At 42.0% G+C, this 132831-nt stretch overlaps 2 protein-coding genes across 5 annotated transcripts; both read left to right on the top strand.

Annotated features, from left to right (window-relative positions):
- The first annotated feature begins 22955 nt into the window (after positions 1-22955).
- On the top strand, positions 22956-97383 carry Cr2 (complement C3d receptor 2). Its single transcript, XM_048358242.1, has 42 exons — positions 22956-23061; positions 28090-28269; positions 29829-29928; positions 30590-30675; positions 31218-31616; positions 34179-34355; positions 34442-34544; positions 35125-35210; positions 36335-36724; positions 39155-39343; positions 39429-39528; positions 39869-39951; positions 40984-41391; positions 42035-42211; positions 42292-42382; positions 42636-42712; positions 43565-43972; positions 44577-44646; positions 44966-45048; positions 45544-45936; positions 46855-47040; positions 48283-48468; positions 49084-49107; positions 49781-49856; positions 52469-52557; positions 62075-62604; positions 62679-62817; positions 69965-70144; positions 70732-70831; positions 73051-73136; positions 75077-75475; positions 77292-77465; positions 77555-77657; positions 79480-79565; positions 82243-82470; positions 83823-83999; positions 86663-86848; positions 89064-89087; positions 90188-90263; positions 91985-92089; positions 93182-93267; positions 95913-97383. The coding sequence occupies exons 1-41, from the start codon at positions 23004-23006 to the stop codon at positions 93216-93218; spliced, it is 6849 nt and encodes a 2282-aa protein (XP_048214199.1). The 5' UTR covers positions 22956-23003; the 3' UTR covers positions 93219-93267; positions 95913-97383.
- Positions 97384-99277: 1894 nt separating this feature from the next.
- Positions 99278-118671, top strand: Cd46 (CD46 molecule). 4 transcript variants are annotated; one of them, XM_048356993.1, is made up of 11 exons: positions 99278-99529; positions 102318-102506; positions 102847-102949; positions 103770-103858; positions 104678-104875; positions 108195-108377; positions 110950-110997; positions 114155-114196; positions 117075-117110; positions 117883-117943; positions 118505-118671. In XM_048356993.1, exons 1-11 carry the CDS (start codon positions 99382-99384, stop codon positions 118599-118601), a joined length of 1194 nt encoding a protein of 397 aa, XP_048212950.1. In that variant the 5' UTR covers positions 99278-99381; the 3' UTR covers positions 118602-118671. The 4 variants fall into 4 exon arrangements, with proteins under 4 accessions (XP_048212950.1, XP_048212949.1, XP_048212952.1 ...); XM_048356992.1 differs by having other exon boundaries at positions 117006-117110; XM_048356995.1 differs by lacking the exon at positions 117883-117943.
- Positions 118672-132831: the final 14160 nt, after the last annotated feature.

The raw sequence follows: 132831 nt of genomic DNA, 5'->3' as shown, positions 1-132831 counted from the left end.
CAAATGATTTATTTCTTCCTTGGTGGGAAGGCCAGAAGCCTTGTCATCTTCAGGGAAATCCTGGGCACTCCAAGGGCACACATTTCTAACCAAGGGTTTATAAAGCAAGGTATGGCGGGCTTCCAGCTGCTCCAGAACTCCTGGCTCAGTCAGGCAAGAGACCCTGCCATCCCCCCACTATACCAGCCCCTCCCTTCCCCCCCACCCCACTACTGGACTCCTTCTGGAGCTGTAAGAAACGGTGAGCACATTTCAGGGACCCTACCAGCCCCTGCTTCTTCCACATAGAAGGGACCCCACTTCCAGGACCCCCGTTGCCATGGCACCAGACAAGGATGCTGACTCTGGTCAAGCACAGCCTCCTGAATGCGTTGCCATTCACTTCCCTGTAGTCCCCGCCCTATCTGGAAGATTCTCTCCCTTTTTTTTTTTTTAATTGTTTTCATGAAGATGATGTCAGGTAAAGAGTACATTTCTTGTTGGACAAAGTCACCCACCCACATATTGTATAGTTCATTTTCAACATAGTATCTAGTGCGTACCACTGCTGCATTTGTTCAAAGCGTTTGTCTCTTATGCGTGATTGTTATGCCGTTCTCCATACGTCCTTTGTAATAGAAATCACCTAGTGCTCATGGCTGCCTCTGTAATTTTAGCCACTCAGGCCAACTGAGATCTGAGGATCAAGATTCAAAGCCCGCCCAGGCAGAAAAGTCAATGAGACTCTTACCTCCAGCTAACCAGCAAAAAGTTGGAAGTAGATATATGGCTTACGTGGAAGAGAGCTAGCTTTGAGTGGGAAAAACAGAAAAGCTAAGAGAAAACATGAAGCCCTGAGTTCAACTCCCAGTACTGGCACACAACACACACACACACACACACACACACACACACACACACACACAATTGCTTAGCTACAACAAATAAAATTGAAAACAGTTGGATGTATTTGATCACTTCCTGCTCTAGATAACAGCAACATTGCTTCTCTGAGGATTGAGATTAGTACTCTCTCTTCAAATTAATACAGAAAATTAAAAAAAAAAACAGCTGGAAGTTGAGGGCTGTGTGCATAGACATAAGAATAGAAAAGGTAACATTTTCCTAAAACTTTATTTTAAGGAAACAGAGGGATAGTAAAAGTTTCGAAGCTTCTTTGGGTGTGTGTTTTCTTCATTTTGGTACTTAGTCAACACTATTAGATATGTCAGAGTCCTGAGCCATTCTGGTTAAGAGTCTACAATCAACTACAACGATACTAAGGTCACATTCTAGTGCTTAAAATTCTTGGGGAAAGAACATAACTATGGACGTGGTACAAAGCTCATGGTGAGCTGAGGCTCAGGAAGATGTTTGGCTTGAGTCAGACGATGCACCTCTCCCTGCACGCTCCCCAGAGCAACATGGCGGGCGCCTGGCTCTTGCAGTTTCCTTTCCACACACAAAATCATTTGAAGAACTGAATATGACAGATCCAAGTTGAATTTTAAACTGTATAACTGATATTGAAATGAAGCAAAGAAAATCCCCAGGTAGAAGGAATGAATAGAATATTCAAAATCAGTGCAAACCCAAGAGCTGGACCTAGTGACCTGTGAAGAAACGAGGATGGGTAATCCCTTGGGGCCCTTGATGGTAACACATGCAAAGAGTTTTTCACACATAGGCTCTAGAATTGAGTCCAGACTCAACCCCTGATGCCCAGCAACGGGCCTGAGTAAATTCGAGAACCAGTCTAGAAGATGACAGCTCGGACACGTCTTCTGCTCACTACACCATCAAGGCGATGAAGACAATGGTGATGACTTTGCTCTACAAGAAGAAAGAAGTAGGAAGATCACCTCCTGAGCCTTGCTGAGGATGGAGGAAGAATTTGCATTCAGCTGTCATTGTGGAAAACCCCATCTGATTTTTTTTTTTTTTTTTTTTGGTGCAGGTACTGGGCTTTTACTATGCTTGTTCACTAAATGTGAGTGCTTTACCACTTGAGCCACAGGCATAAGCCACGGACACATTCTCATATAGATTGAATCCCTTGAGCCTTAGCAGAGTCAACCCCATTCAAGTCCCACTGGGAAACACCCATAAACCCACTTGATTCCTGTGGACACAACTCCTGTAGAAGATGGCTTCCTAGCAAGCTTTTATAATTCCCAGGGGGTGATAAATAACCAGAAAAGAAAGATGGATGCTATGCACTGAAGAAAAAAATCACACCCAAGGAAACATAGGTAACAGAAAGAACATAAAAATACTTTGAATTAAGGTCATTTACATAGAGAAGGAAGAGAAATCATTATGCAAGAATGAAATGCATTCAAAATAATTAAATACGTTTTATAATTTTTTTTAATTCCCATCTAAGACCAGGATTGAACTCAGTACCTGACACTTTCTGCTCCTTAGCAGACACCTTGGCACCGGAGCCACACCCCCAAGCCCGTGTTTTAGAAATTCTAAACATCAAACAGACAGTATTCCACACGTACACAGGCTAGGATGCTATCACAAACAAGTAAAATGGATGAAATATAGGATGCAACTGATTTCAAGCATGAAGTAACAGCCAGAGCAGAATGAATTTCCGTGAGAGAGGGGCAAGGAATCAGCTGGTCCCACCAACTGTCCGCGCAGAAGACCCATCTGGATGGGAGGGGAGAGAAGGAGAACCTCTTTGTTTTGAGAAATAGATATTGAGGATGAGAAAGTCAGAGGCAGGAGAAATTTTCTGGGGGGAATACCTAATACACTACAGACAGACAGAGTTCTAGAAGTTTGTCTCTGGAGACAGCACAGGACCATGAGCCCTGGGATAGGGAAAAGAGAGCTTTGCCACTGCAACCGTGTGACACTGCGCAGTGACCATGCACCAGCCCTGAGCCAGAGCCTCTCCCGTGGAGGAAATGAGTTTGGCTGTTCGTGTGGGCCACATGGCTGGGATTTGAAGTATAGAGGGTAGGGCTCTGGACAACATCTGCAGTTAGGTGCCGGCACATCTCTGACTTAGTACTACCTACATATCTACATGAAACTATTTAAGACCAGAGAGAAAGTCACCAGAAATACATAGGAAGAGGAGTATTGTAAAGCTCAACAAGGCTGGAAATAATTCACGTTCTTACTGGCTAGAACAGAAAGATCTTATGACACAAGGGGCATCTGGTGAAACTGAAAAGGATGTGTTGCCTTAGTACTGAGACTCGGTTATCTCTAGACTTCATAAAAGCCATTTCAGACCCAGTTTTAAAAAATAGAACTTAAGAACAGAAAAAGAAACCTAGCACTTCTTTTCAAGATTTTTCTTTATTGTGGTAAAATATATGCCATTTAATACTTTAATCTTGTCCAGGTGGGCAATTCTGTGTCATTAACATTAAATACACCCACCAACCTATACAACCATCACCACTGCCTAGTTCCCGAGCTGTTTCATCATGTCAGACAGACAGTGTACCCCCTCGTTCTTCCTGCCCTCCTGCTTTCTATCTCTGAAGTGACCTATCTCTTCCAGATGCCTGGCCTAAGTGGGATTATACATTCATTGTACTTTTGTGCCAGACAACTTCACTTAACATATTTTCAAGGTTCATCCACGTTGGGCAATATATTAAAATATTAGTCTTTTTATAGAACTGAGTGATAGTTTAGTATGCATTTATATCACCTTTTAAATCCATTATTGTGTTAGACATTCAAGATGCTTCTACATTTTGCCTATTGAAAAAATGCTGCTAGAGCCCCACTTTTGGGTATCTATCCAAAAGACCACAAACAAAATCACAGTAAAGCCACCAGCGCAACAATGTTCATCGCAGCACAATTTGTCATAGCTAGAATCTGGAACCAACCCAGATGCCCCTCAGTAGACGAATGGATCAGGAAAATGTGGTACATATACACAATGGAATTTTATGCCTCTATCAGAAAGAATGACATTGCCCCATTTGTAAGGAAATGGAAGGACTTGAAAAAATTATACTAAGTGAAGTGAGCCAGACCCAAAGAAACATGGACTCTATGGTCTCCCTTACTGGGAATAATTAGTACAGGTTTAGGCAAGTCATAGCAGAGGATCACAAGAGCCCAATAGCTATACCCTTATGAACACATAAGATGATGCTAAATGAAATGAACTCCATGTTATGGAAATGATTGTTATATCACAGTTGTAACTACTTTCAACATCCTATGTGTATCTGTAGCTTCTATTATTGATGATGTTCTTGTATCACCTTCCTGTGGTTGTACCTACACTATCTCTGTAATCTTATCTGAGTATATTGGAAACCATGTATACTGGTATTAGAAGTAGGACATTGAAAGGGAATACCAAAATTGAGAGACACGGTAAAAAAAGACAAACAACTACAAAAGCAATACTTGCAAAACTGTTTGGTGTAAGTGAACTGAACACCTCAGGGGGGGAAGGGAAAGGGGAGGTGGGAGGGGGGTATGAGGGACAAGGTAACAAACAGTACAAGAAATGTATCCAATGCCTAACGTGTGAAACTGTAACCTCTCTGTACATCAGTTTGATAATAAAAATTTGAAAAAAAAAGAAAAAATGCTGCTAGGACACTGGGATACAAGTATTTACTGGAATCCCTTTTTCCATTCTCTTGCATATATGTTGTGTGTGTGTGTATGTTCTGTGTATATACGTATGCATGCAAAGATATGCAAATGTGTGCATGCCTATATAGTCACATAAACATAGGCATACTTGCAAGTATACATTTACATCAATATCTGCATAGACACACTAATATATTCATACATACATATATTCATGCGGATATATACATGCATGCACATGGATATCTGCATTCCCATATGCAGGCATACACTAATACATGCAAATATGTGTTTATATGAACTTGGAATGTGTATGTTTACACAATTCATCCTGCTGGATCATATGGTAACTTTCTAAGGAGCTACCACACTGTTTTGCACCATTGTACATTTATTTCCTTAATAAAAACAATAAAAAATTTCAAATGAAAGTTCTCAGAATAAAATGCCCATGATTTCAACACATACAGACATTTGTTCCCTAAATAATATAATATAACAAGTATTTTACATAGCATTTTCATTGGTAGGTACTGTAAAAAGCCTAGAGATGGCTTAAAGTATACAAGAGAATGTGTGCAGGTTATATGGGAATACTGCTCCGTTTCCTATAGAAGTCTGAGCAACTTGGGGTTTGGGTATCTTTGCAGGTCCTGGAACCAAGTCTCCATGGGATATGGGTAGATGACTATACTATAAAATTCCCAAACTTCTCATCCACTGAGAATCTAAGAATTACTTTGTTGTATGAAGAAATGTTCATCCCTCCCTCCCTCCATACATACATACATACGCATTTCTGTCTCTCCCAAGCTCTCAACGTGTCTTAACATTTTTATAAATCTTTACAACCTCAAACAAAAGACCAGAAACCTTGTAGATTACTTCTTCTTTTTTTTGGGGGGGAGGGGCTGTCAACCTCATGCTTTCCCAGAAGCAAGAAGCATTACAGTAATCTGTTGCATGGGGAAGGAAAGAGGGAGATTGGCAGGGAAGGAAAGGGGACTCATTCATACTGCAAGCATGATGCAGACAATTGGGTTTAAGTACAAGATCATAAACTGATATGTGCCCAGGGAAGACATTTGAGAAATGCAGGAAGAATAAAGAAAGATAGAAATAATTCAAAATCATACGACCCAAAGTTAACATTTTGATATCTAGCCTTACAACCTTTCCTCTCAGCACAGATCTGTGCTTTATAGGTTTAAGTTTGTACAATACGTGTCATTTGTCTTTTTGGCATTTTAGACACTTTTTTTCTTAAGTTACTCAATTTCTAACTTTTAAATGAATTACTGGTTTTCCCCTTGACTAATATTGGCAGAGGTAATTCCTCCCCCCAAAATAGCCAATGAACTCATAACACAGACACACATATATACATACACATATATACACATGTTCCTTCACATTGTAAGTTAAACCTATTAGGAGTTTTCCACTTAGGTTTGAGTTATAAGGTTGAATTGCCAGAATAGTTACATAGCTGCTTGAAAGTTTAAATTCCTCAATGCTTGGCCACTCTTTGCTGATCCTGAATTATAGTTAGCTCTTGGAATTTATAATTTATATCAGTCTCCCTAGAGGTTCACGAGCAGAGCAAAATGTGAAAACCTAGTGAACACGACACACCATCACATTTTCCTTTTGGGGAAAAAGTTAAATTGGAAAATGTGATGAACCTCTAGGGAGACTGATATAAATATTGGAACAGGAGGAAACATTTTTTCTTGGGTTTATGGGTGTTTTTTTAATGGTGTGCCTCTTATCAGGAGTACCAATTCACATGTCCTGAAGTAACTTAAGGAGGGATACTGTGCACTGGTGGTTCACGCCTGTCATCCTAGCTACTCAGAAGGCTGAGATCTCAGGATTGAGGTTCAAAGCCAAACAGGGCAGGAAAGTCCATGAGATTCTTATCTCCAATTAACCACCAAAGAGCCAGAAGCAGAGGAGTGGCTTAAGTGGTAGAGTACCAGCCTTGAGAAAAAATAATTAAAAACCTTAGAGATTTACAGAAATGGAGGGACAAAGGGTGAACAAATCCACAAGTTGTATAGTTCATTTTCAACAGTGTCTAATGAGTACCACTGCTGCAACTTGTGGATGGGGATGGGAGAGAAAAACCGGAAGAGAGTGAGGGAAGGGATGACACCGTCCAAAACAAAATGTACTTTTTACTTGACTTAATATAACTATAACCCATCTGTACAAGACCTTTATAATAACACTATTTTATTTTTGTCAGTCATGGGGTTTGAACTCTGGGCCTGGGCATTGTCCCTGAGTTCTTCAGCTCAAGGCTAGCACTCTACCACTTTGAGCTACAGTGCTACTTCCAATTTTCCGGTGATTAACTGGAGAGAAGAGTCTCACAGACTTTCCTGCCTAGGCCGGCTTTTAACCATGATCCTTTTATCTCAGCCTCCTGAGTAGCTAGGGTTACAGGTGTGAGCCACTGGCACCCAGTTATAATAACAATTAAATAATAATAATAATAAAAAAGTTTAGGGACAGGGACTGGGAATGTGGCCTAGTGGTAAAGTGCTTGCCTTGTTTACATGAAGCCTTGGGTTCCATTCCTCAGTACCACATATATAGAAAAAAAACAGAAGTGGCGCTGTGGGTCAAGTGGTAGAGTGCTAGCCTTGAGCAAAAAGAAGCCAGGGACAGTGCTCAGGCCCTGAGTTCAAGCCCCAAGACTGGCAAAAACAACAACAACAAAAAAGCTTAGGGACAGCACCAAGGCCCTGAGTTCCTGAGCTCAGTCCCAGGACAGCACAAATACTAATACTAATAATTATTTAATAATAATTTAATAATAAATAGTAATACTAATAATTCATTTGCCTAGTCACACTTGCCATGTTGTAAATATTCAGTAGGTGCATATGGCCAGTAGCTGTCATATTAGACAGTGACGATCTAGAATATTCTGTCAGTGCAGAAAGTTCTTCTGCATACTATGTCCTGGATTTCCTAACTTCATCTGATATAACACCCAGTGCAATTTCCTGGTCTCCACTCCAAACACCAAAACCACATTTCTACAGGATGTGTTTCGTTGTTGTTTTGTTTTGTTGTGCTTTTTTTTTCTTGGTTGTACTGGGGCTGCATGTATTTTCTTTTTAAAGAAATTTTGTAGAAAGGTTTAGCAATGGTAAAGGGATGTTATTCCAAAACAACAAAGGCAAAAGTAAACACAAACAAGGCTGTAGTCCATTGGCAGAAGGAAGGAAGGTAGCTAGCAAGCAAGCAATCTCAAACAAATAGCAAGTATCACTGGTACGTGTTTACCAATCTCCACTGAACCCAAAGCACAAGTTTTTCCTCAGTTCTATAAAATGAATAGAATACCCAACTATCTGTCATGCTATTTCCAACAACCAACAAAAGCATCATATAATATAACAGAACTAGTGTAAAGCTCAAAATTAAGATTGTATGCAGAGGAGAAAGATATCTTCATTATGAAAACCACCTTTCTGGAGTTCTAGGCTGGCAGGCGCTTTGTTGACTGTTGCTTCTGCTGCTTCCCTTTCCAGAAGAATCCCTCTAATACTCACTGATGAAAAAAAAAAAAACCTGAAAATTCTAGCTACTTTCGTCTGCCAAACAACTTGGCTTCTAAGTTTCTAAACCTTCTCCTATCCAGACTGACCTGTAGCTTTGCCTAGTAGATCCAGAATCTCCTTTGTCTAGCTTCCCTAAATAGAGCAGCTCTTCCCCCAAAAGTTTTATCAACTGTCATTCTCTTAAATGCTGAAGCAGCCACTGGGAAATTTTTTTTTTAACAGCATTTCTTTTTCTTCCTGAAGCTGCTTTATTTTTACTTCTCAATATCTCATGGATTGTTTCTTCATTGTATTTGAAATGTCCATAATAATATGCATAGATATATCTTTATTTTATTTTATTTTATTTTTATTATTATTATTATTTTTTTTGGCCAGTCCTGGGGCTTGGACTCAGGGCCTGAGCACTATCCCTGGCTTCTTTTTGCTCAAGGCTAGCACTCTGCCACTTGAGCCACAGCGCCACTTCTGGCCATTTTCTGTATATGTGGTGCTGGGGAATTGAACCCAGGGCCTCATGTACATGAGGCAAGCACTCTTGCCACTAGGCCATATCCCCAGCCCAGATATATCTTTATTTATCAATCCAATCCTTCATTTTTAGATATGGAAGTGGGTTTTTTGTTTGTTTGTTTGTTTGTTTGCATCTTACCACTAAAGGAGGAGTTCTTATTTTGGAACACAATTTAGACTACTTCTCTAGAATAGGTTCCTACAAATAGAATTATCTGAACCAGATTAGTTTTTGGAATATTTACCATGCTTTCACTATAGGCAAGTTAAAACCCATTCTTTCCCTTCCCAAGTAATGTTGGCCTAGGCAAATGACATGCTCTGATCAGTGGAACTTTAGTATATTTGAAACCATCAGATCAGTAACCTTCCTCTTCACTTTGATATTTTGCTTTGCAAAGAGCAAACTGTGGGTAACTACTGAACTTCAGCCTGGCACCCTGAATAAAAACATGTGGGAGAGATGTGAGTCCAATCTGAAACCTGAAACCATTTAATCCTACACAAGACAAAGCAGAGGACCTATAGTACTACATTTTAAGATAGGCGGTAAAGTTAATACACTTTCTTTATTAAGGTTCCAAACTTGGATTAAAAACCCTTCAATGTCTAGCTAAACCCTAATTCTAAACTAACCTAACATAAATAAAAATAGTATAGCTTAAGGCACTCATGAATGATCATAAGTCTTGTGGAATTAGGTTTCCCAACTCTACACAAGAGTCACTGGAATGATCTTCAAAAATGACTAGCCAAGCAAAAGAGCAAGAAAATATATCCCATGATCAGAATGCAAATCAATCATTTAAATTTACAGAGAACTGACACTGCTGGAACTAGAATCCAAAAAGATAAGAAGAATGGTAAGAAGACCAAAAGATGTAAAAAGCAGTGGTCCTAAAAGTAATCTTTTTTTTTTTTTTGCCAGTCCTGAGGCTTGAACTCAGGGCCTAAGCACTGTCCCTGGCTTCTTTTTGCTCAAGGCTAGCACTCTACCACTTGAGCCACGGCTCCACTTCTGGCTTTTTCTGTTTATGTGGTACTGAGGAATTGAACCCAGGGCTTCATGCATGCTAGGCAAGCACTCTATCACTAGGCCACACTCACAGCCCCCCAAAAGTAATCTTATAAAAGCCATCATGAACAGATCAAACGAGCCACGTGCACGAGAGACTAAAACAGGGCACACAGTAATCACATTGCTCAAAACTAGCTAGAGAGGACATTTTAAAAATCAGTCCAAGATAGACTCTTGTAGAAGAGTAATAGTAGGGGTGACAGCAGATTTCTTGTGAGATAATGCAAGCAAGAAACAGTGCAGTGATATCACTAAAATACTGAGAGGAGGGCTGGGGATATGGCCTAGTGGCAAGAGTGCCTGCCTCATATACATGAGGCCCTGGGTTCGATTCCCCAGCACCATATATACAGAAAATGGCCAGAAGTGGTGCTGTGGCTCAAGTGGTAGAGTGCTAGCCTTGAGCATAAAGAATCCAGGGACAGTGCTCAGGCCCTGAGTCCAAGCCCCAGGACTGGCCAAAAAAAAAAAAAAAAAAATACTGAAAGGGGGGGAAAAAAACTATCACTCTAGAATTCCAGTAGAAATATCTTTGAGAAGTAAGAACAAGATAAAGACTTTTTCAGCTATGCAAAAATGAGTGTAATCCCCAGCAGATTTTTATATTAAAATATTGTTGCCAAAGGAAGGTATTTTGGAAAGAATAGTACTAGATGGAAATCCTGAACTACATAAAGGAAAGAAGAGCACCTAAAATAGTAACAAAGTTTGTGCCTTGTTATTCAAATACTGGAGGATACAGTATTTGAATTCTGAGATGAGTTATGCCCAAGCCATCCAGGGCCTCAGAATGGTGTTCCATAGAATTCAGAAAATGCAACTTTCTGAAATACATTGGTAAGAGGAGTACCAGTATTCTTTTATGTTTTCTGTATTAGTTGTACTTTCAAATAAGACAGAGGAGGGCTGGGGATATAGCCTAGTGGCAAGAGCGCCTGCCTCGGATACACGAGGCCCTAGGTTCGATTCCCCAGCACCACATATACAGAAAACGGCCAGAAGCGGCGCTGTGGCTCAAGTGGCAGAGTGCTAGACTTGAGCAGGAAGAAGCCAGGGACAGTGCTCAGGCCCTGAGTCCAAGGCCCAGGACTGGCCAAAAAATAAATAAATAAAATAAGACAGAGGAATTACTTGTAATGAAATGTTCCTGAAAGAATCAGGAAACAGTAGAATCTAAGACTTCATGTGAAAGGATCATCCTTATATAGGAAGAGACCTTGGATGGGAAAAGGAAAACAGGTAGAATGCAGGTAGAGGCTCCTAAGAGTGGTCCAGGAAATTGGGAAATGTGTCTCTAATGGCTTCTCAGTGAAGGAGGTGAGAAGGCAGGAAAGGGCTTGAAGGGTGAATAGAGTACAGAGAAAAGCACAAAGCAATCACTGAATGGCAATGCTCACATTCCAAGAAAGCAGATAGATTCTGGTTTGGGTTTTGTTTGAGCACTTATGATAAGAAAAGAGGGAGACAAAAGATCTGTGCTCTTGGTAGGAATTGGAGGTTCTAATCTCAGACCGATTAAAGGGGAACTGAAGAAAGAGTAGGCAGGTAGATAAGGAGAATAAGGAGTGGGGAGTAGGGAAGAAGGTCCAATGATGACCTAAATTGATGCACTCGTAGTTTGACTTTTGAGGCTAAATGTAGATGAGGTTGTGACAGAGAGCAGGATGACCACGTTAAGGATTTAGGAAGTTCTACAATATTACAACCCAACCAGGTCTAGGTTGTTATCAAGAAAGTAGTTCAGTGGAAGGATCTTTTTGAAACCATGCTGAAGTTGACTCTTACTCTGCAAAATCAATATATAAACCCACGATGGCTTTGGAGTTGATCCTATTTTTTAAGAGCAACTAATAGGGGTAAGTTCACAGGTCACGTCTCGGAATACATTCTCACTGACATCATTTACATGTCTTCAACTGGTAAGCAAGTGAAGCATTTTATATTTAGAGTTGCATACTTCCTCTCGATAGCATTCAAATTTCTCTTAACCATGACCAGAATTTCCCTAAGTCTGTTCTGCACAGCCTGTGCTGATCACCTGGAGAGCATACATAATACCTCAGACTACCACAGCTAACCTCAAGTGGGGCATGGGAATTTGTATATTAAAAAAGCTTCTCATGTGATTCTGAAATTTTGGTCAAGGATGACAGCCGCTGCCCTGAGAGATAGGGAAGTATTCCGCAGGTGATGTTACTCTGCCCTCTCAATTTCTCAGCACTGATTACTGGAGTCGGATATCTTAAAGAAGCCAGACAGAAGGCTGGAAAATGGACACCATGAACTCCATACAAGCAAATACAGCCCAAACTGACATTTTTATGGAGCCAATTTGTTCATTTGGAATATTTTTTAAATATTAAGACAATTCTATTCTTGTATAATTTTATGGCTGTCTTTTGAAAAGACATGACCACTCTATTATAAGAGGAACACTCAATAATTTCATCATAACATTATTATAATTGCCTGCTAGATTTCACTATAAAATATAGGACTGTCGAACTCCTATAATTGTGATATTCATTTCGAAGTTTTCTTCTTTCCCTATATCCTCTTCCACATCTGAGTTTCAGGAAATAAGAATAGAGGAATCATTTCAGAAGATACTGTAGAAGCCTAAATTAAAGAGGAACATGAGAAAAATAGACAAATGATAAAGGAATCCAAAAAAAAAGAAAGAGAAAAAATGTTGCAAGTATTAAGATAGGATAGAAAAAAAGGAATAGAATCATATATTTTCATTTCTAGGAGACTTGGAAGACTAAGTTTGTACTATAGTAATTATACCTGAAATCATTTTTCATTTTTGTTTTAAAACAATGTATTTATTGCTAAGGATGTAGCTTGGTAGTAGAAGATTTTCCTAACTTATATGAGGTACTGGATTCACCCCAGGCAATGATAACAAAAAAAAAAAAAAACCAGCATAAGACTAAATAGTCCTGTTTCAAATTCTATGATTATTCTTACCATGTACTTCTCAGAAACCAAAAAGTTATGAGGGACTTAAGACTGATTTTCAAAGTTGCTTTTGTCATACCCACTCACCTAGGCAGGACCAGAAAAAGAAGAATTGAAAAGAAGTTCAATGTACCTTGGTTCCTATTTCCTATGGGACCTCTTGTGAGAGTTGAAGACAAAACCCATGGGGGAGAGGAGGAAGTGAATTTAATTATGTAAGTCAGATCAACCAGAGACTAGCTAGCTAGATTAAAATAGCAATAAGATAGACCAACTCCAGGTGGAAACAAATTGAACTCTTAAAGTCTATGCCTTCAGAAAAATAGTTCAATGACACAACACTACTATGAATCTATCTTGATACATGTGTTGGTGCTTATAGTACATTTTTTGTATTTTCACTTCAATCCATTCAAAATAATTGCTCTTCAGATTCAATAATCACTCCAAACAGAGACCTAGCTTTGATCCTCTTGAATGAGGATCCGAAATAATGCCAACCTTGGAAATAACTTCAGGTCAGTCTAACTTGATGAAAATTACTATTATAACTCCAAATGCCAGTACTTTGCTAACATGTTTAATCTTTCTACTGCCCGAATATCTAAGTTCAGTATATTGACTAATATAGCGTGAGGATTGCATATGCAAAAACAACTTTGTGATGTAGTTAATTAAAACAGGAGTCCATAATGTGATGGAATGTGACGCATTCACTTCCCTTACCTTAGGCCACATTAGCACAGGTAGCATACTCGGGAAAAGGTGTCTCTTTGCTGATGACACTGGACAATGCTAAAGGAAGCTTTACTCAGCACCCCTTAGAAAGAAGCATGAACAACATGGAGTTCATCCAACAGTGAGTGAAGAAAATGGTACAAGAATTCAAATCCATAATAAAAGAAGCAAAAACGGTGTTCTATGCAAGAGAAGGACATTACAGCTAGTGTTGAATGGGTAATAAAGCATCTTTTTCAACAATGCTCATCGCAGCACAATTTGTCATAGCTAGAATCTGGAACCAACCCAGATGCCCCTCAGTAGACAAATGGATCAGAAAATGTGGTACATATGCACAATGGAATTTTATGCCTCTACCAGAAAGAATGACATTGCCCCATTTGTAAGGAAATAGAAGGACTTGAAAAAATTATACTAAGTGAAGTGAGCCAGACCCAAAGAAACATGGACTCTATGGTCTCCCTCATAGGGAATAATTAGCACAGGTTTAGGCTAGTCATAGCAGAGGATCACAAGAGCCTAATAGCTATGCCCTTATGAATGCATAAGATGATGCTAAGTGAAATGAACTCCATGTTATGGAAATGACTGTTATAACACTGTTGTAATTACTTTCAACATGCCATGTGAAACTGTAGCTTCTATTGTTGATGATCCTCTTGTATCCCCTTCCTGTGGTTGTACCCACACTATCACTGTATCTCATCTGAATATACTGGATACTGTATATACTGGTATTAGAACCAGGGAACTGAAAGGGAATATCAAAATCGAGAGACAAAGGATAAAAAGACAAACGACTCCCAAAGCAATACTTGCAAAACCATTTGGTGTAAACCTACTGAACAACTCATTGTGGGGGGAGAGGGAAAGCGGGAAGCGGGGTTGAGGGGAGGGGGGAATGAGGGAGGAGGTAACAAATAGTACAAGAATTGTACCCAAGGCCTAACATATGAAACTGTAACCTTTCTGTACATCACTTTGACAAGAAATAGAAAATAAAATAAAATAAGTAGAATTGTTTACAAAAAAAATAAATAAAGCATCTTTTTTTTTTTCATTCTGGGAAATTCCAAATGTCAGGCCTTAATAAAGTCACTAATTGGAAAGAGCAGGTGGAGCATGGATGGGGCATGCAGCTCAATACTAGAGTGCGTGCTAAGCCTGCCTAAGGCCCTGAGCTCTATGGCCAGCACACAAAAAGGAGAAAAGAGAAGATGAAGCAAATTGTCTTTATCCTAAACCAAGTAAAGAGAATGCTTTAACAGATGTCAAGATTTGAGAGAAAAGGGGAAGCTCTTGGTGGGTGATATTAACGCAGAAAGTCTCCGGCCATGTTCAGAAATCATGGAACCACATTATTTCCAAATTTTGATTGCAAATCTGTAAAATAAAATCCTTACCAAAGATGACAGTCTTGGACCAAAGTGCCTACTGGATTTTCAAAGAGGGTAAGATTTAATTCATATTCATTTGTCAATAGTTAATTCATAAAATCATTATACAAGTATGACCCAAAAGAGAACCCGGAAGCATTAAGAAGCAAAAGCAAATGCTGGTTTGTTTGTTGTGTGGTTCTTCTGCTGGATTAGTGGAGATCCTGGGTGTTTGTCAGTTGTCATGGCTTCAGGGTCAAGTAGAAAAGCCCTTTTACCATTCTGCAGAAAGAACCGGAATTTCTTCCTCTGATAGAGGGAATTCCCAAAAGTAAGAAAAAGACCTTTTGTCCAAATTTCCAGTTTTGCTGCCTGATTTTTTTAAAAGAACATATAAGAAAGTTGCTTATGACTAGAAGTTGCACAAATGTGCTTAGGTCAGCATGGACATAAGCCAGTAACACTTGGGAAATGTGTTTTCCCTGTCTTTTTATGAACTTCTAGTTTCTGTGCAGATTCTTCTATGTATCCTGAGCGCCTGGAAAACAAGCATTCTCTTTCCTTAGGGTTAGAATTGCTTGACTGAAAAAGCCACCATCAGACCAAACTTTCTACAAATGAGGCTGTCAGCCCCTTTTCAGTAGACCCATCCTTTTTTTTTTTTTTTTTTTGGCCAGTCCTGGGGCTTGGACTCAGGGCCTGAACACTGTCCCTGGCTACTTTTGGCTCAAGGCTAGCACTGCCACTTGAGCCACAGCGCCACTTCTGGCCGTTTTCTGTATATGTGGTGCTGGGGAATTGAACCCAGGGCTTCATGTATACAAGGCAAACTCTCTTGCCACTAGGCCATATTCCCAGCCCTAGATCCATCTTTTAAGTATCTTGAAAATCATCAAACACAAGAGCAGAAGCATCTCCTATGGTCATTAGAGTTTAGCATCTCTTTTGTAAATGAGGAAATCAGTGTTCATAGGAGTCTATCTTTATCAAAAGCTTCTTCTTTATAGTGATAGAATGTGGTCTACAGCCTGAGTCTCCATTCTCAGTCACATGGGGAAAGAAAACCCAATACCATCAACCCCAGAGTGTTACTGGCTTAAGCAAATTTGTGTTTTGTGCAACTTTTAATCATGAGCAACTTTCTAATATGCTCTTTTTTTTGTCAGCTGTAGGGTTTGAACTCATGACCCTGTCATACCACCATTGGGCGTATGTCCAAAGGAAGGTAAAATATATAGGAAGATACTTGTATACCTAGATTGGTGGTACCTCTGTTTACAATAGCTAAAATTATAGAATCAGCCAAAGTGCCTAAGAACAAATGAAAGGATAAGAGAAAAATGGTACATATATGCCATGAAATATTACTTAGCCATAAAGAAAAATGAAATTATGCCATTTGAAGGAAAATGGATAGAACTGGAAGTAATAAGGCTGAGTAAGATAAGCCAACCTCAAAAGCCAAATATCACAGGTTTTTACTCATTTGTGGAATCTAGACCTAAAAGATATACATATCGATGGACATACATACATATACACATAAATGTATATACACTGATACATATATACATATAGATGCATATATATACACAGGAATGTATACGGAAAGGGAGAGAGAACATGGAGCTAAGTATGAGACTATTTGGGAGAGTGAGGGAAGGAGGAAATGAAAGAGAATACTGTAGTGTGGATAATATCCAGATGCATAATATATATTTATGTATAAGGATACCCATATATTTGTACACATACATTATGCATAAGGACACTGTAAAAAAAAACCAACAAAAAAAAACCTGAAAAGTAAAACAGAATGTTGGGGATTGGATCCCAAAGGGGTGGGGGAGGGTGGATGGAGACAGAAAATGAGAGTGAGTATGATTGATATACTTCATATGTGTATATGAAAAGAGCAATGAAACCTGCTGAAATTGTTCCCAAAAAGGCAGAGGGAAATGAGGGGATGTGGTGGGGAGCGGATAGTGCTCATACACTGTGTGCTTTTGTGGAAATATCAGGCAAGATGAAATCTTTCTTATACAACTCATGTGTGGAAATTAAAAAAAAAAATCAGCCTCTGCCCCACCGGATAAGAATGCATAGATATATCCTTCCAACGTTCTTCTATCACGTGTTCTAGCTTCTGTGATAAACTACCTTCTTTACATTGAAACATATTTTATTTTTCATTATAAAATATTTCAGACACACAAGAAAATGAATATAACAAACTACTGTGAACCAACATTAAAGTTTATCATCTCACCATTTTGGACTTGCTTCAGTTATTCAGTTATGTCTCTTTTTTTTTTTTTTTTTGAAAGATAACAGGGAGTCTCTTATCCCATTCAACTTCCTGCCTTCTCTGCCGAAAGGAAATACTCTCCCTAAAATGCCTTTCATCCTTGCTATGCATGTTTTATCTCTTTACCAAAAATGGATGCAAAGTAGTATAGTTTTGCACACTTGTAAGTTTTATGTAAATGGAGCCATTCACATATCCTGACACTTTCTATCCATGCTCCAGTATTTTGTTTTGCCAGTCCTGGGGCTTGAACTCAGGGCCTGAGCACTGTCCCTGGCTTCTTTGTGCTCAAGGCTAGCACTCTACCACTTGAGCCACAGCTCCATTTCTGGCTTTTTCTATATATGTGGTGCAGAAGAATCGAACCCAGGGCTTCATGCATTCTAGGCAAGCACTCTACCACTAAGCCACATTCCCATGTTTTTAAGAATTACCCATGTGCCTGGGTGTCATTGTCATCCTAGCCACTCAGGAAGCTGAGATGTGAGGATCCAAGTTCAAAGCCAGCTGGGGCCAAAAAGTAATCTGGGAGACTCTTACCTACAATCAACCAGCAAATAGCCAGAAGTGGAGCTGTGGCTCAAATGGTAGAACACCCAATCTTGAGTAAAAAAGCTAAGGGAGAGCACCCAGGCCCTGAGTCCAAGTCCTAGTACTATTCTGTCCTGGACCATGTTAATTACACTTAAAATATATTTGGTTCCACGTTGTTAAAAAAAAAAGGGGGGGTCTCCAAAGACTCTTTATCCTTTCTAGGCACATTTGTTGTTATTGTTGCAGTTTCCCTTTGCACTGTGTGGCTTTGACAACTTTAATTTGAATCTGATCTGAAAGAAGTCCAGAAGAAGGAGAAGGAAAAGGAGGAGGAGGAGGAGGAGGGGGAGGGGGAGGGGGAGGGGGAGGGGGAGGGGGAGGGGGAGGGGGAGGGGGAGGAGGAGGAGGAGAAGAAGAAGAAGAAGAAGAAAGAGTAGAGAGGGATTGGAGGTATGGCTCAGTTGATAGAGTGTCAACCAATGAGTGAAAGTATCAAGTCCCGTTCCCCCCCACCCCCGGCCCACCTTAGAGTCCAGGTCTGGGACCAAAAAAGAAAAGGAAGGAAGGAAAGAGGGAAGGAAGGGAGGGAGGGAGAGAGGAAAGGAGGAAGGGAGGGAGGGAGGGAAGGAAGGAAAGAAGGGAGGAAGGAAGAAAAGGAGGGGAGGGAGGGAGGGAGGGACAGAAGAGAAAGGGTAGATCACTGGGGAGGAGTGTGCGGTCCACTCTTTCTGTCCTTAGGGATGCTGCCTGCCCCTCTTCATGGAGATCTCAGGAGCCGGAAATAGGATGTGCCCTGGCAGCCATTCCCAACCGCACCTCTGAAAACTATGTTCAAATCTTTCGGTAGCCTACAAACACAGAATTGAAATAAGTGAAATATGGTCAGTTACAATTTGAAAATCAGTGCGTTTTTCAGGAAGGCAGGTCCAAATGGTAGGAAAGTCATCTCTCAACCTCAAAGAAAGTTATTTTTTAATGCTTGCAAACAGTTAGGCTACTTGGAAAGTCCCTGTATGTGTTTCTCACCCATTTTTCCAGACCACCTCATCACCATCAGCTCCATGTTTGACCATTCTCATGGCCAACTTGTTAGTGGCATTATGTGTAGAAGTATTGGTGGGGGGGGGGCGGGAACGGCAGGGAATGCTGCTTTTAAACTAACCATCCTGGCCAGGGCCTAGACAGGGATTTCAGGCATTCTCTTGCTCCACTCATGCTGCATCCCGAAAGGAAAAGAACCCCCTTCTTGACGTGACTCTTGAATGAACTCCCTTCACTCCTGGGGGACCGGCTTTCTGCAGCCCCTAAGCCAGATGGAAACCCCTCCCCACACCCCGAAGAGGACAAACCCTGAATTAGCTGCATTTCATGAATTTTTATAGGCAGCAGCATTGCTTTGGTTAGGTTTGAAATACATAGTAATGTATGGTCCTTTCCTGTGTGAGTGTGTGTGTATGTGTGTGTGTGTGTCTGTCTGTCTGTCTGTCTGTCGGTGTCTGTGTCTGTCAGCCTGCCTACCTGCCTGTCTCTCTATCTGTCTTTCTGTCTGTGCAAGTACTAAGGCTTGAACTTAGAGCCTGGGCACTGTCACTTAGCATTTTTCACTTAACGCTAGTACTCTACCACTTGAATCACAGCTCCTCTTCTGGGTTTTTGATTGTTAATTGAAAATAAGATTCTCATGGACTTTCCTGCCTGGACTGGCTTCAAACTGAGATCCTCAAATCTCACCTCTTGAATAGCCAGGATTACAGGTGTGAGCCACCAGTATCCAGCTTGTTCCTGTCTCTTACAATTTTTCTCCTTAGCCCATGTTGTATCTAGAGTTTCCTGTCTTGATTTCCAAAAGCATAGATTTTTAAAACTAATCTTTTAGTTTCTAATTTCTGGCTTAATACCAGTGAGGCCAAACAACACATTCTGAAAGCTTTCAGTCCTTGAAGTTTCTTGCGATTTGCTTTAGGATGTAGTCTGTGACCAGTTTTTGTAAATTAGAGTTTATGTGCCTGAAAAAGAAAAAAATTGGTCTTCCACACCTGTCAGGTACAGTGTACTAAAAGCCTACATATTCCCCAAGTTGTGCAAAAATTGAAACTTCACTGTATTTGCTAATTTTCTATTTATGAACTTTAATACTGACATATTATCTGTGAATTATTTGAATTACAAAGTTGTGTTTCTTCCTGTAGTCAAACTTGCCACAACATACCTTCAAGTTACATTCTGATGTGCAAATAGACTTAAAATCACTATGTCACCTGAGAGAGTTGTTTCTTTTATCATTATCTGCAGTAACATTCTGATTTAAGTCTTTCTAGTCAACAATGCATGTAAGCAGTATTTATAAGATATATTTACTAGTATTTATGTGAAATATTTCATATATTATCAATTTTTAAGTTTTCTAAATCCTTAGATTTAGAAATTGTTTTCCAGGTGCTGGTGGCTCATGCCTGTAATTCTAAATACTCAAGAGGCTGAGATCTGAGCGTCACAGTCTAAAGCCAGCCTGGGCAGGAACATTCATGAAACTCTTATCTCTATTTAAACACCAAAAAGCTGAAGTGGAGCTGTGGCTCAAGTGGTGGAATGCTAGCCTAAAGCAAAAACAAAAACAAAAACCCCAACTCTATTGAGCTATCATTCAGGGCTGGGATGTAGCTCAGTGGCAAAGCACTTGCCTAGCAAGTGCAACGTCCTGGGTTCAATCCCCAGTACCAAAAAAGAAAAGACAAAAAAAAATACAGTTAAGCTATCATTTATACACAGTATAATTCACCCATTTAAGGCAAATACATGCAAAACTACCATAGTCAGTTTTGTAACCTTTTTATCACCTCCCAAAGAAATGCCATTCCCTTCATTATCACCCTCCTTCTCTCCCCTCCTCCTCCATCCATTTCTAAGCAACCACTCATCTATTTTCTATCTGTATAAAGTCCCTCTATGTAATCTTTCATATGAGTGGAGTCAGGTAACAAGTGAAATTGTGTAGTTGGTTTCCTTTCCATCACATAACGGTCTAGAAATAGCGATACATTTAAAAATTAAAAAAAAAAAGAATTCAACCACAAAAATATTTTAATTCTTGCACATGCGCTATATACAGCTCAGTGGACATGGAACGCTCAGCCCCATGTTATTGTCCGGTGTGTGGACATGTCTATGCGATCTGCTGAGATCAACAGTTGACGTGCTTAAGACAAGTGATGAAATGAGAAGTTTCCATCTGTTGAAAGGTGGCAGGGTTTTAGCAGAAGGTGGGCAGTGTTGCATGAAAAACAAATCAGACAGCCATGGTACTGGAGAGAAGCAGCCTGCCTGGACTAAGGCCTAATTTTTGGTGAGCAGTGTCAATAGGTACCACAGTAATGTTGTGACAGTAGGTAGCTAGCTCGGTGTGTTTTCGCCGTGTGGATGCTCAGACCTATTGCATATATGGTGTAGAGAATCAGAGTGATTTTAGAGTACTGAACTATACAGATTCTCAGCAGACATGGCTTTTCCTCAGTGGCGGCCTTGGCTCCATAGACAGGCTAATATCGAGGGTCTAGAGTATTCTCATCCACAGAGTATCCCTCACCACTGAAACAGATGATCTGTATGATCAGTAGGATGAACATGATAGAATGTTACTTCTGAGGACAGGTCATAAAAGGCATCCTAAGCCCGAGCCTGAGTAGCTCATGTGCATGCATGCCTATATTTTTAGTTACTCAGGAGGCTAAGATATGAGGATGGAGGTTTGAAGCTACTAGCCCAGGCAGGAAAGTCCATGAGACTCTTACCTCCAATTAACCACCAAAAAAAAAAAAAAAAAAAAAAAAAAGCCAGAAGTGGAGCTGTGGCACGAAGTGAGAGAACAGTAGCCTTGAGCAGAAAAGCTCAGGGACAGTGCCCCGGAGCTAAGTTTGAGTCCCAGGACTGGCACACAGACACACAGACACAGAGCCAGACCTTCCCCCACCACACACAGCATTCTAGCTTCTGCCCTGTCCTGAGACCATACAACATTTGGTAGCCGCCCAACACTGCTATAGACCCCAACAGTGAAAGTGAGGCAGCCAATCAACAGCCATGTGAGCGCCGTCTTCAGTGCCTTTCCAGGCCCATGTCTGGTGCCTGGTGTCATTGAGCTTTCTAGCTACCCTGCTCTTCCAATCCTGAGGAGAGAAGCCAGGGGAGACAAGACCTTTATTCTTGTTTTAAGTCACTACATTTAGGATGACTTGTCATTATGTAATTGTTTAAAAATCATTCTACCAAAAAAAAAAATTACAAAGTACTCTTCAAAGAGATCAATGTCATAAAAGAGGGGGAGGGGAGCGAAGAATTAAAAACAACAACCACCACCTGAGGACTTTTCCCAGATTAAAGAAGAAACAGGCAGGACAATAAAATTGATGGCATTGATTATTGATTTGGGGGGAGAACAAAGCATGGAGGTATGTGCTAGTTTCTGTGATCATTGCCATTTTGTTATCACTGCATGCTGCTGTTGGCTCACACCTTCCAGTTGCTTTTTTTTTGCCAGTCCTGGGGCATGAATTCACGGCCTGAGCACTGTCCCTGGCTTCTTTTTGCTCAAGACTAGCACTCAGCCACTTGAGCCACAGCTCCAGTTCCTGCTTTGTCCATACATGTGGTGCTGAGGAATCGAACCCAGGGCTTCATGTACACGAGGTGAACACTTTACCACTAGGCCATATTCTCAGCCCGCTCACACCTTTCATCCTAGCTACTGGGCAGGCTGAGACCTGAGAAGGTTCAGGGTTTGAAGCCAGCCAGGATGGGGAAAGTCTTGCGAGACCCTTATCTCCGATTAACCACCCAAACTCTAGAAATGGAGCTATGGCTCAAACGGTAGAATGCCACTGAGGGCAATTCCCAGTAAGGGTATACACACACACACACACTCACACACACACACACACACACACATAATAGATACATAAGTAAAGAACAAATCAATAGAAACACTAGAGGACAGAACAGCACAGGTGCAAGCGTTGCGGATGTGTGGATTCGTAAAGGTGACATTTGTGCGTCAGTTCTAGAAAGCCAGGAGGGAGGAGATGACTAGTGGATTGCTTAACCTAGCAAGTTGGAGAGCCAGCGCTCTGAGCCCCCAGGCGGAGCGCAAAGACGGGTTCCCCCTCTCCCTCCCACCGCCGGCCGGGTCTGGGGCAGTCCCCCCGGGTCTATCTCCACCCCCGCCAAGACGCTATTTAAGCGTCCGCCAGCCGCTGCTCACCCACCCCCCCGGCCCCCCCCCCGGCGCTCCCGGAGCTGCAGGGAGCTCTCCGGGTCCTGATCTGACCGCATCCCGCCCTGGCATGGGCGCCCCCACCCTGCTCTGGCTTCCCTTGACTCTCTTCGCGCCTGGAGTCCTCGGTGAGCTGGGACAGGGAACACGGAGGTAGGGAATCAACCGTCTGGGAGGGGGTGAGGGGGCTCTCTGCACTCGCTATGCAAAGCAGGAGCCAAAAGGTAGGAAAGTGCAGGCAAGGCGAGGTGCTCGCACAGCCCTGCTAGTTTGGGGGACCCCCTCCGTGCGATCCCCTGGCTCCTGGATGTCCCCACTCCTTCCTCTGACGCTGGACCGCGGGACATGGGTGCTCAGCCCGAGGAGCATTTCTTCCATGGCCCGGCACCCCATTTGCCCCCTGGATGTAGCAGGTCCCCATAGAAAATGGCCCGGAGTGTATTGTTGTTGTTGTTGTTGTTAAAGAACCACTGCCTAGCTCTTACCAGAAACCCACCCAGACCAAGCCTGCGCCCCTACTTCTGTGCACTCGCGCCCCCGGGCTCCTCTCCCTCAAGAGTAACCTCTGGTTCTCCAGCATGGGTCTCAAGGACTTTTTAATCTTCTGATCTGATAGTGGCAAACGTGTGGAGTTTCTTTTGAAAGTAGAGACATGAGTTCAAACTATGATTTTTCTTCTTGTTTATCTCCCTTCATGGTGAGGGCTGCCACATGATCTTGCTCTGTGTGTATTTTAAATTTTCCAGCTCCCCCTCCCCCGCCCCCCCGCAACTTGGCTTGATTTTAAAGAAGTAGAATGTGTTCTGATTGGAAACTCTTGGCTAGATGATGTCTATTAAGTGTGCCTCGGGGCGTAGTTAAGGTTGATAAGGCATTTGCTGCATGCAGACCTTAATCGCTGGGTGACTTTTGGCAAGCCATTGAGTGCCCCCATCCTCAGTTTATTCATCTTGAAACCAGCCACAACCTGATCTATTATGTCACAGGGCTGCTACAGAAGACAGGTGAAATCAAGCAAATGTTACTACTGCACATCAGTAACCAGTGTACTGAGTGTGTGGCCCTGTTTTGTGCAGCCAGCATTTAACCCATCCCAGCTTCTTCAGGTGTTTGTAATAATGGATGGTCCACTCTATGCCAACATACAGTTTGCTCTCCTGGCATTTCACTACCGCCGGAACATTAAAGGAACATTTCCCCAAATCACTGTCTTTGCCTGGCACCAGTGGCTTATGCCTGTGATTCTAGCTACTCAAAAGACGGAGATCTATAGACTGTGGCTCAAAACCAGCCCAAGCAGAAAAGTCCCTGTGAGAGACTCTTTTCTCCAATTAACCACTCAAAAACTGGAAATGGCACTGTGGCTCAAGTGGTAGAGGCTCAGGGACAGTGCCCAGACCCTGATTTAAAGCCCCACAACCTACTCTCTCTCTCTCTCTCTCTCTTTCTCTCTCTCTCTCACACACACACACACATCAGTGTTTTTGTCTCACCTCTTTCTTCCTATTATCTCCATGAGAGCAAGTGTAAGTCACAAACAGCCACAGCACCTGCATGCAGTACAGCATCAAACCCCACCTCTCACCTCCCAACCATTGCAATGTCTACAGTTCCAGAGGATATTATCAATGGAAAAGCAAATTCTTCACCTGCCATCCCCTCCAAGCAAGACCACCATTCAAGTCCCCTAAACGGCAGAGAGACCAGTCTCCCTACGTGGTTAAAGCCCACTGCATCTGTTTGACTTCAGGCCACGTGTCTGTCGGTCTGTCTGTCTGTCTGTCTCTCTCTCTCTCTCTCTCTCTCTCTCTCACATCTGTCTTCATATGTATGCTACCTATATACATATTCATTTTCCACTTTGCTGCTGGTGGGGGGTGTTAGCATTTCGATAGCCTCAGGTCCTCAGCTCCTCCCACTAGCCCCCAGATCCACCCATAACTAATGAGCCACTCCTACTCACTACCTATCTACTTCCCCTTTACCCCCAGAGAGAAGCTGCCACCTGGATAAGGTGCAGAGGCCATGTAGCTCCCTCTCCCGTGGGAACTATGGCCCCACTAATAAACCTCCTTATGAACCTTCTTCTCCTGTCTGTGATTATCTCCGCATGGTCCTCTGGGATGGCCAGGACATATCCTTTCAGGGGGAAAACCTCCTCCAATGAGCCAGTGAGGCCCTTGTGACTGGGCCTGGCGCGTCTGTACACTGCTCATCCTCATGCCCAAGGTTTCACCAAAAGCGGACTACTTCCTTCTTTACAAGACAGTTCTCGTTCTCATCTTCCAAAGCAGGGGACTCTCATCTGCTTTTTCTTCCACAGGTGTCTACTTATTCTTAGTTTCTAGCACCCTGTGTCTAAATATCAGTGGGTATTGAGGCTTAACTCTAGACATCTTTCATTTTTCTATCTTCTTCCTAAAAAAAAAACTCATGTATTAGGCTGAACAAAAGAAGCTCAGGACACTGCCCAGGCCCTGAGTTCAAGCTCCAGGACGGGAAAAAAAAAATCTCAAAGATAATTATTTGCCTTTTGACATGTTCCCTCACCAACCTTTACCTTATATATAGTGATGGATATGTTTATGAGCACACACACACACACACACACACACACGTGCACACTCTCACACACATCCTTTACTCATTTCCAATGATCCAAGCCATTCCAGGTAAAGCTTCCTACATCCAAATAATGAGTTAACTATGTCTCTATCCTCCAGAAAACTGCTTTGCCCAATTAGTTCTAAATGTGGTTTGAAGTGTGTGTGTGTGTGTGTGTGTGTGTGTGTGTGTGTGTGTGAATATACAGTCTTCCATTTTAAATAAGTTATGATCTACTCTTGCTTGGAGAATGATGTGGAGAGGGCACGATGGCCCTCAAAAAAATTCATCTAACTTAGCGGTTGATATCAGACTCTGGAATTCTGTCTTGCATCCTGGAATTTGGGGGCAATTTCATTAGGAAGAAGGCCAAGCATGCCAAGAGACAGAGAGGAGACCCCCGTGTGGTCTTATTAGAGATGATGAGTCTTTTCCATTGCTCCCTTTCCAGCAAGTATGATTCTCATCTCCTTTTATTGTGGAATGTTAGCTGGAATGTACCCTGTGCTTTTGCACTTTCTAGATCTTGGGTTTTTCTTAACCTGTATTGTTGCTAATGATTAAGTCTTATGAATTTTAACTGTTTTTTTCCAGCTTCTAAAAGATAATTTGGTATTGTTCTTATTTGCTTCTGATAATTACAAGTTAAACCACTTGCATAAAAATAACTGGTACAAGTCCTGAAGCCTGTCCTCACTGTGGTCCGATCCCCAGTGAACACCCTCCGGTCTGTGGGGTATGCACTTGGGGACATTTGTAGGTGTCAATGGAGGAAAGCAAAGGAGTTGAGGAAGTATATTCATGGATGGGGGCCCTACAGTAGAATTAGGTCCCAACAGTGGCCAGTCTTACATTCATTCTCCACTAGAGGCATGAAAAGGCCATAGAGACTGAGTCTGGTGGCAACTTAGCAGATGTGTGAGCGCCTCTGGACCAGCCTGTGGTTACTGTTTGTTTTTTATCTGTACCTGTCTCAGGCTTGCTTGACAAAAGAGGACTTACTAATTTAACATTCAAATATATGTCTGCTCTGGGTAGGCTTGGCAACTGGGCACAGTTCTGTCTGGATGGCGATCTGATCTAAAAGGAAACTTCTTGCTCTCTGCACATGAATTTAAGGATTTGAAACTCGAATCTTCTCTCATAGCTAGAACATAGCTCTTCTGAGAGCATCCTTTATGTGGTTGTTACAATGCCTTCCCCATCTATTAGGACAGCAATTATTTAACTATTAAATATGGTTATTTTAAGTCAGAGGAAACTGTCTGGAAATGGTTAGCTCCTTTTATCTAGTAGCCATCAGAAAAATATTTTCGAACGTTTTCTCTGGGGTTATTTTGCTGTGGTGGGTTAAAATAAAATAATGGAGAATAAGCATATTTTTTTTTCTGAAGACCCTAAAGGCTAATGGCTGGGATAATTAAGTTTATTAAAGGACTACTGGCATCAGAGGCTCAGGCCTCTAATCCAAGCCACTCGAGAAAAAGGCTGAGATCTGAGAACAGAGCTTCAAAGCCACCTGGGCAGACGAATCTGAGAGACTCTTATTTCCAATTAACCAGCAAACATCCAAAAGTGGAGGCGTGGTAGAGCACCAGTTGTGGGCGAAAAAAGTTGAATGAAAATGTGAGACCCTCAGTTCAAGCTCTAATACCAGCACACACACACACACACACACACACACACACACACACACACACACACACAATTAAAGGATCATGCATCTGCATGACTTAGGATGTATTTTACTTTCCTGTGCTATCCCCTAAACGTTTTTACGCTGATTCTTTTTACTGTAAGGCTCTAATTTTTACTTATAAAAAAGTGGGGATTTTTTTGCTTCAAACTCAGCACATCATAGGCATTAATTTATGTGTGCAGTTTTAAGTATGCCACTTATGCTTCAATATAGCCAGGAAAAAAATATGAGCATGTCCCCTCCCTCAAACATATCCAAAACCAAAGCAAAGGCAAAGTATGTATGCTCATCACTGAAAGCCCTTACAACATGCCTTTTCCATTTTCCCCACACTCTGTCTGACCTTACTGTAAAAGGCAAACAAAGGAAAAAAGCTGGACGTGGCACTGTGGCTTAAGTGGTAGAGTGATATCCTTGAGCAAAAGAAGCTCAGAGACAGCACCTAGGCTCAGAGTTCAAGTCTCAGGACCAGAAAAGAAAAAAAAAGGGGGGGGAAGAAGAAGGAAGAAAAAAAAACTACTACAACAACCAAAACCTCACTTATTTTTATTTAAAATTTGTAACAAGATGGAGTAAGCACAGGGTCATTTTAGGGTTTTATGAAAAATAGTTTTCTCTAACCCTTCCTCTGAAGTCAGTCCTAAAAACTCAACGTTGTTAGAACAATGGGTGGCAAAACAGAAGCAAGAGAAAAGGCTTAGCCACTCCTCACTTTGTACTTTGCTTTAAACAATATATTTTTTTAGTGGTCCTAAGGTTCAAACGCAGGACCTCCTGCTCAAGTACTCTACCACCTGGGCCACGCCCTCAGCCCTTCTCTTAGTTTTGATATCCCTATAATCTCTGTCTCTAGGTCAGTGTAAGTTCCTGCCCAGGTACCCTTTTGCTAAGCCTAATCCTGGGAGTGATCAGTCTGAGTTTGCTGTTGGCACAACTTGGGAATACAAATGCCTCCCTGGCTTTATCAAGAAGTCATTCTTTATCACCTGCCTAGAGACTTCCAAGTGGTCAGATGCTCAGCAGTTCTGTAAACGTGAGTAATCATCCTCCTTCTCTGTCTCCTGTCCTAGAGGATCTAGCACTCTGTCTGTACTGGATCATCTGTTATTTTTCCTGATAAAAGACCAACAAACTAGTAGCTCATGGGTGCTCCCAGGGTCTCCATGTTTCAGAATGCAGTGTTAATTGGGTAAAGTCATTACCACTGACCATCCCTGTCTGTCCTATTCTCCCCATGACTTCTTTCTGATCATCTCATCATTCTGTCATGTCTTAGGATGAGGTTAAAAAAAAAAAGTTAGTTTATGAGTGCCGGCTGAGTGGTAGGGACTCATGCTTATAATCCTAGTTAATCAGGAGGCTGAGACAGGAGGATGACCATTCAAAGCCAGCCCAGGCAGGCAAATCCATGAGACTCATATCTCCAATTAACCACCAAAAAGTCAGAAGTAGAGCTGTGGCTCAAGTGGTAGAATTCTAGCCTTGAGCTTTCCAAAACTGCTCAGGGACAATGCCCTGGCCTTGAGTTCAACACCTACAACCTACAAAAAAGGAAAACAAGAAAAATGTTAGTTCACCTCATTCTTACACCATTCAATTCAAGAAATAGTTTTGAATAGCTAGTAGGTATGATACATGAGATTAAACAATAGGGCTTGGGGAAAACAAAATAATTAATTGGGTAGCTTTAGCTTTTACCTTTTAGGAATTTCCTACCATCAGTAAAGACTGATTTTTAAATACATGATGTACACATCGTTTATTTCTAGGGGTAACATGGCCTGAGATAATAGAAAAGTAAGTAGTTATCTAGAAACATTAGGGAAGGCTAGTTCTGGGCAGAGGATGTTTTTGTATATGCAAAAGCTTATATATGGGAAGGAATGTGATGTCTTAGGAAAATAGACCAAAAAAAATCAGTGTGGTAGAGTCTACCTGGTAAGGAATAGTGATAGGTTAATTATACTCACATTTAACTATATAATAGGCCATGTATATTTCCTAGAAACAACGGTAAACCATTGTATGTCTTCCATTGTGGGTATAACGTGACCTCATTTGTGCTTCACAAAGAGAATGTGTGCAGTCTGTGGCAGGTGGAGTAACATAAGGGCGAGGAGTTTAAAATATTTAAAATTATATCATTTTATAATCTAGCGAGAGACTAGAACAGTGGCAGAATAACCAGATTCCTGAAGCTCAGGAATGTTCTGAGCAGATGAGGGCCCCGGCTCCAGGGTGAGTGTCAGAAAGGAAACGGTGACTATGAGGTCGCTATGAACCAAAAGATTTGTTAAGCGATGCCATCCATGGACAGAATAAAAAATGAGAGGGACATGAAGAATCTAAATTACAATCGACCTCACGTAAAGTGTGCATCCGTCTACGGAAACATACACTTTAAACGAAGAGGATTCTAGAGTTGACTGACCCATAAGAGGTATGCATTCTATACATGCGAAAAAATATTTTGAGCAAACCTAATCGATTGGCAAAGCGAATTCCCACCTCATTAGGATTTAATACAAAACACCAAGTCTTCTGGATTCCAGACCCAAACTCTGTTTTGTTTTGTCTTGTTTTCCCTTCTAGGCAAATCATGTAGCAGCCCCCAAGAGCTGCTCCATGGCTCTGTGCTTATACCCATGGGGACCGAGTTTGGGTCAACCATTACCTATTCTTGTAACCAAGGGTGAGTTGGCAGTAGACATCAGCAGGATGGAAAATAGAATATTAGTTCTACCCAGAAACTATCCACTTCTGAGAGTCAGTGCTATCCACCCAAAGGGGACTCATGTTCTTACTTGCTACCCTTCAAAGTTTAACACGCAAAATACAGTGTTATCACCCTAACCTACTCCAGAATACAGCTCGAGAACGTCCCCGCAGAGAAAGGGGAGGCGGCTACTCTTCAATTTTAAGTGTTCTCTGCTATCGATTAATGTCATTTGGCTCTAAATTATTGAGTCTTTAATTTTTCACCACTACCTGTTACACGTGATATTCCATTGTTTTATATTTTATTTCAGTTAAAGAAAGAACTAGGCTTTTCTAAAGTGTAAATGATACCAAATGCTGGCGTCTCACACCTGTAAAACTAGCTACTCAGAAGACTGAGACCTAAGGGTCATGGTTTGAAGCCAGCCCAGCCAAGAAAGTCTATGTGACTCTTCTCCCCAGCAAAAAGCAGGAAGTAGAGGTGTACCTCAAGTGGTAGAGCACCAGACTTGGCTGAAAAGCCAAAGGAAAGTGTGAGGGCCTGAGTTCAAGGTCCAATACTGGAAATAACTAAATACATACATACATAAATGCAAGTGTATCTAGGAGGTGATCACCCATTTTTCTGTCTCTAGATATCGACTCATTGGTGACTCTTCTGCTACATGCATTATCTCAGATAATACTGTAGTCTGGGATGCAACCATGCCTTTTTGTGAATGTGAGTGAAACCATTTTGCTTTGGCACCCTATTCGATTCCTCTTGCACCCTTCTAGAGGGTCACTGGGCATCTGCATTCCCACATGAGTTCCCAGGAAGGCTTCACTAGTGTTGGTATAGCGCAGTGATTGATTTTCCTCTGGGACCCCCCTGATCTCACCACACTTCCCTTTGCCTGCTGTGCTGTGATAGGAAGTGACTCCATGATGAATAAATTCCTAAACCCAAAATAGACCATGAGATCACACACTTACAGCCTCTTTATCATGCAAAAAGTAAGTCAGCCTCAATGCCTCTAGGAGCTGTTTATCTGTCTTCTGGCTGGGGACTAGTGACCAGCTCATCTGTGGCCCTTTGAGGCTTCAGCATTCAGAGTTCCATGCATTTTGCTACCTTGCTCCTTTCCATTTAGAATCGTCTTTTAGCTCAGGCTGCAGAAGTTTGACAAGACTGGCCAACTGTAGGCTGAGCTGAAGACTGTAAAGAGAAAGTCCTCATATAATATCTAAATGTCTTCTCTTTTCCTACCTGCCCCACCTAAGCTATTCTGTGTGAGCCGCCCCCAGCCATCTCCAATGGGGTCTTCTCCAGCAGCCATAGAGAAATCTTTCCCTATGGAAGTGTGGTAACTTATCGTTGCCGTGTTGGACGGAATGGGGAAAAGCTGTTTGACCTGGTGGGTGAGAAATCAACACATTGTATCAGCAAAGACAATCAAGTTGGCACCTGGAGCAGCCCACCCCCGCAGTGCATTGACTCAGTCAAGTGCCCAAAGCCAGAAATTGAAAATGGACAGATGGAATCTGGATTTAGGCGGTCATATTTCTTAAATGATTCTGTGATGTTTGTGTGCAATCCTGGCTTTACTATGAAAGGCAGCAACATTGCATGGTGCCAACCAAACAGCAAATGGAACCCTCCACTGCCAACTTGCTTCAAGGGTAAGTTGAGCTGATACTCTGGGTTTCTTAAAAATAAAATTAGGCTTTGGGCAGAACAGAGACATGGTGCTGATAGGAAGAGTTGGATAATGAAAGTTACGTATGGCTGGATTTCCTGGCTAATGAAAATGGATTTGAGAAGTAATATCTAAATGTTGAAGGGATAAGAAGTTTTATTATATCCATGGTATTGTAGGGGAAATTATGAACTTATTTTTTTACAAAGCTGTCAAAATAACTGAAAGGCTAAAAAAAATGTAAGATATGAAACTCCTAGAAAAAAACAAGGGTGAAATGTTTCAGGCCATTGGGATCATTGTTACAAGGTTTTGGAAAAGACCCCTCAAAACATAGGAAACAAAAGTAAAAATTGACAAGTAGGGGTACATCAAACTAAAAGGCTTCCACAGGAACCAGACCTGTGATGCACATTTGTAACTCCAGCTGTGTATGGGAGGCAGAAGGGGGAGGACTGTGGTTTGAGACTAACCCAGTCAAAAGAGTTCGTGAAATCCTATCTTAAAAAGCATGTTAAATGGGATGCTACAGACCTGTAATCACAGACAGATAGGATAAGAGACAGGCTGTGGATAAAAGTGTGAGACCTTACCTGAAAAGTATACTAAAGCAAAAAGAGATGGGGAAATGGCTCATGACTCAAGTTGAAGAGCACTTCTGTAATAAATATGAGGTCCTACACTCTGCAAAACCAAAGAAATGATAGGATAAAGAGAGAACACATAGAATAGAATAAAATATATCAAAGCTATATACATATAACAAGGGGTTACTATCCAAAAATTTAAGGAACTGAAATAACCCAGTAGCAAAGAAACCCAAATAACCTAAACTTTACAAACATGCAAATAGAAAAACAAAGAAATGGCCAAGCTATCTAAAAGTTCTTGACATCATGCATCATGAGGAAAAAGCAAATCAAAACCATAATGAGATCTTCTCATCCGATTAGAATGGCTACAATCAAAAAGACAAAGTATGGTAAAGACGATTGAGGATACGGAGGGGAGGGAATCTTACACACTGTTGTCGACCATGTAAATTGGTATCAATGCTATGAATAGCAGTACAAGGGCTCCTCAGAAAATTAAAGAGAGCTGCCCCATGATCTCGCAAAACCATTTCTGGATAGATGCCAAAGGAAATGTGAATCAGTGTGCTATAGAGATCACTGCACTTTCGTGTTCACTGAAGTACTGTTCAAGGCAACCATGAAAGACAAACAACACAAGTGTCTATCTGATAAGGAAAATGTCAGACATACACCCAATGAGATAGCAGACAGCCATGAAAAAAAAATGAAAGTTCAGCATTTACCACAACATGGATGGAGTTGGAGACCATTGCATTAAGACAAATAACATACGTTATAACTTGTATGTAGAATCTAAAAAAGCTGTTCTCATAGAGAGAAGAACAGAAGCTGAGAAGAGCAGCAGGAAAAGAAAGCTTGATGAACAAGCATTAAGTTATAGTCAGACTGAAGAAATTTGGTTCTGGTACTATCCTGCTCAATAGCAGGGCTGTGATTAATGATAATGAATCTGTGTATTTCAAAAAGGCTAAAAGAACTGGATACTGGTGCCTCACACCTGTAATCCTAGCTACTCGGGAGGCTGCAATCTGAGGATCATGGTTCAAAGCCAGCCTAGGGAGGAAAGGCATCAGAAAACCAGTAGTGGAGCTGTGGCTCAAGACGGTAGAGCACAACTCAGAGACAGCGCCCAGGCCCTGAGTTCAAGCCCCACAACCAACAACAATGAAAAAAATCTACAAGAAAAAAAATTAAGCTTGTACAACAAAGTAATGATAGAAGTTTGAGAAGATAGATGAATTTATCCTAGTTAGAATATGATACAATGTATCCGGTGTCTGTAGAGCGCTAGGTATTACATAAGTATGTATAATACATACGTCCATTAGGAAATAAAAATAAGTATCAAATTGTCCCCAAACCAGTAATTAGTTATTTTTATATTAAAATGACTCAGCTATCTAAATGAGGATATAATGAACTCTCAATCCTATTGACCATCTATCTCAGGGGGAAAAACTGAAATAAGAATTTGATTCAAAGTATTTTACACACTACATTTTTTTGTATCAAAGAAAATATAACCTTGATGGAAAAAGGAGAGTAGTCAGATGGAATATATGCCCACCATTTACCCCCTTCTCTCTTTTTATTGTGTATTTTCTGACTTTCTAAAAACCTGGCAATACTGGGAACTCCTGTCACAAGGCTCAGAAAGCTCTTCTACTTTGTTTGGGGAGCAGAAAGACAAAGATAGACGTGGGTGGAGAAGATGTGTTACAAAAGCTTGGTTCCCTTGGCTATGCTGTTATCGAAAGAACATCTCAGGCCCTCGATCAAGGCAGGGAAAAGGCGGTTTCGTGGTTCTGCAGGACTGAACAGCATAACATCTGCCCCACTCAAGCATGGCTATCTCATCCTACCAACCCCAAGTTAGCTTATGAGTTGTAGAGAATACCGTTCTCATTTCAGAAGTAAAAGGATTCCTTCTGGTCCTGTTCTTTTCTCAGGATGTCTACCACCTCCGCATATCCATCATGGTACTTCTAACACAAAGGATAAGGAATTCTTTTCAGTTGGACAGGAAGTGTCCTACAGCTGTGAGCCTGGCTACACTCTCACGGGAACTAACCGTGTACAATGCACACCCTCGGGAACCTGGAGTTCTGCGGCCCCCAGCTGTGAAGGTGCCTCCAGCTCTGTTGCATTGAAAGGAAACTCAACTAGTTGTTTCCTGAGTCTTCCCATGCCAGCCTTGTCTTTTCTTTCCTAGTGAAATCATGCGATGCTATTCCCAACCAACTTCCCAATGGCCGTGTGGTGCTCCCTCTCACTTTTCAGCTTGGGGCAGAGGTTTCCTTTGTCTGTGACCCAGGGTGAGTGTGAGAATAGAGCCTGAATAACGTCCATAGCCAGGCACTGCCAAGTAGGCTCTAAAGATGGTTTGGTTTTTTTTCTCTTTTACTTTATCCTTTATGACTAAGAAGCCAGTCGATTACTCAAATCTTCTGTTTTTGTTTGCTTTTCCCCTGTGCGTAGTCAGCCAGACTGGGAATTGTGTTTTCATCATCTGGAAAGGCAAAGCTTTGGTTCAGAAGTGAAGGCTCCTGTTATGGAGAACAAGGGCGTGGTTGGGGTTCACTTGGATAAAGTCCTTGCTGGTGAATTTGTGAAACAAGATCTTTGATGTTTTTCTTCGCTAGGAACTAAGGCTGTTGTTTGCATTGTTAGTCAAGAGAATTTTGAGAATTGGATGTCACATCTGCAAGAGATAACTTTTAACAAAGGAATACTTCTCCTAGGATTTGTTTTCCCTGTGTTTTTACCTCGTTTGAATTCATTGTGTTGTTGAACAGAGTCACAAGTAACCCTGGACTTTTCCCTTCAGCTGGAAATGCTTTAAAAATGTAGATTTGATTAGTACCTTGTGATGATTTGCTACCCTTATTGTTTAAGGTTCCGGTTAAATGGCAATTCTTCTAGTCAGTGTGTCCCAGAAGGAGTGACAGTAATCTGGAATAATAAGTTTCCTGTCTGTGAACGTGAGTAGAAAACAAAACTCATCAAATACAAATCTTGGCCTCTTGGTTTTTGTGAGTGCTTCCCCACCTGTGTTTACTATAACGTGCCATCCATGTCTGTACTTTGAACACATAGAAGCCATTCTCTTTTCTGGTTTAGAATGGAGATGGAATGTGTTCCATTGGTTGCATCTTACATTGCATAGTGTATTGTGGATTTCATATGTATAACAGTCAAGACACTTGAAGGTGGCCCATACCCAATCTAAGCCTAGTACTGATGTGCTTGAAAAGTCTGCTGCATCTCCAAATGTCTTTTCTCTACTGAAGAGCTCCTCTAGAGCCAAGTGGAAGTTAACTAGGCAATGCGGAAGTTGGCAATCTTCTCTTTATTCTGAAACTTACCCAGGGAAGGTGTGCATATACCAAAGTAGCTATTAACAACGAATATCCTTCATACCCCATCAGGATAGGTAAATAAAGGACCTGAGGTCATGATTCAAATTTCCTGTCCATTTCCTGTAGCTTTCTTTCTCAAAGGGACCTGGCAGTAAGAGGTGACAAATACCCTGCAGTGTGTCTTTAGGGGAAGGACCAAATTTGGTCAAGCTACCTGTAGCCCTGTCATGTGTTTGAAATAGGCACTGAATTTAATATGTTCCAGATTTTGTAACTGTTCCCTTCACATCCTTTTGTCCCACTGGCTGCTTATCACATCTCAGGAAGTAACTGCACTAGAGATTAGGAAACTGAGGCTTAAAGAGGGTAGGACTTGCCTAAGGTCATACAGCTATTGAATGACAGTGGGGATTTGAAATCAGGTCGGCTGAGCCCAAATGTCATTCATTCATGATGCTTCCCTACATTCATTAGCCTGCCATTAGTATATTATTCTCATGTGCCAAGTCTATCTTTTGTCCATTATTCAAATGGACTACCAATTTATCATTGTTGTTGGATGAAGACAGTTTACATGGAGGTAAGAATTTAGGAGATTGGGGGGAGAAAAACCAGGGGCTTTATGAGAACAAAATAAATCATATGGATTTCTGTTTCTGAAAAAGTGATCTGGATCCTTTGTTTAAATGTGAGTCTTTTTGTTGCAATGATCAGTACCCCTATATAATTCTTTTCCTATTTTCCAGGGATTTCTTGTGGCCCTCCTCCTCTTATCAAACATGGCAGGAAAAGTGTTACCTCTGGTTTCACACCTGTGAATACTGTTGTAGTGTACTCTTGCTACCCTTCCTACCGTCTCATCGGAGAAAAGGCGCTTTTCTGCATAAGCAAAGACCAAGTGAATGCAGTATGGGATAAAGCTGCTCCTGTGTGTGAACTCTTCAATAGACGTGCTACTTGCTCCGAGCCCGTAGTACATGGAGGGTACAGAAAGGGGGGATCTAAACCACCATATGCTCACGGCCATTCTGTGACATTTGCCTGTGAAGCCAACTTTACCATGAAAGGAAACAAAACTGTCTGGTGTCGAGCCAATGAAACGTGGGGACCAACACCACTACCAACCTGTGAGAGAGGTGAGAATGAAACACACACAAAACCAAAGCCACTCCAGACATGGGGCTCTTGTCTTTGTGGATAGACCATGCTTTGCCTTCTTCTAAGAGAACAGTATACATGTACTAATGAGACTGGCAGAAGGGAGAGGCAACAGGAATGGTGAAAATTATAGCTTCCTGGTTGTTCGTAGGTGTAGCGGAATATAACTGTCCCACCAAACAAAACAAACAAAAACCATTAAGGCTGAGATCTCAGGACTATGGTTTGTAGCCATCCCAGGCAGGAAAGCCCATGAGAGACTCTTATCTATCTCCTATGAAGCATGAAAAAAGCCCAGGTGGAGCTGTGGCTCAAGTGGTAGAACACTAGCTTTCAGCACAAAAGCTCAGAGACAGGGACCAAGCCCTAAGTAAAAAGACAAAACAAAAATCAAATGAGAAAAGGAGTTTTATTGTGAGAAAATTTAACTGAATTTATAATTGAGTGGAGAAAGTTTCCCAAGAATGGGACCTAGTTTACTGGGGGATTTTAAACTATATATGTGAGTAATTGTTAAAATAAGAAGAAACATGGGATCTACTACCAAAAAGACACCCAAGGGATGTGACATTCATTTATGTCTGTTAACACAATCTGGCCCAAGCAGGGCTGTGCTCTCTCCAGTCTTGGTGAATACATCCTCAAGAGAGCCACTCTTGGGCTGGGAATGTGGCTTAGGGGTAGAGTGCTTGCCTACCATTCACAAAGCCCTGGGTTCAATTCCTTAGCACCACATAAACAGAAAAAGGTAGAAGTGGTGCTGTGGTTCAAGAGGTAGAGTGCTAGCCTTGAGCAAAAAGAAGCCAGGGCCAGTGCTCAGGCCCTAAGTACAAGTCCCAGGACTGGCAAAAAAAAAAAAAAGAGAGAGAGCGAGAGTGAGAGATTCACTCTTCCCCCAAGTCATCTCTCAAGCTGTCATATGTCCAATCAAATGACTCTGAAAGTAGGGTCACTGTGTATCTCCATTTCCTTCTCATTTGATTTGGTTTGTGTTGCTTACAAAAAAAATCGACATCTAATTTTAATTCTACAGATACAGGGGTTGGCAATATTTGGTAAAAATTATACTATCAAAATGAGATATTTTAATTTTCTTAATAAAGAGTAATGCTGACAAATTCTAAGTCAATTAAAGATCTAAGAAACGATTACCTTGTTCAAAAATAGGGTCCCATAGATGTGTTAATGAGTTGATCAATAAATACAGATGGATGGATAGTTTAGGAGGAAGGGGATCTTAAAGTAGTCACAAATTGAATTGTATGGAAAACAAACCTTTACACAGATTGAGAACCAGGTATGGTAGCTCATGCTATGTTCACAGCCACTCAGGAGGCTATGATGAAGCCAGCCTGCGCAGGTAAGTCTGTGAGATTCTCTTTTCTCCAATTAGTCAGGGAAAAAAAAAAAACACAAAACAAAACAGAAGTGCATCTGTGGCAAAATAGCTATGGACAATACCCAGGCCTTGAGCTTTAGCCTTAATACCAGCACAAAAAAATTCCCCAAACAAATAAATAAATATGACATATATTGACATAAAAAGATAATACAGACATCAAATATACTGTATTATAAAATAAAGGAAGCAAGACTAAAGTAACATATGTGCTACCTGTATGTGTCATATATATCTATATATGCACATACATCAAATATAAAATGCCAGTAAACTATATTCTAATGTTTGGCAACACAACTCTCTAAATCATAACATGCTCCTTTTGGACCAGAGCACAAATTTTTAAATATGAGGTTGGAAATGGCCTCTTAAAAAATTAATACTTGTCTCAAGACAAAGTAATTCATAGTGTAATCAAAGATAAGAACATAACAATAATCATGACATGAAATTGATACAGTGAAACCGTGTCTGTTTTGACCTTTAAAGGCTCAATTCAGAGCTGGGCATGATGGTTTAAGCCTGTAAACCTCATCACTTGAAAGGTGGAGATGAGAGGATCACAGTTGGAGGCCAGCCTGGGCATGAAAGTTCATGAGCTCTCATCCCCACCAAGTGTTAAGTGGAGGGGCCTGTGTCTGTCATCACAACGTAACCCAGTGGCTGGGTACATGGTACATGCCTGTCATCCACAGAGGCACAGGGAGGAAAAAGGAGGAGGATTACAGCCCAGGGCTCTGGGGATCAAGTGAGACCTACCTCCACAATAACCAATACAAAAGCACTGGTGGTATGGCTCAAGTTGGTAGGTAGGGCGCTCAGGTATAAGATCTTGAGTTCAATCCCCTGGTACTGCCAAGAGAATTTTTTAAAGGCTGAGTTGAAAGCAAATGATGAACAGCTACTCATAGATTGCATGCCATTTATTGAACTCTCAGTCCTATGTCAGCATTTAGCATGTGAAGATTGTGTTATCTGATGACTTCTTTTTCCAATGTGTATCAAGATTTCCAGCTCGAGTGCCCACCACTTCCTGAGATTCTTCATGGGCATCACACAGGGCAAAAGGCTGGCCCCTATGAGCCAGGGTCATCTGTGACGTATAGCTGCCAGCCTGGTTACTTGCTTGCGGGACAGAAGACCATTCAGTGTTTATCCTCAGGAGTCTGGAACGCAGCGACTCCCACTTGCAAAGGTACCCTAAACTCACAATCTGGTTTAAGAAACTGAACTGTTCTGTTATTTAGTATGCTTTCTTATTTGGGGATTTTTTTTTTCAGAGGCCCGGTGTGACCCTCTAGGACCATTTCCCAATGGGCAGGTAAAGGCACCTGCAAATCCTTGGCTTGGTGTAATCGCGAACTTCACCTGTAATGAAGGGTGAGTGGAGGGGGGAGTGAGATCTAAGTCATTTGGATTACACATGCACAGCATAAACCACAAAACCTGCAGGAAAAGAGACCTCTGTAAAGACAGCCTGGAGTGGGGTTGTGGGAGAGAGGGAGGGGGAGCAGAGTAAGACAGACAGAGGGAAGCACAAAGAGAGAGAGAGACAGACAGACAGACAGACAGAGACAGAGACACAGAGAGAGACACAGAAAGCTGATGGAAAGAGTAGGTGCTCAGAGATTAAGTGAACTTGTCTTTGATTTTAAGTAAAGGCTGTTGTTCTTCAGCACAGATGATCAACAGTTCCAAAGTGCCAACTCTTTGTTTCCAGGTATTGGTTAAAAGGCCAACCGTCTAGTCGGTGTGTGATTGCTGGACAAAAAGCTTCTTGGACCAAACAGCCTATCTGTGAAGGTAGGTGAGGTAACTACCTGGTTTCTAAGGAATCTCAGAGGCTCAATAGAGCACTACATACTCAGCCTTGCCAAACACTTGGACTTCATTCATTATCATATAGGCTCACAGCAAAGAACTAGAAATCCTCTGGGATGATGATGTCACTGACCCAGCCTCCCGCGATATCAGCCTCTAAGGTATCAGCCTCCATGACCTCTTTATTCTCCTGCGTCCTCCAATCAAGGAAGGAGTTTCTAAGATTTTCCTTCCCTCCAAACTACATAATGTTGGGCGCTGGTGACTCATGCCTATAAGCCTAGTAATTCGGGAGGCTGATATGCAAGGATCATGGTTCAAAACCAGCCCAGGCAGGAAAGCCCATGAAACTCTTATCTCCAATAAACTACTCAAAAAAGCTGAAAGTGGTGCTCTGGCTCAAGTGGTAGAGCACTAGCCTTAAGCAAAAGAAACTCAAGGGCAGCATCCAGGCCCAGAGTTCAGGACCAGCAAAACAAACAAACAAAAACCTACATAGACATGCTAAGTACACACACAGCCAGGCCCTTCACACAAAGCAGGTCTTATATTCAGCCATAGAAACGGATGGATCCACAGACTAGGTAAACTAAGGAATGAAAATTCAAGGTATCAAGAATTGAAGTTTCGGGCTGGGGATATGGCCTAGTGGCAAGAGTGTTTGCCTCGTATACATGAGGCCCTGGGTTCAATTCCTCAGCACCACATATATACAGAAAACGGCCAGAAGTAGCGCTGTGGCTCAAGTGGCAGAGTGCTAGCCTTGAGCAAAAAGAAGCCAGGGACAGTGCTCAGGCCCTGAGTCCAAGCCCCAGGACTGGCAAAAAAAAAAAAAAAGAATTGACGTTTCAAGTTATCCCACCAGCTACCTGCCTGGCTGGATGCTAGATTCATTACAGGTTCAAATATCATTGTCTTTGAACCTAGAATATGGGGAAGTTGCAAGCAGCACTTAAGGGCATTCTTATCTGCAGTGTATCTATGAACATTCATACCTCTCTGTAATTTCTCCAGAAATTCTTTGCCCACCACCTCCCCCTATTCTCAATGGAAGACATACAGGCAGCTCTTCGGCGCGTGTTCCGTACGGAAGCAGAGTCACTTACATGTGTGACCCAGGTCCAGAGAGAGGAATGGAGTTCATCCTTGTTGGGGAGCGCACTATCCTCTGTACCGCAGGGCATCTGTCATCTGGGAACTGGAGCGCCCCTGCCCCACGCTGTGAACTTCCCACTTCTGCCATTCAGTGTTCACATCCCCAGATCACAAGAGGCCTAACGTTATCTGTGCAGAAAGAGCGATACTCCTATAATGACACTGTGATGTTCGAGTGTGAGTCTGACTTCACCATGAAGGGCAGCAGGAGAGTCCGGTGCAATGCCCAAGGAATCTGGGAGCCACCAGTCCCCGTGTGTGAAAAGGGTAGGTGTTCCCGTTCTTAGCAAAGATGCTACCGACACTGCGTTGTCCAAAAGAACAAAAAGAATCAGGGAAAACACTTGTTTGTTCTCTATGTTGATTTCTTAAAAGCGAAGTCATCAAAGCCTCACGGGGGGCTATGTCAGAAGCCCCCTTCAAAGCATCTGGGATGGCCCTTTAAGAACGGCAGTGGCAGATGTGGAGTCATGCCCAACAGGAAACTGAATAAGATCTGGAACTGCCTCAGCACAGAAAGGCAAACAAAATGGAAACTACTGCAACATGCCCCCTCTGTGCCCTGTAGCTGCCACCAGCTACAACTGTAGCATTCATACCAATTACTTTGTCTGGGTTTCTTTCTGATGTTTACTCTGTGTGTGTGTGTGTGTGTGTGTGTGTGTGTGTGTGCGCACGCACACGTGCACTGGAGCTTGAACTTGGGGCCTTGCGTTCTTGCTTTGGCTCTAGCTTTGCTGTGGTTGTTGTTAGTTGGAGCTAAGACTCTTTCACATTTTTCTGCCCTGACCTCAGCCTCAGATATCAGCCTCCAGAGTAGCTAGGCTTCTAGGCATGAGCTACCATGCCTGGTTTCTGTGGTTTACATTAAAAGGTGATTTTAGTTTTTTTTTACTTCCCCCTGCTTTAGAATGCCAGGCCCCTCCTGAAATTCTCAATGGGCAAAAAGAAGAGAAACACATGGACCACTTTGACCCAGGAACATCTATAAACTATAGCTGTGACCCCGGCTATGAGTTGGTGGGAGAAGCATCCATACATTGCACCCCTGAGGGGATGTGGTCCCCCGCTGTCCCCCAATGCAAAGGTACCGGGTCTCAAGTGCACATGTTTTTCTGGCTGTAAGATTACCTCGCATTGATTTCTCATCCTTGTCTCGTTTCTTAGTGGCAGAGTGTAAACCCATAGGACCACATCTCTTTACAAAACCCAAGGACCGGTTTATTAGAGCAGCTGTTAATGCTTCTTGTGGTGAAGGGTGAGTGACGCCTGTCTCAGCCTCTGCCAGGCCGGGCTCACTGCAGTCTCTGTGTAAGATGAGTGCCACTAGTTCTCCAGGCATGGAAACTAGGCAATGGATGGATGGTATGGAAACTGGCTGTGTATTTTTGTTGCCGTTGTGTTTCCTATTTCACCTTGTCCTGGAAGTGTTCCATCTGCTTAGAAGCCAGTAGCTTTTGCTTAGCTTCTTGTGACCGGCATTGCGGAATGACATGACTCTTTATCTCTAGGTTCCGACTGAGTGAGAGTGCTTATCAATTGTGTCAAGGTACGGTGCCTTGGTTTATAGAGATCCGCCTTTGTAAAGGTGAGTAGCAAAAATGACAGGATGTGCAATGGTGTGAGAACCGTGCGCTCTCTAGGAATTGTCTCTCTTAAGCCAGGCTTTGGGAATTCATGCGTTTGATATTGTCTTGTTAACTTTGTTAGCTGTTATGATTGCATAGTTGAGCCATGCTTTTTTTTTCACCCCTTTCTTCTCCATCAGTTAAATGAATACCTTGCTCTCCAGTTCTCTGTTGTGATTGAGGGTGGTATTAATGATGATGATGAATAGGTGTTTGTTCACTGTTTTTCACTCGGGATACATTGGGGTTCAGTGATTAGGGAAGAATGTCAGATCTGAATTCAGATTCTGTTCCTACTGCTTCATAGCTGTGTGACCTTAGGCAACTCATATAGTGTCTCTAGAACTCTAGTCACTCAACTCTACAGCTACAGGCCCCAAAGTTATTGGAATTAAATGATGCTATCCCTACTTTGTGGATGATGAAGTCATTCATTGCTAACTACATGTTCATTCAACAATAAATATTCCTTGCTAAACATATAGACTATCACATAGCAAAGAGATGATACTTAAAAAAGCACCTTTCATTTCCCTATTGGTTATTTAAATGAATTCTTCCTTTAAGTAGCAATCGATTCCTAGGCCTTCCAGCCTCATAATGTGATCCTGATGAGTGTGTTCAGTTTTAATAAAGATTTTACTCTCCTGTGAAATCTGAGTTTTATATACTTAATGAACTTGGATACAACATCCATCAGGAAAATGCATTTGTGCCCTCCAGAAAAAAAAAAGGATCATAACCAGCTTCTCTTCTCTTCTTTCATGTGTAATACTGGCACAAACTTCTACAGGATCTTTTTGTCTCTCTAGAAATCACCTGCTCACCACCCCCTGTTATCTACAATGGGCTACACACAGGAACTTCTTCAGAAGATGTTCCATATGGGACCACAGTCACATACACCTGTAACCCTGGGCCAGAGAAAGGAGCGCGATTCGAGCTCACTGGGGAGCATACCATACGGTGCACAAGCCGGGACGGAGTGAGAGGCAGCTGGAGCGGTCCCGCTCCTCTCTGCAAACTCGCACTCCCTGCTGTCCAGTGCTCAGCTGAGATCATTGAAAATGGATACACGCTATTCCCCAGGAAAGCCTCCTATTTCTACAATGACAGTATGACAGTCAAGTGTAATCCTGGCTATACTTTGAATGGCAGCAGCCAGGTTCGTTGCAAAGCCAATAACACCTGGGATCCGAAAATACCAACTTGTGTAAAAGGTAAAAATGTAATGTGAGAGGTTTTGTTTTTTTTTTAAGTATTTATTTATTTTTGCTTGTTATCTCCTACCCAAAGCAAGAGCCATGAGAAAAGGCAATGGAGCAGGAACACGAACTACTACTTTCCTACCTTTCTATTGTTCCGTCGTAGGCAGTGTGTGTTCCTTGTGCAAATGCCCGCCCTCTGGATGTGGGATATATGCAGCATGCGTAATGAAATGAGCTTTCTAGGAGGACTTATTTCTTCACAACAGAAGAAAGCATTCCATGAGGAATGAAAGCGCCTTGAGCCTTGGCTTCCGAGTGTTAGATTATGTGTCATCCAATGTTGTGCCCTTGCAGTTCTAGGGCAGAAATCCTTCTGTTTATGTGGGGAGTTTTCTCTCCAGGCTGCAAGGTTCCTTCTGGGATTCACCTCGGTCATCATACAGGTGGAAATATGGTCTTGTTTGTGCCTGGGATGTCTGTAGACTATACTTGTACCCCTGGCCTCTTGTGGGAAACAGATCTATCCACTGGATGCCTAAGGGATAGTGAAGTCCCGCCCCACAAGGGGAAGGTACTTTCTGCTGGGATGTATATAACGCCAACTTTGCCCTTCCAGAAGGATGTGAGCCTGTGTCAGCTCCAGGTAGTTCACGTGTGAAACCAGTGAATACATCCTGTCAAGATGGGTGAGTACAAAACGATCCATTCTGAGAAAGCAGCCACTGTGTGTGGTGCGTTAACTCTGCCCAGAGCTTGTGTTGGACGGCCCCTCTAGGGATCCCACAGGCAGCAACCACCTGAGATCCCAACTCTGACTCTTTCATGGTTTGTTTGTTTTGTTTTACATTGGAAAGGCTTTGATGTGAGTGGTTGATTTCCTAGAATATGAGTTTTAGTTTCTCTCTGTCCAAGTTCTTACTTTGAAGTACCTCTGTACTTGGGGTTTGAAGAGTCTAGGTTGTGGTTTGGGGAAGAGGACACACATTATATTCTGTCTCTCTTTAGGTACCAATTGACTAGCTATGCTTATGAGAAGTGTCAAGATGCTAAGAATGGAGTCTGGTTCGAAAAGATTCCTGTTTGTACAGGTAAATCGATGGGGGGGAAGGTGAGAAGCTTCCCGTAGATATAGTGCACCAGAGAGGGCAAGACATGAAGAGCTACCTGTGATCATTTAGGATTTAAGCCCAGGGGGAAAATCATTTAGTGTGTGGCTTAAACTAGTATGGAAAAACAGATTGTCTAGTAAGAATGAGTATTTGCCATATAGCTGCTAATTTTGCTAAACATAAAAATTGTAGCCCATACTTTTAGGATAGAAGAACAACTTTCTTACCTGCTTAATTTCTGAATTCCTCATATCAAAAAAATTGAGTATGAGTTATGTGATATAGGAGGGTTTTGTGAGCATACGTTACTCACAGAATCACTTTTAATAAAGTCTTTTAACAAAATTACAACCCAAGTTCCAAAGTCTAGACAGTTGTCTAATGTGATGACGCAGTTACACCGTGACGTGTGTACCTGAATGCGTACCTGTGGATGCCCAAGCCGAAGCTGAACTCCCTGAATCTCTTCTGCAGTTATTCACTGTCAGCCCCCACCCAGGATTGCCAATGGGAGGCACAGAGGTGTGGCAGAAGAATCATTCCTATATGGAAATAAAGTCTCTTACGAATGCGACCCGGGATACTACCTTCTGGGAGAGAAAAATCTACAGTGCAGCAAAGATGCTAAAGGACAAGGATCCTGGAGTGGGCCTCCCCCAAAGTGCTTACGCTCTCCTCCTGTAACTCACTGCCCGAACCCAGAAGTCAAACACGGATACCAACTCAATAAGACACGTCCCACCTATTCCCACAACGATGTAGTGTATGTTGCCTGCAATCCTGGTTTCCTCATGAATGGCAGTCGCTTGATAAGGTGTCACACAGATAACACATGGGTACCAGGCATACCAACCTGTATCAGAATGGGTAAGACCTGGAAAGGGATAAAATATGGGATGCTTTACAAAATCAAGAAGGGTTTTGAGCTAAAGCGGTTATAACGTTGTGCCAGATGCCTTTTCCTATCTTCTCACTTGATCATGTTTTTCCCCTTTCCTTTCTGGGTATATTTAGCAACGGCACATGAAAGGACAATGGTTAACTTCCAAACTAGATGCGGCCTCCAATTTTACTGTTCCTATGAACTGAGGTTTGGGGGGGGGGGGAAATCTCAACTCTTTTTGGAACATGTCCGACAGTAACGTTGCTTGATAATTTGATATTGAAGGCTATTGTATCAGTGAAAAGACCTGTGAGTATTCTGGAAAATGAAGCTGGCCTTGTATGAATTGTAGTTTCCCTTACCATTGGGCAGCTTTGATCTTGTCGGTGGTTATCTAGAGCAGAGGCTTCTGCTAATTCAACTGATTTCAGTTCCTAGAACCACTCTTTGATCAGCACAGTGGTCTTATGTGAAAGGAAAGCTGTTTCTACTTCCAAGGTTTTACACTGAACTTGCAAACAGTAATGTTTCCAGTGGCTGGTACTTAGGACCAAACTTCCCTAATTGGTTATATTGGGTTGTTTTACTTCCTGAGGGCATTGAATGATATCTTGGGCTGCATCCTGATTTCTACTTAAATGGAAAAAACATTACAATGGATATAGTCCACAGCCACTGATGTTTTAATTTCATGATGATACTTTTCATCAGCTCATACATGACACAGACAGGAAAGGCCTCCGTCTGCCCAGAACTGCTGGCTCTATTTGGGATGAATGTCTCTAGTTAACAACTAATTGGCCTATTGCCTGTTGTCTTTCAGTAGTGCTATCATCCAGACATAGCGCTGTGCAAGTATTCCTCTCTGCTGACTTAAAGATCTTTTCTCTTGGTGCTCTAAGCTTTCTTAGGTTGTCAGTCTCCCTCTACAATCCTCAAGGGGAATCATACTGGTGGAAATATAGCACAGTTTTCCCCAGGAATGTCCATCCTGTACAGCTGTGAGCAAGGCTATCTGCTGGTGGGAGAGGCGCTAAGTGTCTGCACACATGAGGGAACCTGGAGCCAGCCTGCCCCTTACTGTAAAGGTACTTCATCTATGTTTGTTGCTGTTCTTCTTCCCAGTGCACTAATTCGTTCCAAAAGAGATATGTTTACATTAGGCACTTCCAACTTAAAATTGTCAAAGTAATGGCTCACTTTTATCAAATGCACAGAACTACATTAATACATCAACACATCCAACTATCTTAAAAATAAGATAAAATGGCTTAGCTGGGCACTGGTGGCTTACTCCTGTAATACTAGCTACTCAGGAGGCTGAGATCTGAGGACTACAGTTCAAACCCAGCCTAGGCAGGGAAGTCCTTGAGACTCTTATCGCCAATTAAATACCCAAAAGCCAGAAGTAGAGCTATGGCTTAAGTGGTAGAGTACTAGCCTTTAGCAAAAAAAAACCCTCAGAGACAGCACCCAGTTACTGAGTTCAAGCTGCAGGACCAGCACACACACGAAAAGCCTTATTTTGTATTCTGCCTAGCAACTGACCCTTATGGACTCATTTAGATATAGAAAGTTAAAGTGGTTTTGTAAACTGAACTAAAGCACAAATTGTATTCACATTATAGTGACTGTTATGATGGGTGCATGTGACAAAACACCATTAAAATAAGAATGGCATTTCGAGTTGATTTGCTCTTATGGGTAGTGGAATTATGGGTAAAATTTGCATAAAAGTCTCAGAAAGTCATTTTAATTTTCCCAACGATGTATATGAAATACAAATAGTAAGTTAACATCTAATATTCTAGAGTCCTTTTTACAAAATGCTAGCTATTGTGCACAGGGCTTACTATAACCTAGATAAGTTCCATAGACCATGGTTTTATTGTCATCTCTTTCTCCTGGATGGGGTTCTTGTGGCATGGAGAGATTTGTAACTGACTCAAGAAGAAGTAGTCGAGATTCCAATCAACAATCTCATACTATTGACCTCTACTCCGAACCAATGAAAGAAGAAATGAGAAAGCATGTATACACAACCGGAAGTGCAAGGCAACAGCAATTACGACACTTCCCATTCACCCACTAATGTTCTAAGAAGCCATTCAAATTATCTGATAATGTTAGCATAGACACAGAGGCACAAAAGAAAGAAATCAATCCAGCTTAAATGATGTGGAGGTGGTTGAAACAGGTGGCTGAAAGACACTTCACCTATTGAGAAGGAAATAAATTGGTCTCAGAAAGCTTACCCTTAGGAGAAACTTTTACTTTCTCAGTAAAAGAACAAAACATAATCTGCTTCAACGAGGTTCCTTTCATTGCAGAGGTCAACTGTAGCTTTCCTGAAGATCTGAGTGGACTTCAGAAGGGACTGGAGCCAGGGAAGATGTATCACTATGGAGCTATTGTAACGGTGGAATGTGAAGATGGGTACGCCCTGGAGGGCAGTCCCCAGAGCCAGTGCCAGGGTGACCAACAGTGGAGCCCACCCCTGGCTGTCTGCAGATCACGTAAGAGCAGGACGCGTCATGGGTGTCTGCACCTAACCTAAGCAGACTGAATCGAGTACAATGTTTGAGACTCCCAGCCTTCCATTGGCAGGTCTTTGACCAGTGCCATGACAACCAATTAGCTTGAAGCTCGCTGTCTAGTCTAGGAAAACGTACATCTTTCTGAGAGTGGGGGACAAAAATGAAAGGAAACCCAAAGAGGGGAGCACAGTTAAGAAAAGAAAATGATGTAAAACTAACAGTCTTCCACTTGGGTAAGAGCAGCAGCAGAGAGTTCCTGTCTTGTTGATTTACTTGTGGTCAATTTGATGCAAATTGATAATTACATTGAATTCTGCTACTAACAGTTCAGATTTGTAGTCTATCCTGAAAAAAATCACTAATATAAAATTGACTATATTGGCTTTTCACCCATAGAGAACTACCCTCAACCTACATAATTAAAGTGAAAAAAAATCAGAGTTGTTACATAATAAAAATGTTATAACTCATAAGCAGACTGAGAAGGGAGCTGTGTGTTTTCCTGGCACAGAATCAGAGGATAATACAACTTGGGGGACAATGGATAGTGATACTCTACAACTAATGTTTTTTATGATTTTATATTTTCCTTAGGCTCACTTATTCCATTTCTTTCTGGTAAGTTTCCCTACGTACTTGAACAAAAGCTGTTTTATTGCAATGGTTCATAAAGACATATACAATTAGACACCCCATATTTTGCCCATTAATATTTTTTTTTCATTTTAACCCAGTGTATATGACCTTCCTTGGTATTTTAAGTATATTTTAATGAACATGCACATTACACAATACTTGTTTAGGATAGAGTTGGAGAACTGACTTAAACCGCCATCTAGCCCCAATTCCTAAATTGAAAGCTTAATTTTCACTAGCTTTTGGTATTTAAATCACTGCTGCACGATTTAGTGCTATTGAATTCAGCAGCCTTATGTTGTAGCAAAATAAATTTGTCACTGAGAGTCAAATGTTGTTAGACAAGATCATGAGATCCTGGCAACCTATGCTCCTAGTTTCAACCTAGTGATAAGAATATTACTGGTAAAATTGAAAGGAATGGGAAAAACTCCATGGAAATTTGACAAAAACCTGTGGGCCATATCCTTGGTACTTTAGCTAACAAACTAACTGGATCAAGTCAGGAAGAAAAAAAAAAATCTTAAGCTCAATTGTAATCCTCCAGGAATTTCGTATTTCTGGTTGAGAAAAGGCGTAGCCTTCACAATCACTTCATAGTGGGTTTTATTCTTGTGACATTTGAAATTCACTGCTTTCCCCCTCCCCCCTCCAGGCATTTTGGCAGGTTCAGCATTTCTTACCCTCTTGGCTATTTTCACCGTAGTCATGATAATGAAGCACAAAGTACGGTAAGTTCAGAAGCCATATATGTGTGTATCCCTAGGGAAATGGGGATCTGAAGAGAGCTGGTGACTGCGTCTGTGTATTCCTCTTTTGTTCTATAGCTATGGAACTGTAGCCTACTGTGACTATCCCCACATTAGACTCCATCACAAAGCCTACTAGGACATGCACGCTGACAGGAAGGCGGTCACAGGTCATGAGGCAGATGGTCCACACACTTGCACGTCATGACGTCATGACGTCATGACGGGGGAGCTGCGTTGGTCCTTCAGGATCTCAGGCAGGGAAGTTAAGCCTTCAGATTTGCATTTCCAAATGCAGGAGGCCCGTTGGGCTCTCCACCAAGGCAGCAGAGGCAGGGATGGAGAGGAGGAACATATGTAAGAGGTAGCTTTGCTATTGACCTGATAGATTGATTCCCAGGACTTAGTGAACCACTGAATGTGAGGCCCAGGGGGTGCATAGAACAACCGCTGGGATGGGATCCAGTGGCTCACCAAGAGAAGAGAGGAGCAGCTTATGGAGAAACATGACCAGCTCCTTCTAGCCTATATTTCTGAGCACCCATGATGAAGGACTTGAGAGAAAGGGGTGGGATCAGTACTGCCTGTGTCACATGGAAACCCCCCCCCCCCCCCACTTAGAAGAACAGAAAAAGTAACATCCTGAAAAAGATGGATGAGAATAGACTGAGCAGTCAGCGGGAGGAAGAAAAACCACTCTGGGATGGGAATATGGCCTAGTGGCAAGAGTGCTTGCCTTGCATACATGAAGCCCTGGGTTCAATTCCCCAGCAACACATATATAGAAAACGGCCAGTAGTGGCGCTGTGGCTCAAGTGGCAGAATGCTAGCCTTGAGTAAAAAGAAGCCAGGGACAGTGCTCAGGTCCTGCAGGCAAAAAAAAAAAAAAAAAAAGAAAGAAAGAAGAAAAACCACTCTATTCCATAGAATTCAAGAGAGAGAAGGGTCTCCAAAGAAAAAAGAAGTCTGTTATTTGCATGACTTTCCCCACAGGAAGCTAGAAGATTAATTTTAGCTAAAAGCAATTAAAAAAATAAATAAATAGAAAGTGTAGCCTCTATCTCTTTCCTTCACACTACTAACTTTGCTATCAGACCACTGCATGTGTGGGGAACATTGTGAGTGTAGAAATGCTTGCAATTCAAATAATCCATAATGCTCCTGTATGCTTCTTATCATTTGCTCACTTGTTATGCCACTTGTTGTACTGTCTTTAAATGCCCTGATATGAACAAAGCATATATGTTGTAGTAAATTCCTGAGTCTCATTCTCTTATTTACATTTTCTAACTTATTTTACTTTATTTATTTATGGGGGGGTGTGCGTGCACGCACATGTGCTCGTCCTGGTTCAGGGACTTGAATTCAGTGCCTGAGTGCTGTCCCTAAGCTTTTGTGCCCAAGGATAATTGTCTACCACTTGAGGAAAAACCTCTACTTCTAGCTTTTTGGTGGTTAATTGGAGAGGAAAGTCTCACAGGCTTTCTTGCTTAGGCTAGCTTTGAACCCTGATCCTCTCAGATCCTGAGTAGCTAGGATTATAGGCATGAACCACCAGTGCCTGGCTTCCGTTTGTTTTAGAATAACTGCATAGACATTTGAGCTGCCTAGAATCCTTTTCATAGATGAGTAATTCACATTTAAAACCAATAGTTTAAAAACTGAATATTTTTTAAACCACTCAAACATTTGGAAATGATTAAGCTATTCTTCTCTCGTCTATCTAAGGTACTTTAACAAGGCCTAACTCTCACACAGGCCTAAAATCTACCTTCTGTATTAGTCTTAATGCGTCTCCTATAAGCTGATGTCTTAAATATGGTTGTATGAGACATGCTTTAAAGTAGCCTTGGCAGTAATTTTCCTTCCCCACTGTTTTTTTTTTCAAAGCTCTGTATGATAATATAACACATTTCATTGTCCTTCACTAATTCTGGCAAAGTGGTTTTAGAAGTGTAGCCAGTTTATGGATATAGCTCAATGTTTTCTTAGCAAGATTGAGCCTGGGCATAATCCTCATCAATATACACAGACACAGAGACAGACCAATGGACACACACACACACACACACACACACACACACACACACGCGTGCTTTTGAGGAATCAAATTAAAACATTGTCTTGCCATATTACTTACGTTTTCAGTGCTGTATGAGTATGTAAGAATTTCAGTTTAAACACAAATATGCAAACTTCCTTTCAAGTTGGAATCTAAAACTGTATTCCACAATGGTAATATTATGATCATGTGCTAAAATAGAAATTGTTCTCTTCAATTTTTTTGCCATCAGTTTAAGGATCATCGTTGTTAGTTTTTAAGAATCATCCTGGATATGGAATAAAGCTTTCTACTGCCCGCTTGTGATATGGGCAGTAAGAAAGTAACAAATTATTTATTTTTATGTGCCTTTCAAATAAAAGGAGGTTGTAGTGTTTACTTCATAAGATATTTAAGACAATATGATGAAATCATCTATGGAAAGCACTAAAGGTTGGGAAAATGACAAGCAAACAACTGATCCATTTTTATAGTAATCATTGTCAGGGAATAAAGTTGATTATTTTCTCTTTTTTCTATTTCTTCCACTTAGCCATTATTATACAAATGCAAAGCCTAAAGAAGGAGTACTCCACTTAGAAACACGTGAATTGTCTTCTACTGATCCGTACAACCCAACAAGCTGAAAAGAAGACAAATTGGTATCTAACGACACTGAAATATTTTTATCAATGCCTATGTCCAGGTGGCCTTTGTCTTCATCAATAAGTACTATAAATACATATGGTTCTATCCCACAGTTGTTAATAATCATGCCGGAGCACTATTCATTTGCATACTTCATATTGTCAGATCATGTTCCTAGTTTTTAAACCCATTTGTCCATTCAACAAATACCGATAAAATGACCAAAAAGAAAATAATAACTATTATGAAGAGAAATAGTCAGGCCAAAGGGACAGAGGAAGGGATGGTTTCAAGGGACGACCTCGCTGAGAAAATGGCCTTTGTACAAAGACTTCAGGGAAGTGAAGGGCCAGCCATGTGACTCCATTCAGAAAGAGCTCTCCAGGAAGAAAGATCAATCAGAGCAAAGACAGAAGTGGTGTGTGCCCACCGTGCCGGAAGCACCAGTTAGGCAGCCAGTAAGGGTATCATGGACAAGGAGAATAGCAGAAATCTGATCAGTGAGAGAAAGGAAGGCAATGATTATATAGAAAATGCTAGATTGTTGTAATAACTTTTGGTTCTGACATGGGAACCCTTGGTATTTTAAGCTCAGATGCTACACAATCACTGTAACTGCTGTATTGTAAAGAGACTTTAGGAGATCAAGGGTGGATGATGGGGAATCAGCGAGGAGGCCATTTGCAAGAATGCAGGCAAGAAACTGCCACTAGTCGCTGGGGAGGAGAGGGCCGGTTCTACATACATTATTTTTAGAGATAACAATAATAAGATTTGCAGACAGTTGGTATCAGAATATGAGAGAAAAAGCAGCATCACTGAAGATGCCTTTGCATCATCATTTTTGGCCTAGGCATCTAGAAGGATAGAGTTGGCATTAAGAGAATTAAGGGTGTGAAGGGTGCGATTAAAAAGGGGAATCGGGAGTTAGACTTTGGAGATGTTAGGCAAGAGATGTCTAATAGACATCCAACTCCAAGTGTTAAGACAGCAACTGATACACAACTCTGTGTTGTGAACAATAGGCCCAGGCTGGACATACACATTTGGACCCTGCGAGTATATGGGTAAACATAACTAAATAAGATCTGAAGATCATCTAGGAGGCAACAAAGGCCTGGGAAGAGGAGGGAAAGTCTGAGCCCTGAGCCTTGGATCTTGCAATATTAAAAGCCATAGAATAAGAAAGGACTAATAAAGAATGGAAGCAGCAGCTTGAGCTGAAGCTGCAAAGTGTGGTATGCTAAAGTCAAGGACAGAGAGAAGTTTATAGAGGAAGGAACAACCAACTTGGTCAAGTGTTGCCAATTAGTCAAAAAAGATAGCTGGGCACCAGTGGCTCAGGCCTGTACTCCTAGCTATTTAGGAGGCTGAGAGGTGAGGATCACGGTTCAAAGCCAGCCAGGCAGGAAAGGCCATGAGACTCTTATTTCCAATAAACTACTGAAAAAAGCCAGAAGTGGCGCTGTGGCTCAAGTGGTAGAGTGCTCACCTTGAACAAAAGAAGCTTAGGGACAGCACCCAGGCCCATAGTTCAAGTCCAGGGGGGGCGGGGAAGATGAGTCAACTGAATATTAGAATATTAGATTTAGCAACACAGGATTTGTTAGCAAACTTAACAAGAACAGTTTTAATGGAGAGAAAGGGGGACAGAAGCCTGAGTAGAATGAGCTTAAGAGATATTGTACATAGTAACTATGGAAAGCTCCCTCCCAAGTTTTCTCATCAAGAGGACCAAATAAATAGAGTAATTGCATGAGTTAAGAGAGAGAAAAAAAATAAGAAGTCAAAGAGAAGGATTTTGAAAAATGGTTAAATAGCTATACTGTGGCTTTTATAGGCTGCTGGGAAGGATCTAATGATCTTAATGAATGATCTAACGATTTAATGAATATAATAGAAGGCAGGAGACAAGGAAGCATGCTGGAGCAACAGCTGGGCGCATTAGAAAAGTCAAGATGTGCTTCTTGAATGGGGGAGTTGCCCTGAAATGGTCAAGGACGGAGTCACAGAAGAGAAAGCAGAATGAACAGGCATAGACAAAGATCGGGGTGGGAAGAGGGGGATGGGAAAGGGACATGCTGAAGCTCTATTCCAGTGGTTCTGTTTCCTCAGCGAACAGAGCTGAGAAGGATGTTAGAGATGAAGGCTGTTCCTAATGAACAAGGAGATAGGCCCTAGAGTAAATGGGGATTATTCATTGGTAGGTTTACGTTGGCCAGGCATTCTGCGGTGGGTCTTTCATGCCTTGTCTCATTGGGCCCTCACTGCCACTTTGAAAAGTTTGCTGTTATCTCCAGATAATACAAGATTCATTTCCAAGATGAGAAAAACTAAGGCTGAAAGCTTTCTCTTGGTCAAGGTCAAGAACTCAAGCTCAGAACTGCTTTCTCCTACACAACCACCTCTGTCCCCTTATTTCAGTAAAACAAATAAGACTTGCATATGTCATAGCGAAAGACTAAGTACCATAAGCAAGGTACAGAAAAGCCGCTGTGGCAGTTCAGGAAGAAAAAGCTGCTTGCTGCCGGGGAATTGTAGAAAAAGGAAGAAGAGAACAAGGGAACGTTACAGCATGGGGTCCCTAAATGTAAACCACTGAGGGCCCATAGTGAAGCTATTGAATAAACATCCGTAGAACTAATATACAAGTGAGAAATAAATGGAATCATCTCTCTCTCTCATGTAGCATTATACTTAGCAGTATCACCTATGGTTATTATTTGTTCTAGATCACGTTAAGTGCAAAGTACTTCTTAACAAAACGATAGCTTCCTATAAGCTTTACAAACACTCTAGTTGGCTTGTAGGAAGAACGTTAATTCCTTTCTTATTTAAATTTTGACTTGCACTGCTGCTATTCATGCTGCCACCTGAACAGAAACAAAATCTATTTCAGCATGCTTCCTGGATTGGGATTCAACTGCATATGAACTCAAGAACTCCCTCAAATATCAGCAAGTCTCTTTCTGTGGTCTCAACATCAGTGCAATGATTTTATAAGCTAAAACTTTCCCTGTGCACCTATTCTCAAGAACAAAGACATCTTGCTTCATGGTAAAGATGGAAGCCAGCTTTCTATCATGTGTAGTACAAGAATTTCTAAAACCTGACTTGGGATCCAACAGAAGCCACAAGGCTTTAATTATTTAAGCCAAATGCAAAGCATTTTCTCTGGTTATGATGGACACACCTTATTGCGAACACTGGCTTTATTTTAATAGTAGCTTCCTTCTCTGATGTGATTAATTATTCCCATTTGGTTTGCATCTTTCTCGGAACACTGTATATTCTTTGTCTTTCCACAGTCACTTGGTAATCTCAGTTTGCACATTTTCTCGAAGTTGTCAGAGTCAAGTTGTAATTTTAAATATTTAGTGTACTGTTTGAGTGTTGGATACTTCCTTAACAGTTTTCTCATGAGCTTCAGTAGTTTGTAGGATGTCATTTCATAAAATGTACATTAGCCATTCAAATAAACTGTTATTTGTTGAAAAACAGACAATGTGACTTTGTCTTCCTGGATGCAATGAACTTTTGAATGACAGGCATGATCTTAGAGTTTCTAGAGCTCATGTTTAACCGTTACTCATTCTGGAAACGAATACTCGCTTATTCTAGCCAAGCTCCAGTTCACAAATTCAACCTTCATCCCCAAGACTCTTCCATATTTTCCAGCCAATGCCTTCCTCCAACCCATCCGTCCTTTCCCACTATACACTAGGTGTAGCTGCTGATTTCCTTTTATTCAATTATTTAAAGTACTGAGAAATAAAACCCTCCTTGCGGATGATTACACATTTCCTCTTTTCACATTCTCCTGGTTTTGATATGCTCCTAATCAACATCTTTTGTTTTCATTTTCATGCTGGGTGGTACAGAGGTTTGAAATCATAACCTTGGGTTTGCTACGCCAGCATTCTGCCATTTGAACTACATTTCAAGACTTTTGGACACATACTCCGAAACGGAGTGCTATTTCACGTCTTTTTTTTTTCTTTTAGTTATTTTTTAAAAATAGACTTGTGCATTTATGGCAGGACCAGCCTGGACCATGAACCCCCAATTTATATTTCAAGCACAGCTGGAATGATAAGTACATGCCACGGTGCCTGTTAGGAAAATGGAGGAGAACGGGAAAGGAAGAGGCTGGACTCAAGGGTCCACAGGCAAGGACTGTGTATTGAGAAACAGATAGGGGCACAGACCTTCCTGCAGGATTGGAGGTTGTGCGAGGGACTGGATTTTGGGGTGGGCTTATACAGGGCTTAACAAGGAAGCAGAAAATAGAAAATAGGTTATAGTCTCTTGGGACCCCAGAGCGAAGTCATTAGCCAGGCCCACAGTGGAATGCTCCACTTGGGGTGAGGGGTTATTGTCCCCTGGGGATCAAGGGTGGTATCCTTGGCCTGGTCCAGATGGGAATAACTTGCCAGCAGACAGGCATGTGGTCAAGCCTGTTTGTGCACACGTGGTGTCTTGCTTGGCCTGGGGGAATAAGGCAGGAACCAGTCCTTCAGTGCTCAGCTCTTATTGGTGGAGATGGGGGGCTCCTTAAACGTTGCCCAGTCTAGCACTGAGCTGTGACCTGCCTGGTCTCCACCTCTCAGTTAGCTAGCATGGCAGGCCTGAGCAGCCACAGCCAGCTAGCTGATTGGGTTTTTTAAATGTGGTTTCAAACCTACAAAATATTTAACTTGAAATTCACCAGCTTAATCACTTTTCACTGTGCAATTCATTGTACATAGATGTTCCTGAGATTTGGTATGTTGTTGTGCAAGCGTTCTCAGGAACACTCTTGTATCTTTCTAAAGGGGAAACTTTGTGTCTGCTGAACAAATTCCCATTTCCCTTGGTCTTCCACTACTGCTTTCCGCTGCTATGACACTGACTACTTTAAATAGCCTAGAGTATGGAACATTCCAATATCCACTTTGAAGATACACCTGCAATGACCTAACTTCCTCCTAGGAGGTTACACCTTCTAAAAGTTCTGTTGCCTTCCAATCCTAGTGACCAATTTGGCTGGGAATAGAACCTTCACCACATGGGCCTTTGGGTAACACTTTTAACCAGAGCATGGGTATGGAATATACCTCGGTCATCCTTTCCTCCATTTATGAACACCTGAGTTGTTTCTACCTCTCTGCTATAGTAAATAATGCTGTTAGAAACTGAGGTATACAAATATCACTTCAGATACTGCTCCCAAGACTTTTGGACATAGACTCCGAAGTGGAGTGCTATTCAGCATCTTCTACGCATTTGTTGGTGCCATTTTAATTTCCTCATATTATCTGTTCACTCACATCAAACCATAGACTCCACCCTTGTCCCTCCTTCCCTTCTCATCCCCAGAGGACAAATCTCTCAGCTTCTCCTCCCTCCACCTCCACACCCACCCATGCCCACCCACTCGCTCTTAACTTATTTCCATCCTCTGCTTCCATAGACGACACCATTTTATTCTCATCCCTTTCTGTTTCTTCTAGAACGTTGCTCCATGAACTCTACCCTCTCCAATCTCAGGTGGCGTCATCCCACCTCCAAACCTCCCCAAGTCCAGACACGTTCTCCTGCACGTGACAGCCATCCATCTCATACCAACGTAGGCCAAAATCAGAGTGTACGATCACATGGCAGAAAGGCCATGCATGTCTTGTGCTCTGTCAAAACAGGAACTAAATGTGCACAGTGTGTCCTCAGGAATCTATCCTCCCTCCTACCCTGCTTTCCCTTGCTGACTTCCTTCTCTGGCAGATACTCCCTAAACACTGGCCAACTATTTTTGACAATGTCCAATACACATCCCATTAGTTTAACATCCCACTACAAAGAGCTTCTCTTATCAACAACTTCAACGGCTCTATTCAATAGCTCTAATTTGTCCAAATAGGGTTACATGCCTCCAATTAGTGAGGTCAGGGTAACCAAGTAAGCAGAAGGTGAGAGCTGAATAGTTTGTTCAGCTGTGGAGGTTTAGGTAGAATTGTTTATCTCAATGGTTCTCACATGGGGTGATTTTGCCCCCAAGGGGTAATACCGGGTAGTGTTTAGAGTCAGTTTTTATGGCTACCACAGGAGGAAGAGGGTGGTACTGGCATCTACTGGGTAAAGGCCAGAGACATAGCTAAACATATAACCCCCACAACTAAAAATTGTGCTGTAAAATGTCAGAGGGAGATCCCACAGTCTACCAGTGCCACATGGAACCAGAAAGAAGAGTGGATTCCCCAATGGAAAAGTCGGGAAAGGGGACTCCGAAGGAAAGGACTCATCTAAAGCACCCATTCTCCACCATATCCTCAATCTGAAAATAAGTCCTCCTGAAACGACCCATGTTTCTTTTTTAATATTTCTCTTCCCTTCTCTCTTCTATGCTTCTTTTCACCCCCATATTTTCTGAACATCTAGTTGGCCTGAACTGTTTCAACCAACCATTTCAGTCATTCATTCAATAAACAATTCCAGGTGATGGGATATGGCAGTGATAAACTGCCTCAAGCAACCTTTATTGATGAGGGAGAGCCAGATGATGAAAAGTAATAAATAATTTTTAAAAATGGGGGAGTATTAAAATAATAATAAAGTGGGGTTATAAAACAGGAGAGGGAAGCACGTTAAAAATTAGAAAGCAGGGAACCAGGGAAGGGTGCTCAGAATGGATGTTCCATTGAGGTGGTCACATTTGAGAAAAAGAACTCAAGAGAACAGAAGACAGATTCCTGGGAAAAGAACATTCCGATCAAAGGGAACACTGAATGAGAACGTACAGAAGAGGAGATACTCTTGCTGTGGTTTGGGAATGACTCATTACCCTGCAGGTGGGAAAAACCTAGTAGAAATGAGATGAGGGGATTAAAGAGAGAGGGGTGAGAGACACAGAGAGAAACAGGGAGAATAAAGGAGGGGGTGGGGAGATGGAGCGAAAGGGGGGGTAGAGAGAGCAACACCTTGAGTGTTGCCCTTGAGCAAGTGTAAAACTGGGTTTGCACAGTTTATCCTCAGATAAAGGAGGGAACACTACTGACACACTGATAAGAAAAGCCAGCCATTATCAGAACGAACGCAACCTAATATTGCCAGAACCGGCTTACAAGTAATTTTCCAGGAACTGTAACCATACCATGGGGGTATGCCCTAAGTCAAAACATCTGTGCTGTACTCAATAATGGATAGGAGTTCTCACTGTTGGGGTTGAGTTTGCAGTAGGAACTCTTCTGGGCCTGCCAGGGTAACCACCCCCCAAGGTCTCCAACTTTCCCAGGGCTTCTTGCTTCTTCCTGGAGTATTTTCTATAACAATAGGAGCAGGAAATAAGACTTTGCAAGCCAAATATAAGTGTTTGGGTGGAGTGATGTTACAACATTTTGAAGTTCTCTTTTACTGGCTTCTATTTGCTCAGTAATGAAAGAAGCTAAGCTATAAATAGAGATGAAGGATGATGGAGGAGGTATCAATGTTCAGTATCAAGATTAAAAACATAAGAAACTGCCATTTTGAATGGCAGACCAATGGATTAAGTAACAGTGGGAATCCCTAGTGGAATTATAATGAGCCACTTGAAGTGAGTTGTGACTAAAGTAAGGTCAGCCATTGCTGTATGTACCAAAAGATAGAGAGATTGTGAGTGTCAGGGTAGTAGGGGTGAAGTGGGAGGGTAGGATTGGTAGTTGAAGAAGTGAGATGGGTGCAGTTAGGAGGTTGCAGTTATGGTGACAGGTTCTGGAGCATGGACAAGGGCATTTGTGTCAGAGTAGAGGACAGGATTGTTGGCAGAAGAGTCCAGGTACTGCAAAGGCCAAGTATTTGAAAATACCAGTTCTGTGAGTATTGGAGTCTCTGAGGGTGGAAGTAGCGGTGGAAAAGGTCAAGTGCAAGTCAGGAACTTAGTCCTTCTAGGACTGGGAAGACACCATAAAAGGGACAAGATGACTGCAAAATGGAGTGTGCACAATCAGCCTGTTCTGATAAAGTGGGTATAAGGCTATAACAGAGGCAAACCTTATCCTATTCCCTGAACACACCTTACTACAATCTGGCCTGTTCCATTACTTTTGAGCACAACTTGAAAAGATAACAGCAGATCTTTGTTGTATGTATGTGTGCACGTGCCTGAGCCTCTTTGTGCTCAAGGCTAGCACTCTACCACTTGAGACACAATGCCATTTTCTGGCCAACTCAGGAACCCTTAAAAAAAATCCTCTCGGGCTGGGGATATGGCCTAGTGGTAAGAGTGCTTGCCTCATATACATGAGGCCCTGGGTTCAATTCCCCAGCACCACATATACAGAGCGCTGTGGCTCAAGTGGCAGAGTGCTAGCCTTGAGTAAAAAGAAGCCAGGGACAGTGCTGAGGCCCTAAGTCCAAGCCCCAGGGCTGGCAAAAAAAAAAAAAAAAAAAAATCCTCTCAAGATTAACAGAAAGAAAGCAAACTACTTAGATAGAAAAGAGGCTTTTTCTCTCACACTATTGTTTGTTTATTTATTTATTTTGCCAGTCTTGGGGCTTGAGCTCTGGGCCTGGGCGCTGTTCCTTTATTTCTCAAGGCTAAAGCTATACTACTTGTACCACAGCACCACTTCTGGCTTTTTCTGTGCTTAATTGGAGATAAAAGTCTCACGGACTTTCCTACCCAGGCTGGCTACCCACGATCCGATCCTCAGATCTCAGCCTCCTGAGTAGGTAGGATTACAATTGTAAGACATCAGCACTGGCTTAAAAAAAAAAAATTTGAAGCTCTGTCTCTGTGTGTGCGCACAAGCATGCCCGTCTCTCTTTCTCCATTAGTGTCTGTGACTTAAAACCGCACCAATTGACTCTTTCACAATTGTGGAGGTCAGTAGTCAAAATGAGTTAGTGAGTTTCCTAGGACTAAAGTGTCTCACTGTAGTGAGACAAGTTGATTCTGAAAGCTCCAGGAGAGAATGTTTCCTGCATCTCTTCCAGCTTCTAGAAACAGCTGATTATATATATATATATATATATATATATATATATATATATATATATATATATATATCCTGTGTGAAAAAGCACTTTCATCATGGCCTTCCTCCTTCCCTCCCTCCCCTCCCCAGTGCTTATATCAGACAGGCCTGTCCTCACCTCAGCATCCTTGACCCGGTCACATCTGCAAAGCCCCTCTCCTCGTAGTGGGACACCCCTTGAGATATGGAGATCTTGGGGGGGGAGGGGGTGACTTGATTCAGCCTACAGCCCACGTCTCTGTCTCTCATCCTTGAATCCTTAATCCACTGCCCTACTATAATTTGGTAATTGCAACTCGAACTCCAGGCCTCTCTTGTTTAGCTCTTTTGTTTGCCCTGGCCTCTCAGCCGTATTTTTCTAACCCAGAGCACCTGACCCTGCCTCTTACTTCTTTTCAGCGGTATTTTTCGAACCCTTGATTCCTTTTTTTTTCCCCCCACTTTCTCTAGCCGCTCACTTTAAGGAAGGAAGAAACCAAGAATCCGGCAGTAGGGGCGAGCCCGGTCCATCCCACTTGTAGCACCGTGTTCCCCGGGGCTGTGGGGCCGCGCACCCTCGCCGGGCCGATGGCACCGCCTCCCGGCTCCCTCCTGGACCGAGGCCCCGCGCCGCGCTAGGCTGCGCCCGGCCCGCGCCCGCCGGGAACCAGCGGCTTCCGACGACCCACACCCGCGGAGCGCACCACCCGCGGAGCGCACCGCCCGCAGACGCCCGCCGCGGGGGAGGAGCCTCGGCCGAGCGGCCCGCCCACGCGGGGTTCTGGGAAGGGGTGGGGCGGATGTGACAGCGCCCCGCCCCCGGTGGGAACCTTTGTCCGGCGGCACCGGGTCCGCCGCGCCGCCGCGGCTCGGTGGGCGTTTCCACTCCGCTCCTGAGTCCCCCGAGGTGCGCGGCTCGCCGGGCGGCGGAGGAGCTCGCTGGAAGCGGAGCGCGGCCGGCGCCCGCCAGACCTCGCCCCGTCGGAGGAAGCTGCCGCGGCCGGACGCTTACCGCCATCCCATCCCGGAACCGGAGCCCGAGCTCGGGCCGGGCGCGGGGCGCAGAGCCCGGGTAGCGGGGGCGCAGAGCCCGGGCTCCCCGCGGGGCGCGCTCCTCTCCATCCCCGCGACACATCTGGCTGCTAGATCGGCTTGGGGATGAGGGGGGCCTCTACTCCGAGGACGCTCGATCCTAGGGGGACCCCGGCGCCCCCTCTCTCCCTCTGCTCCGGAGGACCCTTGCTGGCGATCCTGGTGCTGCTGCTGGCGCTGCCCACCGCCTGGGGTGAGACGCGGGGCGGGCGTGGGGAGGCGCGGGTGGGCGAGGCCGCCCCGACCCGCGTGGGGTGGGCGGGGTGAGCGAGGGGGGGGGGTCCCCGAAGGTGCCGATTAAGTGGTCTCAGCGCACGAGCTGACCGGGCTGGGCGCGTCTGGGGTCCCTCGGCACGCTTTGCCTCCCGGGACGAGCGCAGTTCCCAACCCTCCCAACCCTTCTAACCCCTGGGCTTGGGTCGCACCCAGCCTCGGGCCTCACCCTGAAGCTCTGGCCTTTTAGTTATGTCACACCGGATCCTGGTGAAGTTTCCCTTTAGAAGTTGGGGCTCTTCACGGAAGCTCCTTGACTTTAAAAGCAGACTTAAGAATTTCTGGATTAGTCACAATGGTGAGGAAACTTGCCAGAGCTGTATTGAGTAAGTAAACCAGCAAACCAGCAGAAAAGCAGAGACACCCTGGGCTCTTTTGACATCAGGAGCATGTATATGATAAAGGCAGGGCCTGGCTTAAAGTTATGCAGGTGGGTGTTTGTCTTTGCTGCTAATCATTCTTTGTATTACACTTCCACCACTTGGGTTCAGGGTCTCTGAGACCGACCACTACTTTTAAGTATATGACCGTTTTGTTGGGCATCTGTTTTAGAAAGGAATGCATCCTGCCATATATTTTACGTTATTTTTTTGTTGTGAAGGTGATGTGCTGGTGGGTTAGTTACTAAGTCAGGTAATGAGCACATTTATTTTTGAATAATGTCACCCCCTTACTCATTTTCTCCTGGTTCCTCCACTCCACACCCCCCCCCACACACACCAAGTTGTATAGTTCATTTCCAACACAGTGTCTGCCATATATTTTAAAAGTGGTAGAAGAGGTAGAATACATCCTGTCACCAATGTGTAATCCATTGAGGTAGGTGCTTTGTGCCTGGAGGAACCATTTTTCTATTTGCTTATCCAGGATACATGTCTTTTTCTTTTCTTTCTTTCTTTTTTTTTTTTTTTTGATGTCCTCTCTCAGATTTTAGAGTACACTAATTGTTTGGGGCCAGCAGGCAAAGTCATGTGAAGAAAGCTGCTCTTCCTCTTTTTTTCTCCCTTGTATCAATACTGCAGTTTATGAAGGAGTGCGAGGGTTAAAACAAAGAAGATGGTGCTTTGTTTTTAAATACTGTTTCTAAATTCATGGCTGCCATGTCACCTTATTTTCCTTAGTCTGTTCTTCCTCATATTCATATGTGAATATGAAGAACAAGGGAGTTCCTACCTCGGTGGAACTGGTGACCAAGAGAAAGGAAGTAGAAGGGCGTGGAAGGGCTTATTATTTGCATTTTGGTGGTGTGGTCTGCACAAAACAAAGCCTGTGTTAACTACTAGGGGAGATTTTGAGGCCACACCTGCCCTTCCTTCCTCCTCACTTCAAGTAGTAAACATTTACAGTAAAATCCTTCTCTCAAAGTATCCGCTCCTGTTTTCTTGGTTACACTCCTTGGCAACATGTGGGTTTGAAGGGAATTCTACATTGCTCAGCCTCTTCCTGACAGCTCGGGCAGCTCTAGAAGTGTTTGCACTTATTGATTCTTCTCCTATGAGAGAGCAAGGAAAATAGAAAACCAAATTTCCACCACAAGTTGTTATTAATATTTTGTCTCTCCAGGTATCAGAGAGTAGCCTGTCAGGCAAAGAGATAGGAATGTTGCTGTTTGCCTCTGTTTATTATGTTACTATTATAAAGAATCCCAAACTCTATTAATTACAAAAAACAAACAAAAACCATTTGTTGAGGCTATCACAGTAACCTCTAAATGCAACACAGACTAAAACCCTGTAGTCATTTAGTTGCCAAAGTAATTTAAATTGAAGAGAAGGCAGAAGGAATGAATGCCTTCCCCTGAGCATAGCACTTGCCTCCAAGCTCTGTGTCTATAGAAATGGGTATGGGGTTTTCAGCCTCTCATACTCACTGCCTGAGAGCCTTGGACTCCAGGCAAGTCAGTTAGCAACTCAATTGATCATCATCAGTGCCCATAGGTCCAAACTGGACGTCATTGACATCTTGAACTCTTGAGAGGCCTATTGTGAAAACCAGGTGAGATCGTATCATGATGACAGTGTTTTCTTACTGCACAACCCTATCTTTCAGATCTGAGAAAGTATGCCTGAGAAGTTACACAAGAGAGCCTAAATGCTGCAGGATGACTTAACAAGGGAGCAGTGTGAACTCTGTTGTTATAAATATGTTCTCCAAGGACCACTGGAGTCACAGCTGAAGGCACCAAAACAAAGGATTGTCTCAGCAAGGCAAAACTTCTATGTGGAAGGGTGTGCCATTGTCAAGCAGGCTGACAGAGCCGGCAGGCCTCTACCATTTGTGCTTAAAGCAGCAGGCCCTGCCTCTCTGCTTGATTGGCTGAGCTCACATTCACAATATGCTTATGATTGGCTAGCTTGAAGAGGGTAGGCTGTATTTACAGAAAGTGACCATTAAAAGACTGCAAGTTAAAATTAGCAGTACACAAGCAGTCTCAAAACAAACCCACACCCTCTGCTAGTTTCTTAATCTGAGGTACCTCTTACATCCTATACTACTTTCTTGAACAATCTAAGGTGTGTTTATTTCCAGTTGGGAACAACTTTTCAAAACAAAACTTTAGATTTCAAAAATCCTTTCTAATCCAAAGCATTTCCTCTCTCCCTTTCTTTACTTGCTGATATTATCTTGGCAGAATAAGCAGTAAGAGCCAAGCCCCAGAGCCAAAGCAGGAACTTTTAAAACCCACTTGGAGAAGAGGCTAAATGAAAGGATCATATTAGTGTTTACAGAGTGAATGAAAACTCAGGTTGTATAAGATGCTTCTCAGGGATCTTTATTTTGTATAAAGTGTCAGAAGATTGGGGTTATTTTGTTATTATAAGGCATTCACTATGGTAATTTTAGATAAAACAGACTTCAGAGGTATTCCAGACTGATATAGGGTTCACCCCTCCAAGAATGTATGCACTTTCTAATATGTTGGTGCTTAATGACAGAGGATCAGAATATGTGAGGCCAAACCATAGCACAACTGTGGACAGAAGTAAATGGCTCCAGTATGATGATTGAAAACATTAACAGCCCTCTAGCAGAAATGGAGAAATGCAGAGACACAGTAAGAACTTAGTTGAGCTAACAGCCCATCAATCTAGGGAATGTAGATGGCCAGTGTAGACTGCTTCATCCGCCGACAGCAGAACATCCATTCTTCTCATGTTCATGTAGATAATTCACCAAGATAAACCACATTTGGACTCACACAAAAAATAGCACATTATTTAAGTGTTTGACAACACTGGACAATTTTTTAACACAGAGGTTTAACACATAGTCTGTTATCCCTGCTAGGAAAACGGGCTGTGTAGAAAGAAGAGGAGTTCTCATTTGTGCTTGGTGGGGCATTTCAGTTTTCCTATCTCCAATGGGTAGATTTATGTTTTCGATTAACCTAGTCTTATCTAAAAATGGCCTATCTAAAATGTTTAATAATTTGAAATTCTATTATTTTGGGAATGCTTGCTATCTTTTAACTGATCAAATTGTCTAAGAAAAACCATTAACCCCTTAGCACAAGAGGAGAAGAGGTGGAATGGGAGCAGAGCTATAGCCCAGATTGACAGGTCCCATTAGAGCAAAGGCAGGTGAGTCTCTTGAGTTTATTGAGTCAGTTGTTGTGCTGATGGCAGGAAGGGCCAACCTGCCTTGAATTAAGGTCTGCATCAGGAGTGGGTTGTGTCATCCAACATCAAAACAATGAGGTAACAGTGTACATCCGTGACAGTGGCTGGAAGTAAGACAATGAGCCATGCCACTGTTCGACAAGGGAATTAACTGGAATGATCATACCAATATAAACTTAGAAAACAAGTGGGCAGTTTCTTAAAAAGGTAGACACATACCCATACATCTAACATGTGAATGTACATTTTATTCCTGGGTTTTTATACCCAAGAAATGAACGCTTATATCCACATTCATTTTCATAGTTAATTTTTTCATATTGTTAATTTTCTTAGAAGTGGAGACAAACCAAAATGTCTGTCGAACAGAAGAATGGATCAATTGATTAAAGTGCTTTCTTTATATGATTGTATATTTCTCAACCACAAAAAAAAAACAGGTTTATACATGCAACAACTTGAGTGAATCTCAAAATAATAATACTGTGTGGGAGCTAAATCAAAAAGAGCAAAAGCCAAGGGATGTAATTTATGTGAAGTTCTAGGAAGGCAACTCGTTTTCAGTTGGAGAAATCAGGATGGAAGTTGTCTTTATTTCCAAGTCAGAGGCGGAAGCGGGAGGATGGATGGACAGCTGAGGGGCAGGAGAGAACACTGGTAAGGAATGCGAGCGAGGCAAGTGTCTTGATTTTGGTTTCATGATGGATACATAAGTCAACAACTTGCATGTCATAAATACTCATCAACTGTTGCATGTTGTATATGGTAAGTGTTGAGTTTATGAAGAGCATAATATATTTGTCATAGGAACAGTCATAATTTGAGGGACTGGTAACAAGAGGAAAAGTAAACCAGATCAAGCTTTCTCTAGCAAAAGCTCCTGAGTGCCTTTTCCCGCTACTCACAGGCTAAGGAGATTAGGTAATTAAAGGAAAGAAATGGCATTCCAAAAACAGTTCGTGCATTTGACCGTGTTGCCTTAGATGTCCTTCTTCTAGCTTGTCCAACGGGAGCTCTGCTGAGATATTCGAGCCTCACCCACTAATTTCAGCGCCAGCCCGAATCGGCATTTGAAATCCCTCCCTTTGTTCAGCTGCAATACATGAGATAAATTCCAGCACTCTGTTATTCACCCCACCCCTGTCAACTACAGAAAAGTGAAGGCATAATAATGGAGGACACAGGAACTGTTTTTCACAATGGTTTTTGTTTGTTTTCACTGTTTCTCACAGGAACTGTTTTCCCCCAGTGAGGGGGCTGTTTATTTTTTAGTTCTCAAGGTGCTGTTACCTATCAAATCACCTGTGAAGCTTTTTAAAGCTATATTCTGGGTCCTAACTCAGACTCAATAAATTTGAGCTCTTGGGGGTAGAGTTGGCCTGCACTCTTGATCTTTAAATTTTGTGGGCCATTCGTTACTGATTTGTCTATTGTAACATTCATTGAGTTTTTGTTATTGGGGTCTATATACTTGGATTGGACCAGGTATTAATTTAAGGGAAGAAAAGATATATGGTCTCTCTCATATTACCCATGTTAGTATCTATTGAAGGAAATAGCTGTTCTTTAAAGCCTACCAAGTTTTTAAAGACATTATAATCATGAAGTGTTATTTATATAATAAGAAAAGGATGGGTTCATGGAAATGATTGCAAGGTTGGGTCAAGGAAATTAGTTGAAGTTTTAGATTTGGGGTAGAGTGAAGGAAGGCTTCAATGGGGAGATGTGAAAACATTAGGAATGCCTGAGACAGGGGAAAGGATGTATGCGTACAAGGAACTAAGAGCAAAGAAAAGGGCCACATCTCAAAGAGAAGACCGGATGGGACAAAAGAAGCCAGAATCAGACCAAGGGGCCCTTGATTGACAGCAGTTGACTTAATAAAGAGATTCTTTTCAGAAGAAAAGAAATGAATATGAGATTTATCTGAGCAGAATTCTTTGCATAAAAAGTAATGAGTGCAAAAGTTTATTCCCAGTTCTGACTAATGCTACGTCAACAGGACGAAAAGCAACTTCAGAAATTCTTACAGGTTCGTGGTCCCAGGAGCCAATGGTTGAGCCCATGGAGTATAGACAGGAGGATCTAGGCTGAGACACACTCAAAATAACAATAAAGCTAAAATCAAAGCCACAGCATAATGAACACCACCAAAAGGGGAGGGGGGGAGGGGCGGGCTTCAACCTGCCCTTCATACTTTGGATTAATTAATCTTGACCGTGGGGAGAAAAAGAAGATGTCCAGAGCTAAGCTAAAGTGATGGTATTTTTCAACTGGTATTTCTTTCTGAATACATGTTTGACTCTCGATGGCATTTTTTTTTTATTACTTTAAATTAGGTTAGGTCCTGTTAGGTCCTAAGGGAAGGTAGGGTAGCTGAGTCAATTATTTAAGTCAAAACAGGTATCAGGAAAAACAAAGGCTTTTGGAAAGAGAAGTACAAGCTTTAGTTGTTGAGTTTTGTCTGCTTTCTCCTTGATAACAGACTCTCAAAGACTAATGACCATTCCTGAGGGCCAGTGAGAGATTCATGGTCCACTCAACCTTGGTGAATTGCTAAGAGAGAGAATGAGTGGTAAAATGCCTACATGCATCTTGTTACTCTAGAGGAAACCCAAACACAGGCACTTTCTTATCAGCTAAATTTTGGAGCTAAACTTGGAGCTAAACTTGGAGTTGGAGGTTTCCCTTTTTTTTCTTCTTCTTCTTTTAGTGCTATTCCTGAGACTTGAATTCTGGGCCTGAGTGATGTCCCTGAGCTTTTTTGCTCAAGGATAGCTCTCTACTACTTGAGCCACAGCTCCACTTCAGGCCTTTTTTGGTGGTTTGATTGGAGATAAGTGTCTCACTGACTTTCCTTATGGGGCTGGCTTTGAACTGAAATTCACAAATCTCAGCTTCTTGATTAGGTAGGATTACAGGCATGAATCATCCATGTCCAGTGCTGGAATTCCCCGCCCCCCCCCTTTTTTTTCTTTTTTGGTTGATTGTGGGACGTGAACTCAGGGATGGGGTGCTGTCCCTGAGTCTCTCTGCACTCAAGGCTAGGGTCCTACGACTTGAGCCACAGTACCATGTCTGGATTATGAGTGGTTAATTGGACATGAGTCTCACAGGGACTTTTCTGCCTGAGCTGGCTTCAAACCATGATTCTCTGATCTCATTTCAGCCTCCTGAGTAGCTAGGATCACAGGCATGAGCCACCGGTGCCCAGCTTGTACTTTCCTTTTTAATGAAAGATTATACACAACTGCTTCAGTCAAAGTAGCTGAACCTTTTTAATGGGGAGATACTAACCAAAATACCTTTTCTAAGATTTGACTAAAGGAATAAAAATCTCTAGCTATTAACATATTTTCCTCATTTTCGATCACACACTATAAGGGAGACACATAGAAAGTAAAGATTCTCTGTTAACTTTGCTATGGCTGTGGTCTTCATCTCCAGGTCAGTGCAAGGCTCCAGAACAACTCTCCTTTGCCAGGCCTACAGTTCCAATTGAGGCGTCTGAGTTTCCAGTCGGAACATCTTTGCAGTATACGTGTCGCCCTGGATACATAAGGAGACAGTTCTCAATCACCTGCCTCCAAAACTCGTCGTGGACAGAAGCTTCAGATAAGTGTATACGTGAGTAACTCTAATCCAGGAAATCTGTATCTGTCCAAACACTTTGTTCAGGATTTGGAAGTTAAGACACACGGGAGTGAATAACATAGTATATGTGACTTGTCTTATAGATCCTGTCTTCTTACGATGAGTTCCTGGCACCTCAGTTCTGAGTTCACTCTATAAGAAAAGATCATTGCATTGTGTAATTGAGGGGTTTTCCATTTTTTACAACTCTGTAATGAATGACTCAGAAGAAAATATATTGAATAAAAATATATTGAATAAGAGATAAGTGAATGTCAGGCTTTGTTTGAGATCAGTGAATTACAATACCTTGATAAGATTGGTAATTAATGAACTGTGTGTGTTTTCCGGGAGCCATAGTGTGAGAGATGAGGAAGAAATAAGGGCTGGTCTTTTGGAAAGGAAGGCCTTTCCTAGTGGCTGATTCTAAGATGGTCTGATTAGCCTTCTCAAAGTTACAATATCTGTGGAATTATCTGTGCTTGACAGTAAGTAAGCTATACTTGGGTTAGGACATTTTGTACTAAAAAAAAGTTTCAGATTACTTTACCTGGCTTTCAAATTCTGCTTCTTTCCCATAGGTAAAGCATGTAAAACCCCTTCTGAGCTTCTGAATGGCATGGTCCATGTACAATCAGGCACTCAATTCGGATCTATAATCACTTATACCTGTAACCAAGGGTAAGTTGGGCTCAGTAGCTGTTAGTTCAAAGGCGCTGGGATATGGGGCTGGGAATATGGCCTAGTGGTAGAGTGCTTGCTTCATATACATGAGGCCCTAGGTTCAATTCCTCAGTACCACATATATAGAAAAAGCCAGAAGGTGTGCTGTGGCTCAAGTGGTAGAGTGTTAGCCTTGAGCAAAAAGAAGCCAGGGACAGTGCTCAGGCCCTGAGTCCAAGCCCCAGGACTGGCAAAAAAAAAAAAAAAAAAGGTGCTGGGATAGCGGTACTACCTTCTAGTCACATCTAGAATCCAATATCTCCAGTGAATAGAAAAATGCAAGTAAAAACCACCTTATACTAAGAAAGCTAGCAATATTCTAAAAGGCAGACCATAATAAGGGTTAAATGAGCCTGTGAAGAAATTAAAGTCCTCATACACCGAAGGGCTTGCAGATTCTGAACTAGGCCCCCAGCCCAGGCTGTCTGGGGGCTCCAGCAGCAAGTACACCCTCCTGCTCTGCCAGACTGTCCATTCAAACTTTCCTCAGACAATAACTGCAGGAGTTCATAACCACTACATCTGCTTCGTAGGAAATGTTGAAAAGAGTTCTTCAGATTGAAATAAAACATTCTAGGCATGGCAAGGGAAAGTGTAAGGGAGTAAAGTTAAATTTTCATATACAGTCAGAGTTAAGATGTAACCAGCTTTAATGTAGCCCATTCATTATAAATCACTTTATGTACACTTATGGTAAACCACAAAGAAAAAAAACTCCAAAGAATCCCTCCAAGAAAAGAACAAACTAAGCCTTAAGTAAGCAGAAGGAAAGAAATGATAAATATCAGACAGAAATAAATGAAAGAGATTATGATTAGAAAAATATAAACAATAAAACTAAAAAATTAAGATCATTTGCTAGACAAAAAAAGAAAACTCATAAGTAAAATTATGAGTAAGCAATGGAATATAAGAGACTGTTCTAGCTATATGCCAACAAATTAAACAGCTTAGAAAAAAATGAATGAATCCCACTTCATCAACCAAGACTTAAATTGTGAAGAAGTAGAATTTTCTAACATAGCAGTAGCAAGTGAAGTGACTGAAATCAGTAAGGAAAAACTTCCCCCTAAAAGCTCAGGACCTGGCAAAATGTGTGTGTGTGTGTGTGTGTGTGTGTGTGTGTGTGTGTGTGTGTGTGTATGTATAGATGTGTGTGTATATATGTATAGATGTGTGTGTACATATATATACATATATATGTGTATATATATATATATATGACATCTTTATAGAACCTAAGTCGTAGATTGTTTTCCTAGAAAGTACAAGTCTGAGTTTAAACCCAGACATTAACTAAAGAAAGGTTGCTTTTTTTTTTTTTTTTTGCTGGTTCTGGGGCTTGGGTTCTCAGGGCCTGGACTCTGTCCCCGAACCTCTCTGTGCTCAAGGCTAGCACTCTTACCACTTGAGCCACAGTGCTACTTCCAGCTTTTTCTGTGTATATGGTACTGAGGAATCAAACCCAGGGCTTTATGCATGCTAGGCAAGCACTCTACCACTAAGCCACATTCCTAGCCCCAAGAACAGTTTCAGTCAAAGAAATAATTGCACTAAGGCAAGACTCTAATGGTAGAGTGCCCACCTAGAAAGCATGAGGTCGTGAGTTCAAATACCTGTGTTACAAAAAAAAAGTGTGTAATATTTTAAATATTCAGTTTGTAGCCTCGCACAGTAGCTCACTGCTATAATATAGGTGCTTGAAAGGCTGAGATCTGGCAGATCACAGAATCAATCCTGGCAAACAATTTGAGAGAGGCTCAGATTGTGTCAACACATACACAATAAAAAACAACAAAAAAACAGGTATGGTGGCATATTCCTATCAACCTAGCAATAGTTTAAAGCCAGCCTGAGAAAGAAAGTCCATGAGACTCTTGTCTCCAAATAAACACTTAAAAAAAAAAAAAAAGCCTGAAGTGGAAATGTGGCAGAGCTCTAGTCTTGAGCAGCAAAGCTCAGGGACAGCATCTGGGCCCTAAGTTCAAGCCTCACAACCGGGGGAAAAAAAAATAGTAGATAGAGAAAGAAAGGAGAGAAGAAGAAAGCAAGCAAGGAAGAAAGGAAGTTGGGAAGTGTCATGAATTTCCCCAGATCATAAAGTCCAGGAATAGGGACTTCAGTGGGTAGATTACCTGTGCACTTAGCTCATAACATTCCTTCCTCTCCACTTCTAGATACCAACTCCTGGGTCATTCCTCTGCGACGTGTATCATCTCAGAAAACACTGTTATTTGGGATAATGAAGCACCTACTTGTGAGAGTGAGTTTGAATTTCCCTTTCTACCACTTTTACTAATGCATTCTGATTTCCCTCTGGAATTATACATTCTCGCCAGTGCTAGGGATCGCTATTGAGGTTGACAAGTTTGTCCTTTCTCCTTTAAGTTTTAACAGTTTTAATGTGTGCGTTTTAAGACTGCTTTATGACATGTGTGAAATTTTTGGTTTATTCGTATTGTTCTGCTGAGTGGGTTCTTTTTATGATAAGGAAACATCTCTAGTCATATTTTTTTCCTTAAAAGGTACTTTGCATGGTATTAATAATGACCAGCATTCTTTTTTTGTTCCTCATTTTTGCAGCACACATGTTTCAGCTCTTTTATTTCCAGACATTCTTTATTTTGTAAATATCATCTAGTCAGGCTTTTTTTCCCCCCCCAATCTAAATTGGAGTTTTCGATTGGAGTGTTTAGAACATTTCAGTTTAACAAGGTTACTGTTAAGTGTAAGTCTAACATTTCTGGTTATTTTATGTTTGTTTCTTTGTACCAATACAGGGGTTTGAATGTGGAGTCTCGTGCTCTCATTTGGTGTGCTTGCTCTTGGGTAGTCCTCTAACAATTGAGCCATAACTCCAGTCTTACTTTTTGCTGGTTAATTGGAGATGGTGGCTTAGAAACTTTTCTGCTTGGCTTAGCTTCAAACCTTGATCTTCCAGATCTCAGCCTGCTAAGGAGCTTAGAATTATAGGCCTTAGCCCCTGATACCCAGTTTTATTTCTGACACTTTTACATTAATCAAGTATTTTTTATTATTTCACATTTTCTCCTCAATACCTTTTAAACTACATCCTGTTTTATTTCACCCTAATTTTCTTACTCTTTTAATGAGTCACCCAAAGGTGACCTTATACGTCCTTGATTTTCTAGACAGGAATTTAACTTCTGCCTTTACCACATCTCCAACAGTGCAGGAAGAACCTAAACAGCAGACTGGCTCCATTGTTACCTTCCTTCCCTTTTCTTAGTGCTGTCCTTCTATTTCACAAGAGATATTGCTGTTGTTCAAAAGTAGCACTTAGGGGCTGGGGATATGGCCTAGTGGCAAGAGTGCTTGCCTCATATACATGAGGCCCTGGGTTCAATTCCCCAGCACCACATATACAGAAAATGGCCAGAAGTGGCGCTGTGGCTCAAGTGGCAGAGTGCTAGCCTTGAGCAAAAAGAAGCCAAGGACAGTGCTCAGGCCCAGAGTCCAAGCCCCAGGACTGGCCAAAAAAAAAAACAAAAACAAAAGTAGCACTTAGCTGGGGCCTAGTGTTTCACACCTCCATCCCTGCTACTCCTTCCACAAGGCACCAAAAGAACCTAGAATAGGAGCACTGGTGGCTCAGGCCTATATTCCTAGCTACTCAGGAGGCTGAGATCTGAGGATTACAGTTCCAAGCCAGCCTGGGCAGGAATTATCTCTAATTAACTCCCCCCCCCCCAAAAAAAAAAGCTATAAGTGGAGCTATAGCTTGATGGTACAGCACTAGCCTTGAGCAAAAGAGCTCAGAGACAATGCACAGGCCCTGAGTTCAAGTCCAGGAACGAACACACACACACACACACACACACACACACACACACACCACCCCCCCCCCCCCCCCCCGGCACTTATATCCACCCTGACCCATACTGATGTTTTCCCTGGCTTCACTTACCCAAGGTCAACTACAATCCAAAATTACTCAATGGAACGTTCCAGAAAGAAAAAAATTCATAAATTTGTTTGTTTGTTTGTTTTGCCAGTATTTGGGGCTCGAACTCAGGGGCTTCTGCTCTCGGAAGGCTATAATAATTATAACCTCAGTTACAATATTGTAAGACTTATCTATGCATTAAATAAAGATCAAAAGAAAACAGGGAATCTAAAAAAACCTAACCATTCGTTTGAAGAGTCATCCAATTTCTTTCCTTCATCATTTAAATTGCCCAGGAATTCTCTGTGAGCCACCCCCACCCATCACCAATGGAGAGGTCCTTGGCAGCAACGGTGATGCCATTCCATATGGCACGGTGGTGACCTATCGCTGCACTCCCGGACCCAGAGGGAAGAAGCTGTTCAACCTGGTGGGGAACTCGTCCATATTCTGCACCAGCAATGAGGAGAATAAGGGTGTGTGGAGCGGCCCATCTCCGCAGTGCGTCTCGGCCAATACCTGCCTACCTCCGAGGGTTGAGAATGGAGTCATGGTGTCTGGCAGCAAGAACTCCTTTTCCTTATCTGACACCGTGGAGTTCAGCTGTCAGTCTGGCTTCGTCATGAAAGGAACCCCCCGCGTGACTTGCACAGCCCTGAGCAAATGGGAGCCGGAATTACCAAGCTGCTCTAGGGGTAAGTCTGACAGGACTGAGAGGGCCCCGTGGTGGTGTGAGTAATTGGAGGACCAGAAGACCAGCTTTGGTTCTGAAGGAGGCATGTGTGATGAACAGGCTGGCTAAGTCAATTGTCTTGGGAGGTAGAAATGTGTGTGTGTGTGTGCGTGTGCGCGTGCGCGCGTGCACGCTCTGCAGGTGTGTGTGTGCTCTACAAGTATGTATATATATATATATAAACACATGCATTCAAGTTGAGAAGCAAAAATGAATCTAAGATTGCATACACCCTTGGGATTCTCGTAGAAAGGAGTTATCTACCCTCGCCTCCATCACCTGTATCCATTACACATCTATCAATAATTGCTAAGGCCTGATGAATGATTCATCTAATCTGGCAAACACCCTGGCTACAGGAAATTTGCACATTTCATTCTGCAAATAAACCCACGAGTTGATTACCACCGTGTTGTTTTACGGAGACAATGTGTGAGATGTTTGTTTTTCCATGATAAAGCAGATACTAACTTAGAAACCCAAGTTTAGAAGCCATGTCTACCCTGTCTCTCTCCAGAGCTTTTGTTCAGCTCGATTCTTCAATGAATGGGGGTATTTCATGCAGGGAAAGGATTATGAAGTGGTTGGAAAGGCAAGAAGAGCAAGAGGAAGGCAGTATCACCAGAGGATTAGGGAGCATCTATTACCCCAAGATTAGAGCACAGAGCAACTCTCAATGCCCACACAGCAGCTCCCCCTCCCCCCGCTGCTGGCATCTAGCTGGTCGTGGGGGTACCCAAATTCTTCCAATTAAAGTTGCTGCTGCTAGGTGAAAGCTCTGAAGGCTGCCCCAGCAGGAGCCACCTCTAGAAATAGAATGTGCTCTGTCACTTTTCTTACCTTTTCATTTGGTATACTATACTTCCGGTGTTTAGAACTTAACCAGAGCCCTGGAGGTAAAGCAGCTTGGGGTCTTCAATCTTCTAGCCATTGTAGTCAGTGTGAAGATAAAAAACACACTAACCTTAGTAATTTTACTCCATGTGAATAGAATTTGGAAGAATTCTAGCAGGAACTAGGAGTCTTTAAGCATAGATGTATTATTCTTAACCATGGATGTTATAGAAAAAACAAAGAACTAAGGCGTCTGTTCAGTTCTAGTCTCATGTTTTTTAATGGATCCGTTTTGTGACTTTCAGCTAGACAATCTTAAACCCTCAAGGTGTGGGGTGGTGTGTGTGTATATGTTAGTTTTCTCATCAGTAAGAATGTAGGTCCATTAATAGGTTTTTGGTTGTTTTTTTTGTTTTTTGCCAGTCTTGGGGCTTGAGCTCAGGGCCTGGGCACTGTCCCTGAGCCTCTTTGCACTCAAGGCTAGCACTCTACCACTTGAGCCACAGTGCCTCTTCCAGCTTTTCCTAAGTACTCTATTGGAGATAGGAGTCTCATGTAGTTTCCTGCCCAGGCTGGCTTCGAATTGTGATACTCAGATCTCAGCCTCCTGAGTAGCTAGGATTATAGGCATGCCAGGCCATTAGCAGGTTTTTTTGTTTTGTTTTGTTCAGTCATGGGGCTTGAACTCTGGGCTTGGGCACTGACCCTGAGCTCTTCAGCTCAAGGCTAGTGCTCTACCACTTGAGCCACAAGGCCACTTCCAGTTTTCTGGTGGCTAATTGGAGATAAGATTCTCATGGATTTTCCAGCCTGGGCTGGCTTTGAACCACAATACTCAGATCTCAGCCTCCTGAATAGCTAGGATTATAGGCATGAGTCAGCTCACCACTGAGGAATAAACAATGTTTTATAGAATGAACAGTGCTTTGGTTCTCTTTTCCCAGGATGCAAGCCTCCTCCAGGAATCCCGAATGGTCAGCTTGCCCCAAGCAAGGACAGCTTCTTAGTAGGGGAAGAAGTATTCTACAGCTGCCTCCCCGGCTATGACCTCCGCGGGGCTGCGTCTCTGAACTGTACACCCCAAGGAGACTGGAGTACCATGGCCCCCACCTGCGCAGGTGTCTAGACTCTCAAATGGCTTTCACCTCACTCTGCCTCTCTCTCTCATGGTAGACTTAATTTCTCTTTCCTTTTTTTCCCCTCCTAGTGAAATTATGTGATAACTTTACCAGCCAACTCCCTCATGGGCACGTGAAACTTCCGCTCAATCCAGAATTTGGGGCAAGGGTGACCTTCACTTGTGATGAAGGGTGAGTATGACCTAGAAGAGACCAGAGACTCAATACTAGGTAGTGACTGTGTTGGATCAAGAGAACACACACAGACACATAGACACACACACACATACACACACACACACACACACACACACACAGATTGACTTAGTAGAAGGTCAACTGCTTCTGGTGGAAGGATAATTTTTGGTTTGGTTTGGTTTGGTTGTCAGTCATGGGCTTTGAACTCAGGGCCTAGGTGCTGGCTCTGAGCTTCTTTTGCTCCAAGCTAGCACTCTTATCACTTTGAGCCAATGACTCCACTTCCAGTTTTCTGGTGGTTAGAGTTCAAGCCTGGGCTAGCCTCGAACCGTGATCCTCAGATCTCAGCCTCCTGAGTAGCTAGGATTACAAGCCTGAGGGAGGCATTGGTGCTTGGCATGGAAGGATAGTTGTAAAATAATGTTGTGAAAAAATAATTTATTTATAAAAAATAATAGTTGTGAAAAAAATAACTTAGTGGTGCCAACATTAGGAGAGAAAGAGGAAGTAGAAGCATAGCCAGTAACTGATCTTGATGTTTTAGCTGGCATTTGACATGACTAGATAAATAATGAAAGTTAGAAGCATACTGTAATAGAAGATTTGGGAGGGGGAAATAGTTTGATGGCTAAGACAAAAATTGTTCACCCAATAATGAGTCATTTAAGAGTTGTTTCAGGATACTTAAAGCCAATTATTAGTAGAATTTATATTAGTGAACGGATAAGGGTGCTTTGATCTAATCATATATCTTCATGTCAGTGTTGTCTTTGATATTGGAACTATAATGGCCAATGTTAGTGCTTCCGGTGGTATTACTAGTTGTTTGTATAAATCCAAAACTTTTGGTACTGGTGAGCACTACTGGTCTATGGGAAGTTAACAGAATTGGATAATAAAAATTATTTTTTAATAACTCCTCAGAAATCTTTGCCATTTATAAAATCTACTGCCCAATAATGGTTTCCAGTTTTAGAATAACTATAGGTGTCAGGAGGATAAGTAATAAGCTGCGCATTTTAGTGTGACAGACTCCTTTTTTCCTCGTTCCCCCTCCTTATTCAGAACACTTGCTTCAGTATTCTTCTGTGATCTTCCTTCTTGCCTATTGCAATTATAGGGCACTGGTGTCTCATGCATAATAATCCTAGCCACTCAGAAGATAGTTGTTCAAAGCCAGCCTGAACAGGAAAGTCCATGAGACTCTTATCTCCAATTAACCACCAAAGTGGAGCTGAGGCTCAAGTGGTAGAGTGCTAGCCTTGAGTGAAAAAGCTCAGGGACAGTGCCCAGGCCCTGAGTTCAAATTCTAAAACTGGCACGCGCGCGCGCAGACACACACACACACACACACACACACACACAGCAATTACAGTAGCAAGGAGAACAATGCCTATTACCTTTCTAGATCCTCTCTTATTTGTTCACACAAATCAAGAGCTCTTTCCCTCCTGACCTGCTGATGAGGACAAATCAGATGCTGGCCAGCCATCAATCAATGAAAGATGGGCCCTGAAGATCACAGGTCTGTGCTCATGAGGTCGTCTGGTTCTGTGTTCAGTGCCTTCCTAGTGGGTGGTAGGCAGTAGAGTCTGTAAGATGACTAAGCATACCAGCTCTAAGCACTTTGACAGTCAGCAGAGTATTGAGATGTACTAATGTACTAATGATTTGAAATTCCTAATGAAATGAGACTTTCATCTAGGCCTAAAGCCTAGGAACCAAGTTCTCTTGAGGACCACGCGAGAAATCTGAACATCTGGTCATAAAAAGGAGATGTGGGAATTATTCAACCTATTTCTGGCTTCTCTTTTAGGTTCCGATTGAAAGGCTCCTCAGCTCGTTATTGTGTCTTGGATGGAATGAGGACCCGGTGGAACAGCAGTGTTCCTGTATGTGAACGTGAGTAGAAAACAGCCTGTATAGTTGCACTTACTTATTTTCCAGTGCATTTTGCCTCATGTATGATCAGTTGTCTGGATCTTTACTGCTTAAAAGAAATACTTCTTCTTTATGTTGGTCTTATGTATCATACATTATGGCATTAACCTGTACCCCAAAAAAGCTTTAATAATGTTGAGCCTTGTGGGAAAGAGATGTTAGAAGAGGTTAAGTTATGCAAAGGTATGTCAAATCTTATTTATTTACTTTTTTAGTTTTGTTATCAAGAAGTAATCTCTCTGCACTCTTTAATGCTCTTTTGTCCCAATTTATCTAAGCTATTTATTCAGCCTGTTATTTAGTCTATGTTTCTCATATGTAAAAAGAGTAACTAGTAGGATAAACTTCTCTCTATCTTCATGGAGATTGCTTTCTAGTTGGGAAACAGATGATAAGTAAGAATATTTTTTAATTAAAAAAACAACAACTGTAGACTATAAGGGGCTAAGAATGTGGCTCAAGGGCCTGGGATTTTTGGCTTAGTGGTAGAGTACTTGCCTACCATGCATGAGGTCCTGAGTTTGATTTCTCAGTACCACATAAAAAACAAAAACATAATAATAATAAAGTTTCTAAAAAAGAACGTGGCTTTGTGGTAAAGCGCTTGCTTCCCTAAGCGAATAGGAGGGCCTGATTTCAATGCCTAGTTCTGTAAAAAAAAAAAAAAAAAATAGTAAGACTATATAACATAGCACATTAAACAGGGATGTGTCATAGAGTAAAACAGATTTTCATGAGAAGCTAGTCTGGTAATGAGGTGCCTTACATTTTGAAACTATCCACACAAATAAGACATTCCAAACATGCAGAAATTGATAAATAGATAAATGTACATATTTCATTTCCCAAGATATTATTGACTTTTCCTATTTCTTTTTCTTGAAGCTCAGCAAAACTTTTTAAAATTATTTTTTCCTATTGATTAGAAAATGCCCATATCAAATTAGATTATAATATTTTCCAGAACTTCTTATGGTTAATATTATAAGAGCATCCAATACACAGGAAATTCGGCCATCCAATAAATGCAACCTTCTAGAGACACATAAAGCTAAAATTAAGTACATGAGGATATGTTGAATAAACACAACTGAGAGAAATTGGGTACAAGAAATTGTTGTTTGGGCTAGGAATATGGCCTAGTGGCAAGAGTGCTTGCCTCCTACACATGAAGCTCTCGGTTTGATTCCCCAGCACCACATATATGGAAAACGGCCAGAAGGGGCGCTGTGGCTCAGATGGCAGAGTGCTAGCCTTGAGCGGGAAGAAGCCAGGGATGGTGCTCAGGCCCTGAGTCCAAGGCCCAGAACTGGCCAAAAAAAAAAGAAATTATCGTTTGATCACGAAGACTTTTATGTGTTTTAATGCACAATTCTGATAAACTTAGGAATCTATTCCTAAATTCATATTAGATTAGAGGCATCAATTGGTTTTAAGGAGGGAGCTAATTCTAGCGCATATACTAAAAGCACAGCTATATGACAGTGATAGTTTGAAAGAAAAGCACAAGTGAGGGGCTGGGAGTATGGCCTAGTGGCAAGAGTGCTTGCCTCCTACACATGAAGCTCTTAGTTCGATTCCCCAGCACCACATATATGGAAAACGGCAGAGGGGGCGCTGTGGCCCAAGTGGCAGAGTGCTAGCCCTGAGCAAGAAGAAGCCAGGGACAGCGCTCAGGCCCTGAGTCCAAGGCCCAGGACTGGCAAAAAAAAAGAAAAGCACAAGTGAAAAATAAAGGTTCTCTGGGACCATATAATCTTGTGAGTTAGTCTTGTATCAGTATGACCAAATACCTGACAAAAACATCTTTGTTATTTATTCTGGCTCATGAAGTAAGCAGTTCACATCATGGTGGCCAAGAAGCAGAGGGGAAAAGAAAAAAGAAAAAGAGAGATAGGAAGACGTTGGGCAAGCTTTCAATGCACTGTTTTCAACGAGTCCCCACCTCCTACTTTTATTACCTCCCCCAAATGCCATCACATTTATGCATCTATCAAGGGATTAATCCATTCATTACAACAGAGCCCTCAAGATCTACTTCTCTCACCCAGAGTGGTGTTTTACTAATCTCTCAGGTGATTCTCAATCAAGTAGACAAGATTGTTGTGGTTTTTTTTATAACACCACATCTGGTATAAACAGCTCTAAAGTTCTGATAATACCATTGCATATTTGATGTGGGTACTGGTAACAGTGGCCTTCAAACCATTAAGAAACATTGGTATCATCTAAAAACAATAGGAACAAGCTTCACAAAGGTTTCCCTGAACTTTAAGGACCAAATCTTCAGCTGTCTTTTTATTTTCAACCCAGGACTTTCATTATGTCTGATGTAAAGTATACAACCAAGTATTGACAAAACCTACTAATCACTTTCCAAATTCATGAAGAACTGAGCTATCTAAGTGGTCCAGGCACCTGCCTTTTGGACTTGTGCAAAAGACAACATTTTAGACCACACCTTGGTTAGTTCTTTCTTAGCAAAGAAACATTACAGGTTTGAATTCCAGTCATGTAAGTTATGTCCTTTCTAAAAGAAAAAAAAAATTGTGCATAACCCATTCACAGGACACCATGAGCAAATTAGCTCTCTTGATTGGAACCCTAATAGAACTTAAAACACTTATCTTCTTTCTAGAAATATTTTGCCCAAGTCCTCCAACTATCCTTAATGGAAGACACACAAGCACGCTTCTGGGAGATATTCCTTATGGAAAAGAAGTGTCTTACACATGTGACTCCCACCCAGACAGAAGGATGACCTTCAACCTCACAGGGGAGCGCACCATCCGCTGCACCAGTGACAGTCAAGGGAATGGGGTTTGGAGTGGTCCTCCCCCTCGCTGTGAACTTTTTGTTCCTTCTAGTTAGTATCTATTTCTGCATATCCTAAACTGGTTGACAGTCTGTGCAAGAATCTCCATATTCCTTTAGTGATGGTCAGTTTTGCTTGTGAACATGGCTTTCTTAAGAATGGCAGAGGGCTGGGAATGTGGCCTAGTGGTAGAGTGCTTGCCTAGCATGCATGAAGCCCTGGGTTCAATTCCTCAGCACCACATATATAGGAAAAGCCAGAAGTAGCGCTGTGGCTCAAGTGGTAGAGCCATAGCCTTGAGCAAAGAAGCCAGGGACAGTGCTCAGGCCCTGAGTCCAAGGCCCAGGACTGACAAAAAAAAAAGAGAATGGCAGAGACAAAACGGCCTCCTAGGTGAGTGGCAGATGGGTTTTAGATGTGACACACGGTGTTGCAATTGGTAGTATTCTAGCTAGGCCCAATAGTGAACACCTGTAGTTCCAGCTACTTAGGAAGCTAAGCTAGTAAGATGTTTGAGCCCAGCAGTTCAAGGTATAATGAAATTCCATCGAAAAACAAAACAAAGCTTCATGCAAAACCAATTTGATGGTCTTCTGATGGCCTTTCCTAGGAATTGAAAGCAGCGAGTTGGAAAGTGAAGAGAACTGGTAAAAATCCAGATTTTGTAGAGAATAGTTTCAAAACACTGAAAAGTATCGAAGCAAATGTTCTTTCATGGCATGGCTACTGTTAGTTGTCTTTATACTAGAGATATACTAGAGATATGAAATACATTCTCTCTAAATATACATGAGATCAATGTAGTTTACTATACTATAGTATATAGTATTATTTATTTCAGAATGGCTCATGTTTTGAGTAATTAAGGAAATTCATATATAGATATTCATATTCTGTTATTTCCCATGTGTTTTGTTCAAGCTGCTGCCTACATTGGGCTAGCCCTTCATCTCACCATTCACAAAAGCAGTATGGGATAACCTGGGTCAATGGAAGTTTAGGATGTGCTTAGTCTCTGTAGCTCCTTTTTAAAAAACATATTCATCTGGCTTAAAATGAGAGTCCCTGATAATTGTAGGCTCATTTGAGGCTCTGTTGGTTATTATAAGCTCTTCTTCTTCCAGTAAGAACAGCACAGCATTGAACTGATAGTTTATGGACATCTGTTGTCCATCTATCTGATACAGTTTGCAAGGAGCGAGCACAGAGGTCTGTGTCTAAATACTGAATACTGGGTCGAAAGAATCAGTCTTCCACCCAATTAGCTAAGAGTGAGCAGCTCATGGTCTGCCTGCCTCAGGTCTCCATGCAGCGCTAACGGCCTGAGATACTGGCTTGCTGTATTTGCGCTTCTCAGCTGAACTCAGTGTCTTTTCTTGGTTTGTGTGTGAACTTGGTCTTAGCTTGCCCACATCCACCCAAACTCCAGAACGGCCACCACATTGGCGAATACACATCGTCCTATCTTCCTGGGATGAAAGTCAACTACACCTGTGACCCTGGCTACCTGATGGTGGGGAGGGGCTTCATTTTTTGCACACCTCAGAGAACCTGGAGTGAATTTGATCATTATTGCAAAGGTATCTCATTTCTTGGTATTTCTTATTCTGGGTTCTTACAGAAAATTTACCACAGAGCTAATAAAATTGAGCTTTCATCGACAGGATGATGATTTAACAAGATTACGAGGATAGTACCTGTACTGGGGCTTGCACTCAGGGCCTGGGAGCTATCCCTTAGGTCTTTCATTCAAGGCTGACACTCTACCACTTGAGCCACACCTCTACTTCCAGCTTTGGGTGGGATTAACTGGATAAGAGTTTCATGGGCTTTCCTTCCCAGGCTGACTTCAAACCTAGATCCTCAGATTTCAGCCTCCTGAGTAGCTAGGATTACAGGCGTGAACCTCTGGCACCGGGCTGGTGAATGCGTGTGGATGGAAAAGGGAAAGGAAGATCAGACAGTAGGAAGGCACACTTCCAAGGATCTGCCAAGGACTAACTCTACTACTCAATAAGACCCCTTTTTCCAATAACACAATGGAGCTATAGCTCAAATAGTACAGTGCTAGCCTTAAGCTAAAAAGCTCAGGGATAGCATCTAAGGCCTTGGTTCAAACCCCAGGACTGGAACAAACAAATAAGATATCCCAGGACTATACAGGATTCTGAGGTCTTTCTAGAAGTTATTTGTGTTAGACTTCAAAAAATTCTGAAGAAATGACGTTCTTATCCTGGCATTCCCACAAAGGAAAAAATTAAGGTCAGAGAGACCCAAAAACTGGTCCTTGTTGCCCAGCTTGTGGAGGGGCGTGTCAAAGATTGGACCCCTGAATCCCTGCCTGAGATGTACACTATGCTATATGTTGTTCCCTTTATATTAAAAAATGTGGGGTGGTTTTAGTCTAGAAAACTGTAAGTTAAGTGCTTTTGCTTTGTATTATTAATGTATTCTTTCTTTTTAGACATGCTAAGCTGAGGGCAGGGGGTAGGCAGAGGGTTGTCTTCGAACACACCCCAGAGTGTTGTCTTCGGACACACCCCAGAGTTCTGTAGTCCACCAAGTGCAGGAACATAGAGTCCTGCCTATCTCCAGAGACTCAGAAATCCCTCCTATGCTGCTCATCCTCTCATTCTAGAGACAGATAAAGAAGCCCATCACAGCAAGAACAGTGATGCATCTGTGCTAATCGGCAATAGATTGCACAAAACACACAGTTCTGGCTAACCAGCAAGAATAGATTGCAGAAAACACACAGTTCTGTGGATCCGCTCATGTCTAGAAGTTCATGTGTTGGAAGCAGAGCCATGGTTCAAGTGGTAGAGCACCAACCTTGAATGAAACAAAGCTATAAAAAAGCCAGAAGTGGCGTTGTGGCTTAAGTGGTAGAGTGCTAGCCTTGAGCACAAAGACTCTCAGAGATAACACCCTGGCCCAAAGTTCAAGCCCCAGGACCAGCAAAGCAAAAAAAAAAAAAAGTAATTTTAATTAATACTGGTAATATTCATAAAAGTATTTTGTGGTATTATCGTTCCCCTCCTCTCATAGTTTTGTATAATTTGGTATCACTGAACTCAGTGCACAAAAAGGATATAAGGAAAAGCTAGAGACGTTGCTTTGTTAGGAAGCGTATGAAGTTGCATCTATTTGTGTATTTTCTCCAAGTTGCCTGACTGCTAACAAGGATGTCTGTTTACTGTGGAATTGTAATCGTGTCTGCAGCTTGTCAACGACCAGCAAAGCCAAGTCCAATTAAAAGAGTGTCTTTGCCCCCCCCCCAAAAAGAAACAAAGCTATAGGAGAGCATGAGTCCCTAAGTTCAAGTTCTAGTACTGGCACAGAAGTACATGCACGCAAGCACACGCATGTACACATACACAAACTAGAAGTTCATGTGCTTCTGTCACATAAATATGTGTGAAAATTCAAAAAAACATTTCAAAGATAGAGGTTGAGACCCTGGGAAAGATCTTCTCCTAAAAATAAGAGGGGTTATGAGCCTTGCCGGAAGCTGCTTTCTTCTCACAGTTATTTATTCAAATATTACAAACACTGAATATTTATAATTTATTTTGTCTTAATTATCCTCTTCAAGCCTGCTTTATACTAGTAATTTTCCATCCACAGTGTGAGCAAGTCATTCAGGAGCTTTGGTAAAAAGAACAAGTTCTTTTCCTTTATTCTCTGGACTTCTTGTTTACAGAAGGAGTCTGTGCTAACAACCCCAGCCTATTCTTTTCATGTAGGAAGACCACATGATACCTATAAAGGAAAAAATAATAGTTTAGGCTAATTTTGAGGCTCTTATAAGACAAAGAGGTTTTGCTTGAAGTTGAAGAAGGTAATGATGGGTGGGCAAAAAACGCAAACAAAGGAAAAAAAGTCATACTTAAAATTCAGAATCATGACTTCTTTTCTTTCTGTATAGAAATGGGCCAGAGACATGCATGTAGCTGACCAAAAATACCAGTATGTGTTATATAGCTTGAAAGAACTGAATGATACCTCTGTTGCCGTATAACCCAAGGACTGTCCTAACTCCTCAGCCTTCTAGAACCTTCCAGTTGCAGAATAAATAAAAGTGTTCCATATAAGTCAGAGAATGTTAACTCATAGGATGTTTGGAAGGGTCAAAAGTCAGTTAACCATTCAATCAACTCTTGATTGAAAACATGTCTCCTCTTTGTCAAATGGTTGCAGCCAACAACAATAAGTAACTTGGTTCTGAATTTTCTGATTTCAGAAGTGAAATGTAGCCTCCCGTCGTCTATGGATGGGATCCGGAATAAGCTGGGACTAAAAGAAGAATATCATTATCAGGAAAACATAACTCTAGAGTGTGAGGAGGGGTATACATTGGACGGCAGCCCCTGGAGCCAATGCCAGGCCGATGACAGTTGGGACCCTCCTCTGGCCTTATGTACAACTGGTAAGTACAAGGGCAAGGAATGTAGCCCTTCCCAGCTGTGGTGACTTTCCATTCATCAATCCATCCTGCATCAACTGCAATGTGATATTTATGGCATATACTAATGAAGGGGTCAAGGATATTCCATCTCAAGGAAAAAAAAAAAAGACAAATTGGAATAGCACTTGTCTCATGATGAGATTGCGTCAGGAATTGTAATGCAAGAAGGGCCATTTAGCCTGTGCCTTCCTTAGACTGTTTTGCTGGGACTGGGAGTATTGCTCCGGGGTAGTGCTCTGTTGACTTTAATGTACTAGGCTCTGAGCTGGATCCTCCGCACCTCTCCACCTTCCTCCATCACTTCCTCCTCCTCCTCCTCCTTCTGTTTGCTGATACTGGGGCTTGAATTCAGGGCCTTACTCTCACTTTGCTTTTTTGTTCAAGACTGGTGTTCTACCTCTTGAGCTACACCTCCACTTTAGCTTTTGGCTAGCTAATTAGCGATAAGATTCTCATGGGTCTTGTCTTCTCAGGCTGGCTCTGGATCATTTTTTTTAAATTAAATTTTATTGACAAGGTGATGTACAGAGGGGGTACAGTTACATAATAAGGTAGTATATTTCTCGTCATATTTGTTTCACCCTCTCTCATTTTTCTTTCCCTTCTCTAGTTCAGATAAGCATATATACAATATCCAGGGCACCAAAATCATATACAGTGACCACAGAGGGTACGCCACAGGAAATTCACCTAGTACATTAAACCTAACGACCATCTCTTGGAGTTCATTTTGCTTAGTCTCATAGATGTACATAGCTGTTGTGCCTCTGAATCTTGGTCCTCAGATCTTAGCTTTCTGAGTAGAATTACAGGGGTGAGCCACCAGCACCTAGCATTTTTCTTAATGATGTTCTTGGAACTAACCCAACTCCATAGATCCATTTGTCCCATCATTCTTTCACAAGTTTATTATTTTTCCTCTAAAAAGTCTGAAAAAAAATCTGCTTAGGTCATTTCTTCAGTCTCCCCATGTACATATAAATCAAACAAAACTTGTCTAATTTTATCTTGCTAATCAGCTTCTTATTAACTTGGTTCCTAGATTCATTTATAAACCAAGGAGTGACAGAGGAGATCTCTTCTTTTCCATGTTTTTTAAATTTTTGGTTTTTTAATTTTTGGTCCTGGGGCTTGTTCTCAGGGCCTGGGTGCTGTCCCTGAGCTTTTTGGCTAGCACTCTGCCACTTTGTGAGCCATAGCACCACTTCCAGTTTTCTGGGTGTTAATCAAAGATAAGAATCACATGGACTTTACTGCCTGGGTTGAATTCGAACTGCACTCTTCAGATCTCAGCCTCCTGAGTAGCTAGAATTACAAGCATGAGCCACCCGTGCCGGGTGCCACAATTTTTTTTTTTAATTGTCAAAGTGATGTACAGAGGGGTTACAGCTTCATACGTTAGGCCTTGGGTACATTTCTTGTACTGTTTGTTACCTCCTCCCTCATTCCCCTCTCCCCCCATGAGTTGTTCAGTTGGTTTACACCAAATTTTTTTTGCAAGTATTGCCTTTGGAGTCGTTTGTCTTTTTATCCTTTGTCTCTCGATTTTGATATTCCCTTTCACTCCCCTAGTTTTAATACCAGTATATACAGTATCCAGTGTACTCAGATGAGATACAGTGATAGTGCGGGTACAACCACACACACAGCTATTAGCTCTTCCCAGGAAGCTTACAGCAATGAGAAGAGGACCGGCCTTTCTGTCTTCACTCTCCTCCGGTCTCTGTGCTGTCTTTGTGTATATCACTGCAGAGTTGCATGCATCACGAGTTCTTATAGACTGGGGGCCGTAAAAGCTCGGCATACTTTAGTAGCAAAGGAGGCCTTCAAGAAAATTCATGGGTCAGGCAGTGCCTTCCCTGCAGCAGAGCCCAGGCCCGCTCTCCATTCTCCATGCTGTAGGCTACAGGAATAGCAGTCCCGACCAGCCTACTGGGAAAAAAAAATCACTCAAGACTATTGGGAAAATAACTAGAAGGCAAAATGGGCTGGGGGCATGGCTCAGGTGGTAGAGTGCCCACTTAGCAAGTACAAACACGGAGTTCAGACTCATCATGAGAAAAGAATTAGCTGAGTACTAAGGGAAACTTAGAACAGATTGCCCTAAACACCACAGGCTGTTGGATTATGTTGTATGCCACGCTGATGTTCTTGTGATTTTTGTTCTTCCTTTCAGGCTCACGTACTAATCTCATAGTTGGTAAGTATTGTGAAGGGTTTGCTGAGGAATTGTGGTGTCTTTGACAGTAAGTATCTACTTATTTAACTTGGACCTTACTGAGCTACTTATAATGAATACAGTGTAAAAAGAGATCAAAAGACCTTCTATGATAAGGTCAATTCAAATGAAAAGAAGTTTATCTTTCATCAAAGGATTTTGGGTTTTTTTTTTTTTACTATTTTGAACCATGACAAATGAAAATCATCCTTTAGTGTGAAAAAAAAAATCACTATTTGGGGGCCAGAGACATGGCTCAAGTGGTAGAGTGCCCATCTAGCAAGTCAAAGGCCCTAAGTTCAAACCCTATTACAGAAAAAAAAATATATGTATATGTATATATGTGTGTATACTTATATATAGAGAGAGGTATATGTAGATAGAAAGCTACATACATACATACGTACATACATACATACGTACGGGGTAGAGAAAGAGAGAGAGGGACTCTTCAGTGTGAGTAGAAGCAGCAACTTCCTCTTTGCTTCCAGATGATAATCTTTCCTATTTGCTTAAACTGAAAGCAGCAGCAAGACCGGTTTGCCTAGTTAATTTCTATGGTTTGTCTGTATAAGAATGGGTGTTTTATTTTATTTGTTTTGGTTTTTGGTGCCCACACTGGGCTTTAAATTAGAGCCTCACACTCCTACTTGGCTTTTTCCACTAAAGACTGGTACTCTGACACTTGAGCCACAGCTTTTTTTTTTTTTTAAATTTTTTTCCTGGCTTTTAGCTGGTTCATTGGAGATAAGTCTCATGGACTTTCCTGCCCAGTCCTCAGATCTCAGCCCCTTGAGTAGCTAGAATTACAGGCAGGAGCCAACAGTGCCTGGCAGAAAAAGTCTTATAATCAGGTTTGGTCCAGAGGGAATCTTGTTTCTTGGAGGAGCCTGTGTCTCACATCTTACAGGAGAGACATGGGCAGGCTGCAAGAACTACTTCCTGAAGGTCAATATTTAACCTTGAGGGACAGCAGAACTTATAGTTGCATATAAAAAGTTAGTTGGTAACCTTAAGGTAGAGTTGAAAACATCTGGATGAACTTTTCCCCCTGCATTTAATTACTTTGTTTTCCTCCCTAGGCTTCTTCTTTGGTGTGATCTTCTTTATTTTAGCCATCATTTTGATATTTTGGCTAATTCCCAAGTACAAAAAACGGTAAGTATAGCCACAGTCTTCAAGTAAATGCACACTTTTGTATTTATGTCCTCTTGCAGGTCACAGGGAAGTAAAAGAAATTCTCAAACAAAACCTGCTATGACATAGAAAAATGTGGTCATTCTTATAAGGCAGGCCCTTGGTATGAAATAGGGAAAGAAGTATTTAGAACAAAGGAAATGCATATGGTAACTTAAAAAAAATAACATTTTCAAGCCTGGGACTGGTGGCTAACGCCTATAATCCTAGCTACACTGGAGGCTGAGGTCTGAGGATCACAGTTCAAAGCCAACCCACGCAGGAAAAGTCCATGAGACTCTTATCTCCAATTAATCACAGAAAAAGCTGGAAGTGGTGCTACGGCTCAAGTGGTAGAGCGCTAGCCTTGAGCAAAAAGGAGCCCAGGGACAGTGTTTAGGCCCAGAGTTCAAACCCCAGGACTGGCAAAAAAAAAAAAAAAGTAAAAATAAAAAATTCAGAAGGAATTGAGAAATTGAGCAGAAAGAGGGCTATTTTTCTTGTTGTTGTTGTTGTTGTTGTTGAAGGTATTAATGAGTGTGGGTGTTGGTGGCTCACACCTGTAATCCTAGCTACACAGGAGACTGAGATCTGAGGACTGTGATTCCAAACTAGACTGGGCAAGAAAGTCCACGAGACTTTCATCTCCAATTACCCAGCAAAAAGGCAGAAGTGAAGGTGTGGTTCAAGTGGTAAAGCACTAGCCTCGAGTAGAAAAGCTAAGGGAAAGCACCCAAGCCTTGAGGTCAAACCATAGTATCAGGAAAACAAAACAAAACAAAAAACCCAAAACTTTGCATCCTGCTCCTGTCCCACTCATTAAAACAACCAAGTTCATCCTACCACCATTGTCTTCTGACCAAATCAACAGGGATATGGCAGGGCAAAGGATACTGGTCTTCTTTATCCTTAAAAGTCAGGGAAGTCAACCCCTTTACAGCAAAGCGTCTTACAATCAGAGCCATTACATCTGTGGCATCTGGAAACATTCCCAAAACATTTCCTAAGCTTTCCTTTTTGGCCTGTTATACTTCCTGGACTAATAATGATTGCACTACTACCACAAAACACCATTTGTCTTCATGTTAGAAATAATCCATAAGTAACCCTGGGGAGAGTAGTTATGATTTAAATTTAAATCCTCAGGATGTAGAAGCTGTTGAGCTGATCCATCATCATCATCTTCCATGAGGGAGTAAAGCAGGAGTGGGGGGGGGGTACGCTAAATTGGCACAGCTGTGTAGGAGGTGATTGCTTGTTCTTCATCTGCAGATCCTAGCAATAAAGAAGGAGTGAGTTAAAGAAGAGGCCCACTGGAGATACAATATTAGTGGGGCTCCCTGCCTCATAGGGTCAGTGACTATGGGCTTCATTTGGGTCATCCTTCTGGTAACTCCTGTTATCAAAATTACTTGAGAAATGGGGAAAGGAATTCAAGCAAGGGTACTTATCTACAAATAATGTAGGGTCCTCGGACACAGTAAATAAGGTGGTTTTAATATTGTGTCCTAATCCAAGTTTTTAGTGTTGAAAGATGACGTATGGTTATCTTTTCTGTTTTATACACCCTGTAAAGAAAACAGGAATTTGAAACAAATTGTAAAACTTCAGCCTCCAAATGCAAGTTATTAATTTCTTTCAAAATTGAAACTGAGATGATTAAGTCAGCTTTTCTGTTTCCTTCCCCTCTCCCGACCAATTAGCACGATTACGCATAAAAAATCTAAAGAAGTGAGTGTCAATTTATGCTCTCCAGAAAGCAGCTGTGCCCAGCCTCAAACTCTACTATCAAGTCAAGAAAACAGCAGGTACCTGTGCTTGTGGTGGATTCAAAATGTAACCAGATAATGCCCATGGAAATAGAATTGGAATAGTATACTACACTACATAGGTCATGATACCAACAATTTAGAAACTACCTCATTCACCAGAAACACCTCTGTTGAGTCATTCATTCATTTTTCCTAGAATATTGCCTTTTTCGATGATTTTGTGCAATGACGGTCAGTACTGTGACCAGGCATTATGTCATTTTTCTTCTTCAGAGTATTCCTGTGGTTTTGAGGTATACACTGTGAGCCGTGTGTGTGTGTGTGTGTGTGTGCGTGCGTGCGTGTGCGTGTGTGCGTGCATGCGTGCGTGCATGCGTGTGTGCCCATACTGAAGTTTGAACTGATAGCCTTTCAGTCTTGCTTAGTATTTTTACTCAAGGCTAGCATTCTACCACTTGAGCCATACTTCCACCTCTGGCTTTTTAGTAGTTAACTTACACATAAGTCTGTCACGGAGTTGTTTGCTCAGGGCTGGCTTTGAATTGCTATCCTCAGATCTCAGCCTCCTCAAGAGCTAGGATTACAGGTGTGAGCCACTGGAGCCCAGCTACTGTGACCTTTGAGAAGTAGCCTTTAGAAGTATGTCCCCAAGCCCTCCAGCTTCCATTAATGTATAGAATATCTTCCTGATCCTCTGGGCCCTCACTTTCCCTTTCCCCCTATTCTTCCTGGGACTTCTCTCTCCTGGGACCGTAGCTAACTCTTCCATTCCTCTCCCTTTCTCCATCCCTTCCCTCCCTCCTTCTCTCATCAGATGCTCTTCCTTTTTGCCTATTCAACTTACTTCCATTCAACTCTTGTGCTTCTTGCAAATTCAAACTTCCCCTTTCCTGTACATGCAGAGAAATTCAGTTGTTCCTTGCTTGCTCTGGCTATCCCCAGGAACCCTAATATTTTCTACCCACAAATCTTCAGGGCACTATCAGAAAGAATTGCACCAATGCCCTAAAAAGGAATTGGGCTATGTCTTCCAGAAAAAAGCAGCAAAAAGCATCACATTCATTAAAAAAAAAAATTCCTTTCTCTCAGTACTACCTCTTTCTGACCTTGGTCCACAATTCGTCTAAGCCTGCTCTGCTCTAGATACACCCTTCAAGAATCCTAAATTTCACAAAGGATAGTGGAAGGAGCCCCAGGGAACGGTAAGGGACAAGGTAGGCATTTTACAACTAACCAAGATATGGAAACTCTAACTTTTTTTTCCTAAACAAGAAATCTACAGGTTATGTCTTCATTTCTCCTGTGACAGAAGTGAATTTATAGCTTCTGTGTTCTCTAGCTTCCTAGTGACTTTGCTTCTGTCTTACATGTTATTTTTCCTTACTATTTACGAAGGCAAATGAAATGTGCATTCTTTTTTAAAAGTAATTGAGAATTGATATTTAACTTTTCTGAATTTTTAATGGTCTCCCACTCTGATTCTTTCCGAATGGTCGTCCGCATGTGCCTTGGGATGTCTTGAGATGTGTTGTCTTCAAAAACTGCCTTTTCATATGGTTCTACTCCAAAAAAGAGGACATTAGCACAGATACACAAGTAAGGGAGTGAAAGTCTTACAGTGCAAGAGATTTAGAGATGAAGAGAGAGAATAGAGTGCTTCTACAGGTACTCGTTACACCTTCAAGATCCTGGGGTGATGTGTTCATTTCCCTCTGTCATGCTAGAATGGGAAGTCGTGAAAAACTGATTGGAGGCCAGCTGTACTGTCATTGGGTATCAAGAGAAAATAAGAGCAGACTGAGTGTTGAGTCACTTTTACAAAAGTTTATTTTAGAAAACATTCTTGCCAGATTACCTGCCTAAAACACTTTTCTACCTTTCTTCTTGCCTAAGTTCCATGAACCCAGCCTGGAGTTCTCTTGACCAAAAAACTCTTCCAGACAACTCCTGTCCAAAATGGTGTCCATCTTTGAAGCAGCATTTCCTGACAATCATTTTTTTAAAAATATTTTTACTATCTTGAAGTTGTTGGACAAAGGAGTTGCCATTCATTAAGGCAGATTGTGAATACAGTGTGACAGTATACAGTGTTGCCCCTTTCAACCTTTTCCACAATTTTATTTCAAAAGCACTGTGTTCTTATTATTAGATAGATAGATAGATAGACAGACAGACAGACAGGCAGGCAGACAGACAGACAGACAGACAGACAGACAGACAGACAGACAGACAGACAGATAGATAGATAGATAGATAGATAGATAGATAGATAGATAGATAGATAGATAGATAGGACAGACAGATAGACACAGATGGATAGATAGATGAGTCAGAGAGAGTACAGTCTGCAATAAATCCTACCTGGTAGTAGTATTTTTGAGCTTTGTTTTACACATTTTACATGTAAAGAGCTGTACCTCAATATTATATTAATTACACAGTATTCAATCCTGCCTTTTCTCACCAATGGCAATTATTTCTGGACACTGATGGCTTATACCTGTAATCCTAGCTATTCAGGGGGCTAAGATCTGAGGATGGCAGTTTAAAGCCAGATCTCGCAGGAAAGTCCATGGGATTCTTATGTCCAATTAACCACTAAAAAGAAGTGGAGCTATGACTCAAGTATTAGAGCAACAAAAAAGCTCATGGACAACACCCAGGCCTTGCCTTGAATTCAAGCCCAGTAAGCGCACACACACATTTTTCTAAAGAGGAAGTATTTATTTTACCTCATAGTTTTCAGAAACTTCACATGGTTGACTGTTGCTATTGATGTGGTGAGGCAGAATATCAGGGTTGTAGAGGTGGTAGGCCAGGGACAAGGCTTACCTTCGCAGGCACACCCGCAGTGATCTGCTACCTTCAACCAGGCCCCGCCTCCTTCGTTTTCTATTCTCTCCCAATAACGCCGTCATATTAATCCATCAAGGGATTAATCCGCCAATGACAGCTGAGCCCATGTGATACAATCACCTCTCAGTGATGGGAGTCCAGGCCTTCCACACATGAGCCTTTTGGGGAGACACTTCATCACCAAACCATAACAGAAATCCTGAATAACTTCCATATTTCCTTCAGGTGATTAGACCCTGGACTTGTGGCAACATGCTGTGGACAAGGAGTTAGAGCCTGTCCCATTTTTAAGCCTTGTGCACCCAAACCAGGTGCCAGGAGAGAGTGGGTGATGCAGGGAGCAGAGGCAGATGCTAAGGACACAACTGTGGGTTGAAGGTCATGAAATGTTTGGAAGAACGTTAGGTAACAGGTGATGCTGGGCAGGGGATGATGGTGAGGAGTCAGGTGGCAGAAATAATGGAGTCTGTGACCATTGGGCCTCATCAGGGGCTCTGATCCCTTGGGGAAGGACAGCCTTCCTGAACAGAGAGGAGAAGCTTCACCAGGAAGCATTTGTCTTGTACACAGTATACTACCTGAGCTCCCTCTTAGCTGAAATAACAGTAGGAAGACCTACTTTCTGACGATGCTCCTTTTCCAACAAGCCACTACCTACTGCCCTTCTGAAAAGACTCAAGGAAACACTTCCTGCATTGTGACTGGTGTGTATGTCTTCTTGAATGAGGTTCTGTTCATGAATTTGCTCAACTCTGAGGACACATTTTCTTGGCCCAGGTCAAATTACTCATTTATCTCTCTGTTATCTACTCACTCTCTCAACTTAGTTTCTTGTGACCTACCTAGTTAGTAACTACAACCAGTGACGATAACCACATCTGATGAATTGGTATTTTCTACCTAACACCAGCCTCACAATCATTAGCATTTAAGCATATAGATTCTTGGAAGTTTCTGTTTTCCACCATGCTGTTATCTAACTAAACATATCCTGTTATTTCAGCATCCTTTCTTGACAACATACTATAAAGCTGGAACATATCTCAAGTTACATGTTGACTGGAAGGGAGCCGATTCATTGCAACAGAGTAAGATCTGATTCCTGTGGCCTCTGAAGTGACTTCGTAGCGATGCATACATGAAGATGCTGAAAGGATCTCCCTTCTCAGGCTGCCTTTCCATTGCTCCCTCGGGCTCTTCCCTGTTCTTAGCGGAAGACGAAATCCTTCTTAAGCTAGAGAAAAATAGTTCAATAACTTAAAGAAGTATGTTGTCTCGCAGAGTTGTGGTTTACAAGTCTGTCATTTCTCTTATTTCAAAATGTTCAAAACATAAAATGGAAAAGGATCCCTTGGAAAAAGCACTGAGAGATGAAAATAAGTTGCACAGAATTCTATTTAATTTTCTTCCGGCCAGTATCCTTTCACATTTTTATCTTTATACACATACACATCTTTCTTGCTTCAATAGTTCCTTTATTTTATAAAAATAGAAAAAATATAGTTTATATCTATTTCTAATTTATGAATGAAGATTTTTGTTTATGAAAGAGATATTAAATAATTGAGGGGAGAATGGCCATGACTAAAATGTCAAACACTGGATATTTTGTTTTACAAGCATTTTCTGCTATATTTTGTACTTAAAAAATAAAAAGTTGAAATAAAAGAATTGTTACTGTTTTAAAAAATTAGCTTACTTTGGTATAGATTCATAGTACATTAGATCGACTGAAGACACACAACTTTTAAGAATGTGTCAGTTCACAGGAATTAAGTTATAGCCAGATAGGCAAGATAACAATGATGCATTGCATATTTTTTTAAAAACTTGAAGTGATTTAGAATGTTCTCACTACACAAAGAAATAGTATTTGAGAGAACAGAGATGTTTTACCTTGATTTGAATGTTACACAATGTATATACAATATTTATTTGCATAAACATCACATAATGCTTCATATATATGATTTCATGTCAATTTCTAAAAAGTGAGTAGCTTTATAGTCTTTTTAGCCGTTCAAACCATTAGAGTCAAAAACAACACAAATGAAGAGAATGAATGCACAAATACAGTCATTATATTCAATGTACATTATGTAAAAATAGGTGTACATATCTTGCAGTTAGAGATGGGATGAGGAGAGACGAGAGAAGGATGGAAGGGCAAAATTGGTCAAAATATATTGTACTCATAACCTGACTTGTGAAATTGAAACCCCCTTGTACCACTTCTTAACAAAAAACAATAATGATAAAAATATTATCGTATTCTGGGACATACTAATGATCTCTAGGAAACCTGAGGAGCTTTCTGGATACTGAGTGATACTTTTATCCATATTTTTGTTAATATTGGTTAGTTGTTCAACGGGGTTTCATTGTGACATATTCATATACATGCAATGTAGCCTGTTCATTGCTCATTCCTCTCTCCTCCCCCTGCCCTAAATAAAGGCTAGCTTTATACATAACTATTGCTAGTTTCTGTGCAAGTGTTTTTTAGGGACTGGTTCTTTCTTTTGCTGTTTTTTGCCAATCCTGGGACTTGAACTCAGGGCCTGAGCACTGTCCTGAGCTTTTTTGCTCAAGGCTAAGTGCTCTACCACTTAAGCCACAGCTCCTCTAACCATTTTTTGGTGGTTAACTGGAGATAAGAAGCTTATGGATTTTCCTGCCTGAGCTGGCTCTGAACTGGGATTCTCAGACCTCAGCCACTTGGCATTTGTATAAGTCCACTGACTTAAGGGGAAAAAAAAAAACAAACTTGAATCCCAAAGAATGGTTGTCTTATTATCCAGAGTTCTCTCACTAATACCCATGTCACATCATCTAGAAAGAACAGTAAGAAGCCTGGTAATGTGTGATATTACGCTCAATGACAAGAGTTTTGTTCAACTGGATTTTTAACAAATATTATGTCTTGGGAATTTTTTAACTGACAGAACTAGACATTAAATGCTCAGAACTGGTCTTTTCACACAGAACAAACCACTTCTGTATTCTTTTCCATTACATAGAGGGACAGTTGAGCATTTGATTGATACTGTCGAGACCTGTGACTTTAATTACAATGAAACCATGATAGTTTTTTTTTCTATTACAGTAGTTACCATGGGAAATACTCATATACTATGAATAATATCCTGTGCTTCCCAGCTTAAATTTATCATTAAACAATTCTGTGAACCCCTTTCAATTATTACAACTGAAAGGCAGAAGCTGGAACTATAACTGCATAGCTATTGCTAGAACGTCACTGCTCACCATGGTTTTTTTCTAGCACCCTGTCCCTATGCTTTGCTTTTTTCCCCTCAAGGCTGGCACTCTGCCACTTGAGGCACAGCTCTAATTTCCAGCTTCTTGGTGGTTATTTGGACTTTCTTGCCCAGGCTCACTTCAAAGTATGATCTTCAGATCTCGGCCTCCTGAGTAGCTAGGATTACAGCTGTGAGCCACCAACGCAGGACAATTTTGTTCATTCTTGATTTCCCAACATTTCCCCAGAAAAATCCACCCTCTTAACTTCACCCAACAAATCCGTACCCCTCCCAGATCCTGCCACCCCATTACTTCCAGCAATCTGACACTTGGCATACGTTCGTCTTTTTATTTCTTATACATGTGTGTGTGTCATCTTCAATAACATTAAGTAGTTCAAGGGCTAGAGTTCCACAGAGTCCCAATATGCTAATGTTTGGTGTTTAATCATTTCTATGCCCGGTGGGTGTCTCGAGAGAGGAGGAGCAGCACATTACCTTAGGGGTTGAGATGCAGTGGTGAAACCTGAGCTTTTGACAGCTGTGGGCAGTAGGAGGCCAGGAGAGGACCTAGCAGCAGGCACTGAAGCAAGGAAAATTCCAGGCAAAGCACTGCCCTAAACAATACCTAATTCCAGGGCGCAGATAATCCATCAGAGCAGCCCCGAGTGTTCCCAAGGGGTCCCGAGTCTAAGGTGACCCGCTGTTGAAACTCAGGGCTGATCTATTTTTAGATCGCAGTGTTTTATTTTCCAAGCCAGAGCTCCAGGAAATGATGACAAAGCCCAGCTGTTTATAATCCGCCCTTCCCAGGGCCGGATGGCAGCCCTGTCTGGTAAATGCTCGCCAGCCACTGGGGTGCTTGGGAAGGCTGCAGCGGGCGTAGCCAGAGCGCACGCAGGCCCGGGGGTCGATCAACCCGCGGAACCCCAAGTTGCCTCCCGCAGCCCCAGCCTGGGCCCGGCCCGGCCCGGCCCCCTGCCCGCCCTCCGGGAGCTGCGCCGAGGCCCCGCCTTGCTTCCCTCTGATTGGCTCAGCCTCCAGTCACCTGTGCGAGGTGGGGGGGGGGCGCGCCGGCTCCGGCCACGCCCACCTGTGCGGTGGCCCAGCACACTTTGTGAGTTTTGGGGGATTGTTGCGTGTGATAACGGGGCTCAAAAGTGGCTCCCCGGCCCGGCGGACGCTCAGTTATCCCCGTCCATCTCCGGAAAGATGACGGGGTCCGCGGCGCGGGGCACGGAGCCTGCCTGCGGCGGCGCCACCCCGGGGGCTCTCCAGCCCTGCGTCCTTGGAACCGTCCGGGTGGCGGTGGCCTTCCTGCTGCTCCTGTTCTCCGGTGGAGGATTCTGCGAGAAGCCAGGTTTGGCGGGGTGGTCGGGGTCCGGGGGGGCGCCCTGGGTGGAGGGAGACATTGCCGCAGGGGCCGGGGCTCGCCTGCGGGCGGTGCGGAGCGCGGTTCCCCGCGCGCGCCCAGGGGAGGGGGGCGGCGCGCGGGCGTGGAGGGGCGGCTGTGCGGACCCCGCCCAGCCCGCAGCTGTGGGTATGGAGTGCGGTCACCCGAGCGGCGGCCCCCAGTGACAGCTCGCGGCGGGGTTAACCGGATCGTGCCCCAATCGGATGGGGTGCCCGCCCACCTTCTGCCCCAGGTGAGGTCGCTTGGAGCGCTTTGGTGCCTGGAGATACTGCTGGGGCCGGGGGGAGGGTGTGGTACCGCCCCTTCCCCTCTCCCCCTCCGTGTTCCCTGGGCGGAAGGGGAGGGGGGGCTCGGGAAACAGGGTACACTATGATACCTCCAGGGTTGGAGCCTCTCAGATCGAGTTATAGACTGTCTTGCGGTGGCTGGGTACCTGGATCAAGTGGGCTCACTGATATCTCCTGGTGGGGGAGGGTCACCTGCTGGGTGGGCCTGAGTTTGGGAGGAAATGGCTTGTGCTAGAGTTGTCCCTAAATAGGCTCTCAGCCTGGATTTAGCTGAATGGGAAAGGCACACTTTATATGCCTTAAAAAAAAAATCAGTGAGATCTACTTATTGCCTGATATAGAATTGGTCTTGGTTTACAAGTATCTATTTGCTTGATCGCTTTTGTTGTTGGATTTTTGTTTTGTTTTGACCCATGGAGTTATCATCTCTTTTCAGACCAATCCAGATAATAGGTAGAGTCATAGTTGAAAGGCACAACCTAAAAGAGAAATTAGTATCCTCAGCAACCATAGATATCAATATGGCTTTTAATCTGTAGTTCAGAAACTAAGGCCAAAGGCCCATCCCACTAAGTTGGTGTTGTATTTCACTGAGTGGGACACATATTGTGTGTGTGTGGTGTCTGTGTGTGTGCATGCGCACACGCATGCTTATTTGTTTGTGCCAGTCCTGGAGCTTGAACTCAGGGCCTGAACACTGTCCCTTAGCTTTTTTCACCCAAGGCTGGCACTCTATCACTTGAGCCCCAGCTCTACTTGGAGCTTTTTACTGGGTAGTTAGAGATAAAGAGTCTTGCAGACTTTCCTGCCTGGGTTGGCTTCCAATCACAGTCCTCAGATCTCAGCCTCCTGAGTTGCTAGGATTACAGGCATGAGCCATCACTGCTTGGCAGAGTTTTATTGTTGTTTATACTCTCAGTATCAGTACTCGTTTGTCACTTTTTAGGAGAAAGTTAAATATCCTATCTGGCCAGGGCTTACAGAAGTAGAAGATAGTCCTCTTGTTTCCTAGCAGAAAGTTCTTTGAAGAGTGGTGGTTAGGATATCTTTCTCTGGTGCTAAGGCATTGATAGCTGCAGGTTGCCTCTGGCTGCTAGTACTCCAATGCAGTTTCTTCCTGATTCCTCAAGGATGCATTTCACATGTGGTGGAGGAGGGAAAGGACAGCAATTGGGATAAGAGAAACAAAAAGCATTTAGAAAAATGTTTAGGGTAGATGTCAAAATAGAAGCTTAAGACTATAATAAAAAAAAAGGCCACGAAAGGTCTTTAAGATGTGAAGGGAAATAAGTTGAATGGAAGGTAATGAAATGAGAAAGGAAGAGGAAGAACAAGGCTAAGTTGAATGAAAACTCTAGCTATACTAGGCAAAAAAAAGTAGGTAGGTAAAATATTTCATTTTTGGAGCAACTCACTCGTGAAAACTTTTCCTTTCAGCTGAGTGATGTAATGCATATATGAGAATTTAAAAAATTGTAGCATTGAGGTTTTAACTCAGGATTTTATACTTGCTAGTGCTTGAACCTTTCTTGCTCTGGTTGTCTTAGAGATAGTGTCTCACTTTTTGCTGAGGTCAGCCTGGTCTAAGATCCTCTGATCGACGCTTGCTGCCGCAGCTGGTGTGTGAAACCACACCCAGCCTTTTCTGCTGAGATGGAGGTATCACCCACTTTTTGGCCAGGCTGGCTCAAACCACAGTCTTCCCAGTCTCAGCCTCTCCTATAGCTGGGATTACAGGTATGAACCACTGTGCCTGGCTTAACATTTTTGTTTCTGAATTATTTTTGTTTAAAAAAATTTAGTATTATTTTTTAACCACACTTAGTTAAAACCTAGTGTTAATCAATCCACAAATAAAGGCAGACTTCCTTGTATGCAGATTTGGCAGCTGCCACTAGAGACTCAGGACAGAGAAAAGGACATTACATTGGGTGATCACAAGGCCCTGGGTTCAAGCCACAAGTACCAGCGCTGCGTGCGCGCGCGCGCGCGCACACACACACACACACACACACAGTATTTCCAATCACGCAAGAGTAATGTAAGAAGAGTACTGTGTAATCAGACTTCTTAAGAGAGACATTAGTTCTGAAAATAATTTAGGATAAATCATGGAAAGATATGTGTTTCTGTGGTGCATATTTTCTAAGACCCAAGAGGGTGATACATTCTTACTGAATGGCAGTTCCGTTTATTCTGAAATAAAAGGTAACAAGAAGTGATTTTACATGAAGGTATGTTTATACTATAATCCAGAAGGGTTTTGGGTTTTTTTGCTAATATTACCACTTGCATAAAGGCAGAGAGCAATCATTCAGACTCTTGCAAAAGCCTTCACTCTGTTTGTTTGTTTGTTTGTTTGTTTAACCTACCTGCTGCCTAACTTCAGTCCCTGATTGGTGAAAGTAGTAGGTATATCCTTTATGTCCTTGTCCCCTTGTCCCTAGATACCTGTGAGCCACCACCAACTTTTGAAGGGATGGAGCCCCTTGAAAAATTTAAACCTTCCTACAAGGTTGGGGAAGAAGTGCTATACAAGTGCAAAAGAGGTTACTCCGTTGTGTTTTCCTTGCCCATGGCTACCACTTGTGACAAGAATCTGACGTGGACAACAATTAGAGATATCATTTGTGGGAGTAAGTAAACACAACTTATTACTGTGACTTCACGTTGCTTGTTCTAGAGTACTTTCAACTCATCCCAGGCGAAATATACCATGACAGCAATGATTTCTCACATTAAACAAGATTTGAGACTCGTGGGTTTTTGTTTTGTTGCTTTTTTTTTTTTTTAAATCAGGCTTTGAGAAACTTCCAGGGAGTCTTTTTTGGTCATTGCTTACCCAGATGATTGTGTATATTATATTTGCCCTCATAAATACAAAGAAAACAATACCTCACAATTTTTAAAATGCAGGTTTGTTTTGATTCAAATGTACCTATGTGTTTAACAACTCAGCAATTTGCTTTCTTTTAGGAAATTTGTGTAACACTCTACAGAACCCTGAATCTGGCTGGATCTACTATCCCAGTGGAACCTGGGCTTGGGGTAACCAGGCCCACTTTGTTTGCAAGCAGGGGTAAGTTGTTCCTCTGGGAAAGTAAGGTATCTATGTTGCTGATTCTCCAGGTTTCACTTCTTAAACTTTGCTTTAATTTTGCTTTCTCTCTGTGACAAAGTTACAGCTAAACAACCTTTGCTGTTTTATGGAGACAGGATGAACGTATAATTAAAGAGGTTATACTTTATTTTTTTTCCACCAGTCCTAGGACTTGAACTCAGGGCCTGAGCACTGTCCCTGGCTTCGTTTTTGCTCAAGGCTAACATTCTAGCACTTGAGTCACAGCGCCACTTCTGGCTTTTTCTGTTTATTTGGTGCTGAGGAATCGAACCCAGGGCTTCATGTATACGAGGCAAGCACTCTACCACTAGGCCATATTCCCAGCCCCATCCTTTAATTTTTTTTAAGAGCTAAAGTTAAAGGAAACCATGTTGTAGAGAAATTGCTTTACTGGGTAACAAGCCAAGTTGCTACACCAAACTTCACCACTACTAAGACTAATGCTGAATAAAAATAGGTAAAGGTTTCACACTGTCCCAACAAGAATGGAGTAATGGAATAATCCCAAACTAAGTGCATCTTGCTGCCAACAGAACTGATGTAGTACTCACAGGTCCAGATTTTGAGCTACAATAATGCTGCAACTCCCGAAGTGTTTGTTCCTGTAGACGAAAAACTCCTCATCTGATTAAATCACAGATGGAAGACAGCACTTCCACGATGTGCTGCTTAGGAAAGCTCTCCCTAAAACCACTGCATGTAAACATTGCCTGCCTTCTTATGTGTAGCTAGCTAATTCACTACTAAACAAACAGTAACTTCTTCTTGGCTCATTTAGATATTACTTAATTGGTCCAGAAACTCTACACTGTACGCTTAATAAAGATGCTGAACCTGTTTGGAGTGAAACTGCCCCACGATGTGAAAGTAAGTCCTGTGTGTGTGTGTGTGTGTGTGTGTGTGTGTGCACGTGTGTGCATACGTGTGTGCGCGTAGAATCAAAGAATTTAAAATTAATTTATTTTTAAGGATAATAAACTCAAATGGTGTAATATTTATTGGTTGGTATATTTGTTAATTTATTGTGCCAGTACTTGGGCACAAGTACTCTCTCACAAGTACTCGCAATCTCACTTAGCTTTTGTTGCTCAAAGCTGCCATGCTACCACTTGAGCAACCTCTCCACTTTCAGCTTCTTGCTGATTAATTGGAGATAATAGTCTCAGAGACCTTCCTATCCATGCTGACGCTGAACTGGGATCTTAAGATCTCAGTGTCCCAAGTAGCCAGAATTAGAGTCATAACGCTGCTAGCACTCAGCCTATCTGTAACCCGTCCCTGAGCTCTTCAGCTCAAGGCTCTACCACTTGAGCCACAGCGCCACTTCCCATTTTTTTGGTGGTTAATTAGAGATACAAGTCTCATGGACTTGTCTTCCCCAGGCTGGCTTTGAACCACCATCTTCAGATCTCAGCCTTCCGAGTAGCTAGGATTACAGGCGTGAGCCACCAGCGCCAGACTTGCTGTTTTGTTTTCTGAATGTTCATTTCTCCATTAATGGTTTGGCTTTGGGATATTAGAAATTCCCTAATAGATAGATACTGAATTCACAACTAGCTTATAGAAAATCTATATTGATGAACTTCCTGATAGCAATTTAGAACTTTGCTGTCTTTCATTTCTTACCTTGTTTTTTGCCTTTCATGTCTTCTTTTATTCTCCTCTCTTCCTTTAAAAAAAAAAAAGAGATCCTTTGTACACCACCTCCCAAAATTAAAAACGGAACACACACTTTCACTGATATCGATGTGTTTAACTTCCGTGAAGCCGTCACTTACAGTTGTGATCAGCTCCCTGGACCAGATCAGTTCTCTCTAGTTGGCCAGAAGATGCTGTATTGTGCAGGCAATGGGGTGTGGAGCAGTGACCCTCCGGAGTGCAAAGGTAACAGAGGCTGTCCCCTTCTCTGCTTGGGCTGTGGAAGGGTTCTGAAAAGAGTTCTATCTACACTTAAACAAAATGGGCCTATGAGCTTCCTCCTCTTGTACAACCATTTTCTGATTTAATTTCATGGAAAGTCAAACTCAAGCAAAACATAATTATACCTCTAGAGTTCCCTGTCCCTTACCCTCCCATGGTTTGGCATTTCACCTTATGTATGGAGAACTACTGTGGGTATGCATGAGTTAGGATGCTAACAAGAACAAACACATACTGGCTTTAAAAGCAGGATAATGTCTCACAGAGTTCATGTCACAGGGGATGGCAGAACACATTGTACTGGAATAACCCTCTTAATAAGAATAAGAAGTTCTGGACAAAAAAAAATTTTTTTTAAGTCTTAAAAATTTTAAGGCTAAATAATAGCCAAAAGCATGGCAATACTTTCAATTTTTCCCTTGAAAAAGAGCCACCACTGAATCCTAGCAAAATAAACACTCTTTTCAGGGACCATATGGAAGCTCTCTAAGGTAGGAGAGGGTCTAGGAAAGAGGATAATTTTTGATAAATACAAAAAAAAAATGAGCCAGGCACCGGTGGCTCATGCCTGTACTCCTAGCTACTCAGGAGGCTGAGATCTGAGGATTGCTGTTTGAAGCCAGGCCAGGCAGGAAAGTCCAGAAGATTCTTATCTCCAATTAACTACCAGAAAACTGGAAGTGGTGCTGTGGCTCAAAGGGGTAGAGTGCTAGCCTTGAACAAAAACAGCTGACCAAAAATCTCTGAAATCTTTATATTCCCAAGGAATAAAGTAGAATAACAAAAATATCAAGGAAATGCCCAAGTCACTGAAAAATATGCAAGATGCTTCTACTTTTTTTTCTTTCTCTTTTTCTTATTTTGATCAGACTAGAAATTGAATTCAGTACCTGATGCTCTCATTCATTTGCCAGTGTTTTACCAAGTGAGTCATGTCTCCAACATTGCAAGATGCTTCTAAAAAACCCATTGAGAAGAAAACAAATCAGGATTAGCGTGTGCTTAGATTGAATAAACACCAAAACACAACATATGAAAATATCAGCTAACGTACCGCTTAAGAGAGAAATGTGTGATGTGGACTGTTTGTATTAGAAAAAAACAAAACTCAGCAGTCAAATGACCTATGCAACTACCTTAAAACATAAAAGACCCCAGAGAGAGAAGCTGCCACCTGGATAAGGTGCAGACGCCATGTAGCTCCCTCTCCTGTGGGAACTATGGCCCCACTAATAAACCTCCTTATGAACCTTCAAAAAAAAAAAAAAACATAAAAGAAGAGCTAAATTAAGCCTAAAACGAGCAAATGGAAGGAAATGATAAAAATTAACTGAGAGACAGAGATAGAGAAATCAGTGAAACAAATAGCTGAAGTGTAAGCCTATAGCCAGACTGACCAAAAATAAAGACACAAATTATTAAGAAGGAAATTAAGAGCCAGGAGCCTGCTTCTCACTTGAATTCTAGCTACTCAGTAGGCCAGGATCTGAGGATCGTAGTTCAAAGCCAGCCTGAGTAGGAAAGTCAGTGAGACTCTTATCCAATAATCACCAAAAGAAAAAGCAAAAACAAAAAACAAAAAAGAAAATATCATAAAATAGCATGTTGACATCTAAAAGATGATGAGGTGATTACAATGTACTTTTTCTTCATTTCTTTTTCAGTGGTACAAGCCTAGTAGAAGAGTGCGTATCTAACATACAAAGTCCTGGGTTTGATTCCTTAGCACCACATAAACAGGAAAAGCTGGAAGTGGCTCTGTGGCTCAAGTGGTAGAGTGCTAGCTTTGGACAAAAAGAAGCCAGGGACAGTTCTTAGGCTCTGAGTCCAAGCCCAAGGACTGGCAAAAAAACAAACAAAACAAAACAATAATACAGCATTGCCTTGATACTAAAAACTGGAGAAAAATCTTGCAAGGAAAAAAACAAGCACATCATGTCTTTGGTCTGTTTATTTTGTGTCCTGGATTCAGGGCCTTCTGCTCTGGCTTGGTTTCTTTGCTCAGGGCTGGGTGCCCTACCACTTGAGCCACAGCTCCACTTTTGACTTTATGCTGGTTGTTAATTGCAGATAAGAGTCTTACAAACTTTTATGCCTGGGCTCACTTCAAACAGGATCCTCATTGGCTACAGCTGAACACAGCAAATGAATTGAGAGACAGGTCAGTGGAAATCCAACATGATTTGAGAAGAAAATATGGGGGAGTGTGTCAGCTAGTCAACTGTTTATACAATTGCAAGTTCTAAAACAGAAGCATTGTTTGAGGAAATGTTAGCCAAAAGTTACCCAAATTTAATTCCAAATAACCACGAACAACCACTTCAGATCTAGGAAATCCATTGAACTTTAGGCAAAGTGAATCAATTTTTAAACTTTACTTCTACCCTCAGCAGTTCAGTAGTATTTGTTCAATAAAACTTCTAACAGATCAAGGGGGGAAAAATTTGTTAGTAAGAGTCCAACAATAACAAAACCAGATTACATCCTAAAGGCTAGAAGATATTGGAAGACATTGGTGTTGGTTAAGCTATTCAAAGAAAACTTAACAACACGTGACCTGGGTTCTGTATGGATGAAAAATCTAAAATGGATGGTGGTAACACTGCAACGTATTTTCAGATATAACAAATCTGAGGTAATCTGTCACCGGTCAACCTTTCACTATAAGAATTTCATTTGTACTAGTACGGGGGCTAAGTATTGGTGGTTAACTTTTATTCCTGGCTTTTTGTGCTTGTGTATTCACTTGCACCATAAAATGGGTTTCATCATCTCTAGGTTGCTTTCAAAATACAAGATTTAGAACACTTAACTCCCAGCCTGTGTATGTTCTTTCTGCCCAAGAACGTGCTCACGTGTCATTGTGTGACTAGCTGGCTTCTCTTCAGGTTTGAAAGTTCTGAGTGTCACCGTCTCCAAAAAGCCTTTGTTAACCTTTTTCAAAAGGCAGCATATTGTTACCAGTGGCATCATGACTTTGCAAGATCCCTAGCGCTCATCAGTTATCCAAAGTTGCAGCAGAACTTGACTTGAATTTGTCTTGCAGTGGGACCTTTCTCAAACAAGGAATGAATTATAATGATATTCTTTTCCTTGTGGAGGAGGAAGGGGTGAGATGGGATTCTTAGGTTTCTTTGAATCACGTAGCTAGAATGAAAATGCCTTTTAAGCATCTACCACACACACACACACCAACACACACAACTTCTTTAACATCTTGCATTCTATTTCTCGTCTCTTCATTCTTACTGGAAATTAATTCTTCGATTTCTCTTCTTTTCAGTGGTCAAATGTCCATTTCCTATACTTTTAAATGGAGAAATTACCTCGGGATTTGAAAAAAACTTTTCCTACCAGGCAACCATTACAATTGAGTGCAAAGAAGGTTTTTACCATAATGGCACCAACACATTTGTCTGTAGTGGAAATAGTACTTGGGATCCCCCAATACCAAGCTGCCATAAAGGTACAAATAGGTTCTGCTTTTCCTGCTTCTTGATTAATTGTTTGGGTTTTATTTCCTTGTATTTAATATAAACTCTATCTTATATTTATTTCTATGTTGTAAACATAAAGTTTAGGTCTGCCATAATATTCTACTGTAATTGAGTTTTAGGATTTCTGGCATGTGTTGTTTAGATCATTCATGTGCCTCTGAGTTTTGCTTGTTCAGCATTTTTGTGCATAGACTATGGATGGCAAGAAATTTTCAGCTGATTGAAGCATAGATATCTCTAATGAAATAGATATCAATCTAATTACTCTAATTAGATTAATAATTAGCTACTGCTATCTAATTAAATCCAGAATGAAGGCATGACTCATGTAAGTGAAATAGTTCATCCAGACACCATTGTCTTCTTTTCCAGGGTGACTTTCTCCCAGTCCCAAACTTCCAACTTTAGTTTACTGAGGCTTGGTAATTTCCTGCTTATATTTTCCCAAGAATATTTCAAATTTCTGGTGAAAATATAGTAAGTTCCAAGAGTTTGACCTAGTATATATATTATCTTTTTTTTTAACTGTCATTTCCACCCAGTACCAAACCTACCATTACCACTGTCTCAGGTTGAGTAATTTCCTGCTCATACTTTTCAAAAATCCTTTAAATTCTTGGTGAGTTTGTCAGATACCCTGTACATTCCACATACAGTCTAACTCATTCATCATTTTTATAATAAAAGGAGGAAGACTATTGTTACAGCCACCTTACTGATTATCTGTAGTGATTCTGATATTTTCTTTTCATAGCCCACATATATGGACATGCACATACCTTGGGAATGATGTATGTTGTACAGACTTACAATGTGTTTAACTCCTATGTAAAATGACTTAATATCTCCATTACTAGGTCTAAGACTTGTAAGATGTCATTGAAAGCACTTAGCGCAGCATTTCAGGAAACTTGTGTAGGAAGCTATTAAAAGTATATCACTACTAGAGTTACTACTCATGAAGAGGAAAGATCATGATTTCTGTTTGTAAATGTGTTTTGTGTATCATCAACTTTGCTATTTTACTCTGGGTTGTTTTTTTTTTGCCCAGTTCTTTATATGTAACTGGTAGATCTCTGCTGCTAACAAAACATGACCTATATTCCTACTTCTTCCTTACTCCCCTTCCCCACCTAAGAAAAGTATTCTTTGTCTTTTACTAGGCCATTCTGTTAGGCAACAGAAACTAGATTTCATATTAACTGAAGGGCATGGATAGGCCTTATCACTGAAATAGGACAGAGGGTGTCATGAAGGAACCACTGATCAGCACTGTACTTGAGACTGCATCAAGACCATCTTGCTATAGAGAAAGGGATTGTTCTCCAGATTCGGGGCTGTTATTTCTTGGTTTCTCTTCTGTTGAAGCAGAAGCAAGAGACACCAGGAATCGTGAAGAGGGCATTCACCAGGATAGAGTAGGTACAGGATCCAAGTTTGGCAACACCTAACTCAGCTATTGTTTCTATGGGTTTCAGTGCCACTTTGGTTTAAGGGTATTTTAGCTGAAAACAAATTATGGGTCCTAACTTGGTCACATATTTCCTGTTCTCCTTATATAAATATTAGGGCTTATGTTATTTATACTTAATGCATAAAAGTAGGGTTTAAATGTAGAGCCTTGTGCTTTCTAGGTAAGCATTCTACCATGTGGGCCATGCTGTAGCCTATTACTATTTTTGGCTGCAGTTCATTTTTCAGATAGAATTTTGCTCTTTGCCCTAAGCTGGCCTTGGACTAAGATCCTCTACCTCTGGATTATAGGCATGCACCCATCTGGCTGGTCTCTCCTTAATATATTAAAGGATGGGCAGGAATTACATGGGAGCTTCCTTGACCGCCTTAGCTCTGAGTACTGCAAGGCAGAGAAAGATGATTTTTGGCGGGCTGATACGTGAACAAAATTAAGAATGTAATGTGAAACGTATACACATTGGTTCATCTGTATTTGCTCACATACTCCAAGGGAGTATACCCATATTAAGTTTGTTGATAGGCTCTTTTGAAAGAGCTGACTATCAGCATTTTATAAGGGACTTGCGAAACAATGATTTATCTTCGTGTTTGATAGAACCAATTATGGAAGGAAAAACATCAAAATGTGTGACGATAGGTTGTCAGTAATTTCTAATCAAGTGATAAGAAATTATATGTCAGAATATATATCACAGTTATCAACAACACAGATCTATGTTAGGGTAGATCTAAACGTGATAATATGAGAAATGACCAAGAAATACTAATTTGGAAATAATTCAGCTGCTCATCGTAGAGTGTGGTACTGCTGGTTTTCTTACAAAGACACCTATGTTTACCCCTAACACATTACTTTTCAGATGTATTAGCAGTTAACTTCTAGGATTTCCAGTATAAAGTGTAGGGTTTTACTGACCATTCTCGTGTGTGCCACATATATTCTCAGAAGTAGAAGCCCCAGGGCCAGAAAGTACAGGCATTTTTTACTTGGATAAGCCATCTTTTCTGTAATCTTACATTAATAAGGGCTAGTGAATTGATAAGATTTCAAATTTGTTTTTCCAGGTTCTAGACCTACTCATCCCAAGAAGCCCCTGGTGTATAAATATCCAGGTTTGGTCATTCTTTAGCCTACTGATAAAGAACAACATAAGTGATAGATGAACAATGATAGCTTATTTCTTTAGGTGTTTTCTTTTTGATCAAAAGGCTTGAACGCAGGGCCTGGATGCTGTCCCTGAGTTCTTTTGCTCAAGGCTAGCACTCTACCACCTTGAACCACAGCTCTACTTCTGGTTTTCTGGTGGTTAACTGGAAATAAAGTGTCTCATGGATTTTCCTGCCTGGGCTGACTTTGAACTGTGATCCTCAGATCTCAGCCTCCTGAGTAGTTAGGATTATAGGCTTGAGCCTCCAGCACCCAGATTTTTAAATTTGTTTTTTTTTTGGCCAGTCCTGGGGCTTGGACTCAGGGCCTGAGCACTGTCCCTGGCTTCTTCTTGCTCAAGGCTAGCACTCTGCCACTTGAGCCACAGCGCCACTTCTGGCCATTTTCTGTATATGTGGTGCTGGGGAATCGAACCTAGGGCCTCATGTATACGAGGCAAGCACTCTTGCCACTAGGCCATATCCCCAGCCCCAGATTTCTAAATTTTTAATAAGGATAAATGATTTTTTTAAAATCTACATTTAATTCTTTTTTTTTGGAGACAGTCCCACTACCTTGCCCATGCTATTTTCAAACTCCTGGGCTACAGTCATCCTTCACTACAGGTGTATACCACTATACCTAAAAGTCCATATTTATCTATGTATATTCAATTTACATCTATAGAACATATATATTAGAGTATAATCAAATATTATATACTCATATACATATATCCATATCCTTTGCCTATTTTTCTATCTACTAGGTATTTTTATTGATTTATGAGAACTTTTTATAACTGAAGCTCTTTTAGTATAAAATGAACATAGTTTTGTATTTGTCAGCTTTTCCTTTATTATTGTATTTTATTACCTTTAGTGATACAAAAGGGTTACCATTCAAAATGTCAGTTTATGAGTACAATGCATCTTTGATGAATTTGCCAGTTTTAAGTTTTTTATACTATTTAGGACATAGGTTTTTTAGATAACTTTTCATCATAAGTGCAATATTCAAACATTTTTGTAAAATTTCAAATATTACAAAAATATAGAGTAAAAAGGAAACTTTCTAGTCCATTAACTAAATTAATTACTATCAATAGCTTAGGGTTTCTATTTCTGTACTGTATTATTATGGGTAAGTTGTACATGTACTTTGGCTTCTTTTCTTTTCCCTTTTTATTTAATTTTTGGGGTATGCATTATTAGTACTGTGGTTTGAACTCAAGATCCGAGTGCTGCCCCTTAGCAATTTCATCCAAGGCTAGCACCCTACCCATGCAAGCCACAGCTCCACTTCCAGCATTTTGGTGGGTAATTGGAGATAAAAGCCACAGAGACTTTTCTGCCCAGGCTGACTTTGAATAGAGATCCTTAGATTTCAGCCTAAGTGGCTAAGATTACAGGCAGGAGCCACTGGTGCCCAGTTTTTATTTTATTTCTGCTTGCCATTTTAACAATACAATTAAGTGGCATTAACTTAATTAACATGATGGTGACAGCATGACAGTCTGTCCTTCCAGAGCTTCATCTCTGATTGAAACTTCTTCATCTACTAAGCAACTATTCCTTGCTCTCTCTCTCTCTCTCTCTCTAGCACCTACCAACTGTTATACTTTCTATCTGTATAACTTTGCCTATTTTAGATACTTAACATGATGTTCTTAAGGTCTTGTATCATGTGTTAGGACTCTATTCTTTTCTCTTGCTGAAGAATGTATGTATGTATATGTGTATGTACTTATGTATTTATATATACATAGATCTATATTTATATAATCTATTACCTATCTATGTCTATACACACACATAAATGAATACATGCTGTCTGTATTCATCAGTTTTTCATTGATGTGACAAAATAAAAAGGAAGAAAGATTTGTTTTGACCTATAGTTTCAGAGGATTCAGTCCATAACCAGGTGACTTTATTGCCATGGGGCTGAAATGGTGAGGAAGAACATCATAGTGACAGTTGCTTGTTCATCTCATGGTGCAGGAAGAAGAAGAGGGAAAGGAGGAGGAGGAGGAGGAGGGGGAGGAGGAGGGGGAAGGGGGGAGGAGGAGGGGGGGAGCAGGTGGAAGAAGAGGAATAAGCAGACAGGAATAAGACACATGCTTCAAAAGACACAACCATCTTTCTCCCACAAAGCCCAACCTCTTAATTTCCTCAACATGGTGCCATAGAATTGTGACTCATCCCATCAATGGATTCATCCACCAATTAAGTCAGGATCCTCAGGATCCAATCCCCACTCAAAGACTGGAGCCATCATTTGAGGACCAAGACTTCAACACATGAAGCCTTTTGGGTATCCATTCATATCCAAACCACATGTGTTGATCAGCAGTGTCTTGTCCCTGGGTCTGCACTAGTCTTTTGTTTCCTTGGCTAAGTTTGTCCCTAAGAATTTTATTTTTGGGCTGGGGATATGGCCTAGTGGCAAGAGTGCTTGCCTCATATACATGAGGCCCTGGGTTCAATTCCCCAGCACCACATATACAGAAAGCGGCCAGAAGTGGTGCTGTGGCTCAAGTGGCAGAGTGCTAGCCTTGAGCAAAAAGAAGCCAGGGACAGTGCTCAGGCCCTGAGTCCAAGCCCCAGGACTGGCAAAAAAAAAAAAAAAAAGAATTTTATTCTTCACTATTTTTAATGTCATAAGAGTATGACATTAGTTGGAGGTATTCACATGGAGCCTTTATTTTGTTGCGGAAGTTTTTCTTCCATTCCAGATTAATAACTGAAGCATTTATCTAGCCTCTTTTTTTTTTATCTTTCTGCTATAATTAGCATCCTATTGAATTCACAGGCTGATTTTGAGAATATACTAAAAATAAATGTGTATGCTAGGCCTAAACATTATTAATGTGGGGAATCTTAGTGGACAGGAAGAAGAAAGCTCATAGTCTTGAATACAAGTTTATCAAATTTATGATACTACTTTCAATGAGAAATATTAATGCAAATTTCAAAGGAGAGTGAAACTTTAAGGTGTTTTATACAAAAGTCAGAAATCAACCATGAATTTAAAGGATTTTTAAAGCTTTATTCTTTCATTTACTTCTTTTTAAAATTTTGTTTTATTTAGCCAATCCTTCCTCTTTTTTTTTTTTTCTAGGATATCCGGAACCCAGGGGAGGACTCTTTGACCAAGAACTAGGTTCTTATTTTGGCTGCTTATAACCTTGCATTTTTGAGACCTTATTTATATTTTATATGGACATATTTTATCTTCCAATTATTAGCAGTTAAGAAAGAAACCACATATCACAAATCATTGGTGATAATTGACATTTATGGCTACTTCTGTGCAGATGTCATGACAAGTAATAGTAATAGTGTGTGTAGGAAAATCTAGGTAAGTAGAGTTTTAAAGAGGTGTGTCTGCTGGAAGACTAGTAGGGTGAGATGAATTTCTTAAATGCTATTGCTTTTTTTTTTCTGTTTAGTTTATTGATTCTAGGGCTTGACCTCATGACCTTGTACTCAATCAGCCTGGTTGGCTGGTGCTCTATCACTTGAGCCATGCCTCCAGTCCTGGTTAACTCAGACATGGAGTCTCATAGACTTTTCTGCTCAGTCTGGCTTCAAACCATGGACCTCCAGATATTAGCCTCCTGAGTGGGTAGGATTACAGGCATGCATCACCAGTACCTGGCTAGTAATACTATTTATAGGCTAAAATACATAAAACGCAGCCTGCTTTCAACAGGATAGTGTTCTTTTGTAAAGACAGTTTGTATATTTTCTTCCTGTTTATATATTTTGGACATGAACCTTGAAGTTCTATAAATTGGGTTATATTTTATTTGGGTTATATTTTGTTTGGAAAAAGTAAGTTTCGTGTACTTTTCTGTAGGCTTACACGGTCCACACATTATATATTAAATGAAATGAAGTATGTCCCTTTCAGTATATATTAAATGAAATGAAGTATATCCCTTTCAGGGAAATAACAAGATCTCCTAATGAGTAAATGAAGATATAAACCTATTTTTTTCATTGACTTAGACTAGCTTCAGAGTGGTTAACTTACTTCAGCTTATTTTTTGTTTGTTTGTTTTAGTATAGTTTTTGGTATTCATTGGAGATTTGTTCCATACCCTACACCCCAGGTATTAAAATCTGTGGGTGGTCTCAAGCTCCTTTTATGAAATGGTCTATACAGCATTTACAGATAATCTGGAAATGCCTTCGCCAAGTCAGCCCTAGACTACACCTAATATATAATACAGTGTAAATGCTGTCTTAGTGGTTGTTATATTTGTTTAGGGACTAATGGCAAGAAAACATGTTCAGTACTGATAAGTTTTCCACCCTCAAATAGTTTTGATTTGCAATTGGTGGAATCCCCGGATTCAGAACCTGCGGATCTAGATGGCTGACTATACAGGTGGACACTTAAATCCTGATGAACCCACCACAAAGTTGATGGCTCATACCTGTCATCCTAGCTACTCAGACTGAAATCTGAGAATCACAGTTCAAAGCCAGCCTTGGTAGGAAAGTATGTGAGACCCTTATCTCTAATTAACCAGAAAAATCCAGATAATGGAGGTATGACTCAAGTGATAGATTACACAAGCCTTGAGTTAAAAAGCTAAGGAAAAGTTCTCTGACCCTAAGTTCAAGCCCCAGTATTGGCACGTGCGTGTGCGTGCACACACATGAAACATCTCCTAAGGCAAAATCCCTTTGACACCTAACCCCATCAGAACAGTATAGCTTAGCCACACCGGGCAGTTCCTGGTTTTGGCTTACTGGGAGCCATGGCTTTCTGCCAATGCTGGGTATCTTGAGACCATATCTTATTGCTGGGCCAGGACAAGATCCAAACTCAGAGCTCAGAGTTCAGTTTCTACTGAATACACATCACTGACACACTATTGTAAAGTCAGAAAATCTTAAAAGCCAAACCCTCTCAAGGTGAGGACTGTCTTTCCATTTTTACCTTCAAATTCTGTGGTCTGACTAGCATTGTGCCAACAAGTCTGATGCTTTCATAGATTGTTGGACACCTGTTTATGAAACGAGAGCAGAGGTAAGCATAACACTTTCCACGTGGACTGACAATTCAGTAAATATAGTGGTAGCTTACAAGCAGAGATACAACAGGCACATTTGCAAAAGTTCAGATTCTGTAGGTTTATTTAGTGTCCTATGGATAGCCAAACCTGCACATCTAGTTTTCTCTGCATTCCTGTGCCCTAGTGTCTTCTAGGTAGCTAGGGCTATGTCTTTATTTGGGGGGGGGGGGGGGAGTGTCTACAAGAATGGAAGAAAGACAAGAAAAGGAGTTGATGTTAAGATTAAGTATTATTTATGAAGGATATAAATAGCATCTATATGATCAATTAATAAAACATGTATAGCTTACTCCACATATCCACTTACAAGGAAAGATATAGATTTTTAATTTCTTTCCAAATCATTAGAAAAACTGACGCTGGGCATCAGGGGTTCATACTGTAATCCCAGCTACTGAGGAAGATGAGATCTGAAGATCACAATTCAAAGCCAGTCCAGGTAGAAAGGCTCATGAGACTCTTGTCTCCAATTAAATAGCAAAAGGTAGAGGTGTGACTCAAAGGGTAGCGCACCCACCTTGAGTATAAAGCTAAGCAAACATGAAGCACGGAGTTCAAGTCTCATTCTGTCACACACACACACACAAAATCAAACAGATAAATAAGTGAACTAAACACACTATGAGGGAAATATATTTTTTTAAATGACTGTCCTCAAAGTTAGTGATACTTCTACCTTTTCTATGACAAGCTTCACTATATGATTTAGGGCAACTACAGAACAAAACTCACAGAAACTCACAAATCTGACCCTAAACTGAAAACTGGCTTAAAAAGATTTCATGAACAGACTTGGGGTATATTAGCAATCATGTTAAAATTAGAGAAATGTTTGCTTTAGTATTTACATAATCTCAACTAAATACTTTAACCCCCTTCTAGAGACCAATGGTGAGCATTTGTGTCTAGATGTGGATGTGTTCACCACCTTCTGTTCTTATTTTTCCTTAGATGCATGGATCATTGCTCTGATTATTCTTATTTTCAGTAAGTATCCTCAATTTGATAGCACTTAAATCAAAACAATACTGTAAAGTTCATTCTAAGAAGTTTTTCAGCTTTGGTAGTTTTTGTTGAAACTTGACATTAAACCATCTTAGTAAAACCACAATCTTTTTTATATGGTATCCTATCTTTCATTGATAATTTTATATTATGTAATATGTGACCAATTATATTTGCTATACATGTTTTATATATATATATAACATATATACACATGCACATAAACTTATAACTACCATATGCTTTAAGTTATAATAATACACTATTTCTGTCAAATATGGTGTTTTTGTGGGTGTATATGTGTTTATGTGTGTGTGTATGCCAGTACTGAGGCTTGAACTCAAGACCTGGGAGCTGCCCCTTTGTTTTTTGCTCAAGGCTGGTGTTCTACCACTTGAACTGCAGCTCCACCTCCAGCCTTTTTTTGATGGCTAATTGGAGAAAAGAGTTTTATGGACTTTGCTTCCCAGGCTGACTTAAACTTCAACCCTCAAATCTCAACTCCCTAGGAGCTCTAAATGTCCTTTTGATACTTTTCAAAATTAACCTCTGATTCCTCTCTGCCTTGCCATGGATTGTGTGATTCCAAGGAGTTAGATAATAAAGAAACCAAGTAGACTATAAACATGCTTAAATACCCATTTGCTACCACTGAAATAGAACCAGCATTTGTTTCTTCTGCTTAAATTCAGTCCAAGTAATACGGTTTCAGACTCACAAGTTTTGTGTTTTTCACCCCCCTCGTTTCTTACAGTTGTTTCGATTGCTATCGTTTGTCTCTGCCTGTACAGATTTCTTGACCAGAGAAAGAAAGGGTAAATGAAAACATTTCTTCTCACTTGTTAGGCTTTCGTAATCTCAACATGTGTTCATCCAGCTTTGTGTGTGTACTCTGTATTGCACGCATTCCCTCCCCCCTCACTGGGGGTTGAACCCAGGGCCTCATACTTGTTACACCCCCAACACACATAACCTTTTTAAAATGATGCTTGCATTCACATGTCCTAGAAAATCCATTTCTTGAATAAAAATACTTTCAACATCATGGCAATAAGAGGAACCTATGTATTTTCTTCAGCTGATAATAGAATTGTAAAAAAAGGTTTCTTGTGAGATTGGAAGTTTAAGTTCCTTAGTGAACGACAGGGCATTATGAGACCTTCCCTACTCTAGATAAACCACTTTCTAAAGGGGAACAAATGGCCAAAATTACAGTTGTACTCACCATTTTATGATGAAAATTTCCATTTACCTGTCTCACTTAGCTGTGTATCACATGTCTCAGCTAACCAATTTGATTTCATTTAGTTACTTACATTAACAGGGGGATGAAGAATAGCACTATTTGATTTCTCTGTTATGTTTTCATTTTCTAGAGTGAAGCCAAGTAAAAGCAGTAGTGTGGCCCTGGAAGCTAAAAGTTCCAGGGTTATCAGTACACCGTCAACTCAAAAAGTCTCCAATCCCGAGTGATATATGCAGAAACATCACTTCGAAGAGTTCAAAGATTTTAAGTTAATGCGCCAGGGTGCGGTGATGAAGACAAAGTGTATTTTTCATCAAGTCAGATTGTCTTTGGAAACTCATTTATACAAGATTATAAAATGTACTGAGTTACTTCTGTCTTTCTAATGGGCAGCTGAAACAAGATAACAGGCCATGACTAATCTTGAGGTGCCACTAAAACTTGGTACCCACATGGGTTTGGTGTAAACTGGCAAAGTGATGGTTTGGGAACCCAAGTGCCTTCCTGCAGCCTTCCTTTCCAAGTACAAAAACAGATGCGTAAGGAATCTTACTTTTAAGAGCATTCACGTCATCAAAATAGCCGAGTGGTTATAATATTTGGATATAATTTTCTCCTTGTTGGCTCTCAGCTAAAAATAAGATCACCACTGGTCTGAAACTGCTCCCCCTACCCCTCTCCAGGCTCCCATTCGTCTTCCTAGCCATCCTTCCTAGCCCTGCCTGGCTGTTGTTTAACTCTCATGTTGCAAGTCCAAGTGATCCCAAACCACAGATGTCTCTTCCTATGTAAGTGTTTTCATTACCTGGTGATGGTTTTCTCCTGATTTTGTTTGTGCCAGATAAATCATCCCTGGGTAGGTGAGAGTTAAGAAATTAATAACTGCTGATGCCATTCATATTTTATATGACCTGAGGGAACCGATTATCATGCTTTTCTCCATGCATGCTATTTATTGTTTCAGATATCTGAAGCCTACTTTTAATGGGGCGCAACTATAAACCGCTGGGTGCTTAACGCTGTCTGTGCTGAATGTAACATTTCATCAGCAGAGACAGCTTGAAACTTGCAGTCAGCTCAGACAGTTTGCAAGAACACTGAGCAAAACCATCAAATTAACATTGAACAGGGTTTTCTAGTTGCCTCTCAAATGTTTTAAGCATCCAGCAAACCTTTCTAAAACACTGAAGAAAAGAATGCATTTCAAAAGACTATTCAATTAGTTTAGAAAGTATATTATATCATGAAACCAGAGCCATCCCAGGAATTTGGAAGGATGTGTAAAAAATGTGATCTTCCCACAAGTTGAAATCAAGTTCCATAAGAAGATACTGGACACCAGTGCAAAAAGACAGGATTCATCCGAAAATGCCCAACAAAGATAGGAAGGCATGGATTTAATATATATTCTGTGAATTCCCTCAAAAATCAAAGGTGCTTTAAAAGACTAGGCCCATCTCTCCTTTCACAGAGTTACTCAATGAATTCTTTGTAAGATTTGCTTTGTGCAAAAATTGACTTTCTTTGAACAGAAATTATCTGTTCATCAGCTGGATGACATATGACTTCAGAGTTAAGTTCTCAAATTCATTTGCCAGGTCCCTCAGTGAAAATCACAGTTACTTTATGAGCCTAAGGTTTGTGTTTCCCTTCCACTCTTTTCTGTCATTGATTTTTATCCCATGTACTTAACTAGCCTTGCTTCTTTCTGATGCAATAATCACTATTTATTTATTATTTATTATCGATGTACTTATTATTTAGCTCTTTCCCTTCCTCCATTCAGCACACACCTAGCAGATGAGAGCTACAGAGAAGTAAACTTTGCTTCTTTCTGAGAAGAAGAAAGGAGAAAAAGATGTGATTTTTATCATGAAAAGGTATTAGCTTTCTGTTGTGTGTGGTTTTTTTTTTTTTTTTTTTGCAAAAAATGGCTTTGTTCTGGAAAATATTGTGGGTATTTAGCTATCAATATCCTGAGCCTAAAATATGTCAACAGTGAAGATCAAAGAGGGAGCTCAAAGAATCCCTTCCTGTTCCCCTTGCTAAGTTATTGATGTTTTCTCCTATCATTTAACATTTATACAGACAGGTTTTGGCTTGGACGGAGGCTTATACAGTTCTGTTCCCTCCATCCTTGTATCTGGCTGCCTCTCTTAGCAGAGCAGCTACAAATCCAAACCTAACACTGCTTTTGATCCCAAAGGGGAGAAATGAATACAACCAGTTCATCTGAAGAACAAAGAGGAGGAAAATGTCCCTTAACTTGGTGAATATTGCCAATTCCAACTTTACAAGTTGTTTCTCTGTATTAGAATGTATTTATAGTCTAACATATATCATATTTTAATATACTAAATGATAATATACAGTGGTATTATTTTAGTATATTTACCATAATAAGCTATAATAGTATATATCATTATCCTATATAATATGTAGTATATATATTATATGTGTATATTTAATTTATAGTGTTTACAGTGTTATAATATATTCTGACATAATTGTGAGGTGCCAGACTTTGAAGTCAGGCCCCACCACGTGAACCCCATTTTAGAATCGAACCCTGAGCCAATCAGATTTGTACCTGTGTTCTAATCTTGCTTGCACACCTGATTGTTGTAACCTTGTTCTTTGCCTTTATAAGCCCTGTGTAATCACAGCTCGGGGCTTCCTCCTAACCTCCGCTGTGTCGGAAAGACTTTTTATGTACAAGAAGTTGAGGACTCTGTGTCCCCTAAGAACAATGCTAGATGATGGGACACAGTGAACACAGGGGGTGTTGGGGATGCTGTGGCTGAGTTCTGGCCATGGGTGGCTTTGTTCTTCCCATTTACGTAATTATAGATCTGACCCACACCTTCTATCTAAAAGTAAGTGATGACATCACCGTTAGGACCTGAGTCTCTGTACATTGAGCTTGCCAAAGGAAACATCTCATCTTTGTATCTCTGAAAGACAGTCCAGACTAAGCCAGTAAGTACTGCAGAGAAGGGAACAGTCTCTTCATTCGTGTTTATACTGAAGGAAAACAGTAAACAACTCAGGTAGCACTTGACGCTCAGGCAGAGTTCAGCTGTGATCAATAGAGTCCCCCAACCCATGCAAAGAGGCCTGTAGGCAGGAAGGGGAAGGCCTACTCAACCACATCATTTTCCATGTTGTACTGTAAATTGTTACACTGAGTAGCAAAAGTGGCCAGGAAAAAAAAAAAAGTTGCTCTTCAGACTCCCCCAGATTAGAGAAGAGGGGTGAAAATAGATACTGTCTTACTGTGGGGGCATGTGTTTTGCCATCTGCTTGGATACTTGGGAAGATAAAAGTTTGAGCAGGGGGAAAAAACGTTTTAAAAGCCAAGTACTAGTGACTCACGCCTATAATCTTAGCTCCTGAGGAGGCTGAGATTTTAGATTTGTGGTTCGAAGCCAGCCTAGGAAGACAAATCTGTGAGACTTTTATCTCTAGTTAACCAGGAAAAAAAAAAAGCCAGAACTGGAGGTTATATGGCTCAAGTGGAAAAGCATCAGCCATAAGCAAAAAAGCCAAATGAGTGTGCAAGGCCCTGAGTTCAAGCTCCAGTACCGGCACAACCACCCCCCCCCCCCAAAAAAAAAAGTAGGAAGTGCTTAGAAGCAAGCAGTACTAGTATACTATTTTTTTAAAGTTAATATATTTTCAATATTTTATGCTTAAAAGAAATTTACATTTACAGAAGTTCTGCTTCAATTTTATTTTTCAATGATATTTATATTATATATATATATGTATATATGTCAGCCTGTCTATTATTTAAATATGGAGGAAGGTTTTCTTTCAGTTTGTTTGCCAGGGAAAGTTAAAATACTTTTTGTCAGCTACAAAAATGTATTTGCAGAAAATGTCTCGAGAACTTTTATTGGGTTTTTGAAAACTGGCTCAAGCCTGGCAAAATAAAAGCTGTGTGGCTTGCAGGACTTCCACTTGTGCTAGTGTTTGTGTTCAATCAGAGCTTGTTTCTAACTGCAGCCTATCTCTAACCACGCTACCGGCCGTTTGCACGCAGACCTCAGTCACGCCAGGCTTCTCTGCCTCGCGTCCTCTTTACCCCTGTCCAGCTCAGAGGGGTTCAGTGACACCCCGACTCGGGGGAGTAGTGGGGCAAGTCCAGTTTTCTTTCTTTTTTTGCCAGTCCTGGAGCTTGGACTCAGGGCCTGAGCACTGTCCCTGGCTTCTTTTTGTTCAAGGCTAGCACTCTGCCACTTGAGCCACAGCACCACTTCTGGCCGTTTCCTGTATATGTGGTGCTGGGGAATCGAACCCAGGGCTTCATGTATGCGAGGCAAGCACTCTTGCCACTAGGCCATATCCCCAGCCCGCAAGTCTAATTTTCTTAGCAATATACAGTTAAAAACCCTAGTAGCTACTTCAGAAAATCCACCCTCAACTTCCACCATTTGTCCTTGCTTCCATATTCCTAGTGCATTTCCCCCCTTGGGAAACGAAACCTGTTGAAGTTAGCCACATGTACGGATCTATACACGTGTATCTAAACCTGAGATACAATTTGACATCACCTTAATGTCTAGGGCTAAGGGGGAAAAAAAATCCCAGGAAATAAAACAGCTTGAGTTGTATGTAAATAATAGGATTGGGTTTTGTTTATGCAAAGATCCTGCAGCCTTTGCAGGTGTTAATTAAATCAGATGGCTAACTCTGGGATCGCACTGGTGTTTCTCACCCCTTGCTGCATATGGGGATCACCTGGGGAGCTTTAGTGACACCTGGGCCCCACCCCCAGAGGCGACGGCTTTAATGGATCTAGGGTGTGGCCTGAGTAGAGGTTTTTGTGTCCCAGGTGTTTCCAATGTACACCTGAGGCAGTGAATCTCTCTGTTAGGGACTCTCAAGCCAAGTCAATTTCTCCATGTAAACTTGGGAAGGTCAAAGCTATTATTCACCAAAGAAAACATAGTTTAATTTTTCTTATTAAAGAAATCAGAAAACTGCTAGGTGCTGGCGGCTGGTTCACCCTGTAATCTTAGGATGATAGCTTCCTCCCAGGAGGTTGGGATGAGAGGATTGCAACTCAAAGCCAAGAGGTAGAGTGCTAGCCTTGAGCTGAAGAGCTCAGGGACAGAGCCCAGGTCCAGAGTTCAAGCACAGCCAATTAAAAAAAAAAAAAAAAAGAGTAAGGAGAACGTCTAAGGTAAAAGAATCTTGAAAAAGAGTTGGAAGGAATTGGAATTTGAATCTTAGAATCTTAAGGTTTAAAAGAAATAAGCAATTCTGATATTCTAAAGCTTGGTCCTGGTCTGCCAACTTATCATTTAAACCAAGATTGAGTTTTGCATATTTTAGCAACATGTCTACTTGCACTTAAGAGCAGAATTTAACAGTCTTACTTGCAGTGTGGATGTATTCAATGTATAATGGCCCTAATAATGCCTGCAGCCTGTGACTGTTACTCTATGTGGTGAGTCTTTTATTCAAAAACCAGGCTTTCCTTAAGGAAACTAGGCTGCTATTGGAATTCTAGGCTCACAGTAGTTTAGACATGAGGCAAGTCTGAGATGGTAGCACTGCTGCCCTCTTGTGGGCTCTTCAGAGTACTGGAAACTGCTTCACCACCGATTCACTGACATTAGAGTTGTAGCTTGACGTGGCTACCAGAAGCCATTTAAAAAATTCTCTTTGGATCCAGTATAAAACTAGATCGCTTCTGCTCCTGTAAGATTAATGTTGTTTAAGGGGCTAAACTTAATCCCTTGTGTTTATACAAATATGTGGGAGATATTGGGGGAAAGGAGATCAATACTGGGGAAGATACTAGAGGAGGAGGTCCTATGGTCAATAATTTTCTTTACTTCTCAGCAATTTGCCACAGGATAGATAATGCTGGAATCGCACCCACCCACCCCAATCTGACTTGACCATGACAGGTCCAAGAATACCTGTGTTAGAGGTAGTAAAACATGCACAAAGGGATGTAAGCTGATAAAAAAAAATCTAGCTTCCTTTAGTTTAAAAATAAAATTATCACTGTGTGCTACAATGGCAAACCCTGTGCCAGACTCTTGGGAACAAGCAAGCACTCTGGTATGCTGGTGTTCAGGGCTTGTAACTTCACTGAGAATTCAGGAGACATTGGAAAAATGACATCAGCGGACTACCCACCCTCACCTGCGAAGACTCTTAGGAATTATATTCTTATTTTATAAATGGTGATACTCAATAAAAAAATTCCTTAGGCAGGCTCCTATAGCACCGTATTTCTCAAATCTGGGGGTTCCGTTGAATCACAGTGATGTGTTGTTTTTTTTATAAAAGCAAACTGTAATTCAATAGGTCTCAAGAGCTGAAGTTCTGCATCTTTTTCTCACCATAAAGTACAGGCTGGCCTCAAGCACCTGATGCCTGTATCATCCCTAACCTCACAGATTCTGCATTTCTAACAAGGTCTCAAGCGTCGCTATTCCTGGCATGCTGTACGATGGCCCAATAATTCCTGGAACCTGTGAATATTACTCTACGAGGTAAAGGTGTCCTTTCTTCAAAGATGCTATTAAAGATCTTGAAATAGGAAGAGTATCCAGGTAGGGCTCTAAATATAATGGCATGGGTCCTCACAGAAGGGCCGCAGATTTGGGTAGGGCAGAAGACAATGTGACCATTGCAGCAATTGGAACACTGCTAGCTATAATGATGGAGGAAGAGTTACAAGCCTAACAGCCTAGTCAAGATGCAGAAAAAGGAAAAAAAAAAAAAAGTCTATTCTTTCTTAGCCCTTCTGAATGGTGTCCCTGCCAATACCTTCGTTTCAGTCCAGTAAAATGCATTTCAGACTATGGGCCTGTAGAACTATTAAGAATAAATGTGCTACAATGGAATTTTATGCCTCTATCAGAAAGAATGACATTGTTCCATTTGTAAGGAAATGGAAGGACTTGGAAAAAGTTATACTAAGTGAAGTGAGCCAGACCCAAAGAAACATGGACTCTATGGCCTCCCTTATTGGGAATAATTAGTACAGGTTTAGGCAAGCCATAGCAGAGCATCACAAGGCCCAATAGCTATACCCTTAGGAACACATAAGATGATGCTAAGTGAAATGAACTCCATGATATGGAAACAAGTGATATATCACAGTTATAACTACTTTCAACGTCCTATGTGAATGTGTAGTTTCTATTATTGATGATGTTTTGTATCACCTCCCTATGTTTGTACCTACACTATCTCTGTAATCTTATCTGAGTATATTGGAAACCGTGTTTACTGGTATTGGAAGTAGGAAATTCAAAGGGAATACCAAATTCGAGAGACACGGGGTAAAAAAAGAGAAATAACTACAAAAGCAATACTTGCAAAACTGTTTGGTGTAAGTGAACTGAACAACTGGGCGGGGGGGAGGGAAGGGGGGGAGGGAGGGGGCATGAGGGACAAGGCAACAAACAGTACAAGAAATGTATCCAACGCCCAACGTATGATACTGTAACCTCTCTGTACGTCAGTTTGAAAATAAAAATTTGAGAAAAAAAAATATCATAGTACTTAAGTTATCATCTTATGAATAAATGATTTATTAAAAACATAAAAAAAAAAAGAATAAATGTGCTAGAAGACATCGAGTCTGTGGTCATTTGTTACAGCAGCCTCGGGTGCTAGTACACAAATGCTACATTTTGAGTTAGTAAAGTCTTTGTTTTGTTTTTCCTTTTTTAAAAAATGTTTTGTGCTTGTAATAGGGTTTGAACTTATGGGTCTGGGCACTGTTCTTTAGCTGTTTTTTCATTCAAGGCTGGTGCTCAACCACTTGAGCCATAGCTCCACTTCTGGCTTTTCTGGTGTTTCAATGGACATGAGAATCTCACAGACTTCCCTGCCTGGCTTCGAGATCTCAGTCTTCTGAGTAGCTAGGATTACAGGCATGAGCCACCGGCACCCAGAATTCTGTATTTTCAACACAAGTAAATGGAGCATGGGACATGGTATATGATTTTTTAAAAAAAAGGTCTAATGTGTACTTCATACTACAGACCCAATACCATGATACTGGAAGATGCTGTTTTAGCCTACTTAAGTGGGGATGCGACTAGAACAATGCAACAGAGGGTCCTAACTATCCTCACCACCACATCCTGGGGAGTAGAACATGGATTCTTCCACCAAGAGCCTGAAATAGCTCTCTGCAGCTGCAAGCTGCATCATCATCGCTGGGAAGTCTTCCCAGCAAACACTTCATCCGCCTCCCACCCCCGGCCTACTCGGCAGGGCAGCCATCTGGGGGAAGACTGGTGAGATGTAAGCTCAGGAAAAGTTTTCCTAGGCAGCGGATTTGCCATCATTTATGGAGAATCACTGGTTTGAAATAACTTCATGGAATTCCTGGTTGTAGGGGGTGGGAACTAGATTCAGGAGGTCATCAGCCCTCTTCTTTTCCTGAGGATTCTCCAAACATTTTCCTATCCAGTCAAATCTGGCAAACCTCTGAATAGCTTGAGGGTTGTCTTGAGGGTTGAAATAAACTACCTTGTCTTCGAGGGTTGAAATAAACTACCAGCCCAAAGTAGAACTCCGTCTGTTATAATGCAACTGCAATTAGCACTGCTCCCTTCTGAGGGCCATGTGACAATATGTCTGGAAAGTTTTCTTCAATGACACTGACAGGCATGGGGGCTGCACCCAGAGACCCAAGAACAGTTTTCTCCTTTGCTAAGTAACATCCCTGGGCCTAGATCTTCGACCTTTTTTCCTCCCCCTTCCTAATCTTTTTTCTCCCTTTATTTCTTGGCTTAATTCTTAATGACCTTCATTTTTAATGTGTCTCTGCTTTAACCTACTTCAAATTCCTTGTTGAAGTGCGTAGAATCTGCGCAGCAAATTAATTTTTCAAGACCCACTTCTCATCGTCATAGAATTATGAATGGAAAATAATAGCTGGGGGAAAAAAAAACCACGGACATGATAAATTGAGTATAGTAAGTTATTTATTAAGGTTGGGATGCATGAGAAGACTGCTCTTAACAGAAAGGTAACTCAACAATTACACAACCGATTTATACAATTTATAACAGCATTCCATTTCAGAAAATACCACTGAGGCCATCTAATGAATGACAGCAATTTGTTTCTAAAAACCCACTGAGCTCGCTCTTACCCCTGCGATAGCGCACTGCACACGCGCTTAATTAAAGTCAGCAGCGGAAGTGCCATCTTCCTTGCCCACTCTCTGCTCATCCACTTTCAGGAAACCACAGGCTGCAGCGGACCAAGACTTGGCACGAGGCTTCGAGGTTGCTGCTTTTCCCCCTACATCATAACCGATTTCAAATGGTGCTAGACAAAAACAGACTCTGAACACCAGGAGAAATCGGTCAGCCTGTGTAAGAGATGGGCCCGTGGTATTCCTCCGGTCGGCCCCTCGGGGTAGCTGGCAAGGCTGAGGTCAAGTGCACTGCTTCAGTGGCTGAATCCTCCCAGCATCCTTTTGGAGCAGGTGGGCGGTGCTGATGTGGCTGAGCCACATCTCCAGGTACACAGCCTTCTCTCCTCCCTACTGCTCAAAGGCCCTGCAGACATGCTAATGCTGGAGATGGCCGCTAGCAATCCACAGGTAATACTGCCTCCTCCCCAGCTCAAGCCAACCCTCCCCACCTCACCCCTCCAAATCCTAAAATACTCAAGAGTGAGGGTTGCTATTCCGAGCTCCCTCCACTCCCACCCCTCAAGCTCAAGTGGTGAAAGGAACGGAGCCATTCCCGTGAGCAGCTCCTCCATGTCATCCAACCTTGGCCACGCTGCGATTCTTACTCCTAAAACACTGATTTCAAATGGTGCTAGATACAAAGATGGAAAAATCTAAGCCACCATGTGAAACCAGCTTCCAGAAGAAGAGGATCTCACTGAAGAAAAGCACGGAGAATGCGATGGATCATCAAAAGACCCGTTCCTCCCAGGAGCTAAACTTCCTTGCGGCGTGGACACGACAGAAGGATCCGTGAAGGAGACATAAAGGAGAGTCACACAGTGCTCCTCAAAGCAGCACCAAAATCCTGGCTGACACCTCAAACATGAAGAGTGCAGTACAATACCCATTGATTCTGCTGAAGTTGACCAGCAATGATCATAATGATCACCAGACAAAACAGATTTAAGCATGCTAATATTGACACTTATGAGACCCTGCATTTGTGTAGTATTTCCCAGCATGCAACATGTCTGCAGAAGTATTGTCTCACTGCCTCAGGGCAAAAGCAGCAGACCTGCCTCAGAAGAGAGGCGAGGTACTTTCATGAGCAATCCCTAAGCAAGTGGCACCTGTCCCTGGACAGCCTTTCCACACGCTAATTCCTACCTAGCATGGGCTCCTCTTCCCACCCTGTACGAAACATTCAGAACATGCATCTGACCCCCGCTTAACTTTCAGATGACTGAAAAAGCTGGCATCCTATCACTACATTACAAAGACACACTTCTTAGCACAAAATCATGAGTTCTGGTTTTTAAAAATTGCCTGAAAATGAAATTTACAAGCTATGTTATAGATAAGATGTCCGCCCTCTCTCTGTTTTATTTTGCTATTTGATGCTTAGAAGAGATGTGATTTCACAATCTAGAGAGAAAAAAAGGCAGAGTGGAAAGGAAGTGGTGAGCTGTGGGGTTTAAATTCCCTAGCAAATTCTTTTGGGCTCCAGATACAGCTTATTTCTTTCATGGTTCCTGGCAATAACACTGTGTGTTGCTAGCTCTCTACGGGGAAAAGAAGCAAGTAAAAGCTGGACATCAAGATCTTTCAATTTACTCCTTACCACAGCCCCACGAAGCAGGTGCTCTCCCAAATTTTGCAGAAGAAATGAATCCTTCAATACAGACAAAAGTATCACATGACCAGCAGTGAGCAGATCCCTGGTCTCATTCCCAAATCCATGTTCCTGCACCATCTACCCTCTGCTGACTGCTCTGTAGCTTAACTATCATTAAGGCTGTGGGGGTGCGGGAGGAGGACCTTAGCTGAGTCAAGATACCTGCACAAGAGTGACGATACTGACCACGTAGCACATCTGGGTGGAAATCGGGTTGGTTTGGGTTCTATAAGGAGTCAGATGGGTTAGAGGAACCTGCTTTTCCTCTCCTGCATTGCTAGTGCCTCTGTGGTCCTCCCCAGCCATGAGGAAGATGTCAGGAGTGGACCCAGTCCTGCGGTTTGGACACCAGCATCAGGCTCTGCAGCCCACTGCAGGACTAAGACCTTGGTAACAGGCAGGCGAGAAGGAAGGACAGATCGACACACAGGGGTTCTGACCAACGACAGATACATCTGCAACCCACAACAGGGCCTTGTGACCAGGTGACAGCAAGGGGCCTTAGGGTCAGAAGCACGTGTTACCCATGACCGTTATTTCCAAGAATCCAAACCCCATACGAGGGGGAGGGTGTACATCAGGCATCCAATCCTCCTCAGATTTCTGCTTGTCATTACAGCCAATCTCTTCCTCAAGCAACTGCCCACCACTGGTATCCATAAGCCTGCCTTTGTGCCACGCACAGGTGTCCTGTGGGGACCCCAGGAGACATCTTTCCTCCCACAAGGCTCAGCCTGTACTGTTCATCTACTCTCCGCTACTACCCCCAGTACCCGCTACCCCCAAAGACTAGCCTGGCTTGCTCTCCTGCTGAATGTACCTATCTTGTTTGGTCAGTATGACACTGAACTCGTGTGTGTCTCCTGCTTCCCAAGAAGTAAAACACTCACCACCATGTCCAAGGGAAGGGCTGCATCTTGCAAGTGAGCAACTACCATGGAGGGAGCAAGCAGGCCCCACCCTTGGGTCTAAAACCTTAACAGTTCTCTGGAAGAAGAGGTAAGAAGTCACTAGCAATGCATTGCTTTAAACGCTAATAGAAGAAGAGGAAGAGTGCTGTTGGGTAACAGGGTCGTTCTGGTCTTAGCCCTCCTAACAGAAGCAGGGTTGTCTCCCACTCCAAGTCAGCTGAGCAATGACTCTTCTCTCCACAAGCTGACGTGTCTTCGCTGTGGGGGTAGTCAGGTGATTTGATTAGGGTTTTCACTGGCCTGGAGTCTGAGGAGCCACCTAGATCTGTGGTGAGGGTTCTGTTTTCCAATTACTGCAGTAGGATTCTTTGAGCTTTACCGCTGGCCAGGTCACGTTGAAGGGCTCACTAGGACTGCCTAGGAGGGAGCCCACCCAGCCAGGACCGGGGCAGTCCGTCCTGAGAAGTGCTACTGTGCAAGGAAGAGGACTGGGGGAGCCACATTCCATCCCAGACCACTTGCTCTATCCATACTCTCTCAGGAAGCTTCCCTACCCTCCCATGCCAGGACACTCTGCTCAGGCAGGGCCCCAAGATGGAGGCAAGGTCACTACCGGATTCATCAGAATTCCTGCTTGGCCCACACACTGGGAACAGGCCCCTGCTACTTGCCCTGAATGGCTCTCAATGTCTTTCATCTGTCAAGATTAAGGCTGGGGTAGACCAGTCACCACACGAATGCGCAGAGAGGACTTGGGCAGGAAATGAGAAGCAGGCGTTAGCAACAGTGCTCAACAGAGACACAACAACCCAGGAGGCACACAAAACCAGATAGCAAAGCAACAAACACGCAGGCCAAAGATAACACAGCTAAGGGTTAAACACACTTCATGGACTGCTGGTTAGAAACAAAGATCGCAAAGACGGCTTTCTTCTACAAACGAGGTGGCCCAGAATAGTGCCCCAAAAAATAACCCAGGAAGAAAATGGGGAGGAGTGGGACTTCCTTGTTTCTGAAATCTGTAAGGAAACCCACTGAACCGAGGGGTGCTCACCCCAGAAAGCCCATCCTGCTTGCCTGGTCTGTGCTCCCTCACCCCCGATGCGTCCATGAAGAACGCAGAACGTGGGAAGGTTCCTGCCTGGGCAGCAGCGGCTCCCTCCTGACCTAGAGCTGGGTGCTGAGTCACAGCTACTTACGTGACTGATGCAAGCTCCAGCCAGAAGGGGGAGGAGGGAGGGCACCGGAAGCCAAGCCCATCGGCCATCTTCTCTCCTCTACGCAGGGCAGTCCTAGGGTTCCTAGCAATGAGGAAGTACTCGTCTTAGTGAAAGGGATCTAGACACCATATTTTGGGGGGGGGGGAAGGGGGGGGACATCCTGTCCTCAAGATAGCCCCGGACCATTATGTCTGTGAACCAAACAAGCTGCCCACTTCCTGTCACTCTCAGTCCAAGCCCAGCATCCTGGACATTTTGTCTTTAGCTGTCAGGGCAGGGCCTCTTGCCAACGGGCTGTGGTTAATGAATCCAAGGAAAGAGTGACGAAATGAAGGGAATGGGTGGAGGGGAATGTGGTGGTCCCAAAGGTGGGAGGGGGTTTCAGGATTGTGGGCCACTGAACGACCAAGACCCTGAACCCCAAGGGGGCTCAATGTCCTTCAGATGCAGTGGGCCGCAAGAGTCCACTCGGGCAAAGTGCGCCTAGCATCAGCTCCTCTGGCTTCCCTAGGGTTAAGGTATGGGAGCCGATGTTACCGGGCAGGTACACACGGAAGAAAACCCTAGTGTTTCTGCCCCTTCCTCAACGCTACTGGCCAAACCCTGGGACTCAAAAGCTCCCAGACTCAGTCCAGGGCGCCAAGGCCCCGGGGTCAGGACCACCAGCAGGACAGGAGAGTTTACCACAGCTGCTATGCCCCCAGGGGCAGATGGGCATGGGAGCAGCTGGTGACAGGAAGGACAAAGGCCAGAGGGTCCCATGTTCCCCTGGCAGGGGGCTTGGCTCTCCAAGGGGGTGGGTAAAGAAGCCATGGCTTTCCACTAGAGGGAAAGTGAGCATGTCTATGGTCTACTACACAAACACAATGTCCACTCCATAGTTCACAGACCCAGACCAACACGGCCCAAAGGAAAAGCACCAATGCCACTCCCTCCTCATCTGCTTGGCTGAGTGGACCTGGACTGGGATGTGAGACCTCAGCCTCAGGGGAGACTTGGCACTGTGGGCCATGGCAAAGACGCCCCATAGCCCAGCTTTCCCACTTACTCCAGCAGAGCTGCCATCCCCTCCTGAAGATGCCAAAAACCAACCCATAATGCCCTACCAGGTGCCACACTCGCAGGCTGCACGCCAGGTCCCCAGGAGTTCCCTCCAGAGCCTTCCACAACTCTCCAGAGGAGAGCCCCTGCCCCACCAGAAGATGACATTCCACAGATATCCTGACTGAAGCACGGCCCAGTGCAGATCCACTAACCTCTACCCGGGGCCAGGCACATACCTGGCAGAGCACAAGGACCAGGGCACGCCCTGTGATGAGAAAGGACTCCACTCCCCCACCTGGGGGAGGGAAGCTGGGCAGGCCAGAGGCAGACTGGAGTCCAAAGCCAATGCAAGCCCTTGGTCTCACCAGCGTTCCTTCCCTCTGGCTGGCTCCCTAGGAGCTGTACCTCCAGTGCTACTGCAGACTCACTGTGATCAGA

This window comes from Perognathus longimembris, chromosome 11 (assembly GCF_023159225.1).
Source record: "Perognathus longimembris pacificus isolate PPM17 chromosome 11, ASM2315922v1, whole genome shotgun sequence".
NCBI lineage: Eukaryota > Metazoa > Chordata > Mammalia > Rodentia > Heteromyidae > Perognathus > Perognathus longimembris.
This window is presented reverse-complemented; position numbering and strand designations above follow the sequence as displayed.

Coding starts and splice junctions, on each gene's coding strand:
- Cd46 (XM_048356992.1), top strand. CDS start 99,382: ATGACGGGGTCCGCGGCGCGGGGCACGGAGCCTGCCTGCGGCGGCGCC. Junction 99,530..102,317: donor AGGATTCTGCGAGAAGCCAG/GTTTGGCGGGGT, acceptor CCTTGTCCCTAG/ATACCTGTGAGCCACCACCA. Junction 104,876..108,194: donor TGACCCTCCGGAGTGCAAAG/GTAACAGAGGCT, acceptor TCTTCTTTTCAG/TGGTCAAATGTCCATTTCCT.
- Cr2 (XM_048358242.1), top strand. CDS start 23,004: ATGGGCGCCCCCACCCTGCTCTGGCTTCCCTTGACTCTCTTCGCGCCT. Junction 34,356..34,441: donor TGCGGCCCCCAGCTGTGAAG/GTGCCTCCAGCT, acceptor TTTCTTTCCTAG/TGAAATCATGCGATGCTATT. Junction 52,558..62,074: donor TGATCCGTACAACCCAACAA/GCTGAAAAGAAG, acceptor TCCCACTTGTAG/CACCGTGTTCCCCGGGGCTG.